The sequence below is a fragment of the Neomonachus schauinslandi genome, chromosome 12 (genome assembly GCF_002201575.2).
Source record: "Neomonachus schauinslandi chromosome 12, ASM220157v2, whole genome shotgun sequence".
Taxonomy (NCBI): Eukaryota; Metazoa; Chordata; class Mammalia; order Carnivora; family Phocidae; genus Neomonachus; species Neomonachus schauinslandi.
Window position 1 is genome coordinate 63,933,630 of NC_058414.1, and position 113,224 is coordinate 64,046,853.

Sequence of the window (113,224 nt, forward strand, 5' to 3'; positions counted from 1 at the left end):
TTCAGAGACAGGTCAGCTAAAGCACCGGGGAGTCAGATGTCTTTCTCTTCAACCTACAATTATTAATCACCGTGAGGAAATTGAAATGGAGGATCTGAGTCAACCCAGACTCATAATGGCAGTTCTGATTTCAGTTTCCCTCAGCTGCATAGCAGACAGCTCAACAGACCTTTTTACAAGTCACTCATTTTTACTTTTGCATGAAGACATCATTTAAGAATACTCTTTCTGCCTTCCTGTGTCTCCGACTGCATTAGTAACCAAACGCACGGTGCGCCGCGCTTCACCCACATCCTTGCACACCTGGGCGGCGGTAGCATTGCTGTTCTGTGGTGGAACAAAAGCCTTAAAAATGTTTTTTTAGTTAAAAAAAAAAAAAAGCATTTACGTTCTACTGGCGTGTGAGTGCAGGCAAGGCAATTTCGCGTTATTTTCCAAGGCTTTTCCAGACTCGGGGAACTTTGCATCCGAGAGGTACCAGCAAGATGTCACATCAGCCATTCACCTGCATGTTCTAAATTGAGCACCTTCCCTGTCTGGCTGAATGCGACATTTATCGTATCTCTGGGAACAGCTCCGCACCCTCAGGAACTACACTGAACCACACACACACACACCTCACACTGTCACAAAATTGCTGCAGAGGGGAATTTGATTTCCTCCAGAGAATTTTAAATTCCAGCAAATGGGTGCGGGTAAACAGAAGACGCTTCAAAGGCCTGTACCGTAGACTTGGGCTTCACGCAAGGGGGCAGCCCGAGGCGAGGTAGCGGGGGATCTCCGTCGTCTGGAGAGCAGACACCCGACGGAAGCAGGATGCTCTCCTTTAACGGCGAGCCCACGGCCGGGCTGGGAGCTGTGCGACTCGGTGAATGTCTCTGCAGCTCCCTGCTCATTAGCCAGTCCTTGTTCCTCGTCTCCCTCACCGCCTGGTGGTCCGTGTCCGGGATTTGGGCCTTCGGGATTCGTTTTAATCGTGCGTGGCAAGACACGCGGCCATGGCAATGACTTTCACGCAGAAAGCTCACCGTTCCCCCAGCGGAGGGGGCACCCCATGCCAGGCTGCAGGGGAAGTACCGAGGCCAATCAGGAGGCGGAGGGAAGCGGCGGGGAATGTGGGCAAGGGGCTTTACTGTGGTTTCAGTGGGAAGGAATGGGCAAGCAAATGTAAGTCAATGTAAGTAAATTAGTTTGAATAATTCCAGCCGGAGCTGGGGTAAAGGGGCTGTCCCTAGTTGCCTGGTCCCTGGCTCTGGTGGTTAGGGCAGGTGGGTGAGGGGCCGGATCATGGGAGCATATAAAACAGGCAGTAGGGGCAAGGGCCAAGGATTGGCTAGTGTGTACATGAAAGGCGCCCTCGTAGCTGCCTATTGTCTCCAGGAATTAGCTCACCCTGAGAGGGGCCGTGCCTCCTGGGTCAGCAGGTACCCAGATGTCAAAGCATCAAAATATAGAAAATAAAAATCGTGGTTAATACCCTGTCTTTACCACTGCTCCTTCTGTCACCAGCCATGTGAGCGGTACTTACGAAGCACTTCACAGAGTTAAACTGGACTGAATTCTGGTTCTGGACGTGTTGTTAAGAAATCACCCACTTCAGCTTCTGGAGCTACCTTGAAAAAACACTGAATGGAAACTTCCCTACTTTTCAAAATGATGCCTATGCTCTTCTCCGGTCTCTTCGCGACCCATCTTTGCTTGTGTTTTTCAGCCATAAGGATTTTCATTATTTCATCTATGTCCTCAAATTTCTTGTGGTGATAGACCTCTCCAGAACTCCAGGGCTCACATATTTCCCACCCCAACCCAAAAGCTTTGGTCATTTTGTCATTTTTGTGTGTTTTTAGCTGCTTCTCTCTTCTTCCCCCTCCCCCTGAAGGAAAAGCATTGGTGCCAATGAGTCATACACAGAGCACGGGCTTTTTTTAGAGCTGAAAGCCCCTTAGAAATCATCTAAACTAGAGTGAGTTGCCTGCAAGAGAGGTGTTCCGCTGGTCAGGCAGGAGAGAAGCAGCTGCAAACAGAAAATCTAGATATGTGTCCTCCAAGAGTGGACTCCGTCAGAGCAATACTATAAGATGCTCAACTACTTTTCTCTTTTAATCTCAAGACCCCCATTGATTTCCCTTATTTGTCCAAATCTGGTTCTCCATGGGAACCGTGCATGTGGGATCTGTTTGAATATATAAATTTATTCTGAAAACATTTACGAAGTGCTTGTGAGAAGCCAGGCATTGAACTTGGTCTCGGGCATGCAAAGAAATTGCTTTCCTATCAAGGCGCTTTTTGTACCCTCAAGGAAAATGAAAGTAAGTAGAGAGTAAAGGCACCAAAATGCTGTACATTCTGCAATGGGAGTCTTTATCAGCATAGTGGGGACCTAAAACAGGAAGCAGAAATTTCCTTCCTCCCTATTTTTCTGATCTGGAGAACAAAATAGGGGACTTTGTAGAGAGTTTCTGTATACCTTTGCTATATCCTCATATTTATCTTCTAATGTCTGATGTCTCCAGAGACTCAGTTGAGAAACTTGTTATAACACCAGACTTCTTGCCTTTACTATGGTGACTATACTAATTTTCCCGCAAGAGGGAGTGGCATTGACAAAAAGTCTCTTCGTGGAGGATCTCTTTCTACTTTCTACTTCTCTATGGCCCTGCTTCTGGCATCCTGTGGACCTACTGAATAGAAGTATGGGCTTTTGTGTATCAGAAGATTTAAAAGTATGAAAGTATTTGACATAGAATATTTTATTTCATAGGAGTGTATGCAAATCCATAATTATAAACCACCTAAGATGAGACAATGGCATTAGCTAAAATATTCTGAAATTGAAATTTAAGTTTGTTTTTTCTTGGGTGGTGGTACTAGTGGGGAAATAATGCCCAGAGAGAATCACCCGTTATGATAAGTAAAAGCCATGGTTAATACAAAGAGCAGAATGTGGAAAATCTGAGGTGGGCTAGACTGACTCTCCAACCTATGTGGATCATCTGAGAGATTGATCTTAAACCCCATGTTTCCCACTGGAAATGTCCATGTCATGGCTCTACCCAGTAAGAGGTTCTGGGAAAGTGTTCCAACATGGCGCAACCCAGACACTTGCTGTCTGTCAACCACCACTTCCTTCCCTTTCCCTCCACATCTTCTCTCTTCACCGTTCCTCTCCTTCTCACCTTGTTTCAGGCAGTGGGACTAGGAGGTAGGAAAAAGAGCAACAGAACCACTTATTAAAGAACCAAGCCACAAACCTTTGCCTCTGTTTACCTTTTTGCTTTCTGATTCTGTCAAGGTAAAATCATCTGCTGTAAAAACAGAAATTTAGAGAAGCATTTACAAAGCCCTTCCAAGAGTAAACAGAAATAGCCACCTTCCCTCAGCTGCTACTCAACGAGGCTGTGACATTAGGTAAAATTTGTGCACAGCACCTCAACTCCCTTGATGGTATTTAGATTTGTTTCCACTTGAGAAGCAGTTATTTCTCTTTTTCAATTTGCTTCGCCTTTACTGGTGAGGAGTTTGTCAGAAGCCAAACTCCAAAGATGGTGTTGTTGTGTTTTTTTATATTTGGAGGGAAAGACCACCTGAGTAAAGTCAAAGTTATTTTAAAACTTAAAATACCACTATACCATAGCCATCATTATTTTGCCAGATAAGCTATAATCATATATTTAGGCTGTGTGCATTTTCTATGTCTAGCATAATGACCTCCTAAAATTAAAGATATAAGTTAGCCCTCATCAGAGAAACAACACCATAGTACAGCTTCCCAAGTTGGCATAGTGAAGTGTTGATAGTAGACTCTAGAAGGGACAGACGGTCCCTGAAGAATAAGCAACGTATTGAATGGAGAATAGAAACCCAATCCACTCAGCAGGTGCTCTGTGCTGATCTGACTTTAGCAAGAACAATGACAAAAAGAACAACAGCAAGCAACCTGCTGGGCACTTACTCTATTTTATATGTTTTAGGTGTATTACCTCACTTTTTACTTCAAAAGATCATTTTGAGGGATACCCCTTAATACCTCCATTGTGCATATGAGAAAAATTTTAAATGTTAAATGAATTGCCCAGCTAGTAAGTGATAGAGCAGGGATTCAAACCCAGTCTTAACCCACATCCTAATAGTTTGTATTTGATCCTTAGAACATCCAATAGGGTGCTGGCTACCTAAGAAATAATAAAAAATATATTGATCCATTTTGGGGTAAGTTAGCCATGTAGTACAGGCAGAAAGCAGGGGAAAAAATGACCCAAGGGGATCACCAACCACTCTATCTTTATTTTTTTCCTTTAGCCTAAACATTTTCCACATCATGACTTCATGCAACATATACTGAGCATCTGGTATGTGCCCGGTACTGTGCTGGGAGGAACCCAGAAATAATTAAGACACAAATCCTGCATTTAAGTGGTGTGTAGCTCAATAAGAGACTTCCGAAGGCAAACAGATAATTTTTAAGCAATACAACATGGCAATTGGAGTGGTGCTAGCAGACCACGGAGGAGCTGGACAGGACCAGCTTCCAAGAGGAGGGGACTTCTGGGCAGAGATGGGAAGATGAGCAGCAAGAGGAAGCGAGAGGACAGGTGACAGCTTACTAGATTGAAGATCGATGTGAGCCCAGATGGGACAAAGAGATGCTGGAGATTTCCAGCAGTTCATTATTGCTGAGTGAAATGTGTGATGTTGGCAGCGCCCGTGATCTCGGACAGGGAGGCAAGGGCCAAAGTGAAGAGAGGTTCCGGAGACACAGGAGAAGGAGGGAGATAGATGGAAGACATAGTACAGACGGGGTAAGGCAAAGAAGAGCCAGGAATGACTGTTCTATTACTGTCTGCCGACATAATCACAACTAAAAGTGCAGTTCATGTCTGTGAGTTCTCTTTGTTTCTCCCGGAATTTCTCCTGTTTTCTGTTAAAACAAATGCAAACTAGCATCTTTACAATTTTTGTAGGTAGTTCACGACCAATGTTATGATCCATCACAGCCAGCAGATGGCACTAAGCATACATAAAATGAACATTTCTGCACACTAACTTTAGCGGGTCTTTCATATTTATTTAAAAAATTAATCCAGTTTTTATAATATAGTAAACCATTTTGATAAGTATGGGGAATAAACAAGTCTATATTTCAGATTAAGATAGTTTTGCTTTTCACAATATCGTAAAGAGAGTCTCGCAAAGCCCAGCTCTTCATTTAAAATAACTGGACTTGGCTAGATTACTTTTCTGACCAAATTTCAGCATTTAACTCTTCATATAACTGCACAGTGTGGACGTACTGTGCCTTAATGATTTGAACGCCTGGACTCTACCTTTCTCCAAGGACTTTTCTCTGTTTGGGGAACCCTGAAATTTGATGAAGGTCCAGAGCTGTGAGAAAAGGTGGGCACCACATAGGCATCCGGTCCCTTCTCTCGACAGTCGCTCTTGTGGGATAGACTCCTAGGGATTACCCTGGGAACCCCCCAGCAAGGTTCTAAAAAGAGAGGCATTTCCTTGGTGGCACCATCTCCGAGTGGTCAAGAAAATTCGTGGGGAACTAACATGGGTGAAGGAGTGAAAGGTTTCCTGCAGTCAGTAAGGTTCTCTGTATCTGTAAGCCCCACACACACAGGGAAGGGCAGAATCTCTCAGACACCCCGCCAGACTGAAACAGAAGTCCAAACTTGCTCTGCCTAGGATTTGGGCTGGCAATCTGCCTAGATTAGCCAGGTTCTCCAGGAAACAGAAGCTGAGACGGAGAAAGGAGGGCAAGAGGCTTGATGGAAGGGGTTATATGACCATGAGGGGAAGTGGGACTGGGTGGGGAAGCCTGCGGGCTGCGAGGTGCATCCCATGCCCAGGAAAGGGGGAGCAAGGGAGACCACGTCTTGGCTGACTCAGTGAGGAGCTTCAGAGGAAAGGTTGTCTGTTTGAGGAGTCCAGCACTGGGCAGCAATGGCCAGGCCCTCGTACCTGCCATGCTGTCATGGGCCGGGACTGCCCAGAAGAGTGGGGCCTCTGCTTGCCCACCAGGCCAGAAGCTGCAGGCGCTCGGATTGGAGGCCGCCGGCGAACTGTACTCCTGCAACTGAACAGTAAGTTCCTCCCTGGAGGAATATGCTAGGGGTGGCGTGCCTTTGTGGCTGCCATGTAATACTAGTCTAAAAAAAGTTATTCTTGATAAGACCCCCTTTGTATTCCTAAGGTCTCTCGGATGAAGCTGTGTGAACAAGATTTTTTTTTTCCGCCAATAACTGAGGTGCTATTTTTGTATAGATGTCAGTTTCTACGCCCTTGGGTCATGGTTCAATTCAGGATATTCCATGAAGGGGCTTTGCAGCTTCATTTGAGTCATCTCAATATCTATCATTGAGTTAGCTGTAGGTGTTCTGTGGAATTTTTAAAATAAGGGCCATTGTCGTCTATATGTGTTCAAAGGATACAAATGAATTTCAATCTCAGCCGAGCTTAGTAAGAGAGTCAGTATCTGCAGAAGCTCCTCTAATACAATTCAAAGCCAAATAAAAATGATCTTGTTATTTGCTCTTTTGGATGACTAATACCTTTCAGAGCCTCCTTTTGTTAATGTCCAATTCAAGGTGGACTCCATGTCTTTAGGGGTATTAAAATGGATCCCATGTATAATACTTTATAACGCACTTCCGCGTGGAGTATCTTGTTGGATCGTCACGAGTCTGTGAGGAAGGTATGACAAACAGTTTACAAAGAAATGGAGCCCCAGAGTCGCCAGACTGCAGAGTAAGGGCAGGGATACCGTCTGCCCACAGCAGAGGCGTATCTTCCTTTAAACCCTGCTACTTGCATGACCTGCCGGTCTCTCTCTCCTGTTTACAGGAGGTACTTCAACATGCCCGTGCTTTCACTGAACCAAAATGCACATCCTGGACCGAGCCACCGGCCTCAGTGGTTCTGGGCTGTTGTGCATGCTGCTACCCCCTACCTGGAAAGGTGCTTCCCCCCTCCCCTATCCCGTTTAGTTGGTTACTTCCTACCTTCAAGATACAGATCAAGCAGCACCTGTAGGAGAAAAGTCTTCTGTGAAGTGACGTGGTCTGCTCAAGTGGTCCTTCTGTCGTGCCAGGGTGTCGGTCACAGGTGGTTATCACCCACTAGCATCTAAGCTCTTTGAAGCCAAAGAATCCCATTACAGTGCACGTGGACAGACTCGCACACTGCATCTGTACCGTAGGTGGGGTACCAAAACTGAACGCTGGATTAGATCTCATTTCAAAGAAAAGCAATGTCTCCTGTTCAATATTGCTGAAACCCAGGCTAGAAGTTTTTCTCCTTTGGAAAAAAACATCTCTTTATGGATGTGTTAGTAAGTAGGTACATTTTGTATTTTTTTCTAATTTTGGTAGTTAACTACCAGAAGAGATGAGAAAATAATTTAACACAATTCAAGAGAAACAGGGAGCGTAATTTGAGGTCCTAATCAACATACTAAAGTTGGATAATAAAAATCTTGACATTTAAAAAAAATAAAAACAAATTCAATTTGTAATTTTCCTATATATTATAGAACATGGGTGTTTGTTTAATAGACATAGGCCATCAAATATACTGTGCTGGGTTGCAAAAACGGAGTTCTCATCCTATGGAAGCTATTTTAAGGCCACGACAAAGCCATTATATTGCTCATCTTGAAAACAAAAAAGAATTATGAATTGTAATACAGTTTCTATGAATGATGTCTTTCTTCAAAGTCCAATGAACCATAACAAGGCAATTTTTAAAAAGCTGTACTAGAAAATCATATTTTCTTTTCACTACTATTCAGGATTTTCCAACTTTCCCTTAATGCACGTGAATTACTTTCATAGAAAAAATTTTAAAATAATCAAATTTCTATCAAAATTTCTATTAAGTTTGTGCTATTCAATAAAGGCACGGTCACATCATCTGCTATTTCAAGAAACTAATAAAGCACACGAGTGGAAGCTCAATAAAATCTACAGTCTGACAGTTTGTTTGGCTAGCTAGACCTCAGTCATCAGAACAACTCCCGATGCTTGTTTAAGCACACGAGGGCTACTGAAAGAGAACCTGACGCTTAAGAACCACTGATGTGATATCAAAGCCCTACTTTGAAGGGTGTAAAATATATTAAACATTATAAAGTATATGTAGATCTTAAAGAACTATAAAATGAACACTTACATACTTAACACCCAGTCAAGAACTAGCACAGGATTGTTGAAGCACCCAGGGTCCCTCCTAGATTGCGTTCTCTCCTAGAAGTGATCACCAGCCTATGCTCTGCATTAATCATGCCTGTGTTTTTGTTTTGCCACACATCGATCTCCTAACAATAGTGTTCTTTGCTTTTAGGCTATATATAAGTGGCATACATATTTACACACATGCCCCACCCTTGATAACTTAGTTTTTTATTCTTAACATTATATTTGAGATTCAGTCCTCCTGATACATGAATAGATCATTTCACTCCTGTACAATATTCCATTTTATTTGGTCTATTGGTGGCCCTTTAGACTATTTTCAGCTTTTTTTCTCTCCAGGTACAAATAATGCTTCCATAAATATTCTTTTGTAAAGATTTAAAAATTTTACTTATTTGAGAGAGGGAGAGAAGGACCATGAACGGTGGGGAGGAGCAGAGGGAGAGGGACAAGCAGACTTTGTGCTGAGCGTGGAGCCCAACACGGGGCTTGATCCAACAACCCTGAGATCATGACCTGAGCCAAAATTAAGAGTTGGATGCTTAATCAACTGAGCCACCCAGGTGCCCCGTTTCCATAAATATTCTTGTAATTGTTTTCCCTTGCATATTTGTACAAGCATTTCTTGTATCTTTAGGGTAAAATTGTTGGTTGCAGGGACTACATACTTTTAAAATTTATTAGGTAATAAATTATTTTCCAAGACAGCTATACCAATTTGTCCTCCTACTACAATTTCATGAGATTTCTTGTTGCTCCCTGCTCTCACCAATTACTATCAGACTTTTGGGGGCGCCTGGGTGGCTCAGTTGGTTAAGCGACTGCCTTTGGCTCAGATCATGATCCTGGAGTCCCGGGATCAAGTCCCGCATCGGGCTCTCTGCTTGGCAGGGAGTCTGCTTCTCCCTCTGACCCTCCCCCATCTCATGCTCTCTATCTCATTCTCTCTCTCAAATAAATAAAATCTTAAAAAAAAAAAGACTTGTACATTTTGTCACGTGGTTTTAATTTGCATTTCCCCATCTTCTTCTAAAAGTTTTAAAGTCCCGCCTTTCTAAGTTCTTGACCCATCTAAATTTTATTTTTATGCATGAAGTTATATACTTACCTATTCTTTTCAGATTTCCCTTTTGTTTCTCATGGTTAAAAAAAGAATTTTCAAAAAGAGATTTTTTTCTTCCCGTTATCTCTAACCCTACCTCTTTTGAGGATACTCAATGGATTTATCAAAGAATATGAACAGAACTACAGAGAATATACTTTCTAAAGATCAAGAATATAGGGAGTTATTACTGGACATAAAACTCCACTAGTTCACATGAGGCCAAAAACTGTTGAAAATTTACTAATCCTGCTTTCTATGTCCTATAAAGAGAAACCCAGGTTAGAGTAATAATGGTTTAAGAAATTTCATACATAAACATAACTTAAAAAGTTGACAGTATCCAACCATGAAATTATGATCACTGAATCTTTAAAACAGGTGAGGCACTGAGATTTTGAAACTTGGTATTTAATATTAAATATGACATACTGAATATGGTACAAATTATAAACTATTTTAGACAGCTGAAGCATAATCTCCAGCCTACAGAGTAGTAAGAATATACTAACTCACATGGCATCTTCATCAACATTACAAAGCACTCAATGGTGAGACAGACTCACTAAAAATCAGTATCTGTAACACAGACAATCTCAGTGCTGGGCTAGGCCCACATAAAAGTGGATGAATGAGGGGCACCTGGGTGGCTCAGTCGTTAAGTGCCTGCCTTCGGCTCGGGTCATGGTCCCAGGGTCCTGGGATCGAGCCCCGCATCGGGCTCCCTGCTCTGCAGGAAGCCTGCTTCTCCCTCTCCCACTCCCCCTGCTTGTGTTCGCTCTCTGGCTGTGTCTCTCTCTGTCAAATAAATAAATTTAAAAAAAAAAAGTGGATGAATGTAAAGAGGCAATAGACAAAAGGAAATGCAGCCTTTTAACAAACATGAATAGGTACCCAACCTCAGAAGCCATGGAACAAATGTAAATTAAAATAATAATGAATAACTCTGAGTGTCACAAATTGGCAAGAAATAATTTTAATAAGCCTGACCAATGTCAGTGAGGGTGTTGTGAAATGAGCATTGTCATACACTGACTTTGGGTGGTGTATATAATCCTTTTGCAAAGGTAATTTGAGGCAACCTGCATTGTAGGCTTTAAGGGTATCCACATTTTTTAAATGAAATTTAACTTTATGGAATCGATCCTAAGGAAATAATCTGAAAATCAGAAAATCTTACTGCACTAAGATATTCATCGTAGTGTTGTTCCACATACACATACATGCAGTAGCAGAAATGGAAATAGCTCAGCAGTGGTTTAGATACATCATCTCTGGCCACACACACACAAGGGGCTATTAGGTAGCCATTAAAAATAGTCTCTGTAAAACATTTCCATATCTGCTGTCTGTATAAAGAACAAAACCTCAAACTGTTTAAATTATGTTAAAAGGAAACAAGCAGAATATGCCTACAAGTTGGAAGAAAACAGTAAGACAGTAACTGTGCTTGTTTGAATATTTTTCCTTCTTTCAAATTTTTTTCAAAACAAAAATTCCATGAGTTCGTATTGCTTGTATAATAGACACATACCAAATGAAATATAATTTTATTATTAAAATCAACATGAGAGGCGCTGGGTGGCTCAGCTGGTTAAATGTCTGCCTTCAGCTCAGGTCATGATCTCAGGGTCCTGGGACCGAGCCCCGCCTCAGGCTCCCTGCCTAGTGGGGAGTCTGCTTCTCTCTCTCCCTCTGCCCCTCCCCTCCCCCACTCATGTTCTCTCTCTCAAATACAATTTTTTTTAAAAATTAAAATTTACATGAAAACTACTCAATGTTTTTTGATGTGGTGTCTATTAGCAGCAAAAGAGTAGAAGACACGTATCATTCACTGAAGCTGTACATCGGCTTCTGACAAGCAGAAGATGGGGGGATTGTTGTAGCTTATGTGTAACTCACTTCTAGCTATAGTTTCAAATAGATGTGCATAAATACGATCATAGGAAACTAAGGAAAACACTTCATTGCACTGAGGAAAATCTACCCATCACCCAACCCACAGTGTTCACTCATAGTCTTCACATTTCAAAAAAATAAACAATAAAATAAATGCAGGGAAGAAGCCAATAGCATTATTTGTACAAAAGCAAGCTGTAGCCCAGTATTCCTATTTATTGACACAGAATAAAGGTAGAACTGTTTAAAATTCTGAGATGAAATAACCTACCATGTAACTTGATATTACTAAACTGGTTATTTAGCGGGCAGGGAGAATGAGCATATGGAACTAACGTTTGTTGAGTGAATATCTACATGTGCCGAACACTTTAACACACTATCTTACTAATCCTCATCATGACACTGCCAAGAAGGTAGTGTGAGTTCTAATTTCCAGGTGAAGAGAATGAAGCTCACAGTCATGCAACATGACCAAGCTTAATTAGCACAGTGCCTGGCATACAGTAAGTACTCAATAAATATCTTTTGAATGGATTGTAGATAATACACCCAGTAAATAGAAGTGCCAGGATTTAAAATTAGACCCACCTGGTTACCAAGCCCACACTATTTCCATCATAGTACACTGCCTTCTGTGTAAGATGATGCAGAATTGTTTTTAAATGGCTAAGAAAGATCATTGCCAATGTAAACACAGTTAATAAATTCAGGCACCTGTGATTTCTACCTTCCTATCAGAATTATTTCAATGTCAAAATGTATGCTGGGGAAAGGATGAGAAAAGATAGAAAACACACAGGAGGATCTTCAAGGGCTTTTTTAATTTTCAAATATACATAGTACATGAAAGTAACACAATCCGTATTAATACATTTTATCTGTATGGAACACTTAGTTAATACTATTCTTCCCTTTTTGTTGTTGAATTCTACCAACTTCTTCAAAAAAATTTTTTATGACAACACCATCGAAAATATGTTAATTTTATGAATGTTGGGTTTTATGTATCTTTTTTCCTTCTTTGCCCCACGTACCAAAACAAATTATTTGAAAATGTTAAAATAAGTAAAACATGGCATGCTTTCTTAGCTGCTTTGCATCCTGTTAAAATATTTTACAACTATAAAAGTTGAAAATAATTTTATTGGTTTTCCTATATATAAATCCACATAAGTACACTTTTATAAAATACTTTATTAGCTAATACAGCTCTTCTTTTAAAAAAAATTCTACCAACTTCTTTAAAATATTTCCTATGAAAACATCATCCAGAATGTTTTAGCTTATATGAATGTTAGATGTTAAGTCTCCTTTCCTTCTTTGCCCCATACTTAGGCCCAAACAAATTATTTGAAAATACTGATAAAATGGGGCATGCTTTCTTAGAAGTTTTGTATCCTGTATTAAAATATTTTACAATTATAAAAGTTGAAAAATAATTTTATTGGTTTTCTTGAATATAATCTCCTACCTACTATACATGAACTAACCTATAGAATTAAGTCATTTTGTTTTCCCAAATGTGGAGGGTCAAGAACATAAGGGAATTACAAAAACTCCAAGATGATTAATTTAAAGTAGATAGATATTAAAATACTCAGATGTAGCATATTCACTGTCTCTCAAGCAGAGAAAGAGTGTTTATCTTTGCATTTGGCAACATCTTCAAGATAACTATTTCCCACTTTCAAAGCATTATTGTTGCATAGGTTTTATATTGGAGGAGGAGATTTATAAAACATCAATTTCCTCATCCAAAACCAAAGATAAATGAGGATTCAGAAATATGTTATTATGAAAGATGATGATCAGAAAGATGGTAATCAGAAAGAAAGACTATGTCCAATGAGCTATAGGGCTATCAAGATGAAAAATGCCTTTGCTTCATTCAGGATCTAGGATCTAAAAATCTCATATGATAAATTTAGCTGGATTTTCTTTGCTGATTATGTTTTAACTCCCAAATTTGGTCATGTACCATAGCAATTTTTATTTTACCTGGATGTTAAAAGAAAATCCACTGGATTACAAAGACAGGTTAATAACCTGTGAACTTTGGGAATTAATCAATAGAAAATACTTATCTGGTTGAGTAAATAAGTTTCAAGAGATTCAAAACATTTCAAAATAAGTTTTTGAAAATATTTAACTTGAAATGATAAAAAAAAATATTAAAAGCTATTGAAGATCTTTCCCGAGGGCTAATAAAAACAAAAACAACCTTAATAGACACATGGTTACACACAAATTTCCTCACAGAGGTATAGAAGTTGTGATTAGCATCAGGATTTTAAGGAAGTGTCATTTCAGAAACTGCATTAGTCTATTCTAAGTGGTTTAAAGAGTTTGAGCTGGTACATGCTGGTACTAGAGAAAATCTGAAGCACCTAGTTGAATACAAAAGGACTTACATAATACCTTTCATTTATTGAATTTCATTGTTCTTTTACATATATTTTTTCTTTAGAACTTTTAAGATGGACATTTGGTTTATGCAGTACGAAATGATTTAATCATTTAAAGAACAAGCTTAATAAGGCTGACATTCAATGAAATACAATGAAATAATTTACCTTTTAATAATGAGAATAACTTGAAATCATTTTTATTATCTTCTTTTTAAGGGTCCCTTATTAAAGCTTGTGATTTTTATTAAAATAAATAAGGCAAAGTGATTGCTTTCTACACACAGTGTGATGGGTTGTCTTGTTTTCAGTTAACCTTTAGTACTCTGTACATACTATTTTGAAATACTGTGGTGAAGTAAGGCCTCCCGTCCTTGAGCAAGATGCTACATAAGGGAGGATTAGCTGTATTGGAAGGGTCTTCCACATCCCAAATTTCCAGCATACTGCAACCAGGCCTAAAAAAAAAAAAAAAAAAAAAAAAGGCACATATATATCCATATGAAAAATGCATTCATATATGGGGAGAATACATAAAGTAGCTCTAAGATTTTTCGAGACTATTTTTTTAAAAGATTTTATTTGAGAGAGAGACAGACAGACAGAGATAGCAAGAGAGAGGCACGAGTCGGGAGGAGAGGGAGAAGCAGGCTCCCCACTGAGCAGGGAGCCGGATGCGGGGCTCCATCCCAGGACCCAGAGATCATGACCTGAGCTGAAGGCAGATGCTTAACTGACTGGGCCACCCAGGAGCCCTGAGACTAATTTATTTAATAAAGATTTTAAAGCATCATTTCAAAAAATGTAAGTTCAACACTTAAGGATAAAAATGAAATTAAGTATATGTTGCATTTTCATGTTCCACTTAACTAAATAACCAATATATTATTAAACTTAACAGTAAAGGTCCAATATACATTCAGAAATACATATTTAAAAATTTATTTTCAAAATGAAATATAAATATATTTTCTAGGTGGTATCACCATCCAAACATAAGGCCCATGAGTAGTAGGAGACAAATTGAAGGAAAGCTCATCTAATTCCTGATGAATTTCATATTTTGGGGCTTCACCTAACTTAGATTAGCATGAAAACATATAGTCCCAGGCAAGGAAGGAAAGCTCTTGTTTGCCAGATTTGTTCTCCTCCACCCTTTCCTATTTTGGGTGGCTCTATGATTAGACTGACTGGGATACTAGTTCTCACTAGGGAATATCCTTGCATTAGAGGCAGTAAAGGGAAGAAGTCAGGCAAAATTGGCTATTATTTTTAACAGCTATATTGAGGAATCATTTATGTACAATAAAATGCACCCATTTATAAAAAAAATGCACACATTTATGAGTAAAGTTTGATAAATACAGGGAAATGTCTATGTGAGTGTGAGTGTGTGAGTACCACCATAATCGTAATACAGAAAATTCCCAGCACTGAAACAAGTTCCCTTGAGCCCTTCTGCAGTTGGTCCCCTCGCTACAACTTAGCCCAGGCAAACACTGATCTTTCTGCAATATAGTTTTGCCTTATCTAGAATATTCCAGATGTTTATATACTCACTGCAGCTTTCATATGTTACTCACATGATAACAATATCATCCCTTTTCCTTCAATCTATACATGTATTTGTATTTAAAATGCACGTCTTACAGGCGACACATAGTTGGATTTTGCTTTTGTATTCAGTCTACCAATCTTTGCCTTTTGATTGGAGTGTTTTGTCCCTATTCACATTTTTTATTACTGATACTGTTTGACTTAGGCTTTTTTCCCTTTTTTCTGTTTGTTTCCTCTCTTTTTTGATTGTGTTTCTTTCTTGACTTCTTTTATGTCAGGCAAAAAGTTTTACTATATCATCTATTTCATTTATTGGCTTATGCATTCTTTTTTTTTTTTTTGCCTTTTTTTGTGTTGCTCTAGATATTAAAACAGGCATCTTCAACGTACCACAATTTACTTAACATTAAACTCGGATTATTTCTAGACAGTCATACATTCTATTTTCATTTATTCCCCTTGCTTGTGCTATTGCTGTCTCATATATATGACTTACAAACTCAAAAATAGAATGTATCATCTTTGCTCTAACTAGTCACAGGATTTTTAAAGATTTTCAGAGAGTAAATATATATATATACATATAGTGATTAATATTTATCCACATTTTTACCATTTCCAGTGTTTTAGTCTATCCTGTATTATCTGAATTTTGAATTATCATTTCAATGTCTGTTGACTCTATTATTTATGAAAAGAAGTCAGATGTTTATCATATCATTCTTCTCTTGCTTTTTTCAAGATTTTCTCTTTTCTCCTTGTTTTTCACCAGTTTGACTATGATGTACCGTGGTGCAGATTTCCTTGGGTTAACCTAGCTGTGTTTGTTAAGCTTAACTGGATCTCTAAGTTAATGGCTTTCAGCGAACAAGAAATTTTTGGCCAACATTTCTTCAGGTATTTTTTTTCTGCCATTTTTCTTTTCTTTCATTCTTTCTGTTACTATATTACCCATGTGTTGAACTACTTAATAACACACAGTTCTCTGTGGCTTTTGCTGTTCTTCAATCTTTTTGATCCCTGTTCTTTGGATTGGTTGCTTTTTCTTGATTTACCTTCAAGTCATTGATTTGTTTCTGTTGTCATATCAAATCTCTTGAGAACTTTTAAAGAATTTTCCTTCATTTATTATTCTTTTCAGTTCTAGAATTCCCATTTTTTTCCAGAGAGGATGCTTTGATTTCACTGTTGAGAATCAAATTTTGTCCCTTATTGATATCATGTCTTCCTTTAGTTCTTTGAACATATTTTCCCTAATTCCTTGAATATAATCATAACAGCAGCTCTGCAGTCTTTCCCTGCTCAATCCTACATCTCAAACTATTTGAATCAGTTTCTACTAACTTTTTTCTTGAGTATTGGTCAGACTATCCCATTTTTTTGCAGGTCTGGTGATTTGGGGTTGGAAACTAAACACTGGAGAAAATACCTGGCAGTGAGTCTGGAATCTATTTTGTTCTTCTGATGACTATTACTTTGTTTCTGTTCTGGTAGATAATTAACTTGTCTGGATCTCCTGTCTTGTGCAGCAGCTATCTCTGCTCAGGTTTTTCAGATTCCAGCTACTTCTTTCTTTTAGCCCTGGGATTTTCCTTTTGTTTTTATCAGCCAAGGATCTGGGCAGAGTTATATTTGGAAAGCCATCTTCTCCGTATTTCCCTTGCTTTGGGGGTTTCCCCCAGAATGTGTAGTTGCTTTGTTATCCCTTATTTCTGCCCTGACACCCTGAACCAGTGAGGACTCTGCTTTCTGCTTCCTAGGGTGTGTGCAAGTTGGGAAATGTACATGGTGAAAAGCACAGGGAATTTGCAAATCTCACCAGGAGTTCTCTTTCAAGGATAGACATCTTGGGGCACCTGCCAGGCTCAGTTGGTTAAGCACCTGACTCTTGGTTTCAGCTCAGGTCATGATCTCAGGGTGGTGAGACAGAACCCTATGTTGGGCTCTGTGCTCAGTGCAGAGTCTGCTTGAGATTCTCTCCCTCTCCTTCCCCTTCTGCTCCTACCCCTGCTCATGCTCTAAAATACATAAATAAAATCTTTAAAAAAATAAAAATAAAATAAATAAAAAGGATAGATATCTTGCCCTAGTTTCCACCTGCCCTTTTCCCAAGTTCCCAGAGGTTTCCCACAGGCATGTGTAGAATAGGTTTTAGGCAGAATTTATATTCAGATTTTAGATTTTGGTCTTTCTGTAGTGCTCTTGCTTCTAAAATGTCCCCTTCAAATATCCAGCTGCTTTGCTACTCACAGCTCATCTGTCACCATCTGTCCCCTCAAGCCAGTGGGCTGTGATTTTCTGCTAAAATAGAAGCAGGGAGGGCATGATTTAGGAAGTGCTCTCAGGCAAGTTCACAAATTCAGAGAAGTCCTTCAAGAGCAAATGTTTCTAAGTTTCTCCCTGCTTTTGTGTCACTTCCCAGAGACTTCAAGTAGTTGTTTTTAATACCATTAAAACTAACTTTGGATGCATCCTGTTAATTGAAGTATCTGCATATTGGAACTACGTCTTTGCTTTAAGTAGTGCCACGGTAACTCTTAAGACACAGTTCCAATTCAGAGTTCCTTGATTTGAAGTCTACTTTGTCTTATTAAATTTTAAAATAATGTAATGTACACACACATTCACATGACATTGAGCTCCATGGAACCATGCAAAGCAAAACATAATTTTGACATGCTCAAGTTTCAGCTAATATAGTACCACACAAAGTGAAGAGTGCCTGTGTTTTCATCCAGTTCTTAAAACTGTAATCTCTGGGAGCAATAAGTCAAACTCTTCTTGCCAATATTAACTGAACTCCCTCCAAAACTGTTTCTTATGGGTCCTATGTTCAATTTCTTTGGGCCTTCGACAGACCAGTAGCTCTTAAATTCAGTTTGTCCAAACTATAAAATCCAATTAGCACTTTTCATTATTTTCTTTAACATAGCCTTAGGCCGTTAGGTAAGGAGTATATAATACTTAATAGAACAGAGTTGTGAAGAAAAGTAGAAGAAGCCAATTTTGTAAAAAGAATTGCCTTGAGAGGGCGCCTGGGTGGCTCAGTTGGTTAGGCGACTGCCTTCGGCTCAGGTCATGATCCTGGAGTCCCGGGATCGAGTCCCGCATCGGGTTCCCTGCTTGGCGGGGAGTCTGCTTCTCCCTCTGACCCTCCTCCCTCTCATGCTCTCTGTCTCTCATTCTCTCTCTCTCACAAATAAATAAATAAAATCTTAAAAAAAAAAAAAAAAAGAATTGCCTTGAGAGACAATTTGCTATTCCTTCTTTAGAACTTATTCCTGGTGTCTCAGAAGGCTATTAGTGATAGCTGTAGAATGATTTTCTAAGTCCCAGAATTTTAGAAGACTTCTTCTTTGCATAAATATTTATTTGTATATTTAGAGTAACTTTTTATTAGAGTACAATTACAGAAGTAAAAATGCACAGATCTTAGTGTACAGTTCCATGAGTTTCGACAAATACATACACTCATATAAAAAACATGCCAATCAAGATAGTGAACACTGTCATTAATCTAAGAAAAAAAAGTTCTTGAATCCCTTTCCAGAGGGTATTCCCACCACCACCTCTACCCCCTGGCTCCACCATAGCCAACCACTATTCTGATTTCTATTCCCATTAGTTTTGCATATTTTGAACTTCATAGAATGGAATCACATAGTATGTACTCTTCTGTGTTTGGCTTCTTTCATTCAGCATGTTTTTGTGATTCATCCTTTCTTCACACATCAGTATTTTGTTCCTTTTTATTGCTAGCAGCATTCCATTGTATGAATATACTATAATTTGTTTATTCAGTTATCTCTTTTTTTTTTTTAAAGATTTTATTTATTTATTCATGAGAGATAGAGAGAGAGAGGCAGAGGCAGAGGGAGAAGCAGGCTCCCCGCGGAGCAGGGAGCCCGATGCGGGACTCGATCCCAGGACCCTGGGATCATGACCTGAGCTGAAGGCAGACGCTTAACCGACTGAGCCACCCAGGCGTCCCTATTCAGTTATCTCTTGATCATTGGGTTGTTTCCAGTTTGAGATATTACGAACATCCTCTACGGACAGATATTTTTATATCTCTTGTTTAAATTCCACAAGGAGTACAATTGCTGAGTAATAGGGCAAATATATGCTTAAATTTTTATAAGAAGCCTCCAAATACTTCTCCAAAGTGGTTGTATCATTTTTACTCCCATTAGCAATGTAAGAGATTTCTAGTTAATCTGCATCCTTGCCAATATCTGGCATTTCAGTTTTTAAGATTTTATCTGTTCTAGAGTATATGTTATAGTATCCCATTGTGGTTTTAATTTGCATATCCCTGGACACTGACAATATTGAGCATCTTTTCATGTATTTACTAGTCATCACATATTTTCTTTCATGAAGGATATCTTCCCAAGTTTTTGTCCATTTTCAATTGTATTGTCAATTTATTATTAATTTGTAAAATTTCTCCATGTAAAATATATATATCTCCTTCATCAGACACACACTTTACAAACATTTTCTTCCAGTCTGTGGATTCCCTTTTCATTATCTTAACATCTTCTGAGGAAAAGATTTCAATTTTGATGTGTATGATTTATTGATTTTTTTTAATGGTTAGTGTTCTGTGTTCCAAGAAATCTTTTAATTTTAGCTTTTACATTTAGTTCTGTAATCCACGTCGAGTTAATTTTTGTGTATAGTGTAGTATGGGTCATGGTTCACTTTTTCTTCTGTACAGATATCCAGTTAGATCAGCAACATTGTTGAAAACACCTCTTTTTGCACTCAAGTAAAAAAGATATATATTATTTTTTAATTTCCTTTGTGGTTTTTTTCTTTGACCCATAAGTTATCCGTAAGTTTATTGCCTAATTTCCAAATATGTATGGATTTACCAGATATTTAGATTTCTAATTATTAATTTTTAATTTAATTCTGTATGACTTCAAATCTTTTAAGCATACTGAAGCTATTTTTATGGCCCAGCATATTCTTCCCTTGGTGAAAATTCCATGTACCCTTTAAAAAAATGTGTATTCTGCAGAATGTATTTTTCTGTACTGTTCTATAAGAGTAATTAGGTCAGGTTATTTGATACTGTTTGATGTTTCTATCTTTTAATCCGTACACTCTTTTTATCTAATTTTCTCAGTAATAAAAGGAAAGTTAACATTTCCAACTATCATTGAAAATTTGCTTATTTTTTCTTTATATTCTGCACATTTTTACTTTGTGAACTTTGAAGCTCTGTTTAGATATACACATTTTAGAACTGTTATATATTTTTGATGAATTAATCCTTTTGTCATTATAAAATGTCCATCTTTATTTGTGGTAATATGCCTTGATTTGAAGTCTACTTTGTCTTATTAAATTTTAAAATAATGTACACACACATCAACATTATGATGTTCCTGTTTCTTCTTTTACAACGTGCCATTTATTCCTAGATATATAATTATTAAAATTATATATTAAATATAGTATTAAAATTATATATTAAATTATAAATTTAATTTATATAAATTTATTTATTTTATATAAATTTATTTATATATTAAATTATAAATTTAATACATAAATTTATAAATAAAATTATAAATTAAATTAAATATAGTATTAAAATTATATATTAAAATTAGCCACTAGAACTTATGAACCTCACTTTTCCAAAATGTTTTATGATCTAATTCCTAATTATCCATACGAGAAATGAAAATTCTTAATGTTAGACTTAATACAACTAAGAACCTCTTAAGTCAAGGAGTCTAAAAAAAGGCCTCAAGATATCCATTAACCATTTTAGAATTTTGTGATTTTCAGAAATTAAAAATTATACTTAGGAATATTTTACTTACTATGACTTCTGGAGTTATCTGAAACTTTTCTCATAAATCTTATAACTTCAGTGTTATCCAGTTGTAGTAAAAGAATGCTAATGGTTCACACTGCTGTAAATTCAAATCTGTATTTCATACATCTAATACAAATTATCATAAGAATTTGAAAAAGTATGAAGGAAAGCAACATTATTTAAGATGTTAAATTAAAATGAAAAAATCTGGGAGCTAAAATACACTATAGTTTCTTGAAATTAGATTCTACTTAAATGATATTTACTTTCCTACATGAAATAATTTTAAATAAAATACCAGGATAATATTTAATGGAATTTATTTAGAATAAAAATTCTTAAAGAATCACAACTATTGTAATAAAGTAAAACAGTTGTTGCTTAAAGATATTCCATATCATATAGCATAGGGCTCATACTCACTTAGTTCTCACAACACACCATGCCTCTTCTAAAATGTAATAATTCACATGTAACTCCAACAATTTCTCTCTCACTTCTTTTGCAGATTTTCGACTATATGTGGAATAAACTATTTTTGTGCGGGCCCTTTAAATTCAAAACACAAGTTAAAAATTTTTTTTAATAAGTCATAATAGAATGGACTAAAGAAATTTTGCTAGTAAATTAAAATCTCAACACTCACTGGATGGAGCATTCATATATATGACCTCAGGGAGCATGAATTGTTTTGGGGATAGCATAGATTATTTTTGGAGAGAAGTTTCCACCTTCCTACTTATACTTTGCGTTTGCTAAAACTTACAGTGGTTTGAATTTTATATGTTATATGTACTGCTTGTTAGTGTTTACCAGAACAGACAGACATAAACTGGTTTAGACTCTAGACCTGGGTAGCAGGATAATAGTTCAGGATATGAATTTGCTTTGCATATGCATAAAATTAATCTGCTCACGGAACACATTCAGATAAAGGTGAACAGAGTGAAACAGATTTTGGTAGATAATTTCACCTACTGAAATTACCCGAAAAGCATATGAATTGAAGTTGAAATGTAGCAAATCATACATTCAGACAGAGGGCATCTAGTGTAGCAGTCAGGAAGGTTGACAAACAGGATTAGTCACCAAAATATGGTACAGCAGACAAGTTGGTCCTAAATAGGAGTTTTTATGAAATCCTGAATAATTACCATTTATGCACTGGATATTTCTTTTCTTTAACTTATTTTAAGTTCAATTAGTTAACATATAGTGTATCATTTGTTTCAGACATAGGGTTCAGTTATTCACTCGCTGCATATAACACTCAGTGCTCAGTACATCATGTGCCCTCCTTAACGCCCATCACCCAGTGCCCCTATCCCCCACCCAGCATTGGCCATTTCTTAAAATTTCAAACATATAAGATGTGTAATGTCCAAGACCAGATATAAAACTTTAAATGATTTAAAATTTTACCTCTAATAATAAGCCAAAGATGCATTAACAGGAAAAGATTACCCTGACAATGACTAAAATGATTAAAATAATTTTTAAAGGTATTTAAGGAAAACAAAACTTTCATACCTCAATGAAAACCAGAGTTCTCATAACTAGCTAGCAAAACACACCCTAAATTTTCATAAAAGCATGTAATATAGCTAATGTCATGTACTTTTTCTGTTAGAAAAGGTTAGTTATAGGCTACCAGTAAGATAGAGAATGGTTTCTTAAATCAGGGGGAGGGGTTTGTGGGGTTCAGAGCAGGGGCCGGCAAACTATGGCCCTGGGCCAGATCCATCCCATCTCCTAGTACTAGTACTCAGCAGTTCTACTGGAACAAACAGACATACACAGCTTTGTCATGAATACGTGACATTTGCACTTTGAGAAAAACTAGCTTTTTTTCATTTTTCAGAGGTTTATTAAGCTTCCTTTAGAGTCGAAATGTACAAATAATGATTTCTGGAAGGTTCTTATATATTTTTTAACTTCCAGCATGAATATGAAGATGAGAGTGTGTGTGTGCATATGCAAATTTTTCCCTATTCTTAAGAGTCAATATAAGTTGTAAGCATGTCTGGTTGAAACATTCAATCAGTTGCCAACCTCAAGTCTGCATCCTCGTAATGTGGGTGATTCACAATGGGGTGAAGGGTAGACAGCTTGACACTGGCCATCGTAGGCATGGCACCTGCAAACACAGCATCTGAAAAACAAGGATATATTCCTTAGTGACATATTTTAAAGAAAACCAAAAATCATTACTTATCTATAATATTTGAACTCAAATTAAGGAAAATGAAATACATTTAAATAACCACCATTGGCATTATCCTTTTTCTTTGTTCAATACTGTCTACTATAACAGCTGACTTCTGTTATCTCTGTGCCAGGAACTGTGTTAAGTAAGTTTACTAGGATTAAACAATTTAATTTGCACAACTTTATGAAGTGGGTTCTATGTTATTCTTACTTTGTAAATAAGGAAACTGAGAGCCAACAAAAGTAAGTGACTTGTCCAAGACTACACACCTAGGTGGCACCAGAGCCCACCCTCAGCCACTTCAGTACAACTTCCTGCCATGTTCAAGCTCAATGTAAAAGACAATACTACAAAAGCACATGTGACCAGAAAGAATTATAAATCTTCATATCTTGTTCTAATAATTTAAAATGCCAAGAACTGACAGACTGTTACAAAGGGCAAGTCTCATGCTACATCTTTTAAGGTGAAACTGTGAAGTGTAGTATCTTGGAAGACAAAAATGTTTACTTACCTTCTGGCACTTCTCTATAATAAATTATTATATAGTTTTGAAGGTCATTATCATTTTTTTAAAGATTTTATTTATTTATTCATGAGAGACAGAGAGAGACAGAGAGAGACAGAGAAAGAAGCAGGCTCCCAAGGAGCAGGAAACCCGATGCGGGACTCAATCCCAGGACCCTGGGATCATGACCTGAGCCGAAGGCAGACGCCCAACCATCTGAGCCACCCGGGCGCCCAGGTCATTATCATTTTTAATCAGCATAATAAAATTACGAATAAGAACAAGGCATGTCATTCACATCTACCATAAATAACTGAATGTTTACTTACAAATGTAAGTATTCTAAATGTAACTTCAAATGAAAATCTTCACATATGACTGAAATTTGAAGATATGTAAGTCAATCAGTGTAGAAATATGCATTTACTATCACAAGGTTCAGTAATTAACGATGGAAAGCTCTTAGGCTAACGCAGTGGTTCTCGACCAGATGGGATTTTATTTCCTAGGGATATATATGGTCAATTTCTGGAGACATTTTTGATTGGCACACTGTGGGGGAGAGAGGAGCTGTTGGCAACTTGTGGGTTGAGGGAAGGGATGCTGCTAAATATTCTTCAAAGCACAGGCCAGTCCCTAAATACCAATAGTGCCAAGGCTGAGAAAATGTGGGTTAGAGGGACCCAAAGCCCAGGGACACAGTTATCAGGAAGAAAGTATGTGGGTCTGTCCAGCAAGAGCAGGACTCACTGAAGAGAAACCATCTATGGCAGAGAGAGGGGGAGAAATACTCTGCACAGTCTTCACTCTTGATGGTGAGATAAATATGAACAAGATGGGGAAAGAATAGGATACTTTCCTATATGTTTACTGAAATCTCCACATACACTCTACCAAATGTATTAGAAAATGTACATCCTTCTGACTTGACAGAGCCTCACTAATACATGACTTGGTAAGTAGACCATGGGCTGGATTTCAGTTTCCCCTTGTCCTCTCAACTGAGCACCCTTATGCAGTACACAAACTATACAACCCTACATGGGGGACCTGACCCCATTAGTCTCACCCATACTACAGAACATCATGCTGCTTTTTTTTTTTTTATTAAATTTTTTTTATTTTACTTTTCCGAGAGAGAGAGAGCGCACACAAGTAGGGGGAGGAGCAGAGGGAGAAGCAGACTCCCCGTTGAGCAGGGAGCCCGATGCGGGACTCAATCCCAGGACCCTGGGATCATGACCTGAGCGGAAGACAGACAGTTAACCAACTGAGCCACCAGACGCCCCCATCATGCTGCTTTTAATAAACATGTGGTAACCACAAGAGAAGTCATAATAGAAGGATGAAGAAGATTTATAAGAAAATCAAAGAAGAGGTGGCTAAAACTGAAGTAGGAGGAGTTTGTGGGAGTTGTCTTAGGATAAGTTGCCAAATGTAGGCCCTCTCTGCCAGGAACCCAAGACAAACACACTGGAACAAAGACAGATGCAAGAAAAGATTCTAAAAGTAGGTACCTCATAAAGTTTGGGAAAAATAACTAACGGGTAAGGGGTAAGGGAGAGTAAAGGGAGCACCTACACCTTGTACTCCTATAGAGAAAAATTCACTAGAGGATTAATTTTAAAATTCTGATTAAACTGGTCTGGCAGCTGTAAGTGATGAGGAATTGTCACTTCTGAAAACATGATATCTGAGTTGAGGCTTATAAAAGTTTACCTTAACAATGGCTAATTAATAAAATGGTGACTATCAAATAAGCAAATGAGGAAATCACCCCAAGGAGTCACAGGATAAATTTAAATAAGCCACAGTGAAGAACTTGTGCCACACAAAATTACTAAATTTCAAAAATAGGCTTGGACAAGATTATGGATTACTTATAGAAAATACTGTAGAATATACTTATTCTCTGGAAAGATTTTTTAAAAATGAAATAAATATCTCTGGTTAAAGTGGTTTTGGATAAAGATAGGAAGAAAAAAAAGGTAAGCTAAAATGATATTCTGGAGTATTTACAAGTAGAATTTATACTCATCTCTTTGAAATGATTTAGTGAAGAAAATAGAATATCTGAGATTTTAACTCATCTGTGTGCAAATGGTTTTACAGAGTTGGATGAGAGAGCCAGCACTGACTGAAGTGATAGAAAGGGCATTGTTGACCTCCCCATAGTCAAAAGTATCTTCTCCAGTGGTCTGTTCACAGGTGTGAAATTTTGTTATTGAAAATTTGTCATTGTTAGGGTTAAAATACGATAATGATCTCAGCATTACAGTACATTAACTATGAACAATCATTAATTCCTCATGTTAATTAAAATTCTTGACAGTTATCTAGGAGGCATCTAAAGAGGGCACAAAATTGTTTTTTGGAAAGGTTTGACTCGGTGGACACTGCAATTAGCATGCTCAAAATCTGTGAGTGAATAAATGACTGCGTGTGTCTGTTTCTACATGTCTATAAATACCTAGCTATACATAGAACTAAAGAGCTACATACCTGGTCTGGTATTATATTTGATCCATTGTATCAGTTCTTCCTGAGGCAAATTATTAAATTCTCCTATTATGCTCCATTGATTATGGAGGTTTGCACAACCTTGTATTGACATCACTGTTAGAATGCCAAAGATAACATTCTCAAAGCGAACTCTGCAAAAAATCCATCCAAAGAGCTGAAATGAAAGAAACCATTTATTTTTAATTCTTATATGAAGAGTGCTATAGGGCCAATAATAAACTCTTACCTTGCTACTTAAACCAAGGTGGATTATCATTTGATATTATCAATGCACTAATAATATACAGAACTATGGTCACCTATTGTTTAAAAAGAGTACATATTTTGGAAATTATAGGGCCTAGTAAAAATGGAACTTTCTTTATCCTCAAAAGACTAAAGGAAGAAGCACACTTCATCCTTCTAGTACTGATTTACTACCAAGGATTAAGATTAGCAAATCACAAAAATGTGAAACATCCTAGAGCTAAATCCTGTAATATCTGGCTTTAATGGACATCTAAAATAACTGTGGAAACCCCACTAGCAATAACACATATATTCCTCTCAGAAAAATGAGCATTATGATATTCTAACACAAGACTCTTTTCATCAAAACTAAGTAAGATGTTTCTAGAAGTACACTGGTCCCCAAATTCTAGCTTCTTTGTCTAGCTCTTCTGTATATCAATGGTAAGAGAATCCCAGAACAGACAACTTTTCCTAGGGGTTCTCTGAGCCAAACAGGACAATACTAGAGCAATTACCCTGCATCTACTCTAGCATTAGAAGAACACTTGAGGATCGTTTTGGTGGGCCAAGAAATTCTTGCCCAGACCTGAACTCCAAAGGCCTATGTCTGTGGATAGAATACTAACATAGGGGAAAGTGTACATTGTCACTTATCGTAAGAGTATCAGTTAAAATCTAGGAATAATTTTCAAAGCTACTGGAAATTGCTTTTATTATTCATAACTGATCATAAAATAACCTTTTAAATCATTTAAACCAAGTGTTTTTATATTTTGGATTAGTCAGCAAAGGCATGGTAACTACAGTGCTGTTGCTACAGTTACTATAGTGGAGTGACACAAAAATGAATACGTTACCCTTCGAGAGCATATCAAGGAAGCCATAACACACATGTGAGGTGTTAAAAACAACTTCAGCCTCATGATTAAAACGGCAAGGACAGTGAATGCTAACAGTTGCAATGTGTGAAAAATCAGCTGTAAAAACAAAACAAAATATTTTCACTTTATATATTTTTAAATTAATATATATTAAAACTATTATCATTCATTAGGACAAGGATCTTTTAATTTAGTAATAAGTCTGGTAATATTTATTCATTCATTCAACAAAGATTTAGCAAATGTGTATTATATGCCACGTACTATTCTGGGGGCTTTGGATACAAGAGTGAACAAAACAACAGTGAGTGATTTCTGCCCTTGTGAAGCTTACATTTTAGAACATTTAGTAAGGAAAGACAAAAATAGTCATGGCAAGTAAATGAATCCATTATATAGTCTCTTAGAAAGTGGCAAATGCAGTGAAGAAAGTGGAACAGGGAAAGGGGACTCGGAGTGCAGGGTGTGGTGTGAGGTTCCAGTTGCAATTGCAAGTAGGACAATCAGGGAGGGCCTCATTGAAGAGGTGGCATTTGAACAGGCCCCTCACAAGGTGAGGAAGTGAGCCACAGAGACATACAAATATGGAATGCTTCACAAATTTGCGTATCATTCAGTCAGCAACATAAATTGTAGCAAAACATAATCTAGATTATTTTTAAAGTAATGGAATTATATATATAAATATTTGTACTGATGAGTAGGACACCCATTTTATTAAGACGGGGTTCCACTGAGCAAAGGTTTCAGATAAAACTTTTCTAACAGACATATTCATAAAATATCAACCAATTCTTCACTAGAAAAATAGACAAAGAATGCAACCAAAATTCAATACATATTAACTAAATATGTTCTAACTTGCTAATATTCAAATTAAACATTAAAGATAACAAGATATTTTCACCTATAAAATGGACAAATATTAATACTGTTAAAGAAGATGCCATACACTAAAATAATTGGTACATTTCTGTAATTTAGCATTATTTATCAAGATGCTACAAAAGAGCCAACTCTTTTGACTTAAATTTCCATTCTAATTTAAGGGAATAATCAAGACCAAAAAAATGCCTGTACAAAGATGATCACTGAAGTGAATTTTTAGCAGCAAAAATACTAACAACCTATGTGACCAATATAGAGGAATAAGTAAGTTACCACATTTCCCACATGCATACAGCCATTAAAAGATTACATGTTAGTAGATTATTTAATGGCATGGATAGTTTTCAATGTGTGTAATTATGTACATACAAAATTATTAATTTTGTGAAAACCATCTATGTGTATATATACATGCCTGTATGGGGTGGAGAAGGCTACAAAAATATGTACCTAAAAAGTTAATAGAGGTTATTTCCCGAATGGTGATTTTTCTGAATTTTCTAACACTTTTTAAACACGTGTTATTTTAGAATTAGAAATATCTGATTTATGTTTAAAACAGAATGCAAAGCTGTGTTTTTCCTTTTTAAGTAAATACGTTCACTTAAATGAATTTGTTAATTTTTTCATAATTCTTGAATCCAAAGTTGGGATGTGGAAGATTTATTTCAAAATCAATCCTTCATTTTTCTTTAGTCAAACTCCTCTTTGGACAAAGTCGGGGGCATGTTGTGGAGGGAACAAAAAAACATCAACACACTTCACACCTAAATAGGTCTTTTTGGTTAGGACCATTAAATCACAGACTGGTAGATTACATGGGCCATCTTCTTTAATCATCTATCCAAAGCAGGGATCTCTTCTGTAAATCTATGAACTGGTTATTCACTAATTCCTGAAAAAGAATATGCCATAAAAGTGCCTATTATAATTATGGATAGCTGTAAATGTTAGAAAATCTTTCCTAAAACTGAACCAATGTCTCCCCATAATTTCCACACCTCTGCAACTGCACAAAATTAGTCTAACCCATTTGCACATGACAGTTCTCTATTATCCAAATGCTGTACTCATGACTTTGCACTAATCCCACCTTCACCCTTAGAAAGCTATTTTTAAGCTAAATATTCAGAAACTTGGATCATTAGTTCTGTGGTGTCATAATTTGGCTGCCTTGCTCTGGACATGGTACAGACCGCCCATGTTTTGTTAAAATGTGGCATCTAGAAACAGACTACCATAGATGTGGTTCTAATTTATTAAAGTGTACATCTGACTTCTCCCAACATGCCTTCCTTTGGTTATCCTGAGCCACAGGATGAGACTATCATCGTCTCTCCGAAATCCCATCACTTGTACTCTTTTTCCATCACTTCTACTTTAGCACCAACTGCTCATATGACAAGAATTAAATCCAAAGGAGTAATTCTTCTTGACTTTCCTCTATTATCTAAAGGCTGAAAAGACTCTGTTTTCATATGGACATCTGAAAGATCCTCACCATTTCCTTATCTTCCCTGCATGTTTTTTTTTTTTTTGGTGGGGGAATGACACAGAACGACCATTCCAAATGGCACCACTTATGTTTGTTTTCTATTGTTATCCACATGCTCTAACCACTCTACTCACAGGCTACTGACTTTCCATGGACCTCTCTTGCCATAGTTATTTTATCTCCTATTCTATCAAATAGTTTTCTTTTCAACTACTAAGTAGAAGACAGAGGGCTACAGTCAAAAAGCACAGTCCAAAATCCTTTACTACCCTACCATCCATTTGTTAGTACCTCTTTCCACATAAAAATTACTAAGAAAATCCTCACATCTTTTAGAGGCTGGAAGCAAGGAAAGAAGAGAAGCTCAGGAAACTGTTCACTATCCATCCTTGATATAAGTGAGCCCAACTGGGTAAAGTATAAGGTAGCAGCTCCCAAGCATAAAGAAAACAAAGAGTAAATGTAGAAGGCCAGTCCAAATGGCAGACTGTACCTGTCAAAACTACCTTCCACCACAGTTGTGGAGATGTCTTGAAAACATGGTAGAGATACCCTTCACTGGCACAGTTAACAGAAGACAGAGTATTAACTGGAGCCCCAGAGGTCTTGGTCCAGAAGGTACGCAAGTTTAAAAGTGGGCATGTACACAGTGATTAATTTAACACTAGGCATTATTGTAACTCTCTTACATATAACTCATTTAATCCCACAGCCACCATATGAGATAACTATTGTTATTACTGCTGTTTTGGTTGTTCCCAAAAAGATGTAGTGTAACTTGGCTATGATCACATAGCCAGTAAGTGGAAGAACAAGGATCTGGGGCCAGCCAACTCCCAAGTCTGCTTCTTTAACCACTACACTATGCTTCCTCTCCAGACAATAAAGTATTCAACCACATGGTTCTATTAGTCTGAGAACATAGAAGTGTACAGACCCCCCAACATATATCACTCAATCCATTTTTCAAAAGAAGTAATTCTTCCCTGAAATTCTGATTACCTTTTAAAAAGCCATCCTTTTTATGGCCAACAGGACAAATATATATCTACAACTCAGATCTGATTATACCTAATCTCTTGCTTAACAACAAAGTCCAGGATAGAGTTCAGCTTCTTTGCATACAAAGTCATCGTGGTCTGAACCTATGTCATTTTCTGCTACTTCTTGCATTTTCTATGCATCAGCAGTCCTGATTTGTCTGTAGCTCTGAACATAACGTATTACCTTATGCCTTCTTTGTACATGCACATGCTTTGACCTTGGTAAATTCCTCCTTTAAGGTCATTAAAAAAAAAAATCTGTTCCTAACTACCCCATCTCCTTCACACAAATTTAATCACTTCTTCTGTACTACTTTTCTACCTACTTCCTTTGTCAAGGCACATATAATTATCTGTTCACATTGCTTGTCTTCCTCCACTACACATTAAATTCCACAAAAGCAGGGACCTGGTGTATAATAAGCACATAATAAAGATTGAACTGATTAGTATGCAGAATTAACATAAAAAAATTAAAATGGGCAAAATAAGGATAAATGGAGAAATGAAAGAAAGCAAAATTCATGTGAGAAAAGAAGGCAGAAAATTAAGGAATATTGTGTTTCTAAAAAGCAGTGGGAGCACTGGGTATTATCCACAAACAATGAATCACGGAACACTACATGAAAAACTAATGATGTACTCTATGGTGACTAACATAACATAATAAAAAAAAATTTTTAAATAAATAAAGTTAAATGAGAAAAAAAAAGCAGTGGGTTTAAAAAAATAAAAAGCAGTGGGTTTTAAATACCATACAATAAAGTATGAATGTGCACTGTTAAGTAAAACTGGGCAATGTGACAAGACTGATGTGCGTAAGTGCAGTTCACATTAGGTGGTAGCATGTGGAGAATGATTAACAGCAGGACTCTGCTGCCACATGGCCTAGGTTCATAGGCCTTGGTTCCACAGAGCTAAGGTCCCTTCAGCTTTGTGACCCTAAGTTACTCAACTTCTCCATGCCATAGTTTTCTTTCACCTGTAAAATATATAGAATAACTGTACTTACCTCAACGGGTTGTTGTGTGAATGAAATTATAACTATATGTAAATCACTTCCCCAAAAGCCCTGCACATAGGAAGCCATAAGTTCTGACTACTACTTTGAAGGCACTGGAAGTGGACTTGTTAGTGTTCAAATGCAAGCTTTACTACAAATTAGTGGCAGACCTGGGGAAAGTTATTTAATTTCCGTAGGTCTCTATTCCGTGGCCAAGACCGCTTTGCTTTTCTTCTTAGACATGCAGCTAGACTCCATTTCCCAGCTCCCTGCAGTCAGGTGTGGCTGTGTGCCTGAGGTCTGGCTGAGGCCAGGAAGCTTACATTTCCATTTCCAGGCCCAGCCCTTACAAAAGCTCTAGTGCATGATCTTCCCTGTGCTTTCTCCTTCACTGCCTTGATGCAGACAAGCACATCAATCCTCCAGGGCAGAGTCTTCCCTGTTCTTTCTCCTTTGCTGACGTGATGCAGACAAGCATATCGACCTCAGAAGCTACACACTGCAGATGGCTGAGCTATAAATGGAAGGAGTCTGGGTTCCTCAATCACTGCTTGTTGGGAGGGCCACCCACTAACCAGGAACTCCTCGTTTCAACTTTATGTGAGCAAAGAATCAAACTTTACTGAGTTAAGTCCTTGAAATATTAGTGTTTGTCTCTGTTAACAGTTACTTTCTTCTAATTAACATAATTTTCTGATTTGCAAAATGGGAATAATATTACGAGAATTAAAACAGCACAGTACATGGCACATAGTAACTATTAAAAAATATTTGTTACCATTATAGGCTGTTTTTATTAGGTCCAAATTCAGTTGCCCTCTCTTGTAAATTTGGCCTTTCCTTTAAGACTCAAAGTGCTTTTACTTAGGAAATCATATTTCCAGCCCCTGCTGGGCTTTCTCTTCATATGCCACAAAATAATTTAGCACCATATAAAATGCTGTCTTATTTGTTTCATGTCTCTGTTGAAAAATTATCTGAGGGCAGGAACACTGCTATACCATCTTCTGTATCCTATAACACTCTAAGATTGTAACAGATTGCCCATCAAGTCTGGGTGTGGCCAAAGGCCACCAGGCACAGGGCCACAGATGTCTGCCCTGATGGGCTGAGGCTGACTAGCTCAGTGGGTCAGGAATTAACACTTTTATTGTTGAACGAATAAATGAATGAATGAATAAATAAAATAACTTAATTATGCTCCGTGGTCATAAATGAGCCTTCTGTTTTTCAGAAATCCTGACGACTATTCAAAAACGATGAACCCATGGGAAGGATCAGCATTTATTAGCTGTGCAGAACCACTGAGCCAACTGCTGACAGTGCATCCGCAGCGAGTCAGTACCTTTGTGAGGTATCCTTGAGCGAGAATTTAATACACAAATACAGCAGAGATTAAAATGAAAGTTTTACCTCACCATGTTCAAGGAGCTGTTTTCTGAAATAAAAAACATTCTCTATTTACTGAATGTCCATTATGATTACATATATATAAACTTCATTTATTTGTTAAGTTTAAAAAATTTGATTCTCTCTAAACTACTCAGTAACATAAAAAATATTAGACAATATCACTAAAAATTATAGCAATTTGAAAGGCATGATTACATGATTTACATAGGATTATGTAAGGTATGTAAAAAAGCCATGCTTTGGTTAAGATAAAATAGGTTTTACTGATTGCTGGAGATTGTACCTCTAGAAGAATTTAAAGAAAAATAATTTCTATCAAATATTCAGCCACGTAGAATATATACACTGCTTTAGATAAGTACTGCTGGACTTCTGAGTTGCTTTCATTTTTTACAACTATAAGTACCATGAACATCTTTGTACATAAAACTCTGAGCATCCTTGAGTGTTTCTTCAGGATAAATTTCTAGAAGAAAAGTGACTGGGTAAAGCATATAAGTATTTTTAGTTCTACAAAAATGTATGTCTAAAGAACCTACTGAGCTCTAGGCACTGTGCAGTGAACACAGCCTGAATAGTGTCGATGTTGTTCTCCTCTTAGCCTGCACGTTGGACTCGTACAAGAGGTATGGACTGCCTGGTTCAACGTTCCATCGAGAAGATGGAAGACTTTGGTTTTATATGCATAAATCCATATTCTTCTACTATGGATTTTGGGGTTGGAGAGAAAAGTAACACAGTTCAAGTAAAACACTAAGAGGTAAGGAAGTTCAAGGGCACACAAAGATCCAGAGATCTTTTTCTTAAAGGCTGGTCAGGGGAGAGCCTGTCAGAAAAGCAGTACAATCGCCAAATTACTCTGCCTCCATTGCAGCTTGGCCCTGACTTGCCCAGTGGAGGGGGTGGGGCAGGGGGCTTCTCATCTGTCCTGAAATCTACTGGTCACAACGGGACCCTGCGGTGAGCCACTGTGTGCAAGGGAGGACAGGCCCTGACAATAATTGCTGATGCAAATAAATCTAGTAGCTAATTTAAAATGTGAATGCACAACCAAATCTGCAAACATACAAATGAAACAGATAAATTGATAAAGAGCAATAACAGATGTTCAAAAAAGAGAGGCTAAGGCAAAAGATTAAGAGAACCAACAATTCTCTGAGGTAAAGGAAGATGTGAATGTTCAGATTAAAATGTCCCATGAATTAATAAACATACAAAACACACACACTCATGTGTACATATGCACATGCATATCTCAAACTCCATAAATTTCCAGAGAGCAAAACTTTATATAAAAGTTCTCATCTATAATGTTCAATGCTAGAAAACAATAATTACCTTAAAAATGCTGGAAAAAACCCCAGAAATACCTATTAACCAAACCATCAACTTAATGTGAAGGCGAAGTAAAGGTGTTTCTCACGTAAAAAAGCACCGAGCAACCCTTGGGAGGGAGACACTGCGGCACTACCGCCCAGTAGGAGCTGCTGGGCACCACTCTGGAACCTGGGCTGCCCGTCCCCAACAACCCCGGGCACAAGCCCCACGCGGGTCAGCTAGAGAGACATGGCTGCTCTGCATATGCCAGCATTTCCGACCCCACACACCAGGGCCTTAGGTGTGAAACTAATGCTGCAAGCTAGCCAGAACCCCAAGCCCGCTGTTACTTTCTGAGTGCCTGCACCCCAGACTCCAGCTTTGTGGCCACTTGATGCATACCCATGTCCCACAAACTGTCACCACTGTGGGCTAGCCAGGGGCCCACACCCTAAAACCATCGCTGCTCCATGAGTGCCTGGGCCACAGTCCCTGAATCCATGGCTGCTCCATGTACGCTCTCATCTCAGGACCCAGGTCCACCACTACTGTGGGCTAGCCAGAGCTGCTGGACCCCAGAGCTGCCACTGCTCTGCAAGCACACGAATTCCAATCCCCATAGTTGCTCCATGGGCACCCATGTATCAAACAACACCGTCACCACTACAACCAGGGCATCCATAAGATGAACCCAGTGCCAAGGGGGATCCCCTTGGCCATGACATGCTCCATGGGGGAAAGATCGGGTGGTCCCCAGCAGCTTCACCACTGCAAATCCTAACAGATCACCACCATTACAGATATCCACAGCCTTGGTCATCGAGGAGCCCTGCAATCTTCATTGATGCTAACCTCGCTAATAAAGGTGCACAGGCACTATACTGCTGAGCCTTCCCCAGGAATGGAAACAGCACACCTTACCCAGCTGGCTCTTTACACCCACCTGCAGGTGAAGGTCTTTCCTCACCAAAACTAGTCCCTAAAGTCTGAAAGAGGTGATTGCTCCATCAAATGTGAAGACATCAATGAAAGGCTATAAGAAACATGAAAAATCAAGGAAGTATGACACAACCAAAGGAACACAATAATTTTCCAGTAACTAACCCCACGGAAATAGAGATCTGTGAATTGCCAAAGAATTCAAAATAATTGTTTTAAGAAAGATCGGTGAACTTCAGAGAATGTAGACAATACAGTAAAATCAGGAAAACAATCCATGAATAAAACAAGTTTAACAGTGAGCTAGAAGTTATTAAAAAAGAAAAAGAAACATCTAGAGGTAAAGAATACAATGAATGAAAATGAAAAATGCAATATACAGCATTCCATCCAACAGCAGGAGAATACACATTCTCCTCAAATGCACACAGAACATTCTCTACAATAGATCCTACGTTAGGTCACAAAACAAGTCAACAAATTTAAGACTGAAATCATATCAAGTATCTTTTCTGACCACAACAGTATGACATGAGAAATCAATAATAGTAGGAAAGAGAGAAAATTCACAAATACATGGTCAAAGAAGAAATCAAAAGAAAATAAAAAACACTTTGAAACAAATGAAAATAAAAACACAACATACCAAAACTTACGGGATGCGGCAAAAGTTCTAAGAGGGGATTTTATGTGATAAATGCTTACATTAAGAAAAAAAGATTTCAAATAAACAACGATACACTTCAAGGAACCGGAAGAACAACAAACTAAGCCCAACATCAGTAAAAGGAAAGAAGAAACAAAGATTGTAAGATAAATAAATGAAACAGAGACAAGAAACAATAGAAAACATAAATGAAACTAAGAGCTGGTTTTTTGAAAAGATAAACAAAATTGATAAGCCTTTAGTTAGACTAAAAAAAAGATTTAAATAAATAAAATCATAAATGAAAGAGGGAACATTAAAATTGATACCACAAAAATACAAAGGGTCATAAGAGACTGCTATGAAAATTATACACCAACAACTGGATACCCTGAAGAAAGGACATATTCCTAGAAATGTACAACCTACCAAGACTGAATCACGAAGAAATAGAAAATCTGAATAGACTTAAAACTAGTAAGGAGGTGCACCTGGGTGGCTCAGTGGGTTAAGCATCCGACACTTGATTTCGGCTCAGGTCAAGATCTCAGGTCGTGGAATTGAGCCCCGCCCCGCATCAGGCTCTGCATTCAGCGTGAAGTCGGCTTGTCCCTCTCCCTCTGCTCCTCGCCCCCTGCCACCCCCACTCTCTCTCTTTATCTCTCTCTCTCAAAAATAAATAAAATCTTAAAAAAAAAAAACTAGTAAGGAGATTGAATCAGTAATCAAAAATCTAAAAAAAATGGAAGACCAGATGGCTTCACTAGAGAATTCTACCAAACATTTAAACAAGAATTAATGCTAATCTTTCACAAATTTTTCCAAAAGATTTAAGAGGAAAGGACATGTTTTATCTCATTTTACAAGGTTAGCATTACCCTCATACTGAAGTAAGATGAGGATGATAAAAGAAAAGAATATTGTAGGCCAATATTCCTGATGAACATAGATGCAAAAAACCTCAACAAATACTAGAAACCAAATTCAACACGATTTGCCTTAAAAGGATCGTGTAACATGAGCAGGTGGGATTTTTATCTTTGCAATGCTAGGCTAGTTCAATATACACAAATCAATAAATGTGATATGCCACATTAAAAGAATGAAGGATAAAAACCATACGATCATCTCAGTAGACACAGAAAAAGCGTTTGACAAAATTCAAAACCGCTCCATGAGAAGAACTTTTAACAAATTAGGTACAAAAGGAATGTACCTCAACATAATAAAGGCATGTATGACAAGCCCAAAGTTAACCTCATACTCAATGTTGAAAAATCTCAAAGCTATTCTTCTAAGATCAGGAACAAGACAAGGATGCCCCCTCTTACTATTTCTCTCCAGCATCGTACTGGAAGTCCTAATCCATTCAATTAGGCAAGAAAAAGAAATTTAAAAAATAATAAAGGTAGAAGTAAAACTATCTATGCTTGCATATGACATGATCTTATATGCAGAAAACCCTAAAGACTCCATCAAAAAACTGTTAAAACTAATAAACGAATAAAGTTGTAGAATACAAAATCAACACACAAAAATCAGTTGCATTTCCACACAATCACAATGAACTATCTGAACAGATAATTTAGAAAATAATCTTTTATAATAGCATCAAAAAAAAAAAGCACTTAGGAATACATTTCACCAAGGAGAAGACAGACCTCTACACTGAAAACTGAGAGACACTGATGAAAGAAACTGAAGACAACACAAATAAATAGAAAGATATTCTATGTTCTTGGTTTGGAAGACATTATGTTAAAATATCCATACTACCCAAAGCAATCTAGAGATTCAGTGCAATCCCTATCAAAATTCCAATGACATTTTTCACAGATATAAAAAGAACAATCCTAAAATTCATATGGAACCACAAAAGACCCTGAAGTTCCAAGAAAATCTTGGGAAAGCAGAACAAAGCTACAGGTATTACACTTCCTGATTTCAAACTATATCACAAAGCTACAGTAATCAAAACAGTATGGTACAAGAATAAAAATGGACACATGGAACAATGGAACAGAATAGAGAACCCAACAATAAACCCATGTATATATGGTCAATTCATCTTTGATAGGGGCACCAACACACAATGGGTAAAGGATAGTGTTTTCAATAAATGATGGTTGGCAAACTGGATATTCACATGCAAAACCATGAAATTAAACTCCTATCTTATACCAGTCACGAAGATTAAGCTGAAGTGGATGAAAGGCTTAAAAGTAATACCTAAAACCTTAAAGTTCCAATGAGAAAAAAAGAAACAGGGGAAAAGTTCTTTGACAGGGGTCTTAGCAATGATTTTTTGAATCTGACACCAAAAGCACCAGCAACAAAAGCAAAAATAAACAAGTGGGATGACATCACCTAAAAAGTTTCTGCACAGCAAAGGAAACAATCAACAAAATGAAAAGGCAACCGATGGAATGGGAGAAAATATGTGCAAACTCTGTATCTGATAAGGGGTTAATATCTGAAGTAAATAAGGAACTCATATAACTCAATGGCAAAAAAAATAAATAATCTGATTTAAAAATGGGCAAAGGACTTGAAGAGACATTTATCCAAAGAAGAACAGGAAAAATGCAAATGTACTCAATATCACTAATAAAGAAATGCAATTCAAAACCACAATGAGATATCACCTCACTCCTTTTAGAATGGCTATTATCAAAAAGACAAAAGACAAATGTTGATGAGGATGTAGAGAAAAGGGAGGAACCCTTGTGCATAGTTGGTAGGAAAGTAAACTGGTACAGCCATTATGGAAAACAGTATGGAGGTTCCTCAAAAAATTAAAAATAGAACTACCATATGATCCAGCTATCCTACTCTTGGGAATATATCCAAAAGAATCAAAACCCATATTTTAAAGTGATATCTGCACTTCCATGTTCATTGATGCATTATTCACAATAGCCAAGATATAGAAACAACATAAGTGTCTGTTGATGGACAAATGGATAAAGAATATGTGGTATACACATATAAGCAATGGAATATTATTCAGTCATAAAAAAAGAAGGAAATCCTGCCATTTGTGATAACATGGATAAACCTGGAGGGCATTATGCTATGTGAAATAGGCCAAAGAAAGACAAATACTTTATGGTATCACTTATATGTGGAATCTATAAAAGAGAAAAAAGTCAAACTCAGAAAAGAATTATGGTTGCTGTGGGTGCATAATGGGGGCTAACAGGGGTGATGTTCATCAAAGGGTACAAACTTTTAGTTATAAGATGAAGAAGTTCTGAGAAACTAATGTACAGCATAGTGATTACAGTTAATAATACCATATTATATAAAGTTTGCTAAGAGTGTAGATCTTAAGTGTTCTCACACACAGAAAGGTAACTTTGAGGTGATGGATGTGTTAGATGTGTTAATTAACTTGATTGTGGTAATCATTTCATAATGTGTATAAATATATATATCAAATCATTGTGTTGTATGCTTTAAATATATTCTTATTTGGCAAAAAATGAAAATTATGAAAGAAAATATTTGGAAATAATTTAATGATTTTGATGTGGGTGTTGCTAAGCAATAAATTAACAGAAAATGTACAGTTGTGACTGTATAGAAATTTTAAACTTCTGTCAAAAACCATTAATAAACTATAAACTGATATCCTAGAAGAAATGTTATATACATGTAATAGGCAAAAGGTTACTGTCCATAATTTAAAATATCCCACACATCAATTTTCAAATGGTCAAGAAATGTAAATATGTCACACACATTTGGAAGATGTAAAACTTCACTGGTGAAGACTGATAAAATGAGTTCCTTTTTTTTAACCTGTCAGAAAGAAAATGTTAAAGTTTGATAATACTGGTGTTCACACTCTCAGCATAAGTTCTCAGTATTTATCAAATTATATTCATATTATGATCTAGCAGTCCCATTTCAAATATTTTGAACACTAAAATAAGTATGCAAAGAAATATGTACAGATATGTTCATTACTCTTAGCACTGGTTGTTATGACAAAAAGATAAATATAATCTTAACCCCCAATGCTGTGGGAATGGCTAAATACTTGGTAATCACTCATTATATGATGAACAATAAAACGTGGAGACCACTACAAAGTATGAGGAAGATCTAGGCAGACACCCAAGATACGCTATTAAATAAGAATAAAAAGTTACATAATAAGACTGATTCTATTTTTTTTATAAAAATATTGTGTTTTTGGAAATGTTTTCTAGAACGATACATACAAACCATTTACAATCAGCACCAGTGAGGAGTAGATCTAAGGGAGAGAAACACTCCCTCTTTTCTTGAAATATTACTTCATCTGTATGCATTACTATATGCATGTATTATTTTGTAATTTAAAAAACTCCTCTACACACACACACACACACACACAAGGCTATCACTTTTAGGAATGTAATCACCTCCTTATTTTGAGCTAAATATCTTCCACCCTTTGGTCCCCTTGAGTCTGTCCTCTTCTACACTGTACCCTCTCAAATATTTGAAGACAGCTGTCATGTACTTCTCAATCTTCTATTATTCAGTTAAATATCCCAGGTGCCCTCATGCATTCCTTATGTGAATAATTCTCAGAGCTCTAAAAACACTCCTTTTACATGTCAAGGCATTTTCCTCTGGGCTCCATCTGACCAGAACAAAGTAGAGTGGGTCTATTAAGCCCTTTGATTTGGATTTCCACAAATAAGATTTAACCATTTCAACCATAAAGTTCTATTAAGCCCTTCTGACAACCATATGAAACTGTTTACTGAAAATATAAGCATGGAGTACGGGGCTCATGGAATCTCTCTGTACTATCTTCACAGTTATTCTGTAAATCTGAAACTGTCCTAAAAAATAAACTTCATTAATACATCAAATTTAATCATATATCTACAAGTATAAAATGTAATTTAAGATTTTCCTCATAAAGTTTTCTTCACAATTTCTCAAGTCCTCTAGCAATGTGTGATTTATGTTTTTCTCACATAATTTATGCCAGTGAAGTGACTGGCACTTAAACCACCAAAAAAAATGTGATACAACAAATGGTTTTAACAAAAACGGCAGAAAAACTATTTCATGAATACAAAGAAAAATAATTATATTTTCTCTGAAAGTTAAAAAAAAGAATTGCCAAAACAAAACTTCAGCCTACTTCTGTTTATGGACTTTAAATTCTAGTCATATATTAAAATTAAACTAAATTGATTTGAACTTTGAGTTAATTCAAATAGAAATATCTCCAAAACAAGTCCAAACACATAAAAGAGATATCTAAGAATAATACATTCTTTTTTTTTAAAGAGAACATCTAAGATTGGTTCATGTCTCCTTTCTTAATCAAAATGCTGGTTTAATACACATTCATTTGATATTACAGTAGTTATTTATTAACTGAATATACTATGATTTAAAAACAATTATGATATAATTACCTTAGATAAGTGTTTGCAGATAAGACATATAAAATATCACGATAAACCTGTGAATAGAATAAATTAAGCTTTTCTAAGGAATTATGTGATATTTAACATGCTCTGATTCATTAATATAAACACCCTCACTAGAAAGAAGTGTTTTTATTGTTAAAGTGAGTCCTCAGTAACACTTTAATCCCATCTCTGCCTCAGGCAAATATTTTCTTGAAGTTCTAAATTCCTCTTTTATTAAAAAAAAAAAAAGAAAGAAAGAAAAGGGTATTGGGGTAAATCTTTTTTTTTGTACAGTTTTTTTTTATTTTATTATGTTAATCAGCATACATTACATTATTAGTTTTTGATGTAGTGTTCCATGATTCATTGTTTGCGTATAACACCCAGTGCTCCATTCAATACGTGCCCTCTTTAATCTTTAAGGTCCATTTCAACTCTAAAATTCTAAGCTCTTACATGTGGGCAACTCCTTATTAGAGTTGAAGTTTATATTTTACTGGGAGGGAAGTGGGCTGAAAGTGGGGAATTGGTATCCAACAAGGAGGCAGCTTCTTCCATGTACTTTCAGAGACTATTTTATCTTAACCTTCCAAGCAAAGTAGTAATCTCTCTCTCCTTCCCCCCAGCTCTCCCTTGCCCCGCCCCACCCACCCCCCTCCTCCCACCCACGCCATTTATATTCCTGCTTCACTAAAGCTTCTGATTATTATAAAATTAGCTCCGGCATATCTTCTTCCCTGATCTATCTCAGCCAGAAATAACCCCTACAGAAGGTCAAATGTACCACATGATGGTGAGGGAGGGACAGAGGGAGGAGTGAAGGGGAATGTGGGGGCTTAACTGGGCCAAAGAGTCTTTAGCTTCAATCCTAGGCAACTTAAAGGTAGAGTAAAACATTTATAGGGAACTTCAAGTTTTACACTGTGCACAATAGGTGGTTTATAACTTAGAGATAAACAATGAAAAAATACATAGTAAAACTTGAATTTTAAAATGAAATCTAAGTTTAGAATTTTTAATTTCTCTCATTCATTCAAGAGCATTTTTTATGGATGAATGTTTCAAGTGACACACATGAGATTCTGATCACTTAGGCAAGCAAAAAGCCTATTTAGGGGTTTAGTTAATAGAATATATGCACTTATAGGAGTTTAAGATTCAGTAATTTCACAGAAAAATCATTCAATATGCTTTTCTTCTTTCTTCCCAGAAGCGATTTCACACAAGTGAAAAAGTAAATGAATATCAGAAGTATTCTTGAGGTTAAAAAAAATAAGCCACAATGAGACAAATAAAGAGAAGGGGTTTATATGGAGACAGAAAGGTGTTAAGCTTTAATAGCTGCAGGGATGGGGATATGTCTGTGTGCACACATGTGTGTACACACGCAGCAAATGCACAAAAATGCCTGTTAATGCATATGCATGGTTTGAGCTGTGGTGTGTTTGGGGACTAGTACTATGTTTATGAGTCGTGGATCTTAATTTAAAAAAAAATAGTAATAGTAGATCTAGCTATCATCTTCTCCCATGTTCGCTATCTCCCCACTGGAGTTAATTCCTGCATTAGCTCCTCTAAGTGGAGCCTTAAAGAATAGCACCATTTGTCATAATGGAATAGAAAGAGGCTAGTGGAGAGCTAGATGGAGCCGAGGGGACACTGGGTGTAGTTGACCCATTCCTTCTTACTACCTCTATTCTCTTTCCAAGTGGTCCCTAGGGAACTGGATCAAGGGGAAAACCACAGAGATGTAGAGGCAGATGCCTTTCTCACTCATAAATTATTCACATTTTATGTGCAAACACAGGAATGAGAAATGTGGGAGCTGGAACTATACAGAGAAGATACGCAATTTGACTTTAAATAAAGAAAACTAGTTTCAACAGGATCACACCTGGTAGAGTAGTAGAGAAATGTTATTGTTATCTACTTGAAGGTATAAAATAAATACATACTGACTTAAACAATATAAAGATAGTTCAAAAATGCTAAAAACTAAGACCCAGTGTCTTTAGCTAGGCTTTCAGATACACCACTCCCAGACCAAGAAAACCTGCCAGAGGTATTTTAGAACGTTATTCTTTCTCTCATAATAATATTTTCTTTCATTGGGAAAATAATGAATACATAGACAATGTTTTAAAGAATATCTATACAGATTTCTCCTGTGCATGTCTTAAAATGGATCAAGACTTCCTTGAATGTCCTTTATATTTAGAAGATACCGAACTGTTGTTTTCCTTTCACAACACCTATGACAATTTTAATTCTTTAGTCGTTTGTGTGATTATTTGCTTAATGCCCCTGCACCCCCACTGAGACTGTAAGTTCCAAGATAGGAGCAGGCCTGTTTTATTTGCCCCAGTGGACTAACACTGTGAATGTAGTCCATGGTACATAGTGGGTAACTAATAAATTTCTTTTGAAAGAATAAGAATATCCTTTCTGATGAGGCTTTCTAAAAAACCCACGTAATACTAAATAAAGAGAGATCTGAATAAGAAATTTTTTTTAGGGGGTATGGGATCATCCTAAAAATAAAGTGGAATTCCGAGCTATTAGCATTAATCCACTTTAGTCCTTATCTTGAACCCAAAAGCAAATGATAAAATATTTTAAAAATACCTTTTTAAAGATAAAATAAGTAATCATCATAACAACTGGAAGCAATAATGTCTTTGTGTATCTCAATGGAGTCTGAAATAAAGCAAATTATTTCAAAATAGCCATTTGTTATTAAATTTTACGTTAAATGAGTAAAAATCTATGTCAAATTGACTATCACAATGAAATTTCTTAAAGGTAAAAATGTTTTTGTCATTAACATTATATGTATTTATCAACGTTCATCTTCTACTATAAGAATGAAAATTATAAAAAGTTATACAAATGTACCAAAGATTTTAACAGTAAAAGCCATTAAACCAAAAATAAATTATGTCTATTATTTTTTCCTTTCTTTTGGTTTTCTCTTTGTTAATATTTACATAATATTCTTTTTTTTTTTAAAGATTTTATTTATTTATTTGAGAGAGAGAGAATGAGAGACAGAGAGCATGAGAGGGAGGAGGGTCAGAGGGAGAAGCAGACTCCCCGCCGAGCAGGGAGCCCAATGCGGGACTCGATCCTGGGACTCCAGGATCATGACCTGAGCCGAAGGCAGTCGCTTAACCAACTGAGCCACCCAGGCGCCCCATAATATTAATTCTTAAATTTTATGTTTACTGATCCCCAGACCCTATATTATCATTTCCTGGGCTGCAAAATTCCATTATTTTCATTGGTGAAGCTAGAAAAAAGGAAGCCAGTCAATGTAATTACTGTAAATATGAGTAAGCAATAAAATGACATCAACAGCTAAATAATTCTCATGACCCATTATTGTGGTTGGAGTGATTAACCAACCACGTCACTAAATTAAGTACTTCCTGAAGGCAGGAACCAAGACATTTTCCTCTTTGTAGTCAGTCCTACAGCAAACTGCCTCACAGATAAATAAATAGTAGTCATAATAGTTTTTGAGTGAATGTATGACTGGTTGGATAGATAAGAGAATAATGTATGCTTAGTAGTAGTATACCTTTCTTGGCAATATCTTGTTAAAATTTTTTACAATATTTGGAGTGTTAAGTGAAATAAAACTAAAGTTTCTGAAAACCAAAACAAGAATTTGGATTTATTTTTCCTGAGCAGTCCCATACCTCTAAGTGACCTAGATTATTAAAAGTAATTGAACTGTATGGGGCACCTGGGTGGTTCAGTTAGTTAAGTGTCTGCCTTCAGCTCCAGTCATGATCCCAGGGTCCTGGGATCAAGCCCCACATGTGCTCCACGCTCAGTGGGAGTCTGTTTCTCCCTCTCCCTCTGACCTGCCCCCCGCTCATGCTCTGGCTTGCTCTGTTCTCTCAAATGAATAAATTAAAAAATCTTTTAAAAAAATAAAAGTAATTGAATTATAATAATAGTAATTCACTGTGGATCAAATAGTATTTTCAGCACTGTTCCTGGATTATCTCATTTAATCATCATCAATAACTCTTTAAGATAGAGGTCACTGTTTATTGATTTTACACATTAAAAAAACAGGTGAGGAATGCTATATGATTAATAAAAGTTATAGTAAAAAAATGATAAAGTTGGGTGTCTCTGAACAAAAATTGTGAGTTTCAGATTAAAAGGAAAACTCAAGAACAAAAAACCATCATACCTGTAGAGAAGGAAAAATCAAAAAAATATTCATACCGCTTTTTCCATGAAGTCAAATTCAGGAGCACAGGTGTAAATTAAGGTATCAAAATCTGTATACCTTAGGATTCTGGCTGCTATAAGGTCACTCAGGCGAATCTGGGAAGACAATAAAGTAAAACAAATTAAAATTACACTAAGAATTATGGTCAATAAGAATTGATTTGTTATATTAGTAAAGTCTACAAAGGAGATAATCCAAGGTACATAGATGCCCCTCAAAGAAAATTTAAAGAAAAATCAGTGAACTATACATTGCTATGCACTGAATTATGAAGAAAACTGAAAACAAAGAGAAATATCAAAAGAAAAGAAGAAAGAGGTCAGAAAAAATAAAGATGATAATATAAAGAGTGAGCTAAGATCAACATTCACTGGGCAGAAACCACCATGCAGTTAATCATGAGATTTTATCATCATCATTTATTAAGAAGGAAACAATCTCATGTTAACCCTTTCACTACACACTGCAAATCATGAATAAATTTTCTATGTGTTGTCATTTTCATAAAGCCTTATACACTGATTCCAATTTTTGGTGCTTGTTGAATTTTTCAGACATACATTCAAGCCATTAAACATAAGAGCTACTCATCATAAGAATTACAACAACTATGCACACTACTTTGGTTTAGTTACTTGATCTCCAAGGCCTTTGAAATAAACAGCACCAACCAAACTCAATGTAGAACTTCTATTTTCTACTGAATACTTATTACCTAATGTCAGTGAGATAATTATCTTTCCACTGCATTCTCAGAAGGCCAAAAAAAGAAAATATTTGGTATGTAAACCTTAATCCAAATTATTTTTCAGGAACAAAAATTATTTTGTATCAAATGTAACAACTGTCTGTGGTTTTCATTTATTTATGGTTCCCCTTATCTACGAATAGCAAGGATAATTTAGACTTTATTTTTCTAATTTGGACTAGGCCTGATGATTGATAATAATTTAACCAAACCACTTTCATTTCAAGCCTTTCTCACAACTGTTACATACAGGAAGTCACTTAAGAGTACACCAAAGGGATGTGTATGTGTGTGTGTGTACGATTTGTAATCAATTGGGTGACAATGTGAAGCAAGGCAGAAAAGAAAAGCACAGACCAAATTAACAGATAAATAAATGAATCAGAAGGCTTCAGTAAAGTTTACCGTAAAATGTACAGCCCCTACAGAATGAAAAGTTAAGAAAAGGGAAAGAAAAAAGGAAAATGTGTCAGACATACCAGAGAACAGCAGCAACAAATAAACCTAAGCAATCATCATGCAGAGCTAGCAATAAATGGTGAATAAATCCTTACATTTTGAAATTTTATTTAACCTCAACATGTATGTAAGCTCAATTCTCCTGGAGAGTGAAAGCACTTGACCTTCCAGAGAGTATCATAATCCCTTGTTAAAGTTGAAGAAATTTCAGCATTAGACAGGGTCCTAATTGGATAGTCCTAGATGAAGTACATTTCAGAGTAGGTTATTATATGATACATTCATGTGCACTTCTATCCAAACAGTAAGTGTCAAGAATCAAAAATAAATTCCTGCACTGTTTTCTGTTCCCCTGAACTGATTAGCTAAGTAGGGACTTCTGCTTAGACAAAGGCTATTCGGTAAGACACTGGCTTTAAAACAAACACACACCACACATGAGGGATAGGTCCATATATTTTCCAGAAGATGAAAAGATAGAGAACTTTTAACATTTCCCATTTTCCTTTTACAAGTTTTAAAAATATCAAGTCACATCTTAATTTTAGTCTGTAATTATACATATATAAAACTACATTGAGATTGTGAGTTTTATATTTCAAAGCTGAGTACAGCCTGCTTATATGTTAACACTTGCAATAAATAAATAACTTATTATTTTAAACAAATAAATATTTTTTAAGATTTTAAAGTAATTTACACACCCAACATGGGGCTCGAAACCACAACTCCAACAAGAGTCGCACACTCTACTGACTAAACCAGCCAGATGCCCCTATTTGTATTTTAACTGAAATACAAACATATAACTACTTAAGATATTATTAATATTTTTCCTGGATGGCTAAGTCAGCATTCATTGATAGTTTTTTCTTAGTGGGTTGAAAAGATCATTGAACTGCACAGTTTTATTATTGACTCAGCCAATAACTACCCCTAGGACTCTGAAGAAGGCACTTAATCTCTATAAAATAAATAGGTAAAAATAGATGGTTTCAAAGTTTTCATCTAGCTACATATTTGCAGAAATTTTTATGCTTTAACTAGAAAGTACTTACATGATCTGAAACACCTAAGATTTTAGATGTCAGAAATTTCAAAATAATTGTTCCACACAACCAAGCACAGCCTTGAATCAGCTAGAAAATAAAATTATAATATAAAAATTAAGAATTACCCAGTTAAAATATTCAATTATATCAACAAATGGTATAGGAAATTTTTAATCATGTAAAGAATATTAATGATGAAGTCTAAAAAAGGATATTCCTTTAGAAAATTTTGTTTAAAGGCAAAGAACTGAAAGAGATGACACTGTTATAAAATACATAACAACACTAGAGTTCTACAAATTCTAAAGGAATTTTTTAAAAGTTGTTTCTTTTCAATTTCTGTGAAAAAATGAGCTATATGCTTGTTTCCAAATATTATTTCCTAGCTGAAAAGTCCTTTTTTCAAAAAGTAGAATTAAATTATAAAAAATTCTTCAACCACTCTTTTGGAAATAAAATTATATAAATCCCTCTTCAAGAAAGGAAAATCTGAAAACTTAAGCTTTCATTTTAAAGAGAAAAATAGAAACTAAAACTTACATGGGGGTTTCTGTTTGTCTTTTATTTCTTTTTTGGTTAACCTTGATTAGAAAGAACACAAATGTGAACTTCTAGATAACCTGAGGAAAATTATAGTGGCCTAAATCCAAATCTCTCCACACTTATCCAACAAGTAGAACAATGCAACCACAAATATTAAAAACAGGTAACAGTACAAACTTCAAATTACCTGTAAAAAGGAAGAAACAACACATACAGCAAAGTTAAACCTCAAGTCCTGATCTAAGCCTTTGTAGAGAATGTGGGGAGTCTCAAAACCATGTGGAAGAGGGGAGAGGGAAATGAGAGGTCCCAAACTGAGCTGAAATAACTCTAGAAAAAGAAAGTCCACCTTATGTGTGAGAAGATTGGAGAATGGGCTATAGAGCAGGGACTTCAAGGGTTCAGTATAAAAATTTCTGATCCCAAAAAGGTATTACTTCTGGAAAGAGAGGAAGAGAAAAGAAAAAAGAGAGAAACCCTCTAGGAGAATGTGTAGAAAAGGAAATAAGCAAGAAAGAAAAATTAAGTATCCAGAAAAATAAATGAGGACCAAACAAAAAACAAACAATTACTACTTACTGTCACTGAAAGATGAATGAGGGAAATTATTATTAATTGATAAAACCACATCTTGTTACATTGACAAAAGAGGTTGCACCTGGATTAGGAAACATCTGCTCTAACCACAAAATAATTAGATGAAAGATGTCTATAATACCTATAATATAGCTTCTATAAGAAGTTAAAAAAAATGAGTCAAACATTTCAGCTGATGATCTCTGCTCTAATGAATAAAAATCTCACAAAGCAGAAAAAACCTACAATGCAGAAGTAAAAGTTGAATTAAGTAAGCTCAAATAAGCATTCAGGGATTAAAAAAACACCAAAAAATTTTAAAACTAAGAACAGAAATGGACAAAACCAGAAAAAAAATTGAGAGTGCTTATTAAATATAGAAAAGAAATTAAAGAAAGGAGAAAACCAAAACAACAACAACAAAAACCCCAGAAGAATAAAAATGAGATTAAAGAAGGTGGTTAAAGAATCAGAGAAAAGTGGTAGAAACAGAAGACAGGCAACATATTTATAATTAGAGTACCTGAAAAAGAAAAACTACAACCCAAGAAAACTTCCTAGACATAAAAGACCTGAATTTACATTTGGAAAGAACTTACCATGTACTGAGGAAATTGACCAATATGGTAAATTACCTCAAGACACAGCCTAGTAAAACTTAAAAATGAAGAAAAATTCCTTAACAATTCTAGGCACAAATGCCACATAACTTAGAAGGGCAAGAGAATTTGGTTTGTATCATACATGTTAAAAGAAACATAAAAGCACGTCAGTGGTGTAGAAGCATTTTCAAGACACTCAAGAAAGTGAGAACCAGGAACTTTATATCTAGCTCATCTGCCATTCAGGTATAAAGATTATAGAAAACCAGTTTCAAGTATGAAATAATTGAGGAAACAACCTTCCTGAATATAGAAAGTTAAAAATAAAAGAGAATCATGTAATGAAATATGTAGAAATAGTAAATACAATAAAAATATATGTAACATTTATGACATTAATAAAAATCTTTAAATTCTCACAAAGCAAGACCTGCTGTGTGCTGTGCAGAGAAGAGGTATTGAAACAGATCTAAAAAGGTGACAAAGACAAGAGTGACCAAAGCAAATAAGGAGTCATAGTTTATAATCCTGTCATCACTAAGGTTCACACCAACAAACATTAGATATAAAACATATTTTGACATTAAGAGATACAATTCACGAAGAAAATATAGTAAGTATGAACATCTATGCACTGCAACCATCTTTATAAAGCAGAAGTTACTAGACATACAAGGAGAAATAGAAACACACTAATACCTAAAGACTTAAGTATACTTTTTCAATACAAGATAGGTCAGTGGGCAAATAATACATAAAGCTATAAAAGACCAGAACATTTAAAAATAAATCTTGTTGATAAATTTATCAAAACATGTCCCATTAATAAAGGATACACTTTCATCTCAAGCAAACATAGAAAACTCACCAAAAAATGATCATCTACTAGGTCAGAGAGAAAGCATCTAGGAGTTACATAAACTAAAAATATTACAAACAACCCTCTGTCATCATGAGGTAATAAAACTAGAAATTAATAACAAAGTCAGAAAACCAAAAAGCCTTCCTCTTGGAAATTAGCAAAGTTTCTATTAAACATGTCTTAAGTGAAAGAGAAACAAATTTTTTAAAAATATGATAATGAAAAGTAAGTATTAGAAATGAAGAAAGTCATTTAAACAATGATCAGAAGAAAATCCATGGCCTCAAGAACTCATATCAATAAAAATGAGAGAAAAAATAAGTTAAAATTTGATTCAAACATCTAGCTAAAGAGTAACAAAATAAACCGAGAGAAAACACATGAAAGGAAATACTCAAGAAGAGTTTATTATATTTACTCCTTTATGTATCCTTTATTTTGTTTTTTATTTCTTCCTAATGTTCTAAGATTTCTTCTGGTCATCTACCTTCTGCTCAAGAACTTCCATTAACTATTCTTTAAGGGTTGCTCTGCTAGCAACAAATTTTTTTAGTTTTCTTTCATCTGAGAATGTCTTTTATTTCCCCTACACCTAAAAGACACTTTCACTGGATGTGTAATTTGTGGTTGACAATTCTTTCAGCATTTGACAAATGTTATGCCATCTCCTTCTGGCTCCACAGTTTCAGATGAGAAGGTTACTGTAATCCAAATCAGTTTTGCCTTATAGGTAACACATCATTTCTCTCTGCCTGATTTTAAGTTTTTTTTTTGTCTTTAGTTTTCAGAAATTTAATTATCATGTGTCCTGGTATGGATTTTGTTGGGTTTATCCTACTTGGGATTCACTCAGTTTCTTGACTCTGTAGATTTATGTCTTTTACAAATTTGGGAAGTCTTCAGCCATTACTTATTCAACATTTTTTCAGCCCCGCTCTCTTTTACCTCTCCTTGTGGAATTTCAATGATACAAATATTTAGATGTATGTATGTATCTGTATGTATGGGTCTAGAAGCAAGGACACAGTGGTAACAATGAGAACACTCAGCATTCAGATCTTTGGTTTCTAAATACCATACAGAGTAAGATATGCAATATAATTTTTATTCCACAGGCATGAAAGAATTACTTGGATTAAAAAAGGTTTGGGGGAGGGGGTTATAAAAAAAAAGTGTTAGCTCACAAAACATCTTTGCTTTTCCTTTCTTTTATGAAAAAAAAAAAAAGCCATAAAAAGGCAAAATATCCTTTGCATTGTCTAGATGACTAACATGATTTGTTTCTCCCTTTTGCAAAAGACTGACAATATCAATTATATCAACTTCAAAATATAAATGTAAGCTGAACATTAATTATATCTCAACTTTTTTCTCCTTGGATTTTTCTTTCTTTGAAATTCTTGAGTTGAAAGCTTGATTTTTACTCTTTCCAGTCTAAATTGTAAATACTTAAGACAATAAATTTTCTTCTTAGTGCAGCTTTGACACAATTCCCTAAATGTCCATGGACGCTGTTCTATTTGTTTCCATTTTTCAATAGTTTGTAATGGAAATTTTGACTTTCTTTTGAGTTCAGTTATTAAATGAAGATCTTTGAATTCTCCATTGATTTCTTGGTTTAATCTTTAAAAATTGCTAATTTTTCTGACGTAAAAAGATCATGTATTAGAAGGGCATGTCATCTAATAATTCAAGTACCCAAATATCCCTATATTTTCATCATTAGGGATGGGAGAAAGCCTCCAGCAGTGAGTAACTGGCAACTCTGTCCATTTCCTTCTTTTGCATTCTGCATAGAAATCTACCTGATCTTACCATAATGTCTCAGTTTTACCCTATTAATATATCATATGTAATCACATAGCTCTTCAATATAGGTTTTATTTTTTTAACAGGTATACATCTACATTAAAGACCAAGAGAAAAACAAGGAATGTCATCTGTCCAATATTACGAGAATTAGTAATTGCAGTGCCTACCTAATAATACACTTATTTAACTTGGAAACAAAACACACAAATATAGAGGTACATGGGCCATCCATTTGCATATTTGGGAAGAAGTCAAATAGATTAGGTAGTGGCTGAGATGAAATAAGAAGGGGCTGGGAGACTGTAGGGAAAAAGAGAAAAAAATAATAGTCTAAAGTGGGAAGCAGAAGAACAGATAGATGACAGATGTAGAGAAAAGAAAAAGGGAAAGTGGGGTCAGGACTACAGACTGAGTTATTTTGAAGAGAAGGTTAGTAAATCCAAAGAGAGAAACTCAAAATTTAGGAAACAAGGGAGTAAGGGTACAGCAAGATGAAAAGTAAAGAGAGGCATGAGCAGAGTGCTGAAATAAATGAACTCATTTCTTGATAATGACTTGTAGATGTTGCTAAGGGCTATTTCTCACCCTATGTGAGTAGGTATTAGTAAGATTTATTGGCCATAGTCATTCAATTTTTAAAGTATATTGTCTGTATTCAGTTTATAGAAATAAAGAGTTTGAAGAAATGGTTAAAAATGTTGAACCTTACCCAAAAGTTGAGTTCAGATACTCCCAATCTTTGAATTTTATTTCTCTTTAGAATTATCACCTAAAATGCACATGATATAAAATGAAACAATTAAATAAAATTGACATTTTATATGAATGATACATTTCAAAAACTACACTGTCACCAGCTTCCATCTTGGCTGTAACCACCCATTTTCCTTCTTAATTGTTGATTTTTCAAAATTTGGACCTGGCAAATTTCCTTGTAGTGAGAGCTAAATGCTTTGTGTGCCAAAAAGTTGCTTCTAGAATCAACTTAATTCCTCACGGAGTTACTTGGGATGTCTAGTGCAGGCCACTCCTCTGAGGGTGTAGATGGTATGTGGGAGGTGTGTACATGCAAGGGTATATGTAAGTCACCCAGCAAAATTAGTGGTCTAAATTAACATGAAAACCCTTCCTCTCTGAATTCCTAAATAAAATATTTAAAAATGTTTAAAATATGCCTAAGTGAACTTATAAGAAAATGAATTTTCCAGGTGCCAGAGAAAAGCAGATGACTTTAAAAAACTGAAACAATTAAGAGAGAATCTAGGGCAGTCTTAAAGGAGAACTGCAGAATAAAGTTTTAACTATGGGCTTGCATCAAAAGTAGAAAAGGGCTTGGGACTATGGAAGGTAAGAAAGTGGACTTGAGACAGGCATAAAGCTGGGGTCCTCTCAAACCATACCCTTCAGTGCTATCAACTAAATGTTTATGTTCCCCACCAAACATATGTGTTGAAACTCTAATCTTCAATGTGACATATGGGAAGGTGAAACCTTTGGGAGGTAATTAAACCATGAGGGTGGAGCCCTCATGGGACTTGTGCTATTATAAGAAGAGATATGGGAGAGCTGTCTCTCTCTCCACTATGTAAGGATATAGTGAAGGCATCTGTCTGCAAATCAAGAAAAGAGCCCTCACCAAGAACTGAATTGGCTGGCACCCTGATCATGGACTTCCCAGCCTCTAGAACTGTGAAAAATAAATTTCTGTGTAAGCTATCCAGTCTATGGTATTTTTACTATAGCAGCCCAAACTGACAGACACTCAATTACTAGGAATACTCCTCCTACCATTGCTACAAGGTGATAAGGTGATAAGGTATTTGTTTGTTCTCAAGTTTGGGGTAAAAAAAAAAAAAAAAAAAGCTTCCTATGAGAAACTGAAATCTTAGGTCTGTGTATTACTTAGATTTTGAGTGGAATTTTGCAACATCTAGTTAGTTCAAGGTGAGCCAGGATTCCTGAAATTCCAGCAACAGGAAAATATAAATGTACCAGATTATACACAGCAACACTGTAAATACAAAATATAGAAACAACCTAGATGCCCAGACATTGGACAGTAGTTGAATTACCTATGGAAAATGCACAGGGCAGTATTATGAAACTATAAAAAGAATGAAGAAGATCTCTATGAAATTATATAGAATGATATCCAGGATAGGTTGTTATACAAGATATCTACAATAGGCTGATAAACCAAAGTACAGGGCCGCCTGGGTGGCTCAGTTGGTTAAGCAACTGCCTTCGGCTCAGGTCATGATCCCAGGGTCCTGGGATCAAGCCCCACCTTGGGCTCCTTGCTCAGTGGGGAGCCTGCTTCTCCTTCTCCCTCTACCTGCTACTCCACCTGCTTGTGCTCTCTCTCTCTGTCAAATAAATAAATAAAAAATCTTAAAAAAAAAAAGAAAAACCAAAGTGCAGAAAACTACCTATAGTATGCTACCTTTCATGTAAATAAGAGGAGATATAATTTTAAAAATATGCAATATTTATTAGTGAAAAAAAAAGAACAACTAAATGGGCAAACCAGAAAACCAATGAGATATCTTAAAAGAAAGGTAGGACCAAGGTAAAAAGAAGTAGAGAGAATGGAGTAAGAAGAAATGGGAGGGAGTGACATTTTCAAAATATAACTTTTTGTATATTTCTTATTCTTAGAAATATAATATTTCACCCCAAAAATAAATTATTAAAATCAATCAGAATGGAATTTCTGCTTCTGGTCAAGTTAATATAACAGGAACCACACATACTCTCCCATCTGAAACAACTAAACCCAAACAAAATAGATTATAAGAGACTTTTATGAACAACTAGATGCTAAAAACTGGATTACATAGAAGAAAGAGACACATTCCTAGAAGCATACAACCTACCAAGACAGAATCATAAAGAAACAGATACTCTGACCATACCTGTAACTAGTAAGGAGATTGAACAAATCATCAAAAAAACTCCCAACAAAGAGAGGACCAGGACCAGATGGCTTTGCTGGTGAACTCTACCAGACATTTAAAGAAAAATTAATGTCGCCCCTTCTCAAAGTGTTCCAAAAAACTTAGGAGGAGAGAACATTTCCAAACATATTTCATGAGGCCAGCATGACCCTGATACCAAAGCCAGACAAGGATACTACAAGAAAACTAACCTACAGACTAATATCCCTGATGAACATAAATGTAAAAATTCTTAACAAAATACAAGCAAACCAGATTTAACAGCACACATTAAAAGGATCATACACCATGATTAAGTGAAATTTATCTTGCAACTAGGATGGTTCAACATACGCAAATCAATTAATGTAACATGCTACATTAACAGAATGAGGAATTAAAAATCACAAGACCATCTCAATAGAAGCAGGAAAGCATTTGATAAAATTCAACATCCTATCATGATAAAAACTCTCAACAAACTAGGAATAGAGGGAAATTACCTTAACATATAATAAGGGTCATATTTGAAAATCCCACAGTTAACATCATACTAAATGGTGGAAAAGTGTAAGCTTTTACTCTAAGATGAGGAACAAGGCAAGGATGCCAACTTTCATGATTTCTATTCAATATAGCACTGGAAGTCCTAGCTACAGCAATTAAGCAAGAAAAAAAAATAAAAGGCATAAAAACTGTAAAGGAAGATGTAAAATTATCTGTTTGCAGATAATGTGATCTTCTATGTAAAAACACTAAAGATTACACACACACAGAATTAAAAAATTCTGTAAAGTAACAGGATACAAAATCAACATACAAAAATATGCTGCATTTCTACACACTAACAATCAACACTCTGAAAAGGAAATTAACACTCCCATTTAGAATAGCCTCAAAAAGAATAAAGTATTAAGAATAAACTTAGCTGAAGAGGTGAAAGACTTAATACAATGAACTACAAAACACTGCTGAAAGAAACTAAAGACACAAATGGAAAGACAGTATTTGTCTTTCTTATTTTACATAGCATTATGCCCTCAAGGGCCATCCAAGTTGTTAAAAATGGCAGGAAAACCTTACATATTTACCTTTAGCTTTCATTTTCAGTGCCCTTCACTTGTGTAGAACCAGAATGACATCTAATTTTTTATTCCTCCCAGCTGAAGGACCTCCTTTAACATTTATTTTAATGAAAATCTGCTGGTCATAAAGTCTTTATTTTGCCTTCATTTTTGAAAGATATGTTTGCTGGGTATAGAATTGTAGACGCACCCTATTTTTTTTTTTTTTTTAAGATTTCATTTATTTATTTGACAGAGAGAGACACAGTGAGAGAGGGAACACAAGTAGGGGGAGTGGGAGAGGGAGAAGCAGCTTCCCACTGAGCAGGGAGCCTGATGTGGGGCTCGATCCCAGGACCCTGGGATCATGACCTGAGTCAAAGGCAGACGCTTAACAACTGAGCCACCCAGGCACCCCTATTTTATAAAGATGTTGCTTGACTGTATTATTGCTTCAATTTTTTTCTTATGAAAAATTCTTACCTTACCCTCTGTTCAATATTTAATATGTCTTATTTCTCTGGCTGTTCTTAGGATTTTCTCTTTGTCACTAATTTTGAGCAATTTGATCATAATGTGCTTTATTATAGCTTTCTCTCAGTTTCCTGTACTGGAATTCAATAAAAGTCTTCATATCTTGGTTAATAATTTTCATCAAATTTGGAAAATTTTTGGCCATCATTTCTTCAAATATTTTTCTACCCCCTCCCAACTTCTTTATTTAGACATGTACTTTATTTTCCTATATGAATTGTAAGTGAAGGATTGATATATCACCATTTTGTAATTCCTATTTAATGAATGGATCTGGCATTAAGCACTGATGGCTGCCATCATAAAAAGAGAGGCACCAGATATTATGTGCCTCCTGATGAAAGAACAATACTATAGACTTGCCAAAGGGATCAAACCTGTATAAGTTTTAGGTCCAATTATTAATATACAGTTGACCCTTGAACAACATGGGTTTGAATTGCATAGATAACTTATACATGGATTTTTTTTATAAATACAGTACTGTAAATGTATTTTCTCTTTCTTATGATTTCCTTAATAACATTCTCTTTCCTCTAGCGCTTACTTTAAGAATACAGTACATAATACATATAATATGCAAAATACACTGTTAATCAATTTTTTGTGTTATCAACAAGGCTTCTGTCAATGTTAGTTATCAGACGTTTTAGGGGAATCAAAAATTATAAGTGGATTTTCAACAGCATGGGAGTGTAATGTCCCTAACCCCTCCCTGTACTGTTCAAAGATCAATTGTATTATAAATAAAGAAGGCAAAGGAAGACATAAAGCTACACCATGAGGATTCAAAGAGCAAAATCTAGAACACAGAACCCTCACATGTTCAATGACCTGAATTCTTAAAAAATAAATTTCTTGGAAATAACACCAGGAAGATATATGGGAAATCTATAGATAAAAATAGAAACTTAACTGAGGAAACTATAAAGGAAAGCTAGGAGAAATTACCATAGTCTAGATAGTTATTTATGTTTTATACCAGTGCAGGGGATTTATAATTGGGGCAGGGCACATAGAGGGCTTCTAGAATGGTTAGAAAGTTCTAATTTTGACTTGACAGTAGTTTAAGAATGTATGTCAAATAACAATTCATTTATCAGTACCTACTAGTAATAGGGTACTAAGTATAGAAAACATTTGTTTTATGCAGTTTTCTATATGTGTGCTATATTTCAAAATAAAATGTTTTCATAAAAAGAGGTAGATGATTGTAAGTCCTCTACTTTGTAATGCTAACAAAGTTTGATAAAATGTTGAAAATGTTTTTGGGGAAAAAGAAAAAGGAGGGATTACTTACTATGAGGCCAAAGAAAAAAAGGTTTGGGGAGAAAAATGTTAAAATATAGGGATAATCTCAAGAGTCAATCAATGAACCATACATGAAAAAGTGCCATATTTTGGTATTACTGTGGTTCATATCATCTCTGATCATAGTGGAAAGAGAATATCCCAGAAACATTCCAGTGGAGAAAAACACTCCATGTTCTGGCTCATGAATATTAGAAGTGTGACTATAGGGGCGCCTGGGTGGCTCAGACGGTTGAGCGTCTGCCTTCGGCTCAGGTCATGATCCCAGGGTCCTGGGATCGAGTCCCGCATCGGGCTCCCTGCTAGGCGGGGAGCCTGCTTCTCTCCCTCTGCCTCTACCTCTCTCTCTCTCTCTGACTTTCATGAATAAATTTAAAAAAAAATTAAATAAAAATTAAAAAAAAAAAAAAAAAAGTGTGACTATAAAGTAATAAAACAATTTTACTGAGCCACCATTCCAAATACATATCCAAATAAGTGTTATCCCATGGAAGTAAGTCACATGAGGAGACTATACATTATTCTAATCATGTTGCCATTGCTCAGAACAGTTTGAAACTCCTCTTTCCAAACTGCCTTCAGAGATAATTTAGTTATGGCCAAGAAAATCAATCTAATTATTGTCATACCATATTTTGATCAAGATCTAGATCACCCAAGATCTAATCACCCACCTTGTTCACAAGACTTTGGTCATTTCCAAAAATTAAATCCACCCTTGAAAGATGAAGATTTGCCACCAATGAAGATATTCAAAAAATGTGCTACAGTCTGTGAAAGCATTTCAGAGACGTTCCAAAAATGTTTTGGAAAATGGTAATGTCATTTCAATAACTATTTAGTATACTGAAGTGATGTAGAAGGAAATAAATAATTTTTATTATTAATTATGGCATAGTTTTAAAGTAAGTCTTATTACCTTATGATTGTTTTTTAAAATATTTACCTGGACATTACTTTAAAGAGATAAACTTTGTATTGTATTCATTTTTCAAGGATAAGAGAGAAAAAAAAGCATTATTTGGGGAAAAGTTTTTCACGTGAGCAATTATCAGGGAAGGGCACTATTTATTCTCCTAAACTTATATTACATGTGTAAACCTACTATTTGAGAGGTAAAAAAAAAAAATCTTCATGAGCTTAGCAAACACTTACCAAAGTCATTAACAAAGATGAAGAATAATAAGAAGATAAATACATTGGATTTCCAAACATCAACACAAAACAAAGGAGAACTGAAACCTGCAAATTGAAGAAAGGAAACATGTTTTATTGTTATTAGATATATAGCATAATGCATACTTTGTCTACAGGCATAATCATTTCTAATATAAACTTCATATGTATAAATAAGATTAATAAATAGATCCTGGCCAAATGATAATAGAAGTTCGAAGTTTTTCAACACCATAAATTATATACAGCAGAATTTAATCTTATTTCTCTGATACTTGATATAAAGAAAACAGAAAAAAAAGCACTATTGTTTCTATTGATTCAATAATAATAAGAAAGACTTAGTCATAAGTATTAATTTTCTAATCTTACTTCTGTTGGACTACTTGATGATTTCCATCACTAACAAAGCTTTGTTTTATTTTATCTAAAGTCTATGTATGTGTTTGGAAACCAAGATTTAAAAAATTCAAAAGCATAAAATATACAGTGTCACATTAATGCAAAGTGCTAAAAGTCTCAGGTCTTGGGGAGAAAAGGCAATTTCAAAAGTAGTGACAATAATAAATAAAACATTAAAATTTTTAAAAGTTTCACAGAACATAAAACATCTGACTATTATAGATCTGAATATTATAGATATAGATATATAATAATGTAATCTTTCCTTCTGGATAATATCAACATCATACATATTAATTAAATACTACTTGCAAGGAGGTACCCCAAAAAAGAGTCAGTTCTGTTTTATAAATCCTGAAATCTTGTTTTAATATTTAACTTATGAATATTAAAAATGTTACCATGTTCATATAAATGATCTTCTGAAATTTGTTTGGCTCAATGTACCCCACAACATACATGGGAAATAATGAAGCTATCTGAAATAAAAATATTAAAAAAGCAAACATGAAAAAAAGTCAAAAACACTTCACTATTCATAAGTAAATAAAAGAGTGGAATTTATTTCCAATAATGACAATCAAAATAATTTGAGCCAACCTTATCATTAAGAACTAGAATAGCTAGAAAAAATATTTCAAAACCTGTACAAAAGCCACAGATTACTAACAAAGCAAAAAAGTATTAGGAAGTTAAAACCAGAGAAGAGATGAAAATCTACAGTGATGAGCGTGACATTTTAAGTTGCTTTTATCCCAGAAGCATCTGCCAATTCCAATAGAAGCAGATTCTAATAGAGGCAGTTGAGAGATTTCGATGGACTCCTTACTCAGGGCACACCAAGAATGTGATCTCTGCTAAGTCCCCAAGCTTTGGTTTGGGCTGTAATATGAGAGAACCAGAAATTAAGCAGCCCTCAGAGAGACTAAAGATCACCTTTGAATTCGCTCATTCTCTCATTGAATGTGGGTGATTCAAGATAGTGTCTTTATTTGCCCACCAGAAGCAACTTTTAATCTTCTCTGGAAGAAATTAACATCAACACAGTCCCAAATTAACTCTGTAATTGTTCATGTACAATATCCAACACCACATCAAAACTAACCAGATACAGGAGATAAGACATTATCACTATGACAATAGAAACAGATCCATATAGAATCTACTTCATGGGTCAGTAGATTTTTAAGTAAAAAGACAGTAAATGTGTTATGCTCTGTGGGCCACATACAATCTCTGTTGTAGATTCTTCTTCTATTTTTTTAAACACTTTAAAAATGTAAAAACCAATCTTTGCTTGCAAACTACTCAAAAACATGTTTGGCATCATCAGACATAGACTTTCCTTTTGATATGTGCAAGGAAATAACATTTAATATTGAAAATTCCAGGAGAGTATTGGAAGCCATGATAGAAAGTGAAATGTGTAACTAAATATTACAATAATCACTACTGAGAAGTCAAAGATGGATTTAAAGCAAGTTAAACACAACCAACCAAAGAAATGATAAATTGGAAGATAGGTCAGAAGAAAACATTTAGAAAAAACTATAAAATGATAAAGAGATGACAAATATGTAAAAGAACATAATAGATACAGAACATATAATATAAAGGTCTAATATATTATACTGTATATGTCAGAAAGGGATGAAGGAATGAAATAAAAGCTATATTTAAAGAGCTTATATCTGAGAAGTTCCCAACATTTACAGAAGAAATAAAACACTGATTCATAAAATATTACAAATCCCCAACAAGGGATAAATTAAAACAAACAAAAACTTGACCACACTGAGGCATATCATGGTAAAAACTGCTTGAAACCAAAGACAAAAAGAAAACTCTAAAAAAGCTAGACACTAGCTGACTTTAAGACTTACCAAAAAGCTGCAGTAATCAAGACAGCACAGTATTGGAAAAATAATAGACAAATTAAACACTGCAATAAAACAGAAAGCCCAGAAACAAAGCCACACAATTACAAGCAACTAAACTTTTGACAAAGGAGCAAAGGTAATTCAATGGAGAAATGATAGTCTTCTCAAGAAATGGGCTGGACGGGGCGCCTGGGTGGCTCAGTCGTTAAGCGTCTGCCTTCGGCTCAGGTCATGATCTCAGGGTCCTGGGATCGAGCCCCGCATCGGGCTCTGCGGGAAGCCTTCTTCTCCCTCTCCCACTCCCCCTGCTTGTGTTCCTTCTCTCGCTGTGTCTCTCTGTCAAATAAATAAATAAAATCTTTAAAAAAAAAAAAAAAAAAAGAAATGGGCTGGAAGACTTGGACAATCATCCACAAAAGATGAACCTAGACTAGACCTTACACTTTTCCAAGAAAAATTAAATAAAAATGGATCTTAGACCTAAATTTAAAATGCGGACTATAAAACTTCTAAAACATAAGGAGAAAACCTAGATGACCTTATTTGATGAGTTTTTAGATAGAAAATCAGAAGCATGACCCATGAAAAAAACTAATAAATTGGACATTCTTAAAATTAAAAACCTCAGTTCTGCAAAAGACACTATTAAGAAAAGTAAAAGACTGAGAAAATCTTTGCAAAACTCATATCTGATAAAGGTCTGGTATGCAAAATATACTAAGAACTCTTAAAACTCAGAAATAAGAAAACAACCCAATTTAAAAAATGGGCAAAAGATCTGAACAAATACCTTACCCAAAGAATATATAGATAGCAAATAACCACATGTAAAGATGGTAAATGTAATATTCCATTAGGCAATTGTAAATTAAAGCAACAAGGACATACTTCTACATACCTATTAGAATGGCTGAAATCCAAAAACCTGATAAAATTGGCAATTTCTTACAAAATTAAACATAGCCTTACACTACAATCCACCAATCACACTCCTAGGTATTTACCCAACTGAGTTAAAATCTTATATGCATGCAAAACCTGCAAACAAATGTTTATAGAATCACCAAAGACTGGAAGCAATCATGATGTCCTTCAAGAGGTGAATGGATAAACAAACTGTGGTATATCCGTACAATGAAATATTATTCAGCAGTATAAAAAAATGAGCTATCCAGTCATGAAAAGACATGGGGAAACCTTAAATGCATATTGCTAAATGAAAGAAGCCAGGATGAAAAGGCAATATGCTCTATGATTCCAACTAGCCAACATTTTATTTGGGTTATGTTTTATTAAATTAAAGATTACAGAGCTCTACTGCAAATTACAGTATTACCATTTCTTTTATTTTAGAGGACTGCATTCACGGTCATTATTTTGACTGGGCCCAGGAATTCTTTAGTTTGGGCCTTTGGAGAGAAAAGTCCCAAACAATTTAACATTCAGTAGTAATGAGGTTAGTAGTTCACTGTACAATTTCAAAAAATTTTTAAGCACAAAAACAATGGATAATTCACTCAAGAATCCCCAAGAGATATTTGTTTTAAACAGCTAAAGATGGTAATACTTTCAAGTAATAATCAATTTACCTGACTATAGTTTCTCAGAGCTTTGCTTATACCTTAGTTACTTGGAGCTTAAAATACAGTTTTCTTAAAAACAATGCTATAAATTCAAATCCCTTCAATGGATACTAGAGTACCAATGCTATCTCCACCCTAACGGAACTGACTTGCTGGTGGAAGGGAAAAATAGGCAAGGACAAATAGCTCAGCAAACCTCTCTTCAACACATTATCAAGTGCCTCATAAAGCAGGTTCAGCAGAGCAAAAGCTACCATCAAATCTGAGTCAGAGAATGCATAAATTATTACAAGCTCTAGATCAACTACTCAGAATTTGGGAGTTTGGGGCTAAAATCTTACTCTCAAACCCTTTGTCATTTCTTGTTCTCTCAGCATAAATTCCCCACTACCCACCATCTCCCCCAAAAGCAGGTAAGGCAGGTTTAAAGTGGTTCCAGGTAATATTCCAGGTAATGGATAATGAGAACCTAACTGGACTTAAGAACTTTACCCTTTTTATTGTAGTTAGAATCTCTACCAAGGACTCCCCTGTTGCTTTTTTTCCAGATTTATTAAGATATAATTGACTTCTAACATTGTATAAGTTGAAGGTGTACACCTGTTGATTGGATACACATATATTACAATGTGATTACCACTGCAGTGTTAGCTAAAACCATTATTTCACAAAATTCCCATTTAATTTTAGCAGTAAGAATATTTAAGATCTACTCCCCTAGCAACTTTCAAGTACATAAAACAAATTGTTAACTATAATCACTTCACTGTGCATTAGATCCCCCAAACTCATTCATCTTCTTTTTTCTTTTCTAAGTAAGCTCCACACCCAGCGTCAAGCTCAAAGCAGGGCTTGAACTCAGGACCCTGAGATCAAGACCTGAGCCAATCAAGTGTAAGACACTTAACCAACAGAGCTACCCAGGCACCCCCATTCATCTTCTAATTCCAAGTGTGTACTCTTTGACCAATAGCTCCCTATTTCCCACCCCCACACCCTGGTAACCATCATTCAAGTCTGTTTCTGCTAGTTTGGCTTTTTTAGTTTGCACATATAAGTGACATGATATAGTATTTTATCTTTTTCTGCCTGACTTATTTCACTTAGCACAAGGCCCTCAACATCCATCTATGTTGACACAAATGGCAGGATTTCCTTCTTTCTTATAGCAGAATATTCCATCGTGTTTATGTGTACGTGAGATATATATATATATCCCATCTTTATGCATTCATTTGTTGACAGACACTTAGTTGTTTCCACATCTTGGCTATGGTGAGTAATGCTGTTAATAAACATGGAAGTGCAAATATCTCTTTGATATTCTGTTTTCATTTCTTTTGGATATATACCTAGAAATGGAATTGCTAGATCATATGATAGTTCTATTTTTAATTTTATGAGGAGCCTCCATACTCTTTTCCATAGTGGCTGCACAATTTAAATTCACACCAACAGAGCAGAAGTGTTTACTCCCTTCCCATTACATCCTCTCCAACACTCATTATCTCTTACCTTCTTGATGATATTATCCCTTATCAGATACATAGACAAATAAGATTGCATCAAATTAAAAAGCTTCTGCACAGCAAAGGAAACAATCAACAGAGTAAAAAGGCAATGTATAGAATAGGAGAAAATATTTGTAGGCCATTTATCTGATAAGAGGTATAAGAGGTTAATATCCAAACTATATATAAAGAATTCATAATACTCTGGGAAAAGACAACTTTATTAAAAAATGGGCAAAGGACTTGAACAGGTATTTATCCAATGAAGATATGCAAATAGCTAATAGATATGCTCAATGTCACTAATTATCAGTGAAATACAAATCAAAAACCAAAATGATAATGTTATCTCACACCCATTAGGAGGGCTATTATCAAAAAACAGGCATCAGGCCTTAATGAAGATGTGGAAGAAAGGGAACTCTTTCACACAGTTGATGCGTATGCAAAATTGTGCAGCCACTATGGAAAACAGTATGAAGGTTCCTCAAAAAAATTGAAAACAGGGCGCCTGGGTGAGTTTGGTTAAGCATCTGCCTTTGGCTCAAGTCATGATCCAGGGTCCTGGGATAGAGTCCTGCATCAGACTCCCTGCTCAGCGGGGAGTCTGCTTCTCCCTCTACCCTTCCCCCCCCACCCCCCGCTCGTGATCTCTTTCTCTCTCTCTCCCAAATAAATAATCTTTAAAAAAAATTTTTTTCTAGGGACACCTGGGTGGCTCAGATGGTTAAGCATCTGCCTTCGGCTCAGGTCATGATCCCAGGGTCCTGGGATCGAGCCCCACATCGGGCTCTGTCCTCAGCAGGGAGCCTGCTTCTCCCTCTCCCTCTGCCTGCCTGTCTGCCTACTTGTGATCTCTCTCTCTGTCAAATAAATAAATAAAATCTTAAAAAAAAAAATTGGGGGGCGCCTGGGTGGCTCAGATGGTTAAGCGACTGCCTTCGGCTCAGGTCATGATCCTGGAGTCCTGGGATCGAGTCCCGCATCGGGCTCCCTGCTCGGCAGGGAGTCTGCTTCTCCCTCTCCCACTCCCCATTTGTGTTCCCTCTCTCGCTGTGTCTTTCTCTGTCAAATAAATAAATAAAATCTTTAAAAAAAAAAAATTTTTTTTTCTAAAAAAAATTGAAAATAGAACTATCCTATAATACAGCACATTTCTAGGTATTTAATTTTAAGAATTGAAAATAGAATCTTGAAGAGATATTAGCACTCTTATGTTCACTGTAGCACTATTCATGTATCCAAGGTGTGGAAATAACCTAAATCACAATCAATGAATAAATGGATTAAAAAATGTGCCATACACATACAATGGCATATCATTAGCCTTAAAAAAGAGGGAAATCCTATAATATGGAACAATATGAATGAGGCATTATGCTAAGTGAAATAAGCTAGTCATAGGACGAATACCGCATGGTTCCACTTTATGAGGTATCTAGAATAGTCAAACTCATAGAAGCAAAGAATAGAAGAGCGATAGCCAGGGGCTGGGTGGAGAGGAGGAAATGGGAAGTTGTTAATCAACGCATATACAATTTCAGTTATGCAATATCAAAAACTCTAGAGATCAGCTGCACAATACTGTGCTTGTAGATAACAATACTGTACTCTATCTGTACTTAACAAGTTTGTGAGGAGGAGATGTCTCATGTTAAGTGTTCTTACCACAAACACACACACACACACACACACACAGATGCACTTAAAATTTTTTAAAGCACAAAACATAAAAATAAAAAGAATGTTTAACAATTGTGCACATCATAATATTGCATCAAAATATTTAAAGTAAGAATTTGCAGAACTAAAAGTAGACATCAACAAATCAACTGTTAAAGTGGAAGATTTTAAGACATTCCTCCTCTAGTAACTGAAATAAACAAAAATAGATACCTAAAAAATTTGAACAGCACAATTAACAGACTTTGCCTAATTAACACATGTAGGACTATATACCTAACAAATACAAAATACCCAATCTTTTAAAATGCATCAAAAATAGAAAATTGAGGGCGCCTGGGTGGCTCAGTTGGTTAAGCGACTGCCTTCGGCTCAGGTCATGATCCTGGAGTCCCTGGATCGAGTCCCGCATCGGGCTCCCTGCTCGGCAGGGAGTCTGCTTCTCCCTCTGACCCTCCCCCCTCTCATGTGCTTGCTCTCTCTCATTCTCTCTCTCTCAAATAAATAAATAAAATCTTTAAAAAAAAAAATAGAAAATTGAGTGTACTCTGTTATCTAATTGCTTTCCTATATAAGGAAACAAATCTAATGAAACATCTGAGAACAAATTTAATGAAACATCTATGTAACATTATTAAAGGAAATTAAACAAGAACTAAATAAATGGATATATACCATTTTAATGGTCAGAAGACACAACATTTTAAAGATCTCAAAAAAAATTTTTTTACTGAAATGAAACTTTTCTTCAAAATGAAAAGGAAAAGAATATGTACGGAACCTCCTAAGATTTCATCTAAATTTGGGGGGGTGGGAGAGAAACAAATCTAGAACACAGGTTTTAAGAGGGATTAGGAGTATAAAAATGCAGTTGCTTTCTGCTTGTCTCCTGTTGAATTCCCCTCATTTAATAGAATAGTTACAGTTGTTAAAAGGAAGTTCATAAATTCACCTGGAGAGGAAAGTTAATCTTGATGCTAATTATGGAAAAATGTGTCATATAGGTACTTATATAGGGAAGCAATTAGATACCAGAGTACACTCAATTAATGATAGTTTCACAAAAGGTACAGAAATATTCTTCAAATACATATTTCTTTTATTAATGCTGCATGAAACCTGAAGGCATTTTAGCAAGGAAGTAAGATAATATAGCCAAGTACATAACCTTCAATAGAGAAGAGTTCAAAGGCCTTAGAGATGCAACAAAAATAAACTGGAAAATGCTGGAGCTTTGCAATTGGACAGACTTGATTTTAATTTAATCTTTGAGCCTTTGTGTCTTCATCTGTAATATCCATCTGACTGGACTCCTTGAGGGTTAAATGAAATAAACTCTAATACTGAAGTCTAGCATATGTTAAGTTTACTTTTCTTTCCTCTCATAGACCAATATTGTTAGGATATCCAAGTCTAGACCACCTTTCTTAACTATCACAAATAAGCTTTGGCTAAGAGAAACACTTCATGGGTGAAAATTCTGCTCAGTTGCTGAAATGTTATTTGAATTGCTGGTTGAAAAGAGAACCCTCTCATTTAAATACAAGCAACAGAGTCAACATTATGCTGTGAAACTGTTTTCTTCTTCCCTCCAGAAGAAGGTTTCATCATGAGGCTAGTATTAGCCTCAAGGTGAGTAGGTCTGAGGGTGGGTGAAATTTTTTTTCCAGGAAACAAAAAAGAATTTTGAATCAGATCAGGCTTTGGACCAATTTTGTTCCTGAAATCAGAGATGAGTGCATTGTGCACTGAAAACATAAAAACTGAAATTGAACATAAAACTCTTCTGTAAACTTTTGACTCTGTTACTTATACATAGAATTTAACATAGATGGACCTTGAAGGCATTATGCTAAGTGAGGTAAGTCAGACAGAGAAAGACAAATACTATGGTATCACTTACATATGGAATCTAAAAAAGCCGTACTTGTAGAAACGAAGAGTAGAATTGTGGTTATGAGGGCTGAGGGATGGGGGAATAAGAGAGACACTGGACAGAGGGTCCAATTTGCAACTAGAAGATGGATAAGTTCTAGAGATCTAACACCCAGCACAGTGATAATATTCAATGCTGTATTATATACTTCAAAGTTGCTTAGAGACTAAATTTTAAATGCTCTCACCACCACAAAGAAATAATAATTATGTGACCTAACAGATATGTTTAACACTAAGGTGGTAATCATACTGAAATATAATAATGTGTCAAATGAACATATTGTATACCTTAAACTTACAAAATGTTACTTGTCAATTATATCTCAATAATGAAAGAAAAAAGACAAAAAAGAAAACTGAAAGCTTAACACATCTTTTGAATGGAGAGAAAATCATTAAAGCAACATCAAAATTACCCAAACAGCTACTTAAAGAGATTCATCAGCACCAGTGGATTAATAAATGTGCTTGCAAGGAAGTGATGCACATTAGAAATCTATGTTGGCATGTGCAAATAATGGAAACCACAGACTTCCTGTGGGCCAACTATAAGGAAGTAAAGCAGAGAGAATACTTTAAACATGCAGCACCAATTAAGTTGACGTTATAATTTAATTTTTGTAAATAACTAGCAGCACAAGCCTTCTTGGCACAATTTCTCATTGCCAATAGAGAACATTATTATTATCAGTGATGGTTAGTTAGGTGGAAAGGAGTTCTTTTTTTTTTTTTTTTAAGATTTTTTATTTATTTATTTGACAGAGAGAGAGAGAGAGACAGCTAGAGAGGGAACACAAGCAGGGGGAGTGGGAGAGGGAGAAGCAGGCTTCCCGCCGAGCAGGGAGCCCAATGCGGGGCTCGATCCCAGGACCCTGGAATCATAACGACTGAGCCACCCAGGCGCCCCGGAAAGGAGTTCTAATGTAAAATTTAGCTTATCATGAAATCTCATCAAAATTAATCTTCAACTAATTCCCCAGCTCAGTCTCTTGCCATTAGTTACTTAGTTGTTTGGGGAAACAGGATATGGCCCCAAATTCACTCAAATAATGTCATGATTGAAGGTCTGAGAAATGGTGTCCAGTAAGATTCTGCCCTTCAGACAAAAGAGCCAACAGCTAGATTAGAAGCAGATCCCCTTACCATGAAGAGTAGGATTAGCCCTTACCATGTTGTGTAACTTGGTATCCAAAATGATTCCTAAGATAAAAGGAAAATCTACAGACAAATTTATAGAGATCATCTCAAATATAAACAAGAAAAATTGTGAATTAAAGTAATAGGAGGGAGAGGAGCAAGAGACCTAAATTTCGTCTGGTCCCAGGAATTCAGCTAGATAGGGATCAAACCATTCTGAACACCTAGGAACTCAACAGGAGATCGAAGAAAAGAATATCAGCAACTCTCTGAACAGAAAAGCGACCACTTTCCAGAAGAGTCATATTCTATCCCTTCATACTAGTTAACCTTATTTTTGGTATATATATAAGTTGTTCTCTCTTTAAAATTTTGGGATACAGTTTCTTCTAACAGACCAAAATATACCTTAAATCTCTACTGTATGGCTTTGTTCTAGTCTCCTGCCTGATCACATTCTCTCCCTATTTTTTTTTTTTAAATCCTCTTCTTTCTTTTTTCAACCAACTTCTTATCAATTCCTTTTATAAAATCTTTTATGGGGTGCCTGAGTGGCTCAGTCGTTAAGTGTGTGCCTTCGGCTCAGGTCATGATCCCAGGGTCCTGGGATTGAGCCCCGCATCGGGCTCCCTGCTAAACAGAGAGCCTGCTTCTCCCTCTGCCTGCCACTCTGCCTATCTGTGCTCTCTATCTCTCTGTCAAATAAATAAATAAAATCTTTAATAAAATAAAATCTTTTATAATTTTCATCTTTACAGTCATAGTCCATCCCTTCATCATATTTACCCTTACTTTTGTAAGTTTTGTAAGTTTTTCTTTCTTTAAAATTTTGGGAGGCACTTTCTTCTAACAGATCAAAATATGCCCAAAATCTAGTGTGTAGCACTGATCTATGCACCAGCCTGATCATATTTGATCATATTCTTTTTTTTTCTTTATCTTTTTCCTTTTTTTTTTTTTCATTTTTCTTCTTTCCCTGTCTTTTCCCCTGGTTTCAGGTCTCTTCTGATTTGTTTAGTGTATATTTTCTGGAGACGTTGTTACCCTGTTGGCATTATGTTCTCTCATTCATCTATTGTCCTCTGGACAAAATGACAAGACGGAAAAAAATCATCTGAAAAAAAAAGAACAAGAGGCAGTACCGACTGCCAGGGACCTAATCAATACAGACATTAGTAAGATATTGGAACCAGAGTTCAGAATGATGATTTTAAAGATACTACCTGGGCTTGAAAAAAGCATGGAAGATATCAGAGAAACCCTCTCTGGAGAAATAAACAAACTAAAATCTAACCAAGACAAAATCAAAAAGGCTACTAATGAGGTACAATCAAAAATGGAGGCTCTAACTGCTAGGATAAATGAGGCAGAAGAGGAATTAGTGATATAGAAGACCAAATGATGGAAAATAAAGAAGCTGAGAAAAAGAGAGATAAACAACTCCTCGTGGGTCACGAGGGCAGAATTCGAGAAATAAGTGATATGATAAGATGAAACAATATTAGAATAATTGGGATCCCAGAAGAAGAAGAAAGAAAGGGAGGGGCAGAAGGTATATTGGAGCAAATTATAGCAGAGAACTTCCCTAATCTGGGGAAGGAAACAGGCATCAAAATCCAGGAGGCACAGAGAACCCCCCTCAAAATCAATAAAAATAGGTCAACACCCTGACATCTAATAGTAAAACTTACGAGTCTCAGCAACAAAGAGAAAGTCCTGAAAGCAGCTTGGGACAAGAGATCTGTAACCTACAATGGTAGAAACATTAGATTGGCAACAGACCTATCCACTGAGACCTGACAGGCCAGAAAGGACTGGCATGACATATTCAGAGCACTAAATAAGAAAAATATGCAGCCAAGAATACTATATCCAGCTAGGCTGTCATTGAAAATAGAAGGAGAGATCAAAAGCTTCCAGGACAAACAAAAACTAAAGGAATTTGCAAACACGAAACCAGCCCTACAAGAAATCTTGAAAGGGGTCCTCTAAGCAAAGAGAGAGCCTAAAAGCAACATAGACCAGAAAGGAACACAGACAATATATAGTAACAGTCAGCTTACAGGCAATACAATGGCACTAAATTCCTATCTTCAATAGTTACCATGAATGTAAATGGGCTAAATGCCCCAATCAAAAGACACAGGCTATCAGATTGGATAAAAAAACAAGACCCATCGATATGCTGTCTGCAAGAGACTCATTTTAGACCCAAAGACACCCCCAGATTGAAAGTGAGGGGGTGGAAAACCATTTACCATGCTAATGGACACCAAAAAAAAGCTGGGATGGCAATCCTTATATCAGACAAATTAGATTTTAAACCAAAGACTATAATAAGAGAAGAGGAAGGACACTATATTCTACTTAAAGGGTCTACCCAACAAGAAGATCTAACAATTGTAAATATCTATCCCCTAACATGGGAGCAGCCAATTATATAAGCCAATTAATAACAAAAGCAAAGAAACACATCGAAAACAATACAATAAAAGTGGGGGACTTTAACACCCCCCTCACTGAAATGGACAGATCATCTAAGCAAAAGATCAACAAGGAAATAAAGACTTTAAATGACACACTGGACCAAATGGACTTCACAGATATATTCAGAACATTCCATCCCAAAGCAACAGAATACACATTCTTCTCTAGTGCCCATGGAACATTCTCCAGAATAGATCACATCCTAGGTCACAAGTCAGGTCTCAACTGGTACCAAAAGATTGGGATCATTCCCTGTGTATTTTCAGACCACAATGCTTTGAAACTAGAACTCAATCACAAGAGGAAAGTTGGAAAGAACTCAAATACATGGAGGCTAAAAAGCATCCGACTAAAGAATGAATGGCTCAACCAGGAAATTAAAGAAGAATTTAAAAAATTCATGGAAACAAAAGAAAATGAAAACACAACTGTTCAAAATCTTTGGGATGCGGCAAAGGTAGTCCTAAGAGGAAAGTATATAGCAAAACAAACCTTTCTCAAGAAACAAGAAAGGTCTCAAATATACAACCGAACCCTACACCTAAAGGAGCTGGAGAAAGAACAGCAAGTAAAGCCTAAACCCCAGCAGAAGAAGAGAAATAATAAAGATAAGAGCAGAAATCAATGAAATAGAAACTAAAAGAACAGCAGAACAGATCAACGAAACTAGGAGCTGGTTCTTTGAAAGAATTAACAAGATTGATAAATCCCTGGCCAGACTTATCAAAAAGAAAAGAGAAATGACACAAATAAATAAAATCATGAATGAAAGAGGAGAGATCACAACCAACACCAAAGAAATACAAACAATTATAAGAACATATTATAAGCAACTCTATGCCAGGAAATTAGATAATCTGGAAGAAAGGATGCATTCCTAGAGATGTATCAACTACCAAAACTGAACCAGGAAGAAATAGAAAACCTGAACAGACCTATAACCACTAAGGAAATTGAAGCAGTCATCAAAAATCTCCCAAGAAACAAGACCCCAGGGCCAGATGGCTTCCCAGGGGAATTCTACCAAACATTTAAAGAAGAATTAATACCTATTCTTCTGAAACTGTTCCAAAAAATAGAAATGGAAGGAAAACTTCCAAACTCGTTTTATGAGGCCACCATTACCTTGATCCCAAAACCAGACAAAGACCCCATCAAAAAGGAGAATTACAGACCAATATCCCTGATGAACATGAATGCAAAAATTCTCACCAAAATACTAGCCAATAGGATCCAACAGTACATTAAAAGGATTATTCACCACTACCAAGTGGGATTTATTCCTGGGCTGCAAGGTTGGTTCAACATCAGCAAATCAATCAATGTGATACAGTATATTAATAGAAGAAAGAACAAGAACCATATGATCCTCTCAATAGATGCAGAAAAAGCATTTGACAAAGTACAGTATCCTTTCTTGACCAAAACTCTTCAGAGTATAGGGATAGAGGGTACATACCTCAATTTCATAAAAGCCATCTATGAAAAACCCACAGCAAATATCATTCTCCATGGGGAAAAATTGAGAGCTTTCCCCCTAAGGTCAGGAACACAGCAGGGATGTCCACCATCACCACTGCTATTCAACAGAGTACTAGAAGTCCTAGCCACAGCAATCAGACAACAAAAAGAAATGAAAGGCATCCAAATCAGCAAAGAAGAAGTCAAACTCTCACTCTTTGCAGATGATACGGTATTTTATGTGGAAAACCCAAAAGACTCCACCCAAAACTGCTAGAACTCATACAGGAATTCAGTAAAGTGGCAGGATATAAAATCAATGCACAGAAATCAAGTGTCATTCCTATACACCAACAAGACAGAAGAAAGAGAAATTAAGGAGTTGATCCCATTTACAGTTGCACCCAAAACCATAAGATACCTAGGAATAAATCTAACCAAAGAGGCAAAGGATCTGTACTCAGAAAACTATAAAATACTCATGAAAGAAATTGAGGAAGACACAAAGAAATGGAAAAACGTTCCATGCTCATGGATTGGAAGAACAAATATTGTGAAGATGTCAATGCCACCTAGAGCAATCTACACATTTAATGCAATCCCTACCAAAATATCATCAACTTTTTTCAAAGAAATGGAACAAATAATCCTAAAATTTGTATGGAACCAGTAAAGACCCCGAATAGCCAGAGGAATATTGAAAAAGAAAAGCAAAGCTGGTGGCATCACAATTCCGGACTTCAAGCTCTATTACAAAGCTGTCATCATCAAGACAGTATGGTACTGGCACAAAAACAAACACATAGATCAATGGAACAGAATAGAGAGCCCAGAAATGGACCCTCAACTCTATGGTCAACTCATCTTCGACAAAGCAGGAAAGAATGTCCAATGGAAAAAAGACAGTCTCTTCAACAAATGGTGTTGGGAAAATTGGACAGCCACATGCAGAAGAATGAAACTGGACCATTTCCTTACACCACACACAAAAATAGACTCCCAATGGTTGAAAGACCTCAATGTGAGACAGGAGTCCATCAACATCCTAAAGGAGAACACAGGCAGCAACCTCTTCGACCTCAGCCACAGCAACTTCTTCCTAGAAACATCGCCAAAGGCAAGGGAAGCAAGGGCAAAAATGAACTATTGGGACTTCATCAAGATAAAAAGCTTTTGCACAGCAAAAGAAACAGTCAACAAAACCAAAAGACAACCGACAGAATGGGAGAAGATATTTGCAAATGACATACCAGATAAAGGGCTAGTATCCAAAATCTATAAAGAACTTATCAAACTCAACACCCAAAGAACAAGTAATCCAATCAAGAAATGGGCAGAAGACATGAACAGACATTTTTCCAAAGAAGACATCCAAATGGCCAACAGACACATGAAAAAAGTGCTCAACATCGCTCGGCATCAGGGAAATCCAAATGAAAACCTCAGTGAGATACCATCTCACACCAGTCAGAATGGCTAAAATTAACCAGTCAGGAAATGACAGATGTTGGCGGGGATAAGGAGAAAGGGGAGCCCTCCTACACTGTTGGTGGGAATGCAAGCTGGTGCAGCCACTCTGGAAAACAGTATGGAGGTTCCTCAAAAAGTTGAAAATAGAGCTACCATACGACCCAGCAATTTCACTACTGGGTATTTACCCCAAAGATAGAAATGTAGTGATCCGAAGAGGTATGTGCACCCCCATGTTTATAGCAGCAATGTCCATAGTAGCCAAACTATGGAAAGAGCCAAGATGTCCATCGACAGATGAATGGATAAAAAAGATGTGGTATATATACATACACACACACACACACACACACACACACACACACACACAGGAGTATTATGCAGCCGTCAAAAGGAATGAAATCTTGCCATTTGCAACAACGTGGGACCTGGAGGGTATTATGCTGAGTGAAATAAGTCAATCAGAGAAAGACATGTATCATATGATCTCACTGATATGAACAATTCTTAATTTCAGGAAACAAACTGAGGGTTGCTGGAGTGGTGGGGGGTGGGAGGCATGGGGTGGCTGGGTGATAGACATTGGGGAGGGTATGTTCTATGGTGAATGCTGTCAATTGTGTAAGACTGTTGAATCACAGACCTGTACCTCTGAAACAAATAATACATTATATGTTAAAAAAAGAAGAAGATAGTAGGAAGGGAAAAATGAAGGGGGGCAATTGGAGGGGGAGATGAACCATGAGAGACTATGGACTCTGAGAAACAAACTGAGGGTTCTAGAGGGGAGGAGGTGGGGGGATGGGTTAGCCTGGTGGTGGGTATTAAAGAGGGCACATATTGAATGAAGCACTGGGTGTTATACACAAACAATGAATCACGGAACACTACATCAAAAATTAATGATGTAATGTATCGTGATTAACATAATAAAATAAAAAAATAATAAAAAATAAAGTAATAGGAAAAAGTCTGTTGCATGTTGATCAATAAGATGTGCCTAACTAAACCAATACATTAATAGAATGTAGATTTACATAATTTTTTAAAAATCATACACATACGTAAACTTCATAATTATTCCACATTTTGAAAATCTATTAGGGCAGAAACATAATGACATTATAAAACTTCTATAAAAACAACCAAGTACATCTTGCATTGAACTTAAATTAGTTTAAAATCATCTTACCTGTGTAAAAAGTATAAACTGAGCAAACTGCCAGGGAAGCATAAAAGCAACATTGGAAAGACAGAGTGCAATAAAATGCCTTCTATTACTGATCGCGGTCCTTAATAGAGAGAATTGATACCAATAAGTTTTACCATAAAAGTAGCCTATCACACTAAACAGAAAAGCTAACTGAAAAATGATGAAATCTAATGACCCCTTACCTTTGATATAAGGTAACAAAATATAGTTAAATTTAAAAGCCCATTAAAAAGAAGTGAAAATACCTGGGTTATAAAAATGCTTAGCATAAAACAATCTTAAGTAGAGCTTTAAATATTGTATCTCATTTATCAGTAAATACAATACTTTAAACATAAAGTTTATTTTCCTTTCACTAAGCATATTAGAAATTTAATACTCCAGCAATATGGTCAGAAAATAGTGTGAATTGACCCTCCAATATCTCAAAATATGCAGCCTATACGAGCCACAACAGTTTTACATACCACTGCTTTTAGATTTCAAAAAGCAATGAAGAAAAGTGTAAGTGTTGGTGCAATATTAAATTAACGACTATGAGAACACTTTAAAGAAAAAAATTAAAACAATGACTGAAAAAAAATTCTAGAATGCAGTTATAAACTACTGCATATTGAAGTTTAAACTGCCCAGTCTGCAATTAAAAGATGTATCAGTAACCAACACCTTTTACCACAGATGGTTTTAGTATCTTTTAGAATATGAAAAAAGAGCTGTAAACATTTTGTGTAAATAATAAAAGTTGTATTAGATTTTGATAAATCCTTATACTATGGTATATAAATTTTCAAAAGCAAAATTTTAAATGTTCATATTGTTTAGTAATATTATCACAAAATATATTATGTTCTGTTATCTTATATTTACCAAACAAAAGTGACTTCTGGCTAAGCTACAGAGTATAAAGCATATAAAGGCTACAGTCCTAAATGTTGTAGTTAACACATTTCATTCCATGAAACCCCTGACTGGTTAGACTAAAATCACTTCCAAAAATTGGAAAATAAACCATCTTTCTAGGAATTTAGATTACCTAAAACCTGTAGTCTAGACTCTTAAGTAGAAAGCAACTTTTTACATAGTAATTTTAGATTATTTTCTCAACTGGATACTCTATTTTTAAAGTAAAAATAAAGGGAAAACAAAATTTGATAATTATAACTTAATAGGCTTAATTAAGAAACTTAAAATATATTTAGATTTATTTTATAAATAAAAATTACCTGAGAATCAAAGTTAAAATGCACATCTGAAGTACAAGAAATGGATATGAAAAACTTTCCCGGAGAGGTGGTGTCCACATTACACGGGTAGCCTGAAATCAATAAAATACTTCACTTTATGTTCCATCGCAATAAATATTAATCTAAAAATCATGAGTAGGTTGGTTTTAATAATTTTAATACTAGACTCACTAATTTATGAATACCTGGGATAGCTTCTCAGTTTCTGGAGCTCTCTTAATGTGCATATAGGCATTAGGTAGAGAGCCATTAACTAGCAAGTCCAGAAGCAAGAAAAACCCAAAAATGCCAAACATAAGAAACCTAAAGGGCAAACAAGATGGTAGGTATAGGAGTGGTGAGGATTTTGGAACTGAAAAACCAGATCCACATTCCAGCTCTGCAGTAAGGACCCTGGCATCCCAGGGCTTTGGCATGTATGCATGCCCAGAAAAAATCTAACCAAGTGTCACCTAGGGCATTCACAAACACCAAGAGAGTTTAAACATAACAAGTTTAATGAGTATAAGCACACACTACAAGTAACTAAAATTGTCTCTGAATTTGTGAAATAACACCTTCAAAAGAGTTAACGGTTAAGTTTCTAAAAACACCTGGAAGTATCTGGAAATTACTAATGTGATACATAAATTAAAGTACTGACATTTTGTATAGACTTTAAAACTATTTTTAAGACATGAGTGAGAATATTATAAAAGTTTTATATCAAGAACTCTAAAATTCTAGAAAGAATTGAAACTCTTATAAACTCTTATTACTCCTCTTCCAAGAAACCAAAACTAAACTTTAAAAGATGGATTATGGTATATATAAGAAAGTCAATTCATCTGGCATACTCAAAGAAAAGGTTTTGTCTTTACATGAACACACTGGTAAATGAATGCATTTGTTTAAGTTTACATATTTATGTATAATTTTTATGATTCCTTTGTCTGATTTTCTAAAATTCATCAATTATTTACCTTTTCTAGTAGTAATGGATAAAAACTTCAACCAACCCTATGTAATCCATGCCACAACATATTATATAGTTTCCAAAAGCTAGCAGTCATATTCTCTCACTTTTCATTGCTACATCTCAGCATCGAACAGAATCTGGCACAGGTTACATACTCAGTATACTGTTGAATGAATCTAACATATTCTAAATAAGTTTCTATGAACTCTTTGTAGGTGGACTATATCCCATTGGACTGAGTTAGTAAATTTCTATTTTGAATTCAGCATTTTGTGTAATTGAAAAGGCAGCATGATGTAATAGAAGGAAGCAAGGTTTTGGAGCCAGACAGATGGAAAATGGGAAGCCCAGTTTCATCAGTTATTGAATGTGGAATCTTGTATAAGTAACGTAACAACTATAAATTTCAATTTCATATCTTCTACTGTGAGGATAATAACTACCTTCCATAAAAGTGTCATGGGAGTAAATGAGATAATGTTTATATAAAGTGCCTGAACTCAATAAGTACAGTATTTCCTTTTTCAAAAAAACAGAGTTTTTGGATTTTCTACAAAATATAGGTACACTAAAAATCAGGCAAGATATTTCACATCATAAATTCTAATTATGTAAAATGTGGATAGACATGATTAAAATATGAATATTAACATGATAAAATATTGCAAAGTCCTAAATAACATGCAAATTATATATTGTTTTGATGAATATACTTCCTTGTTCCTATACAGCCCCTCTATCTTAAAAACTATTTTCTAGAAAACAAACCTCTCCATGGTTGAAAAAGTAGCATAATACTGTAATTAGACCTCCAAGTTGAGTCCCACTGTTAAAAAAAAAAGAGTATACATTAATAATTCATAAAAATATAGTGAGTTTTTTACAAAATTATCTTAGAATTTAAAGTCATATTTAAAATGCTATAGTACTAAACCCCATACAAAATAATGCAAAAATTTCAAAAGTATGCATGTAAGGTTTTAATCTTGAATGTACAAGTATACAAAATATACATACAAAGTAATCTGAATTTTATAATTTGTTGTATTTAAAATATTTTCTAAATAAAACATATAAGATGTGAATGTAAAAATTTTTAACAGGCAGGCCAGGACTTCAAAGTCTATATTGCATTCTCTGAATTTTCTGGAGGCCAGTTTTTTATTGAAATTGGATTTCAGTGACTGAGAGACAAAGACAAGAGCCCAGCAGTTTCACTTAACAGTGACTTTGAACTGTCTAAATTACTGCAAACATTCTTTGATTCAGTCCCAAAGAAACCACCATGCAGAATACAAAACTCAGATCCTGAATGGCTGATGATCATCAAAGATTAAGAACCATTTCCTGGGGCGCCTGGGTGGCTCAGTCATCAAGCGTCTGCCTTCGGCTCAGGTCATGATCCCAGGGTCCTGGGATGGAGCCCCACATCGGGCTTTCTGCTCAGCGGGGAGCCTGCTTCTCCCTCTCCCACTCCCCCTGCTTGTGTTCCCTCTCTCACTGTGTTTCTCTCTGTCAAATAAATAAATAAAATCTTTAAAAAAAAAAAAAAAAAGAACCATTTCTTAAAGTTGCCTTTTCTTTGTAAGTTTTCATCACTGTATCCACAGCTTCACACTTGGAAGACAATAAATATCACATGAATGATGGAAGAACAGATGGAATGAGCTCAAAACAAGCAAAGCTAATGGGAAGTGATTTACCATTAATAGATTTTCACTAAAGAAAATTCAAAGGATGTCTCTAAAAAGAAAGAAATTGCGAGGAGGAAGGTGTGAGAAGCAGAACAAATGCAGCCTACAGAACGTAGGATCATGTGGATATAAATCTAAGCAAGAATTGACAATACAAAAAAAAAAAGAATTGACAATATAAACAGCAATAATAGTGCCTGCTGTGGAGGGTAATAGAGGCACTAAACTATGATAGTAATTATAAGATGTGAGGGGCTGTTTTGAAGCAAAGTGTCCTAAAATTCTTTGTACTGATCAGAAGAAGGGGAAAGATCTCAATTAATTTTGGACTTGATAAAGTCAGATATGCAGGTTACCATTTTATCATTAACCACCAAAAGAAGAGAAATGGAAAATTCCTATTCTTCCTTCCAAGTTAACACCAACAGGGGAGAGCGGCCAGGGTAAGAAATAAAAAATTTACCCCCAATTCCTATTTCTTTTGTTTCTCATATGCCATCACTTCCAATCTCCTCACAGTTTTGGCAACACTTTTATAGCCAACATTTTTTATATCTACATATCCTTCTCAAAGACTGGAGCCTAATAATGTATTTGATATTACAGAACTGTGTAACCAATTTAGAGAAGACCATCACCTCCTGAGGAGCTCTCCCAGTGAAAAATACAAATTTAAAAAAAATTTAGTCTTGTGTAACATTTTCCATATTAAAGAAGCATAATAGGAGCTAATTTCAAAAATAGAACATTTTAAAGCCTGCCAACATAATCTAAAAGTAATTTTCCCTCAAAATACTGATGAGTTTATATTTTCCTATAAGGCATAAATAAAAAAGTACATAAAATTTTCTAGTTCCTAGAACAATTATAAAGTGAACATACTTGTAACTAAAAGCATAATATCATTGGAACAGAAAACTGATCATCACACTCTGGGTCCCCACTTGATACCCCTTCAGACAGCCACTATCCTGATTTTTGTGATTATTAACATAACCACATCTATACACATATCAATAGTATGATTTAATCCGTTCTTAAACTTTACACAAATGGAAGTTGCATCTTTTAAGTTTGTGCTTACCTTCATTCATTCAACACTATATTTGTAAGATTTGTCCATGTTGATGTATGTAGCTATAGCTCATTCATTCTCAATATTGTATAGTATTCCACTGTATTAATGAACTGTAATGTGTACATTTCTCTGTTGTTAGACATTTGAGTTGTTTTCAGTTTGCAGCTATTACAAACAATACTGTTATATTCTTGTACATACCTCCTGGTGTACATGTACAAAATTTCTTAGGCATATGTATACAAACATATTTTTATATATATTAGTATAATTGGCACACAATGTTACATTAGCTTCAGGTATACAACATAACGATTCAACATCTATACTCACAAGTGTAGCTACCACCTGTCACCACACAACGCTATTACAATGCCATTGACTATATTCCCTATGCTGTACCTTTCCACCCTGTGACTTATTCATTCCATAACTGGACACCTGTATCCCCACCCCCCTTCCCCAGTGGCAACCACCAAGTTTGTTCCCTGTATGTATATACTTTATAATGGAATTGTGGAGTTAGAAGGTATCTACACCTTCAACTCTACTAAATTATGCACAGTTTTTCCAAAATAATTTTACTAATTTATATGTCCATCTGCCATGGTTAAAAGTTTCTTTTGCCAATCTAGTAGATGTGAAATAGTATGTCATGGTTTAAATTTGTATTTTTCTGATAACTAATGATGTTGGTCAACTTCACATATGTTTATTGGTAATTTGGAATTCTGGTATATATTTGATCATGAATATTTTGTGCAGTTTTCTATTGGGCTGTCTTCTTAGTCTTTGTCTACCCTCTAGAATATACATTCCATGAGGACAGAGATTGTATTCCTGGCACCTAGAGTAGTGCTTCTGGTCACAGTAAGCATTCAATAAATTAGTTAAATCATCAAATTAATGATTGTAATGTCTGGATACTATGTTTGGTATATGCTTTGCAGTATCTTTTCCCAGTCTGTGGCTTATCATTTTATTGTATAATATCTTGAGGAACTTAAATTCTTCCCATCAAATTTATTAGTTTTCTTCTTCATGGCAAAACTTTTCTTAAGTTTAAAAGAAATCTTTTCTTATCCCAAGTTACTGATATTCTTCTATATAACATTTTAAGCATTTTATAACTTTGTCTTTCATATTTTGTAATCTAACTTGAATTTAATTTTCATATAGTTCCAACTTCTCTTTGTTCCTTATGATCTTCCAATTATTCCAGCACCATTTATTGAGAAGATGGTCCTTACCTACTGATGTACAATATCCACTCTATCATACATCAAGTGTCTTTAAATGGGACAAGTGTTTCTGAGACCTGCTTTATTCCACTGATCTACTTGCCTATCCCTATGCGACAATCACATTGCCTTATTTATATCGGTTTTATAATACAGAAATGATTAGTAAAGCAAGTCCTCCTATCTTGTTCAAGAATGTCTCCACTATTTTAGGCCCTGTGCATTTCTGAACAATTTTAAAATCAGTTTACCAAGGCAAACAAAATTGGCAATGTACTGAATCTATAAATCAACTGGAATAACTCTCAACTTTTTAATTTTGTCTTCTAATCCATGATTTATTTATATTTATTTAGATATCCACTTTAGATTTCCCAAAAGTCTCTAAAAAAGTTCTACAATTTTCCCAAAGAGGTCATACATATTTTTTATCAAATATTTATCAAAAATTTCATGCTTTCAATGCTTTTCTAAATGGCATCCTTTTAAAAAACAAAGTATAGATTTACAATGTCTGCATATTAATTTTTGTATTCAGTAACATTATAAATTTTATTATTTTAATACTTTACCCATAGATTCTTTTGGATTTTCTACATAAAATCATGTGATCTGCTTTAAGGACAGACACTTGTTTCTTTTTTCCAAGTTTTCCAATCTTTATACTTACTACTACTTTTTCTTGACTTACTGTGCTGGATAGGATACCTGGTACAATGTTGCAAATGTCACAATTTTTTATTGGTACTATGCTAGTATTTTTAAGCTGAAAATTTCCTAAAACAAGAAGTGTATATATATTAATCTCTACATAGACATAAACCCTATGAAAACCCAATATGAACTCAATACTTACTGAAAGATTAGATCTAGATTTTTAACTTTAAATGTTGTGCAGTTCAAGAATAACATTATAAAGAAAGCTGATGATCAGTTAGGAATATATTCTGCTGTAAGAAACAAAACCTAACAAAAGTGACTTAAATAACATGGATGTTTATTATGTCATTCAACAAGAAAATGAAAGGTAAGTGTCTGTTGGCATTGGTTCAGCAGCACAAGGACGTTAGGGCAGACTTATGCTATGTTTATAGCCTTTCCTTCAGGGTCACAAGATGACTGCAGCAGCTCCAGGTATCACATTTGAGTTTAAAAGCAGGAGACAGAGAAGGGACAGCTGAAATCTATCCTTTTATGAGAAAGACAAATGCTTTCCTAGGTGTAAACAAGACTGATTTCACCATATTTTTCACTGAAAAAAACTAGCTCATATGGATATCCCAAGAAGCAATGGAGAGTGGGAAGCAAAATACATAATTGTCGTAATTAACTTCAACCTATCACCTGAGATTGGACACACTGCTACCCCAAACCAAATTGTGGTACTATTAACAAGAAAGATAGGCTATCAAATGTAAGTGTCTGCTACAGTGATACATGTTTTCTTTTACTTATTTCTTAATTTCACATTTACAGACACTAAAATTAGAAATAACCTGCCACTAATGCCAACCAAAGATTCCTGTTATAGTAATTTTACATATTGTCTAGAAGTATTCTCATTAAAAACTTCAAGGAATTTTAATTAGTTTTTTAAAAAAAATCCCCACAAGGATAAAAGAGAGGCCTTTAAGATATTTTATTTATTTTTTATTTTTTTGGCTTTTAAGATATTTTAGTGACAGCTCTAGTTTCTGGTTGCGCGATACCAGCTAAGTTTCTGAAAAAAATAAATTTATAAAATTCCATATTAATCAATTAATCTCATAATTATCCTTTTCATTTAATCAGAAAATGTCAGCCAGTCCTCATAAGCCCACTGAGAGATCTTTTAATACAGTAATCTTACCTCAGGTATGCACCATATATGAAGAACAATCCCATCATTACTCCATTTAAAATAAAAATCACAGCAACATAAAAGCAAGCAGGGTCTCCCAATCCTTTAAAAAAAAACAGATTATTCAGTATTTAATGAATAAATGACTATAAAGCAATTGGGCATAATTATCTCAGTGCTTTATAATCAAGGGTTCATGAACTTGCTGAAAACATTCACTGTTCAGATTGCTGCTCTATTTAAGAGTTACAGAAGTACTTTCCCTTTACTTGAGGTATTATTATACTGTAATGATTAGCTGGTGCTTCACTTTGTCTAGGTGATGCTGCTATTGTTCATTATCTACAACTCTCTGTGGAGAGTCACCGCATACATTACAGGAGAAAACCCACTGCATTATTTTTTCCTTTGCTAGGCTCTAGGATGAGTAAGATATGGCCCCTGACCTCAAGCAGCACCTTTAGTCCATATGAGATGACCTAGTTCCTTGATCCATTATTATGTATAAAAAAACCCTTAATTCTTAATATATCCCATGTATAAACAATGTGTGTGTGTGTGTGTGTGTGTAAACACACATATAGTCTATTAGGTGCTATACAATGATCACACAGAATTCTCAGAACGGATCTATGAGATTAGTTAGTAAGAAAATACTCTTACTACTGACTGAGATAACAGAACACAGAAAACTTAAATAGCTTGCCAAAAGTTATTTAGGTATAACTGATGGAGCTAAGATCTGAAGCCTGGCTTTTCTGATTCCTTCTACTTCTCTGACCATTCCTTTTCAGTCTGCTGTAATAACCTCCTCCATTACACACCACACCTCTTCACTGTTGGATCACCTTAGGTTCTGTCATTGGCCCTCTTCTTTTCTCAATCTGCATATTCTCCTTAAGGAAATTTTTTTTTAATATTTTCACTTATTTTATTTAAATTCAATTAGTTAACACATAGTGTATCATTAGTTTCAGATGTAGAGTTCAGTAATTCATCAGTTGCATGTAACACCCAGTGTTTATTACATTATGTGCCCTCATTAATGTCCATCACCCAGGTACCCTATCCCTCCCACCTCCCCTCCAGCAACCCTCAGTTTCCTATGGTTACGAGTCTCTTATGGTTGTTTTGTCTCCCTCTCTGATTTTGTCTTATTTTATTATTCCCTCCCTTCCCCTCTGATCCTGTTTTGTTTCTTAAATTCTACATATGAGTGAAACCATATGATAATTGTCTTTCTCTGATTGACTTATTTCGCTCAGCATAATACCCTCCAGTTTCATCCATGTTGATGTAAATGGTAAGATTTCATCCTTTTTGGTAGCTGGGTAATATTCCATTGTATATATATATATATACCAGATCTTCTTTATCCATTCATCTGTTGATGGACATCTGGGCTCTTTCCATAGTTTGGCTATTGTGGACATTGCTGCTATAAACATTGCGGTGCAGGTGCCCCTTTGGATCACAACGTTTGGATCCTTTGGGTAAATACCCACTAGTGCAATTGCTGGGTTGTAGGGTAGCTCTACTTTTAACTTCTTGAGGACCATCCATACTGTCTTCCAGAGTGGCTGTACCAGCTTGCATTCTCACCAGCAGCATAAGAGGGTTCCCCTTTCTCCACATCCTCACCAACATCTGTCGTTTCCTGTCTTGTTAATTTTAGCCAGTCTCCACAGTGTAGGGATAGAGGGAACATACCTCAATATCATTAAAGCCATATACGAAAAGCTTCCCACAGCAAATATCATTCTCAATGGGTAAAAACTGAGAGCTTTTCCTCTAAGGTCAGGAACACGATAGGGATGTCCACTCCCACCCCTGCTGTTCAACATAGTACTAGAAGTCCTAGCCTTAGCAATCAGACAACAGAAGAAATAAAGGACATCCAAATTGGCAAAGAAGAAGTAAAACTCTCTCTCTTCGCAGATGACATGATACTTTATGTGGAAAACCCAAAAGACTCCACCCCAAAATTGCTAGGTCTCATACAGGAATCCTTAAGGAAATTCTTATACTTCCAAGGCTCCAATGATCATCTGTATACAGATGACTCCAAGTTTATATTAGACCAGAACTTTCTTCTTCCTATATATGTCCAGGCAGGTAGCCACTTGACACTTCCACTTTGAGGTCTCCCAGGTACTTCAAACTACTGTAGCAATTCAAACCTGCTACTTTTAAAACGTTTTTACCATTCAAAGAAACTCAATTACTTAAGCCAGAAACCGGTGTTACATGACTTCACTCTCCTTCCCCTCTCCCATCAATCCATTACCAAATCTTGTCAATTCTGCTTCCAAAATCTCCCAGATATCTGCATTTTCCAGTTATCTGTCCTGCAATCAGCTGCTGAGAGAATAACAGTCTCCTCTCTGGCATCACTGAACCCACTTTTGTCCTTTACTAGTATCTTTTCCATATAACTGGCAAAATAATGTTTTTAAAATGTTAACTTGCTAAAATTCTTCAATGAGTAAAGTATAAAATCCTTAGCCAGCAAGTGGTCTTTTGTTTTCTGACTCTTGCTTACATTCCCAGCATCATTTCACACCATTTTTCTCTCTTTCTCTCTCTGCACCCAGAAGTCTAGCCTTCTTTCAGTTTTCTCTCGCCTTGGGACTTCTGAATATTCTGGTTCCTATTCTTGAAACACTTCTCCCTTACTCCTAACCTTAGCAATCTCATTTTCTTATTTGTAACACCCATCGCAATTGTAACTACTAATGCTCTTCTTATGTGTAAACTCTGTGAAGGTGAGGTCCGTGACTACCTGGGTCATCTTGATCCCAACAGTAAATACTAACTTATCACTCAGTGACAACTTAATGAATATCATATATGCACATATATACAATTAATGACAACACAGCAACATTTTAGAAAGAAACATGCCTTCACAACTTTGAACTTCATTTAAAGGTTCTACTCTGGTGACATTCCAGCAGGTCTTAGCTTCTAGCCCAAATAAATTCATTATTCCCACAAATGTGCGATACCAGAAGGCTATAATCACCTACAAAGCCAAAAACAAAAAGAGATGATGGAAGAAAAGATCCTATCTTCATAATAATAATTTTTCCAAAATACTATTTTATGATGGTTTCCTTTGACATTATAAACTTTGACAAATTTATTTAAATCATTTCATTTGGAAAACAGTCATTTTAAAATTATATATATATACATACAATAAACTAAATTTGTGTATTACTGATTAGTGCACATCTACAAAAATTTGTTATGATCACCATCTCTGTAGTATATTCTTTGATCAATTCTACATAAAAAACAGTAGCTGTAAAATAAATAAATAGCTTATAATTAAAATATGATGGTGATTAATAGGAAAATACAATGATTTACAGGAATATTTCATAACATTTCATTTATTGAATTTATTTGCTTCACAGTCTAAAAAATATAAAACCAACTACATACGGAATAATAGCTCCTGTGCCCATTAAAACTTTGACCAAGCAGGTTTCATTAACCAATTCTTCCCATTCTGCAAACCACTTTGTGAAGTTTAAAGACAAAGGAAAAGAACAACCATAGAAAACTACAAACAAAATGGTCATGCCTGGGAGATTTTTTTTTAATAATTTATAGATTTGGGAAAAATAAAGCAAAACCATTGGGAAAAGAATAAAAAAATAAAGAGTTCAAAGTGAAAAGTGAAAACCACCCAGAGCTAACTATTTTTAATATTTTGGTGATCATCCTTCCAGTCTCCCCCTTGGTATATAAAAACACATAGCTAGATCCGGTATCCTATAATATTATGTAAGATGTTAACATAATACACATCACCAAACATCATAAACATCTTTCCATATACAAAAAGTATAAATTTATTATTTTATCACTTACTCTTATAAACCTGACCTTATACAAAAAAATTGTAATATATTCTTGTGTATTTATCATCCATGTACAAAAACTTACCACATTAAATGTATGTACTAAATCTAGAATTGTATTCCTTTCTGAGAGATAGTTTGATATAATAAGAAAACACTGCTTTAAAGTCAGAATTGAACACAAATTCTGACTCTGCAAGTTATGGTTTGATATCCTCAAGTAAATCCTTCAACCTCTGAACGTTGGCCACCTCATCTCTAATATGATGTTAATAATAACCACCTTGCAGGAGTGATGAGGGATTAGAGCTTACATGCTGGCATATAGTTAAGCATTAAATGCTTTGCCTTTTCAAAATACATTATTCCAAACTTAACACTTTTAGCTTTGGGTGAGAAATTAATCTCCTTATGAACACAAAAAGTATGGACATTCATTTCAACACTGAAGTAACATATAAGGTTGCAACCATATCTAGATCTTCTCCATATTGTATCTATGCAATGTGAAATAAGACCGAATGATTCCTTGTTGCCTCATCCTTTATGATACTATCTACGTTATCATGATTACTTTTTCATAACATCAAGGAGACTGAAAACTGCTAATTATTCAATATCTTTGAATAAGTAAAAAGAAAAAATTAGCTAATGTCTTAGAGAACATAGTGTTAAAAATTAATGGAACAAGAAACGATTTTACTAAAGTTCTAAAAATAACCCTAAAACTAGTGTAATAAGCTAAATCCTCATCTTATACACACAGAATAAGTCAACATTAACTAAAATTGAAGATTCGAGAAATTGGTTGTCTTCTAAATTTTTGCACTTACACTAGAGTCATACAGATAATCATCAGAGGAAATAAGAACAGAAGAGTGTCTCTGAAGGTAAGCTGGGATATAAAGAAAGCTGGTGCAGAAAACAGCTTCTTTCATCTTAGAACTTAGGTCTATACTATACAATTGTTACTACTAAAAATTACATTGAAAAATACTTACAGAAATAAAAAAGGGGGGAGCACCTGGGTGGCTTAGTCACTTAAGTGTCTGACTTTTGATTTTGGCTCAGGTCATGATCTCAAAGTCGTGAGATCGAGCCTCGTGTCAGGCTCCACACTGGGCATGGAGCCTGCTTAAGATTTTCTCTCTCCTTCTCCCCTTACCCCTCCCTGACCTCTTTTTTCCCTCTCTAAAAAAAAGGAAAAAAAGAAATCTGGGAAGCCCCCAAGTACTTGGAAATTAAACAACATAATACCAAATATCCAATAGATCAAAGAGAAAAATCAATGGGAAATTAGAAAATAACTTGAACAGAACAAAAATGAAAAACAATATATAAATAGTTAAATAATACGAATTTCTGCTTTGGAGAAGATGGAGTAGATGTACTTTCTGCTATTTCTTCTGGGAATTATATAAATCAAACATAAGAAGACTCTGAAAGGTAGAGAGAAGGCAAACTACCTAGGGATCTTAGGACCCAAGGAACAACATGGTGATGAGTTTCCTGGACTTTCCTTTTGCCTCATTTTCTCAGATTTGGAGTTAAAGAGCCTGACAACCAGAAACACCAATGGGTTCAGACACAAAAAAAGACTGACAAAAGCCTGTTCTCTCTAGCTAAAGGACCAGGAAAGTGGCAGCCTAGGAATACATAAAAACTTTATAAACAATAATCTCTCCCCTCACCCAAATACCACAGAAAACAACAATAACAACAACAAAAACCCATATGGTCCCACCAATAAAGGTCAAATTGGGAACTAGACTTCAACCTTCTCTAAGCTTTTAATAAGTCATCTCAACTCACCCACTAAAATGTTGTTAAGAGAAAGCCAAGTAGGACGCTCTCTATCCCCATGGTGTCAGTACAGACCATGTAAGGAGCCTGGACTTCTACCCCAACCAGCAATAAGTCATCCTTTCCCCTTCCCAGTGTGGTAATGTAAGAGAAGGCTTAGTGAGGAGTCAGGGCTTTCATTATCACCCAGGGGTAACAAGGCTATCCACACCATGGTGTCTACAGAGATCAGAGTTGGTCAGAACTCTGATCCCACTCAAAGGTAATGAGGAATACCTCTACCTTGGGGTCAACAGAGGCCAGGAGAGAAACCTGGACTTCGATACCCAACTGGCAATAACAAGATGGCAGACGTCCTCCTTCCTTTGCTGGAGTGATGCCAAAGAAAGCCAGCTAAAACTAAGGTTTAAATAAGATCCAGTTTCATAAAATAATGATCAAATGTCCATCAACGAATGGACATTGATGTCCAATATAATGAAACTCACTCATCATATCAAGAACCATAAGGATCCCAAACTGAATGGAAAAAAATCAAGAGATTCCAAAAATGAGATGACAAAAATATTAGAATAATTGCTCCAATGAGAAATTATGAATGTGCTGGAAACAAAAACCCAGAAAGTCTCAGGAAAGAAACAGAAGATATGAAAGAAACAAAAATTTCAGAACTGAAAAATACAATAACCAAAACTAAAACTCAATGGATGAGCTTAACAGCTGAATGAAGGGATAGAGGAAAATAATCCATGAACTCATAGACAAAGCAACAGAAATTGCTCAATCTGGGCAACAGAGAAAAAAAAGATTTGAAAAAAATAATAATAATAAGGTTCCCTAGGGACCTCTGGGACTATAAGAAAAGATCTAACATTTGTTATCACTGAAGTCTTGGAAAGAGAAAAGAAAGAAAAAACTAAAGCTGAGCAAAACAAAAATAGGATAAAACCAAAGAAATCCACACCAAGACACATCACACTTTTGGAAAACTTTTAAACATCATACTTCTGAACACTTGTGAAAACTAAAAAAATAAATAAATAGATAGCAACAAGGAAGAAAAAAAAATCTTATCTAAAGAAGAAAAACAATTCAACTGACAATAGATTTCTCATCAAAAACCACGAAAGGCCAGAATAAAGTAGCATAATTATCAAATGCTGAAAGAAAAAAACTGTCAACCTAGAATCCTATATCCAGCAAAAAAAAAAAAAAGTCTTCAAGAATTAAAGGGAGTTTTACATGAAGGATGAAACAAAACTAGTAAAGTATGTTGTTAGCAGACTTACCCTAAAAGAATAGCTAAAGAAAATTCTCTAAACAGAAATGAAATTATAAAAGGCATCTTAGAACATAAGGAAGAAATTTAAAAAATGGATAAAATAAACTGCACTTTTCGAGTTTTTTAAAAATAAGTTTGAAGGCTAAAAGAAACATCATAGTACTGTCTGATGTGGTTTTAAATGGATGTAGAAGAAATATTTAAGATGATGATGTTATGAAGGCAGAAGGGTAAAGAGATGTAAAGAGAGGTAAGGTTTCTGCACCTCATTTGAACTAGTAAAATGAGAGCAGGAGTAGACTGTAGTAAGTTATGTATAGGTAATATACATAATATAGTGAGGTCACAGGGCAAATTCCTATTCCCCATATTGGAGACTGACAGGCAAATTGAGAGAATCACAACTTAGTGGAACATAAACCCATGAGCAAAAACCTCCATGGGAAGCAGTTGGAGAGTAGGGAAAAGCTAAACTATAATTGATAAATTGCTGGAGGCATAAGGTAGACAAGTCTGAGAGTCAAAAATTCCAGGGAGACCCCGTAATAGGGGAAATGCCAGCACATTTATGAGTTTTACTTCTAGGAGCTCACCAGGCTCCTACAGCGAATATCAGAGAAAAATCTCCTGCTTTTGGCAAGGGGTAGTAGAAAAAAGACCATTTTGAAATACACCAGAGCACTCTCTTCTTCTTAACAAAGCCTGCCTCAGGAGAAATTATTTTACTAGAGCCTAACGTACTAAGGTTTTATCAGAGCCTAACAGAGAGGGAAGCAGGGAAATACCCAATTTCAGCCCCTTCTAGCCATCCTGTTGCACCTAAGCAGGAGAAAAAACCTGAGAACTTGTGATGTTCACAGCCCAGAGGCACAGGTTCATAAAAGACTGACACCTAGTGAGAGGATTACAGAATACTTTTTTTTTTTTTAAGTTTTTATTTATTTATTTATTTGAGAGAGAATGCATAGAGCATGAGAGCAGGGAGGGTCAGAGGGAGAAGCAGACTCGCTGCTCAGGAGGGAGCCCGATGCGGGACTCGATCCTGGGACTCCACAATCATGACCTGAGCCGAAGGCAGTTGCTTAACCAACTGAGCCACCCAGGTGCCCCCAGAATACTTCTTATCACTACACTACTAAAAGCCTATTTACAGCAGTTCTTATTACTCAGGACATCAGGTCCAGCTATTAAGAAACAATTACAAGGCATACTAAAAGCCAAAAACACAGCTGAAGAAATAGAACAAGCATCAGAAACCAGACATGGTAGGGATGTTGGAATTATCAAATTGGGAATTTAGAACAACTATGATTAATATGTTAAAAATTATAATGGATAAAGTAAATAGCATGTAAGAAAAGATAGGTAATGTAAGCAGAAAGAAAGAAATTCTTAAAAAGTACCAAAAAGAATTGCTAGAGATCAAAAACACTGTAACAGAAATCAAGAATGCCTTTGATTGACTTATTAGTAGACTGGACATAGCTGAAGAAAAATCCCTGAGCCTGAGTTTATTTCAATAGAAACCTCTAAAACTGAAAAGCCAAAATAAAAAAGACAAAACAAAAAAACAACAACAACACAGGGTGCTTGGGTGGCTCACTCGTTAAGCCTCTGCTTTCAGCTCAGGTCATGATCCCAGGGTCCTGGGATCAAGCCCAGGTTCTGGCTCCCTGCTCAGTGGGGAATCTGCTTAGCCCTCTCCCTCTGCCCCTCCCCACCTCATGCTCTCTCTCAAATAAATAAAATCTTTAAAAACAAACAAACAGTAACAACAAAAAACCCCTGGAATATTCAAGAACCATGGGACAATAAAAGGTGTACCATACACATAATGGGAATACCAGAAGGAGAAGGGAGAAAGGAACAGAAGAAATATTTGAAATGACTCAGGAGTCCCTCAAATTGATGTCAGATACCAAACCACAAACCAGGAAGCTCAGAGAACACCAACCAGGATAAATGCCAAAAAATGACACCGAGGCATGTTGTATTCAAACTACAGAAAATCAAAGATAAAGAAAAAATTCTGAAAAAAGCCAGAAAAAAAGACACATTACTTATATGGGAATAAAGATAAGAATTACATCTGACTTTTCCTCAGAAACCATTCAAACAAGAAGAAACTGGGCAGCTATATTTAAAGTGCTGAGAGAAAAAAAACAACTTAGAATTCTGTATCATGTGAAATTATCCTTTAACAGTGAAGGAGAAATAAAGATTTTCTCAAACAAAAATTGAGGGACTTTGTACAAAAGTTCTTTAGAGGGGACAAAAAAAGATATAGATCAGAAACTTACATTTCCATAAAGAAAAAAGAGCATCAAAAAAAGAAAAGTGAAGATAAAAATAGAAACTTTCCTTTTTCTTATTCTTAACTGATCTAACATATAAGCTTTGTTCAAAATAGTAATAGCAACACTGTATTCAACTATGTATAATGATGAATGTGTGTATGCTTGTGTATAGGTGACATGAATGACAGAAAGGATTCAGGGCTTGGGAGGGAGGAATTACAATTATTTTGTTATTATAAGGTACTGACACTACCCAGGAAGTGGTTTAATATTATTTGAAAAAGGTCCTGGATTAGTCATAAATGTATATTATAAACTCCAGGGCAACCAAAAAGTGTAAAAAAAGAATTATAACTGATATCCTAAAAAAGGAGAGAAAATGCAATAATATAAAAGCTCAATTAAAACCACAAAAGGCATAGAAAGAATGGAAGTAAAAACAGTAAAAAGAACAAAGGCAACAAATAGAAAATAATAACAAATATAGTAGATATCAATCCAACTTTATCAATTATCACTTTGAATGTTAATGATTTAAATGTACCAATCAACAGATAGAAATTGTCGAAGTGGATCAGAAAAGAAGACCCAACCACATGTTATCTAAAAGAAACCAACTTTAAAAATGAATACACCTATACATTAAAAGTAAATGAATGGAGTAAGATATACTACACTAAAACTAATTAAAAGAAAGTGGGAGCAGCTATACTAATTCCAAACAGAGCAAACTTTACAATAAGAAAAGTTATCAGGGGGCGCCTGGGTGGCTCAGTTGGTTGAGGAACTGCCTTCGGCTCAGGTCATGATCCTGGAGTCCCGGGATCGAGTCCCGCATCGGGCTCTCTCCTCAGCAGGGAGCCTGCTTCTGCCTCTGACCCTCCCCCCTCTCATGTGCTCTCTGTCTCTCTCATTCTCTCTGTCTCAGATAAATAAGTAAAATCTTAAAAAAAAAAAAAAAAAAAGAAAAGTTATCAGGGGTAGAGAGTGGTATCACATAATAATAAAGGAGTCCATTCTACACAACATAATCCTTAATGTGCATGCATGCATCTAACAACAGAGCATCAATAAAATTGATATATCTCTAGCCAGCCTGAGGAAAAAAGAGGACATGAATTACAAATATCTGAAATGAAAGAAGAGGACGTCACTACATATCCCATGGACATTAAGCAGATAATAAAGGAATAATAAAAAATCCTTTGCCCATAAATTTCACAATTTGATGAACCAATTCCTTGAAGGACACACTCTTGCCAAAACTCACATAAAAAGAAACAGACAATCTGAATAGGACTATATTAAATTTAATTGATAATTAATAACCTTCCAAATCAGAAAGCACAAGGCCCAGATGGAGTCACCAGTGAACTGTACCAAAGAAAATATACCAGTTCTCTAGAATCTCTTCCAAAAGATACAGCAGAGGCAACACTTACAAACTCATTTGTTGAGGCCAGCATTATGCTAACATCAAACCAGAAAAAGGTATTATAGAAAACTACACACAGTATCTTTCATGAACATAGATCCTCAAAAAAAAAATTAGCAAATCAAATCCAACAGTGTATAAAAATTATACACCCTGACCAAGTGGGATTTATTGCAGGTATGTAAAGCTGGTTCAAAATTTGAAAATCAATTAATATAATCCATCATATCAACAGGCTAAAGAAAAAAAATTACAAGATCATATCAACAGACCCAGAAAAAGCAATTGACAAAATTTAACACCTATTCAAGATCTTAAGAAAACTCTCAGTAATCCATGAATAGAGGGAACTTCCTTAACTTGATAAAGAATATCTACCAAAAGCCCACAGCTAAAATCATACTTAATGATGAGAAACTTGAAGCTTTCCCACTAAGATCAGGAACAGAGCAATGATGTCCCATCTCACCACTCCTGTGATGAGACGACTCAATAGAGGACAGGCTAGTTATCACAAAGGAGCACGTGGAAACTTCTTAGAATTATGAAAATGTTGTATAACTCAACTGTGGTGGCTATACAATTTTACACGTGTCAAATGTATAACTCAAAGAACGGTACATTCAAAACAGGTGTATTTTATTGCATGTAAGTTATACCTCAACAAAAATTAAATAAACAAAAAGTAGCCAGAGACAAGATATGTTCAGCACATATATTACTAAGGATTACTCTACAAAATACATAAGTTTTGCCAACAAATCAATAAGAAAACAACTACCAAGTAGTGATAAAGATTTATACAGGTTATTGATAGAAGAAAAATCTAAATGACTATTAAACATGAAAATATTCTTAGCTCCACAAATAATAAGGGAAGTACAAATTAAAATAAACAGTATATCACACCCATTAGAAGAGCAAAACCAGAAATTTTGATAAACTGAAATCTAATAAGGATATGAGGAAAAGTAAATACTCCTACACAGCAGTGTGAATGGCTACATTTGCTTCAGAGAGCAATTTAGCAATATCTGATAAAGTCAGCAAAATATATACTCTGTAACACAACAATTCTACTTTTAGAATATCCTACAACAAATCTTGCACATATACACATTTAGAAAACACATACTAGAACATGTGTTTTGGAACTATTTATAATTTAAAGCCTGGAAACAATATCCACGAGGAGGGAAATGTATAAATAATCTTGGAATTCATAAAATGGTTAAAATTAAAGAAAAAATATACATATACACAGCATTCAAAAATATAACGTTGAGGAAAAAGTTATGGAGTGTCTTATTCAGTATAAGAGCATTTATGTGGATTTACAAAAACAGATAAAACAATCCTTAAAAATAAGGAACAATGAAAACACATTACATTCATGATGATGATACTTGTGGGAATGGGAAAGGAGCAAACTCAACTGGGAAGCAAAACAAAGATGACTGACTGTATTTATAATGCTTTAAGATACCTGAAGCAAAAATTACAAGAGAGTAGCATTTATTCATTCGAGGTGGTTGATCACACCTTTGCTTATTTTCTCAAAGTTTCTGTAATTTTCAACATTTCAAAATCAAAAAAATAGTAATTTTAAAGCTATAAAATAAGAAGAAAAGTCTAAGAAGCACTAATCTTTAAAAATGTGCTAGATTCTGTGATAACTTAAAAGTAGTGCATACCATGACATCAAATTAGCATTTATCTTAACAGTTCAAAAATTGAACTTACTAATTTTTTGTCATTGTTCCAATTTCTAGAATCTGCAGACTACCATAAAATCCATACTCTTTTAGGCTAAGCACTGGAAGATATTCACAGACCTCTGACTATGTGACTAAATAAATCTTGCTCTATTAATGTAACTCCAAGGTCACTGGTCTGCTCTTAACTTTCAGTGCTCCTTCATGAGACCAGTATGTCCATTCACAGGGTCTCCAAAGCCAAGAGACCACCTCCATTTAGAACACATTTTGCTCTTTCCCATTTGGCTCCTCTGATTATGCTGATCATTACTTCCACACTAAGATTCGTTTCTTTGACTTTATGTAAGCATAGTTTCTGGGGTCTTTAAAATTTAGGAGAGGAATTTTTGATACTCATACAATCAATAAACCTTAAAGGTTCCCTCCTTTTATAAGGAGGGACATACAATGTCACATACAATCAATAAACCTTAAAGGTTCCCTCCTTTTTATAACATCATTGTACTTACTATTTTTATCTGATACAAACGGATCATTCTACAAATATTTTCCCCCAAATGGTACTCACCTCTGGATAAAGGTGGAAGCGTTTCACTGTATTAATTACAAGGGGATATTCAGTGAGCCTGTCGTTCATTATCATCCACAGTCCTTCCAAAAATGAAGGTGCTTCAATAATGGTCTTGAAGTAGGAATAATAAAGTCCCTTAAAAATGCACAAATTGTTGATGTAATTAAATATGAACATTTTTAGAACAATTTCTTCTGAATAAAAGGAAAAGGTCAATAATAAGACTTCCTAATTTCTCCTTGCTACTGCATTCTTGGGCTCAAAAAAAGGCATGCCTTTTCAGGTTATCACTGTGCTATACTTTCATACTTTCTGTATGTTTGAAAAAGAGTGGGAGGGGTGGTTAAATGCTTTAAGGAGTTTTTCTGACCATGGCTTAAAACATGAATACAATATATTTTTAGTATCAGCATGCCTGATTTTGCCACATTATGAGAGATGCCTAGAGGCTGAGATCTGATGAATTCTGGCATAAATAGAGATGCCTTCACGTCCTTGTGCAACTTTGTATATAGATAATTACTTTTTTTCCACCTCTTAAGAAATAACATGCAATGATCATAAGCAAAAATGAGACAGAACTTAATGCTTGCAACCTACTTCCTAGCTCCATCTAACAGCTCTGCACATGTCAAATGTTATGTCAAAATAAATGTCAATTGACTACTGTTGGTCATGACACAAATGCAGTCCTGCAAAAGGGATTAACTTAGTGTATTATTCCAGCACAGGAAATAATGACTTTATTAGGCCAGCAAAAGTGCTGTTTAGTTCAAATTCAGAGATTAACAAAAGCATGTGGTTTCATATTACTTTCTTCATCAATTTCCCGCTTTTTTTCCTAAAATCTAAAAGCAAATAAAGGGCCACACTGTTTGTAATACATGCTCCCAAAAACATTAGAAACAATCTTTAGCTCTACACTCATTCATGCCTCTACAAGGACTTGGTTTTAACAGATGAAGCAATGCCAGTGGCTACTAAGTTGAAGTTCTGCTTTAGCTGTCGTCTGAAAGAGCTTTTCCTCATATTTTTGATTGGTAAATATGAGGGCACATAAGGATTGTTCCTTTCGGCTTAGAAGGTAAGACAATACTACAGCAAAAGGATATTTAATATGTAGAAGTCTACATTTAGAGAAATAGGAAATACACAAATACACTTTTATTAATAACATCTACTGTTTGTGCCAGGTACTGTGTTAATGTGCTTCATTCATTATCTCCCTTCATAGTCAATAAAATCCTGTAAAGCTAGCATTATTTCTAGACAACAGATGAGATTACTGAGAATCAGAGAGGTTAACTGACTAGCCATCACACAAGGAAGCACAGACCTGCTATCTGAACCCAGTTATTTGTCATCAAAGCCCAGACTCTGCCACAGCTACACAATTTACTTAAGAATATCTTATATCCTCTCTTCGGAAATAATACCTATAAAATACTAAAAATTTAAATGCCATGCAAATGCTAATGTACCCATTTTTTCAAAGGATTAAGTGGGATATTAGGGTGAGATTTAAAAAGCAGTGGGTGAGGTACCTCCATTAGACAAATCTGCAGAGACAGAAAGTAGAACAGAGGTTACAAGGGGCTGGGGACAGGGGCATGGGGAGTTGGTGTTTAATGGATATAGTTTCTGTTTGGGAAAATAAAAAAGTTCTGGAGATGAATGGTGGTGAGGACAAGCAATTTCTGGTAACACTCAGTACCCCTATACCACTTCTTAAATGTTGTCTTTGCTCTCCTTCTTCCCTAGCTATTCTAATTGATCTTTTTTATATTTAAAAGAAGTCCGCATTAGAAAAGTAGAGTATTGAGGTAAGTAAAAGAATCCTAAAACCTTTTCTATTTACATAATAAACCTAGGTTATAGCTTGAGAAACAGTGCAGTTCAACAAAAATTCATTTCAGTTCCTAATAAATGTCTACCTTATAGTCTTACTGTTCTTAAACTACAAATTAATTTATTATAAGAAACTAACCATTTCAGTTCGAAAAGTCATCTCCCGTTCTAAAGATGATAGGTGGGAAAAATGACGATCATTTTCAAAAAGTGTTACTAAATGTATCCTAGAAAAAAAATGAAGCACCATATTCTAAGAATAAGAACATTTCAAAACCAGTACTAAAATAGTTAACTAAGTATTAAAGTACAAAAATCATAAAAGGAAAAAGAATAAATGAGATAATTTTATAATTTGCTTAGTAATTTGCATATTTTTAGGCATTTATGATTTCGTGTAGCACACAGCTGAAATTCCTTAACTCCTTGGTTCTTAATCGTAATTGTTTACTAAAACTCCTGTGGTATCTCTGCCCCTTCCACTCCATGCCTCTAAATCAAAGTTTAGAAAAAACTTAAAAAACCAAGTTTTTAAGTTTCACAAGTGATTCTATTGTAACAGTTTTGAGAAATGCCTCTGTGACTGTTGAAAAGCATTTGGAATATAATTTTAAATAAAATTACTTTAGATTAAAGCAGTTTAAAAATAGAATACCATGTAAGGGATCAACTTGCAAGTACCAAAGAACACAGAACTGTACTTCAAGATATTTGATTAGTGCAACTCAAGAAAACAGCTGTAGGCAGTGAAAATGGGAGCATATGTGGTAAGTAAAATTAGTCAGCAATTATGCTACCCTTAATTTACATAGTAGATGCTTTCCAAATAAATAGAAAGCCAAATTCCAAGTATCAACCCTGTCTTCCACTCACCTTGATTCACATGTGAGATATATGTCTGGGTAACAACAGCTATAGGAAATGTTTCTTCCTAGTATAGCCTTAGTTCTAAAGTCAAAATCTCCCTGCAGGGGAGACTATATGGCCAGAACAGCACTGTCCCAAAAGGATCTGATCCCACTCTTCCCAAAAGTAAAAATTCCTGAGTTCAGGTAGAAATGAAAATATATCAGAGGAAAAATATTGTTTTACTTATAATTTTTACAAATAGGTGACTTGTGTAAAGTAAGGTACATGTACACACACGCTGAAAGGCTCATTTAATCTGTATTACTACAGCTGAGGCTTTATTTTCATTTCTACCTGATTTCTAATTGACAGGTGTTACTAAAACTTTATTTCTAAGCTTATGTCACTAAGAACACACAATTACTGTAAAATAAGAGTTTAAGATGAAATAAACATGCAAAGTACACTAGAAAAGCTAGAGATTAAAGAAATAAAGTGGTGAATTCTTTGGTAACACAAAAATATTTTAATTCCTAAATACTATTCCTCTAACGCATCCATTTTGTAAATTCTGCTTCACGTGTTTTTTTTAAAAAATTACATGTATACAGAATGTGCACAAACACATTCTATACACATAGCAAGTGGCTATTTTATTGTATGCAAACAGCAATGTCAATTTTTAATCCAAATGTTTTTATTTAAAACTGAAACAAATCTTACCAGTGCAAAACTCCCACAAATGCAGCTGGAAAAACAAAAACAAAAAGTCATTAAAAGCTGCTTTATTATAATATACCTTTAAAACAACTATTTCAAATGCATTGCCTTATATGCCTAGAGAGCACACACAAGGAAGATAGCTAGCTAATTCTCTCTATATAAAATAGGAAAAATTTACAAACAGACATAAAACAAATTGTGAATAGTGTTTACCTCTGGGGGGGTTCAAGGAGCAAAGGGAAGCTTGGAAGACTATGTTTCATTTACATAACTTGCAAAAAAAGTGATGAAATTATTAATGATTTTGACCTTTTGGGGGGATTTTCACTTTATTCTCTCTTCTCCCTCTTTTTTCTCTATTTCTTTACATACATTTTTTAAAACAAGCACATATATACACGTGCTCAGCTCAATCCTTTCAGAAGTGACTCTAGCCTACAGGCTAGTTCACTCTAAACCACCTTCCCCATGCTCGTCAAAAATTGTTAAACGCAGGAAGTCGATTCCTCAGCAGCACATCTGAAAACCCCTATTTATGGAGTTTTGATTGCTCCCAGACTACTGGGAGATTCATCTAGAGTCGCCCGGTCTGCACCCTATGCAATGAGGCTTTATCAGAGGGTGTGGAGATGGGTAAAACAGGAACACTACTGTGGGTATGGGTGTTTCTGAGGAGCTGCAAACACTGTCCCCTCTGGTGGCTGGGATGCTGCTTGTTTTCAAGGACACCATAAAACTGGGAAGGGGGCACAGGATGAGGCCAAATTAAAAAGCCACAAACCCCACTGTTCTTACACAATTGCAATAGTGTTTTTGAATACATGCTCTTTAGGATGTTGTGAACCTCTGGTTAATTTATAAAGTTTTGAAAAGTTGATTCTGACAATTTTCCAAGCATTTTTGTCACTATCACAGAGGAGTGAATTTACTCAGCTATTCCTAAACTCCTGCCTCCCCTCCTATTTTATAATAGTACTATTTTATAATAGTACTTCTTATGGTTGTCCCAAATATACTTGGCAAGTCATTTTAACAAACCACCAACTTTAACCTCTTAAAAATTCAAGAAATTACCTTGACTAACAAAATAAATGTAAATCGATATATTAATAATAATAACAAATTATAATTTTGAAAAAAAATTCCCAATCATGCTTCTCCAGCTCTTGTTCTCCATATTCCTAACCATCCTGGGCTTATTCCTACCACTCTTCAGTACTTCTCAGAAGACTTGCTTGTTTTATACCATGATCAGCAAACTACAGCCCATGATCTGATTCTGTACTGTCCACAAGCTAAAAATGCTTGTCACATTTTTAAAGGGTTGTACAAATACGAAAGAAGAAGAATAAGCAATGGAGACCATATGTGGCCTGTGAAGCCTAAAATATTTACTACCTGGCTCTTTATAGAAAAAGTACATACTCACTACATATGTTAGCTCTTTCTAATATGTAATATACTCTGAACCACTTTGAAATTAAACCTATATCTTCTTTCCCAACTTGAAATGGATGTCCCTTTGATCAGGCTTCATTAACTTTAAGATACATACGCCATCCTATTTCAACCATATTTCTATTCTCTTTCTTAGTCTCTAACAATTACATGTACTGGAAAAAAACTCTTAAAAATTATGTTTAAGGAAAGGGAAAAGATCAAATACCCTATAAATCCATGTAGCCTTCCAAAAATCCTCAAAATACGCTTGTGTCTTTCATTCCCTCCCCAACCCCACATTCCACACCTGAAAAAATGGTAAAGTGTAATGATTCCAATATTCTAAATGCACGAAGCCTATTCCAAAGATGTGATAAAAAGCATGTCTCCTGACCCCTGTATCTGTCAATCTTACCTCTGAAAGTGGTAATCTCTCTGAAACAGAGATTATTTGATGCAAGCACTCCCAACTTCTCTTATATCTACTTTAACATTTCTCTACATATTAATCCTCATTTTTCTACTCCCTACCATCTCAGCAAAGGAAGTATCTCTTCTCTTTTCCAGTTAGCTTCTCAAATTTGTTCCTGTAATTCCACCCTTCTCAAAATTCCAAGACTTTGTTCCATCAACTATTTCCTCTCTTGGAACCTGAATCTCACCCTCTCCCCAAGACCTTTCTCTACAGCCTTCAATTCTCCTAGGCATTAAAACACTTCCGTTGATCTAAAAGCCCTTCAAACTATGACATATTCTCTCCCCCACCCAACCCATAACCCCATTTGCTGACAAGATTTTTAGCCAGCTTCTTTCTTCTAAGTTCTTACAACTTTTTTTTAAAAAATGACCAGTGACATTTTAGTTAGCAACATCAATGGCCTCTTTAAACTCTTATGTTTTTCAAACCTCTCTGCAGCATCTGACCAGATTCTTGGATTTCTTCATCTTTTATTATACCAACTCTTCCAGTTCTTCCATGCTTCTGACCACTCTGTTTTTATATACTTTTCTGACTTTTCCTTTTCCTCTCATCTCTTAAAACTAAGTTTAAGAGGTTTTCCCAAATATCTCTGCTTTGCCCACTTTTCTCTCATTGGGAATCTTAATCTTAAAATTTTAATTCACTTTTACGTGGATAATTTCCAAATCTACAGTCCTCGTTGCTAAACTTTCTCTGTCCCTGTCCTTCCACCTCACCACTTACCCAGCCCTCACAAAATGCTTCCATTGACTCTCACCTCTGTCCTCTCTTCTCCATTCCTGTTGTTGCTACCCTCTCTAAAACCACTATTGCCTGGATTCCAGTATTCAATTTTTTTTTTTTCTGCTTCTTTTTTCCATCCATCTCCAGTCTATTTCGCAAACCACTGCTAGGCTAATGATGTCACTCTATTTAAAAATTATTCAATGCTAACAGTGTGAATGTACTAAATGCCACAGAATTATTCACTTTAAAATGGTTAATTTTATATGATGTGCATTTCATCTCCTTTAAAAAATTTTTTTTCTTAAAGAATCAATCAGTGCCTTCTACAGAATGAAATTCAAATTCCTTAAACCAAGTTTTGAATTAGATTCTCCACTGCTGGTCCCAGCCAACCTTTTGAACTTGACTTTCCACTTCCTCTTCCTTTTGTATCCTTCCTTTCCACCTTACTTTACCTTTATGTTTTCTCACTTCTTTGACTTCAATTATGCCATTTTACTGGCCTCTAATACTTGTTTTCTGCCTCACACATCCAAATGTTAGGCTTAATATCACAATTCCAATCCCACCTTTTCCTAAAAGTCTTCTCTGATCTCATTTCCCACCTCCAATCCTAAAGTATTAGTTTGCTCTTCTGAACTCTCCTTAGCACTTAATATACTCAGTCATTATTTCACCCAGCACTCACTGAGTGCCTTCGCTCTGCCAGACACGGGTGCTCAGGAGCTTGTGTTTGGGATGGCAAAACGGCTCCAGTACCCAAGACCATTCTGATTCTTGATGTGGGATGTTATCTGTTGCCGCAATTAGACATCTGATAAAATGTAAGTGTGAATTCCCATCTATTATTCCTCTAGTACTTGTAACACCCCAAATGTGGAGACTCGTTGTTCTTTAACATCAGCAGTCAACTTAGGATGAAAAGAAATCACAACTTACATTAGCAGACATTTCTCTACGTTTCAACGTGTATCAGTAGCCAGTCTGACCAAGGACTAGGCTCAAATTTGATTCTAATACAACAGCAATAACATTTAAATTAACTCTTAAGCAACAGAAAACGAAGAATGTAAATAAAGAAAAATCTTTCAAGTGCTTAAGTTAGAAGAAAATTCCCCAAATCTAGGCAGTGAAGTTCCACAGCAAAATGAACGTAAATGAGTACTGACATGAGGCTATTGTCTAATTTGACCTTATTTCCACTATTAAAGATTCTCAACTAATTAAACCAACACTTTATTTTGCTTTAAGGTGCAAGAGGAACATGTCTGCCCCCAAGAACTAGCCTATCATTTTTACAGCCTGCGATAAATGGCTGCCCTGAGCAAAATGGCATTTTGTTGGTGACACAGGGGTGATCACTATGCCCCCAAACCCTGGAAAATGTTTTAAAACAAGATTAAAGGGAGCTGGAATTCTTGTCAGCGATTTTCCCGACCTTGGACCTTGTCATTAGGACTGCCCAGCTTGTTTGTTAAGCTGATCTTTAAGACTCACCCAAACCACTTGAAACCCGAGGCTCAGAGGGCATCCTCCGCCCCTGCCATGGGCTCTCCCGGCCTCTTCTGCTCACCTATGCCCAAAGAGGTCCTGCTGTTGACCTGACGTCTCCGCAGCTGCTGCACTATGTCGCGGAGCTGCTCCAGCAAACAGGTGAGGAACTGGAAGCGGCCAAGAAGAAGGGTCTTCGCGATCACCTCCATTTGCATGTAGTTCTGCGCGTTCAGATTTCGGGTCCTCCTCGGCGAGTAGTTCCGGGCGCCCCCCGGCAGGTTCCCCCCGCCTACGGGCAAAGGAGGCTGCGGCTTTTCCACCTCCGCCTGCGGCTCCTCCATCTCCGGCTCCCCGGCTCCGGTGGCCCGGCGCCGCCGCCTGGACGGCACGGATCGGGAGGAGTGCGCCGGCCCTGAAGCCGCTTCTTTGAGCTTACTCCTCGTCTGCCCGACCATTTTCTCATAGTCCCTGTTCGGAGGGAGCTGGGTCTCTGTCTGGCGCCGGCCCAGCCCAGTCGGGCGAGGTCCGCAGGGGCCTAGCTCGGCTCACAGCCTCAACGACTCGTCCCCGCCACCGTTGCGGGCCGCCCGGTCGTCATGACGACCGGGAAGCCTGGAAGGCGGGGCGTGAGATCCAGGCCTCCCTGCTCTGCTCGTGCGTCCTCCACGCGCACCGCGCACCGTCTCGGCGCGCAGCCCACGCATACAGCCCCAGCGCTCTGCATCACGTGCATCCCCCAGGCGCGTCGTCCCCCGCGCGGCGCCGGCGCACTGCCCCACGCAAATCCCCGCGCGCACCCTCGCAGGCGGGCCGACCTGTGCCCCGGGGGGCTCCACGGTCCGGCTGGCGGGGAAGCAGAAGGAGCTCTCTCTGATTTACTTCTTTTTTTCGAGTTCAGGCGTAGCTTTGTTATTTTTACCAAAAGGTTGCACGTCTGGAAGTAATTAAAAGGGAAAGAAATCTTAGTTGAAAGAAAGAACCATAGAAAGAGAGCAAGGGAAGAAAGAGGTGCGCCTCCCACTTTGGGAACATCTCTCTCCCCTCCTATGAACACCTTTGCAATGGACATTAAGTGTCTCCTACATAGAGGGATTGGCCCAAGGCCATAGGCAACATGTGGCAGAAAAGGCTGAGCCAGGTGAGTCTAACCTCAAGGCTTCGGGTTGGCACTAGAGTTGATTGATACCGCCTTTCCCCTTGGAGGGCGGCATTTATAAATCCATTCTTGAAGTATGTGGACCTTGAAATTGAAAGTTATTTTATCAGGCAAAAATGTGTTTATTAAGGAATAGCAGAGAAATGCAATTCAGAACATGCAAGCTATGGGCAAAACGATAGGCAAGTACAGCAAAGGAGAGGAACTTATGAGAAGGAGACAGTTGAGCGGGGTTATTTTGAACAGAAACCCATTGGAGAACATTAAGAGTGCAGGGTGATGAGGATTTCTCATTGGCGGAGTTGCTGGCTTAGCAAAGTTCTTGTGGGAGATAAAATGTACATCTCTTCCTGTTAGGGCTTGTAATTGAGGATTCTTTCTAGTTCCATCTTCGGTTGTGGTCTGTAATTCACCTCCAGTGGTACAGTGAGGGAGCTCCCCCTTCTGGCCCATAGACTCCATTTGAAATGAGGTTTCCCGTTACTAATTTTCACAAGTGAAAGTATGTGTCCCAACAGTGTTGCTAAGATAGAATTCCTTGGGCATAGAATCATTGTGCTCAGTGCTCTCACCTTCCTAAACCAGACCCTACCCAGCCTCAGAGTCGCTACAATAGCCAAACATGCCATAGCAGCTAGCAAAGATGGACGGGGTTCATTGACATTTTCCATGTCCTCTGGCACCGCTGGAGTCCACACCGCGTCACTTCCCATCTGTTTTGAACTCCCTCATCCCCACCTCCCCCATGTGATAATCTATGGCTCATATGGTCAGATTAATTTTCCTGATACAATATCCCTCAAAAATATTCATGGTTCCCATAACCCACAAATGAATGTAAACTCCTTAGCTTGCGCATCGGTGCCTTCAATAATCTGCCCCAATCTGCCTTTTCCATTTCTCTGGACACAGATCTTCCAGTAATCTTGAGTGAAGTGCAAAGCATGAGACTCGGTAACTATCCCTTTACTCATACCAGAAAGCTATTCCCTAGTCCCTTAGCTTTTTTATCCATTTCTCCCTGCACATCTCTTTCACCTTCCAAGCCCCAGCCCACATTAATTCCCCCTTCTCTAAAGGTCTAAAGCAACTATTGACCATAGTATTCATCTTGTCACTTATTTAAATTCAATAAATACTGTTATTAATTTGTTGTTTCATAAGTTTTTTTCAGGGAGAATTTCTACATTGCTGGCACTGTTTGGTGCTTAAAATATTTTCTCATTTAATTCATACAATAACTTTGTTCAAATTAGAAAACTGAGGATCAGGGCTATAGTAATTTGCCCAAGTTTTAACAGCTAAAAATTGTCCAATAACCAGTTTAAAATGAAAGGTATTTATGGGTGGTTGATAAAAATATGTTACTGAATAAATATGCAAACTCAAAATACCTTTTTATGTATTTTAATATTTTTGAGAACAGTAAGTGAAAGGCTATGATTATTTTTTATTAGAGTTATATTAGATTCATAAAATGAACTGGGTAGATTTGCACCTTTTTGCATTAGAACATCTAGTTTGGGAGCCTTTCTTTTTTTCTTTAATCTTTCAGTTTCCTTCATGATTATTGGTCTATTTACATTGTCTACCTCTTCTGGGGTCAATTTGTGAAATTTCTGTTTTCCCATAGACATTTCAAGTTGGCTGAATTCTACACCCTACTCTACCTGAGATTAATATGGCTATGTGTGCTTTTTAAAAAAAAATTAGAAATTGCCCGATGAATCTGTTTATCCCTCAACTCTCTGTGATTTTAATAGGTGTGTTTATTTTAAGCTGTATATTGTTGAATATTTTTAAGATACTCTGAGGGTCCTTGTTAATAGATTGTTCAAGTGATTTTATACACTTTATGTTTTTTTCATGAGGGGTGGGCATTTTTGTGGGAAGGAAGGAGTGGCTGCTACTGGAATGTTGACCAGACGTCATTTTCAGTGCCATTTTCCTATACAGTTCTGAACTGAACTTTCTGATTTTGGTTTCCTACCCTTCAGTTTATTTTGCCTATTTCCTATGTTACACTTTTTGGTCAGTTTGTTTGTTTTCTGGAATTTCCAGTCGCCTCTTGGATCACTCAGTGCACTAACAGAATAAAACATATTCTTACCCTTGGTTTAGCCCTTGAAAGTACTAATCTGGTCACTTTATCTACTTAAAAAATAATTTTTATAAGAATGTTCATTGTATTATTATTTCTATTGGTGAAAATTAGAAATAACCTCCACATCAAATAATACATTATAGAACACTCATGGAGTGAAGCATCCCTAAATTGACTAAAGTCATTTGAATATTTAATAATATGGAAAAATACTCATGATATAGTGTTTAAGGTATAAGAAGCAGGTTGTATATGATTCAGGCATATAGCCACACATAATTAACTATATGCCAGGTTCCATTTTAAATCTTTTACATAGTGGACTCATATGTAGAAGATTACTGTGGTGTGACCTTGAGCTAGTAACTTAGCCACTCTAAAATTCCTCACCTGAAAAATGCTAAAGCACCTAAAACAAAATACATACTTAATTTAAAAAAATGTTCCTATATCTTGCTCTAGATTGACCATATTAAAAGGATACTGGTCAGTATTACTCACAATTAATATTTTGCTAACCTGGATTCTTTTTCATTAAATTATATTTCTGTATAGTTCTATTATTAGACAGTAATATGAGTGCTAGATTCATTAGTTAACTTTAAAAAACTGAGAGGGCGCCTGGGTGGCTCAGTTGGTTAAGCGACTGCCTTCGGCTCAGGTCATGATCCTGGAGTTCCAGGATCGAGTCCCGCATCGGGCTCCCTGCTCAGCGGGGAGTCTGCTTCTCCCTCTGACCCTCCCCCCTCTCATGTGCTCTCTCTCATTCTCTCTCTCTCAAATAAATAAATAAAATCTTTAAAAAAATAAAAAATAAAAAATAAAATAAAAATAAAAAACTGAGAGACAGTTGCATAAATAATTATGCATTTTCTTACTAAGAACCCCCAGTGCTCCATTCAATACGTGGCCTCTATAATACCCATCACCAGGCTAACTCATCCCCCCACTCCCCCTCCCCTCTAGAACCCTCAGTTTGTTTCTCAGAGTCCATAATCATGGAACACTACATCAAAAACTAATGATGTGGGCGCCTGGGTGGCTCAGTTGGTTGGGCAACTGCCTTCGGCTCAGGTCATGATCCTGGAGTCCCAGGATCGAGTCCCACATCGGGCTCCCTGCTCGGCAGGGAGTCTGCTTCTCCCTCTGACCCTCCTCCCTCTCATGCTCTCTGTCTCTCATTCTCTCTCGCAAATAAATAAATAAAATCTTTAAAAAAAAAAAAAAAAAAACTAATGATGTAATGTATGGTGATTAACATAACATAATAAAATAAAATTTAAATAAATAAATAAATGAAATAAAACTAGTTTCTCTTAAAAAAAAAAAGGAATAGATTTGTATATGTGAGGGAAAACATGGCTGAATAGAATCATGGCACATTTTCATCTTTCTGTAACTTCCAACAGCAGTCACTTATTTTACTTAGTTATTTTGGGTTTTTTTTTTTAAGATCTTATTTATTTACTCATGAGAGACAGAGAGAGATAGAGAGAGAGGTAGGCAGAGGCAGAGGCAGAAGGAGAAGCAGGCTCCCTGCAGAGCAGGGATCCCAATGCGGGGCTCTATCCCAGGACCTTGGGATCATGACCTGAGCTGAAGGCAGACATTTAACTGACTAAGCCACCCAGGCACCCCTACTTAGTTATTTTGAACAGACAGTTATTTGAGTTGTATTTTAGCTACATGCTTATTAATGACAATAACTTAAATCAGTATGCCTGATATTTATTCTATGATGAACTGACAAGTAAAATAACACATTATAATTTGATATAATACAATATATTCTTGCATATTATAGTCTATTTAAGTGAATATGCCTCGTGATTTAGCAAATTGTTTCTCTTACATAGAGATTTCTAATTCAGTCTGTATCTAAAACTCATCTGTTTTGTCTCTTAGTAAAGCAATTGGTAATTTTTACCCAAAAGTGCAGTGAAACAAAATAACCAGCAGATGGCAATAATGACTTGTAAATCAGAATTTTTTAAATTTTTTAGGTAGGTTTAAAAAGAAAAAAAAAATCATTGTTCTTGTAATAAATCAGTTTACTAAATATGAAACGTAGGGGAGCTCCAAATTTAATTCCACATAAAAATAATTATGTTGCATATTTCGTATATCAAGTAATTAAAGATACTCATTATGGCCAACATTTGGTTTTTGAAATAATAATGACTGCTTAAATGGATTCAAGTAATTTTTTTTATCAAATTTAAATGTTTTAACTTTACACAAATAGATATAAATTGAAGTGGATAGCTAAGTTACATCTATATGTAGCTTGGTTATATGGATCAGGAAAGAGAGGTAGTTCAGTGAACCATCATTTTGAAAAAGTTGTATTTTCCACTATAATTTGATAACATACTAATTTCACTTTAATTGATACTTTTCTGCATAAAAGATGGGTTTTCATCTGTGTTGTTTCACAGTTTCTTATACATTAAAGTACTTTTTTTTCCCTTCGACAGTACAAGGAATTGGAATTGGCGTCAAAGTGTGTATCTAGCCTATCACCGTTAGATAGTTCCAAAGATGGTAGCAGAGTTTTTAGGATCTCATAATTATGTCAACTGTAATTGAACTGCATATCCAAGATTCTTTTAGAGCCATTTTATTTAGTGATTTCTTCATTTCAATTAAGAAGTTTTAAAAGAGTGAACCAAATGGGACTCCTTTTTTATATTTTTGTAGGACTTCCTATAAATTTGCAAAGATGAAAAAACTTTTTTATTTAATCATGTATCTCTGTTTTTGTCTCCAAAAAATAGGATAAACTATAGGTATGTGCTTCTTGGTGACTATGTGTTTTCTAATTGGTCTGTTTTATATGTTAAAAGATCTTTTCGCAGGTTGCCTCCACTAAAAGAAATGTTTTTGCACATGTGTATTTTATAAAACAACTACTTCAGTCTAAAACCATTACACACCTTGAATTGATTCATTTTTAAATAGTATGTTTGCTGCTATTGATTTACTTTATAGATCCTGCTTTAATTCTAGTTGGATGCAGGTGCTCCTTCATAGGAGAAAATGCAAAGTCACCAGGTGTGGTGAGCATACAGCTTGAACGTAAACACATCGTATATAGTGCTTTGCATGCGGCTGCCTTTTCATCCACATGAGAAAGGTACCTACGATAAGGTGGAATCTCTAGGAGTTCTAGTCTACTTTCTGTGTCCACAAGGGGCTTATTCTCCTTTTAAAAACTGGAGCTCCTTCCGCCACCCATACTCTGGTCAGTTGTTACCAAGCCTATACTAGACGAAATGAGATCACTTTGCCCTTGATAGATTTATATAGGCATAGTTCATTCAAAGGAAGGGGATAATCCATGAGTTAATTGGGAAAATTCCTTCACCCACACCCATACCACATGGGGAGACTGCCTAATTGCATAGTATGTACACACTGATTTGAGAAGAAAGGTATTCAGTAATCATTAAATGACTTAAGCAATGTATACACAACCACATACGTGTATATATATACACATACACACACATATATATACCACACCCCCCAAAATCTATTTTTCCATGAAATGAATGATGATAGTTCCATGTACAAACCCAAAAATACCAAGATTAGTTTTATTTACCACCAAAGTAACAATTACAAGAATTACTACATTCAATATTAATGAACAAAAGTCTTAGACTATATTAAGGAGTGAATTGTAGAACATGTGTGAGCAGATTAAATGCAAAACATAGCAAAACAGCAAAGATATATCAGGCATCTGTGTGCTGTTTTATATCCCATAATATCCTAGATTGATTTAACTTTGATTATGACATAGTCTAGAAATATCACTGTACTGGGCCCAGTATGTTTTGGGCAATTTACTTCTCTAGCTTTTATTTCCCTCACTATGGAATATAAAGACTTTGGACTACGTGGCCTTATTCGAGTCTTTTATCTGATTCTGATTAGTATTTGTGCATATACTTAAGTAGCAAGAAAAATATGGCTCTTGGATCATACAATGCCCTGTACCCAGCTCTCTTCTTACCACTGCTTCCCTTCTCTCCTCATTTGCATCCAGCTGCGTTTGGATTCCACCCTGAGGGTCTTCCTCTCTGCAGTCTACCCCACAAGTTTATCCCTATCCTGTACTCCAGTTGCTACACTTCACTGTTAATCCAGATGAGCTAAGCCTATCTCTCTCTAACCTGTTCAGCCCAGCCCCAACCTGGCCTCAACTCCATCTCTGGTCTCTGTTCTGATTCCTCCCTGATTCCACTTGCTGTCCAGTCTTTTAGTATAGTGGGCTTCATTGTTCCTATTTTCTAATTATTTCTTTGCTCTAGCAGAACTAAGTTGGAACTGGAGTATAAGGGAGAAGGAAAAATATCCCTAAATGAGTAATAAGTGTTTACATCAAGACCACCAGACTCTTGCTTTGGGCAGCAGAGTCCTGCTTTCACATAGATATTGACCTAGCCCCAAAAGATAATTTCCCTTCTGTTCTTTGCCATCATCTAAAACTCTTCTTGAGACATTTACCAGTGACAATTATGTAATCTACTAAGAGAAAATTTGTTAGGGTTATACAGCTTTTATGTTTCTTGATTAAGGTTGTTTATATGGGTTCAGTAAAGGCAATGTAGACTTTCAAAAAAATTTCTTAAAATTTAGAAATATTTGAGGGGTTAGCACAGTATCTCAGTTATGGGTACAGACAGGATTTGAATCCTGGCTATCTCACCAATCTAGGTTCTGAGCACTAATTTTCTCTACACCTTAGCTTTTTCATACCTCAAATGGAAATAACACTAGTTCCTACTTCAGAGAGCTGTTTCATAGATTAAATAAGATAATGTATATAAAGTGCATAGATATAGCAAATGCCCTATAAAAGGTAGCAATTAATGCCATATCAAGGCTCAGGGTAGAGAGGGCATGATTTATATCATCTTTTCCCCACCTAGGGAGTCCAAAGAACTAGTTACGATTCTTTCTAGGAAAAAAACCAGGAGGGGATAAAAATAAATTAATATAAATGGAGGGCTTAAGGCCATACAATGTTATCAAATTGGCAGTATTATCTTTCTTTTATGGATTAAAAAAAATGAGGCAGGGAGAAGATTCTAGAATGCCCACTCTTAACTCACAAGTATGTAAGATTTACTCCCCTGGAAGTCCTC

General features: G+C 35.8%; 1 protein-coding gene across 1 annotated transcript; it reads right to left on the reverse strand.

Annotated features, from left to right (window-relative positions):
- Positions 1-13,787: 13,787 nt before the first annotated feature.
- Positions 13,788-105,263, reverse strand: DPY19L2 (dpy-19 like 2). The gene is made up of 22 exons (XM_021699335.1): positions 104,888-105,263; positions 100,668-100,692; positions 99,235-99,322; positions 97,245-97,382; positions 87,174-87,294; positions 84,279-84,372; positions 79,185-79,242; positions 77,438-77,529; positions 76,194-76,293; positions 60,253-60,330; positions 59,429-59,515; positions 53,138-53,197; positions 48,040-48,120; positions 45,768-45,869; positions 44,151-44,222; positions 41,529-41,575; positions 33,198-33,222; positions 27,332-27,451; positions 26,223-26,397; positions 23,056-23,155; positions 21,427-21,552; positions 13,788-14,065 (listed from the first exon to the last, which is right to left on the reverse strand). Exons 1-22 carry the CDS (start codon positions 105,261-105,263, stop codon positions 13,915-13,917), a joined length of 2,316 nt encoding a protein of 771 aa, XP_021555010.1. The 3' UTR covers positions 13,788-13,914.
- Between the last annotated feature and the right edge of the window lie 7,961 nt (positions 105,264-113,224).

What these genes read in the sequence shown, in the direction of transcription:
- DPY19L2 (XM_021699335.1), bottom strand. Translation starts at nt 105,263, where the DNA reads ATGGTCGGGCAGACGAGGAGTAAGCTCAAAGAAGCGGCTTCAGGGCCG. An exon ending in ACTTTTTCAACCATGGAGAG is followed by an intron (nt 77,530 to 79,184) that starts GTTTGTTTTCTA and finishes TATTGATTTCAG; the next exon opens with GCTACCCGTGTAATGTGGAC. An exon ending in TCTGCAAACACTTATCTAAG is followed by an intron (nt 33,223 to 41,528) that starts GTAATTATATCA and finishes TTTTTATTTCAG; the next exon opens with AAAACAGCTCCTTGAACATG.